Source organism: Eucyclogobius newberryi, unplaced genomic scaffold, assembly GCF_026437365.1.
Source record: "Eucyclogobius newberryi isolate DKJ021-1_F unplaced genomic scaffold, fEucNew1.0.hap1 SCAF_18, whole genome shotgun sequence".
In the NCBI taxonomy this organism is placed as follows: Eukaryota; Metazoa; Chordata; class Actinopteri; order Gobiiformes; family Gobiidae; genus Eucyclogobius; species Eucyclogobius newberryi.
This window is the reverse complement of record NW_027315812.1, coordinates 4,614,537-4,756,449: the sequence shown is the minus strand read 5'-3', so window position 1 is coordinate 4,756,449 and position 141,913 is coordinate 4,614,537. Positions and strand designations below refer to the sequence as shown.

The 141,913-nt window shown below is 48.3% G+C and overlaps 5 protein-coding genes and 2 long non-coding RNA genes across 8 annotated transcripts; 2 read left to right on the top strand and 5 right to left on the bottom strand.

The window, feature by feature from the left end:
- Positions 1-7,163: 7,163 nt before the first annotated feature.
- Positions 7,164-7,840, bottom strand: rnf152 (ring finger protein 152). The gene has a single exon (XM_072451264.1). It carries the CDS (start codon positions 7,814-7,816, stop codon positions 7,196-7,198), a length of 621 nt encoding a protein of 206 aa, XP_072307365.1. The 5' UTR covers positions 7,817-7,840; the 3' UTR covers positions 7,164-7,195.
- Positions 7,841-22,714: 14,874 nt separating this feature from the next.
- On the bottom strand, positions 22,715-27,161 carry LOC140364875 (uncharacterized). Of its 2 annotated transcripts, XR_011927744.1 has the most exons (4): positions 26,897-27,161; positions 26,344-26,668; positions 23,772-23,857; positions 22,715-23,374 (listed from the first exon to the last, which is right to left on the bottom strand). It is a non-coding gene; the product is annotated as an uncharacterized lncRNA (long non-coding RNA). The 2 variants fall into 2 exon arrangements; XR_011927743.1 differs by having other exon boundaries at positions 26,344-27,161.
- A 21,024-nt stretch (positions 27,162-48,185) lies between these two features.
- On the bottom strand, positions 48,186-54,169 carry buc2l (bucky ball 2-like). The gene is made up of 4 exons (XM_072451299.1): positions 53,905-54,169; positions 50,745-52,631; positions 50,558-50,665; positions 48,186-48,293 (listed from the first exon to the last, which is right to left on the bottom strand). The coding sequence occupies exons 1-4, from the start codon at positions 54,167-54,169 to the stop codon at positions 48,265-48,267; spliced, it is 2,289 nt and encodes a 762-aa protein (XP_072307400.1). The 3' UTR covers positions 48,186-48,264.
- Positions 54,170-56,509: 2,340 nt separating this feature from the next.
- Positions 56,510-64,644, bottom strand: LOC140364314 (bucky ball-like). The gene is made up of 6 exons (XM_072450412.1): positions 64,596-64,644; positions 63,764-63,916; positions 59,792-60,917; positions 58,690-58,898; positions 56,640-56,714; positions 56,510-56,567 (listed from the first exon to the last, which is right to left on the bottom strand). Exons 1-6 carry the CDS (start codon positions 64,600-64,602, stop codon positions 56,539-56,541), a joined length of 1,599 nt encoding a protein of 532 aa, XP_072306513.1. The 5' UTR covers positions 64,603-64,644; the 3' UTR covers positions 56,510-56,538.
- A 736-nt stretch (positions 64,645-65,380) lies between these two features.
- kbtbd2 (kelch repeat and BTB (POZ) domain containing 2) lies at positions 65,381-75,663 on the top strand. The gene is made up of 4 exons (XM_072450411.1): positions 65,381-65,532; positions 69,020-69,510; positions 70,290-70,455; positions 72,387-75,663. Exons 2-4 carry the CDS (start codon positions 69,338-69,340, stop codon positions 73,938-73,940), a joined length of 1,893 nt encoding a protein of 630 aa, XP_072306512.1. The 5' UTR covers positions 65,381-65,532; positions 69,020-69,337; the 3' UTR covers positions 73,941-75,663.
- Positions 75,664-79,360: 3,697 nt separating this feature from the next.
- avl9 (AVL9 homolog (S. cerevisiase)) lies at positions 79,361-109,585 on the bottom strand. Its single transcript, XM_072450410.1, has 17 exons — positions 109,345-109,585; positions 100,080-100,200; positions 98,082-98,167; positions 97,913-97,984; positions 95,714-95,803; positions 94,425-94,491; positions 94,103-94,143; positions 93,070-93,108; positions 92,927-92,996; positions 91,841-92,104; positions 91,367-91,620; positions 90,507-90,641; positions 89,496-89,715; positions 88,884-89,001; positions 84,761-84,814; positions 83,413-83,501; positions 79,361-79,496 (listed from the first exon to the last, which is right to left on the bottom strand). The coding sequence occupies exons 1-17, from the start codon at positions 109,438-109,440 to the stop codon at positions 79,363-79,365; spliced, it is 1,950 nt and encodes a 649-aa protein (XP_072306511.1). The 5' UTR covers positions 109,441-109,585; the 3' UTR covers positions 79,361-79,362.
- An 8,463-nt stretch (positions 109,586-118,048) lies between these two features.
- LOC140364273 (uncharacterized) lies at positions 118,049-119,083 on the top strand. The gene is made up of 3 exons (XR_011927681.1): positions 118,049-118,127; positions 118,205-118,286; positions 118,393-119,083. It is a non-coding gene; the product is annotated as an uncharacterized lncRNA (long non-coding RNA).
- Positions 119,084-141,913: the final 22,830 nt, after the last annotated feature.

Genomic DNA, 141,913 nt, shown 5'->3' with positions numbered 1-141,913 from the left:
CTCACAGTCGCCCTCACGCGGTCGGCCTCACAGTCGCTCTCACTCGGTCGGCCTCACAGTCGCTCTCACTCGGTCGGCCTCACAGTCGCCCTCACTCGGTCGGCCTCACAGTCGCTCTCACTCGGTCGGCCTCACAGTCGCCCTCACTCGGTCGGCCTCACAGTCGCCCTCACTCGGTCGGCCTCACAGTCGCCCTCACTCGGTCGGCCTCACAGTCGCCCTCACTCGGTCGGCCTCACAGTCTCTCTCACTCGGTCGGCCTCACAGTCGCCCTCACGCGGTCGGCCTCACAGTCGCCCTCACGCGGTCGGCCTCACAGTCGCCCTCACGCGGTCGGCCTCACAGTCGCTCTCACTCGGTCGGCCTCACAGTCGCTCTCACGCGGTCGGCCTCACAGTCGCCCTCACGCGGTCGGCCTCACAGTCGCTCTCACTCGGTCGGCCTCACAGTCGCCCTCACGCGGTCGGCCTCACAGTCGCCCTCACGCGGTCGGCCTCACAGTCGCTCTCACTCGGTCGGCCTCACAGTCGCCCTCACTCGGTCGGCCTCACAGTCGCCCTCACGCGGTCGGCCTCACAGTCGCCCTCACGCGGTCGGCCTCACAGTCGCTCTCACTCGGTCGGCCTCACAGTCGCCCTCACGCGGTCGGCCTCATAGTCGCCCTCACGCGGTCGGCCTCACAGTCGTCTTCACGCAGTCGTCCTCCTTGAACGAGGAACTGAATGTGAATATTCCTTGATTGTTTGTGTTTCAAAGGCACTTTTAGCCTGTTTTTACTGGGGCCCCCGAGAGCCCAGCGCGTACAGACTTCAGTGACGTCTCCGTGTGCAAACGTGACACATCCACGTCTTGATTCTTGCCTCCACTAATAAGAATAACATTCATTTCAACCCCACCTGCACCGCTTTTGCCGCCGTCCTTTGACTCAACGCATCAGTATTCAGATGCGGCGCAGACACATCGACCGCCGAGTTTTCGATCAATACTTTTCCTCAAACGCTCGTCCGTGTTAGACTCTTGAACGGTGAGTGAATCCGATCGGCTGCGCTCTCTATTGTGTTTGAGAGGAATCCAAAGCCCGGCGGGTTCGAATAATGAAAAACACCTGCACTTTAAGACACGCAAGAGGTGTGGAGGCAAAGTCATAGTGGAACCTTTATTTTGTGAATCCTTTGCATCGCTATTTTGTCTTTAATCATTTAAATGTGTGGAGGCTCGAGAAGTTTCATTTAAAACTGTGAGTAATAATTATTTTAGAATCGACTCGTCAAACAATGATCTCTCCTCAAGCCGAACTAAGTATCCCGATATATAGAGCGCCCCCTGCAGCCCTCTTGTGGAACTACACCCTCAGAGAACAGACATTTCTTTTCTTTCTTTCTTTGTAGTAATAAGTCAGTATAATCACATTAAAAACACGTCGCAGAATCTAAAAAAAAAGAGCCAGGGTTTCTCAGGAGAGTCGTCTTCGTTATCGACGTCGGCAAAATGTTACGAGGCCGAGTTTCCGCCCAGAAACAGCAGGGGGCGACGACGGACACTTCAAACGCCCCAAAAACACATATCTAACCAAAACAGACTTACAAAGACATTTAATAAGGTCAAACAAGAACAAAATCAACTAAATAAAGGTTGAAATATGGTCGCTGAAGGCTTCTACATAGAGGATATTCACAATAAAGTGTATTATTGCTATAAAAAAAAGAGTTAAGGTTAAATGAATAGTTCTGTCCTGAGGGAGGAGTTTTAACCTGAAACGGCTCTGCTTTTGTTTACTGCCCTCGTCATATTGTATTCTTCACTGCCTCTTCTGCCTTCTCCTTCTCGGCTCTTAGCATCCGATTAGCATTTGACTCACTTGCTCCCTGCATTAAGGTTTGAGGCGGCGTTTGTCCACAGAAAGTCGATCGTACCTTAGTTCACCGTTTCTGTTCCGTTCCTTTTCTCATGAGTTGAAATCGTCTCCTCGTCCTCGTCTAATGGGTGATTTTTTAGCATTTAGACGACGATGCACCGCCAACACTGCTCAGCATCTTGTCCTGCAGATGAACCGGTTTGAATATTGACCAGTTGAAATATTGACCAGTTTGCATATTGTATAGAGCAGGACTTAGCTTGCTCAGAGTCGTAAACATTCTCGCTTTTCAGTTTAAATTTCAAAAACAGCGCTCGGACTAAAACCTTAGAATCCTTTTACCTCGACAGGGCTTTACTTTCCTCACTTTGCCCTCATTAAAATCCCGACTCCGGAATCTCGCCCGCCGAAACACGTCAGTTCCTGGATTTCGTTCTGGGCGAAATTGATCGGCGACGTTCTATTTTTCGCTCCGCTCTGTCAGAATCTGAGACGTCGTCCAAAGTCACCGCGGCCTCGGAGCGTTTGGCTAATTATCAAACCGCACCTGAGCTCGCGAGACGCGGGGGAGGGACGAGGGGGAGGGGAAGGGACGAGGGGGAGGGACGAGGAGGAGGGGAAATGACACGGGGGAGGGGCGAGGGGGAGGGGAAATGAAACGGGGGAGGGACGAGGGGGAGGGGAAATGAAACGGGGGAGGGACGAGGGGGAAATGACACGGGAGAGGGACGAGGGGGAGGGGGAAATGAAACGGGGGAGGGATGAGGGGAAATGACACGGGGGAGGGACGAGGGGGAGGGGAAATGACACGGGGGAGGGGGGAGGGGGAGGGGGAAATGAAACGGGGGAGGGATGAGGGGAAATGACACGGGGGAGGGACGAGGGGGAGGGGAAATGACACGGGGGAGGGACGAGGGGGAGGGGGAAATGAAACGGGGGAGGGATGAGGGGAAATGACACGGGGGAGGGACGAGGGGGAGGGGAAATGACACGGGGGAGGGGGGAGGGGGAGGGGGAAATGAAACGGGGGAGGGATGAGGGGAAATGACACGGGGGAGGGACGAGGGGGAGGGGAAATGACACGGGGGAGGGACGAGGGGGAGGGGGAAATGAAACGGGGGAGGGATGAGGGGAAATGACACGGGGGAGGGACGAGGGGGAGGGGGAAATGACACGGGGGAGGGACGAGGGGGAGGGGGAAATGAAACGGGGGAGGGATGAGGGGAAATGAAACGGGGGAGGGACGAGGGGGAGGGGGGTTAAATGGGGGAGTGGATGTAAACGAGGACATTTTGCCCGAGAGGCTGTTGTATTTCAACGTCTTTTGAAATTGTGTTCGATGAGAGAGAAATGGAAATAAGAGCGAGAGAAAAAGAGATATAACTAGTAAGAAGATGGAAAGTAAATAAAATATCCAGCATTACTCATGTCAACGTATTATCTTATTATCTTAACGTATTATAACAGCTGTGGCCAAACGCTTTTAAAGATAAATCATTGTCTACGGTTTATTTTCATGACAAAGAAACTCCAAAAGTGTCGTTTCCATTCATTGCCGCTAAATATTCCTCGTTAATAAAGTGTCAGTCGGGCTGTGCTGATCGTCTCCGTTATAAGTCCGTATAAAACCATACAAGTCGTTGTAAAGTTGGCAAAAACTATGCAACAATTTTAGAAACAACATGGTTCCGGCCAAACGCAGGGGAAAATTGGAAACGGAAGCTGAAGGTCGTTTCTCCGTCGTTGCCGTGGCCGCGCAGAGCATAGCTAGCTTGTTCGCTAACAGCAGAGGTTTAGAAAACGCAGCGGTCGATTTCGTCAACGCTCGGACTCGGAAACGTCAGGAGTGAAAGGTCATGAGTTCTACCGTGCGATGCTACGGCCAACACTTCCGCTAACCTAAACCCTCAGCAACCATAACCATAACCCCGGTCCTAAAGGTCATGACCTTTCACTTCTGATGTGAAAGGTCATGAGTTCAACCGTGTGATTCAAAGTCTGTCAGTGATAAATGTGAGTGAAGCTGCTGGAACGTGACTCTTTTTCAGATGTCGGGTACAAACTACATATTTAGCAGAGTTTTACACTGTTATATTTGTTTTTAGAATGTTTTTAGACTGTTTTAAGCCGTTTTAAGCAGGAGAAAATGTCATTACTCACCACTTCCTGCCAAAAACTCTGCTGCGACGTCGCCTGCCTAAACATAAACCGATGTGAAAGCCGACAGCACTTTTTTTGGGTTTGTTTCGTCTCCAGTTTAGCATCAAACTTTAAAAAACTGAACTTTTTGATGGTCGATAATTGTCGCCAAGTTTTCGTCTCAAAGTTGGGACGCCGCAACTTTCTCCGCCCGACAAGATTTCACGGCGCAAATTGCCTTCAAAACTCGTCCGCCTCCGCGCGCTAACGCTAGCCCGCCCGTCACCGAAGCGTTTATCAAAATGTTAAGCTCGTCATTTCCACATAAATTGGTTTGAACCCGGCGGAGGGAACGCACACCCCGATTGGGACACTTTCCGATGAATAAAATATCATTCGCCGAGGTCACCACTCCAATTAAAACCGCTCCACGTTGGCGTTTTCCAGCGGGCGACCTTCTCCTCCGCGCCAACGTGACATTTCCCAGCAGGAGTAATTGAAAACAAACACGGCCGTCGTTAGCGCCGATGGCTAGCTGTGGATATTGTTAGCGGCTAAGCTAACGCGGAGCTTCCCGGAGAGCGTCTGGTTCCCTGAGGGGAGGTAATTAGCTCCGTGACACTAAGCAATAAATATTTGATCAAGGAACGGTCTCAAGGGTAAAAGACGATTGGGATTTGGGAAAAACGCAGGAAACAGTTCGAACGGAAGAGGAAAATATGAGGAAATATATTTTGTCGGATTTTGTTGGAACCATAGGCCACTGATGATGTCACAAGGAAATATAAAAACTGACAATGTATTTGCAACTGAAGTGAACGCCACATTTTATGACATAAAAATGAAATGTTGACCCACTTTGAACATGTTTTGTCATCCTTTTCTAAAAAATGGATCATAATTCAATCTAAAACAGTGACCGATGGCCACTGGTCATGAGAACGCGTGAAAAACCTCCCAAGCGTTTCAAACATTTGTTGCGTTAAACTGACCCAATCTTTTATTTCTTTTTTTAGCTCATTTTTCTTGTTCGATGCTACGGCCAACGAACATAAACCCTTAACGACCAAAACCAGTTTGACGAAAAACTAAACCAAAACGTCAAAAATGTGCATTTTTGCAGAAGCATAAACTTTACAAAACCATGACAAGGAAAGCTGTTGTTTTGGATTATCATTACGGCAATAACCATGAATCCACTAATAGTGACACAGAGGCATTATTAAATCAAAATGTCAAAAAAGAATAAGCAAATTCTGATTTCATAAACATTCTGTAGAAGAACGAAAAACAGCTCATATTAAAAGTATTTATTTTCCACAAAAACATCTGCTCGTGTCGACGTTGGACACAAAGGAAACTCTAAGACGATTTTACAAAGACATTGAACGCTCCGAATCTGAAGAAAAGACGAGTAAAAAAGCTCTATACCAATCATAACACTTAGAATACAAAAACGGCATCAGTATTACAGTACATGAAGTAACGACCAACCGTCTAAATGTTGTCTAAAGAGATGATCAAAGAGACCAGCAGAGGGCAGTAAAGTGCAGCTCTGTGGCGCTCGTACTCAAGCGCTCAGAAGAAGCAAAATACAAGATACGACGTGGTAAAAGTGATTTGTGCATCATAATATTCACATGTTCCATATTTCAGCTGCGTTTGGAAAAGTGGCTGGTTTAATCCGTCCATTGTCTTTGCATTTACATCAAACATCAACATTTTATCTTCTCGTTTGCTATCGATAAACATATTTATATTTCAGTGCAGTGCTGTAATTTAGGGGAGGGACTTTCAGTTAAGTTTTAGCTAATCACAGCAACAACAATATGTTTTTGACAAAAAAATGTGTGAAACAGACGAAAGAAGTGGACTAAGTGAGGCCAGTCGCGGCTAACGGTTCTAGCGGCTAACGGTTCTAGCGGCTAACGGTTCTAGCGGCTAATGGTTCTAGCGGCTAACGGTTCTAGCTGCTAATTTTAAGTCCTGCAAGAGACTGAGAAAGAGGAGCCGATGTCAAGTTGAAAGAGCTGTGCTCTTTGGAGCGCGGGGGCTAATGGGCTAGCAGGCTAATAGGCTAATGGGCTAGCGGGCTAATGGGCTAGTGGGCTAATGGGCTAGCAGGCTAATGGGCTAGTGGGCTAATGGGCTAGCAGGCTAATGGTTTACTCCTACAGTCTATGAATCGATGGAAGAAGTTAGAAAGTGCACTATGTCACTTTTTCAATCAAACAAATAAGAATAATGTCTGTTTGAATAAAGCTGAAATACACTTTTTATGGAATATTCCCTAGAGTTACTATTTCGGGCATAACACTTGAACACATTGTATTTTAGGCTTTATCCCTTAAAATAAAGACGGCTCATCGCTCCAATGACGAGAGTGACAGCTCCATAAATGAGTCGTTTTGGGGTCTGTAAAGAAACACACTACAGTGTAAAGGCTTTTCTGGGATTATCCTGCTTTATGCTTGTGTCAGTGGCACAAAGTAGTTTCAATATTACGCAACACTTTGGCCCCCTGCTGGCAGGAGCGGGAGGGGTCAAGCAGATTAAACCAGGCTTAAACGATAGCTGTTATTAGTTACCGTGATGAAAAGCCAGATACTAAAGCTGAAATCCAAACTACATACAAAATGTGGTCTTTTCTAGAACAGTTTTACAAGACACAAAGTACTATTATTTGGAGCTGTAAATGTCGGTCGATTGTTGTAAAGCGTGATCTAAACAAGAGACTCATCGAAATTGGTATCGAGAACTGACACTTCTGACTGAAACAAACCACAAAGTATGAAAAACATTAGACAACCACAAGACACATTCTGTCCCTAAAACAGGTTCAAATCCACGTTTCGTTATTGTCCAAAAAGACGGCGGCAACATCTTTTTGAGCCGCCATTTTGAATTCAGCTCATGTCGAAACCATCTTGAACTTGACCTTTCACAACAAAAACTCACTACAACTCACGACATTTCAAGTCTTTTAAAGCTCTGGTCTCGTTGCTTCTGCCTCGTCTTCTTCATCTTGTACAAACCAAATGGCTTAATCCTCTAGAAAACTTTTTGTGCCACGTTGAATCCGACGCTCGAAACGCAAAATCCGCCGCCTCCTTCCCGCGAGCGACACGCCGGCCGCTCTCGGACTCACTCCGCCGTCAATATGTCGCAGTTCCACGTGCGTTTTTGCGTTTCCTCCAGACTTCAGCCGCAGGAGATGACGGTGAAGCGTTTGGAGATGCACGACATGTTGTGCAGGACGATCCCGAGCAGAAACAGCAGCACGCACGCCACCAGGACGACGGTGCAGACGCCGGACCACGCCGAGCCTTTGCCGCCGCCGCCGCCGCCCACCGCCACGGCGCCGCGGTGCTCGGCCTCGCCCAGACTCAGCGCGTCCAGCCCCATCGCCAGCCGCTCCTGCTCGGGGATCGCCACCACGGCCACGCCCTTCTGCTGCGGGACGAAGCGGCACCCGAGCTCGCCCGGCAGGCCCGAGCCGCGCCCCTTGGTCAGCGGCAGCATGTAGCAGCCGTCGCTCGGGAGGCGGATGAAGACGGGAGCGTGCGCCGACGCGTGCGGCACGGCGACCACCGTGACCACGTCAGGGTCGTCGGGCAGGTGCGAGACGGACAGGGCCGGCGGCAGCAGGGTGACGGCGCGGCACCACGGGCAGCGGATCTCCTTGTGGGCGCTGCGCATCTGGGTGAGGCAGACGGAGCAGAGCGTGTGGCGGCAGTTGAGCAGCTTCGGGCGCCGGCGAGGGCTGTAGTAGTTGAAGCAGATCTGGCATTCCAGCAACAAGTCCTGGGAAAGAGTCTCCATGTTTTGGGGGGGGGGAGGCGTCGCCGTGGAAACGTGCAGGTGGATTTATATTTGCTCCAAGGAAATCCACAGGCCAGTGCAGGCGATGAAGTCACGAGTCCACATCTGAAACCATAAGGAGAAAAGAGAGATGTGTGTTACCGGGGGCAACCATGGCTCACAGGTCAGCCCAGTTTAATGAACCAGGATGAATCGACAAAAGGGCGTGGCACGGGGCAAAGTTCTCACACTGTCACAGCTCTGAAGAAGCACGAATATGAACATAACAACGTTGAAATATATACTTCCTCCTTTTGTGGTTTGAAAAATCCATAAGCAGCTTGTTGTTGTTGTTGTTGTTGTTGTTGTTAGATGCATTTACCGCCACCTACTGGAGTTCAAAAGTCTGTGTTTATCGCTATACGTACGTCTCTGTGTTTATGTTTCATTGTCTTGGAAGTGGAAAAGTATTGAAAGCGTGTGGCTTTGTATGGTCACATGACCGGGCATCGCGGGCGTGATGTCATCATACGTGCTGTCGTCACTCAGTCGCCATGGCAACTGTGCAGGCTTCTTGCCGCTTCACGGCTTATAGTCATATAGCTTCTAGCCTTTTCTTTTTGAATTCTCAGACGGTGAAATGGACTTCCTCACAGTCTGAAACTGTAAATATTCAAAACTGTAAATCTGAAACATCCTGATCATATCAACGGGAAAGATTAAATTGTATTTTTATCCGTCTGAAATAATTTAGTGTATTTTACGGATGCCTCATGAACTTCAGCCGATTGCTAACAAATAGACTCGTGTTGTAATTGTATTAAAATGTGTACTTTTTGTCAGTGCTGTTGTGTATTGACCAGCAGGAGGCGCTCTGGCCCCTGAGGAAGAAAGACTAAAATAAACTGTTTTTAAGGTTATTCTTGCAGCACAGATTTGTTTCCGTGACACATTTCGGGGAAAAAGGGACAAAAGCGACGCTGAGGAGAGTTAAAAATAACATCTGTGTCAACGCCAGGGAATAAAGCACCAGAGGAGGAGAGAAGAGAGGGAGAGAGGAGAGAGAGGAGAGAGGAGGAGGAGGAGAGGAGAGAAGAGAGGAGGAGGAGAGAGGAGGGGAGAGAGGAGAGAGGAAGAGGAGAGAGGGAGAGAGGAGGAGAGGAGAGGAGGAGGAGAGGAGAAGGAGAGAGGAGGAGAGGAGGAGAGAGGAGGAGGAGGAGAGAGGTAGAGAGGAGAGAGGAGGAGGAGGAGAGGAGAGAAGAGAGGAGGAGGAGAGAGGAGGGGAGAGAGGAGAGAGGAAGAGGAGAGAGGGAGAGAGGAGGAGAGGAGAGGAGGAGGAGAGGAGAAGGAGAGAGGAGGAGAGGAGGAGAGAGGAGGAGGAGAGAGGTAGAGAGGAGAGAGGAGGAGGAGGAGAGGAGAGAAGAGAGGAGGAGGAGAGAGGAGGGGAGAGAGGAGAGAGGAAGAGGAGAGAGGGAGAGAGGAGGAGAGGAGAGGAGGAGGAGAGGAGAAGGAGGAGAGGAGGAGAGAGGAGGAGGAGAGAGGTAGAGAGGAGAGAGGAGGAGAGAGGAGGGGAGAGAGGAGAGAGGAGGGGAGAGGAGCGAGGAAGAGAGGAGAGAGCAGGAGAGGAGGAGGAGAGAGGAGGGGAGAGGGAGAGAGGAGGAGGAGAGCGGAGGAGAGGAGAGGAGGAGAGGAGAAGGAGAGAGGAGGAGAGAGGAGAGAGGAGGGGAGAGGGAGAGAGGAGGAGGAGAGGAGGAGAGAGGAGGAGAGAGGAGGAGGAGAGAGGAGGCGAGGAGGAGAGGAGAGAGGGAGAGAGGAGGAGAGAGGAGGGGAGAGGGAGAGAGGAAGAGGAGAGAGGGAGAGAGGAGGAGAGAAGAGAGGAGGAGAGGAGGAGAGAGGAGAGAGGAGGAGAGGAGGAGGAGAGAGGAGGAAAGAAGAGAGGAGGAGAGGAGGAGAGAGGGGGGGAGAGGGAGAGAGGAAGAGGAGAGAGGGAGAGAGGAGGAGAGGAGGAGAGAGGAGAGAGGAGGAGAGGAGGAGGAGAGAGGAGGAAAGAAGAGAGGAGGAGAGGAGGAGAGAGGGGGGGAGAGGGAGAGAGGAAGAGGAGAGAGGGAGAGAGGAGGAGAGGAGGAAAGAAGAGAGGAGGAGAGGAGGTCCAGGTCTAAACCAGGACCAAATCAGGAAAAAAACAAATCCAAACTACGACAAAACTTATTAGATTAGGATTAGATTTAGGTCTAAACTGGGGCTAAACTAAACAAATAAAGTGTCTCCAGATCAGGTTCAAAGGCAGAAAACAGTAGAAATAGTGCATAATAGTTAGTCCTTTAACTCTGTAGGTCTCTTCCTCACACCCTCTCCTCTCTCTTCTCTCTCTCTCCTCTCTCTCCTCTCTCCTCTCTCTCTCCTCTCTCTTCTCTCTTTCATTTGGAGGAGGTGCGTCCTTAGATCAGATCGCTGCATGTTTTAAAATAGATAAAGAGCTTCTCCGGACGCCTCGGGCTCAGAGTTCGTCCTCGATTCGCCCGATAAAAGCCAAAGACTTGAAAAACCCACAGAAAAGACTGAGAAACATCAGCGAAAAGTGGAATTATTCATAAACGTCAGCGAAACGTTTGAAACGAGACGGCGACTGCTGCTGAGAGTCAAGAGTCTGCTGCTGAGAGTCAAGAGTCTGCTGCTGAGAGTCAAGAGTCTGCTGCTGAGAGTCAAGAGTCTGCTGCTGAGAGTCAAGAGTCTGCTGCTGAGAGTCAAGAGTCTACTGCTGAGAGTCAAGAGTCTGCTGCTGAGAGTCAAGAGTCTGCTGCTGAGAGTCAAGAGTCTGCTGCCGAGAGTCAAGAGTCTGCTGCCGAGAGTCAAGAGTCTGCTGCCGAGAGTCAAGAGTCTGCTGCCGAGAGTCAAGAGTCTGCTGCCGAGAGTCAAGAGTCTGCTGCTGCTGAAGGTCAAGAGTCTGCTGCTGAGAGTCAAGAGTCTGCTGCCGAGAGTCAAGAGTCTGCTGCTGAGAGTCAAGAGTCTGCTGCTGAGAGTCAAGAGTCTGCTGCTGAGAGTCAAGAGTCTGCTGCTGAGAGTCAAGAGTCTGCTGCTGAGAGTCAAGAGTCTACTGCTGAGAGTCAAGGGTCTGCTGCTGAGAGTCAAGAGTCTGCTGCTGCTGAGAGTCAAGAGTCTGCTGCTGAGAGTCAAGAGTCTGCTGCTGAGAGTCAAGAGTCTACTGCTGAGAGTCAAGAGTCTGCTGCTGAGAGTCAAGAGTCTGCTGCTGAGAGTCAAGAGTCTGCTGCCGAGAGTCAAGAGTCTGCTGCCGAGAGTCAAGAGTCTGCTGCCGAGAGTCAAGAGTCTGCTGCCGAGAGTCAAGAGTCTGCTGCCGAGAGTCAAGAGTCTGCTGCTGCTGAAGGTCAAGAGTCTGCTGCTGAGAGTCAAGAGTCTGCTGCCGAGAGTCAAGAGTCTGCTGCTGAGAGTCAAGAGTCTACTGCTGAGAGTCAAGAGTCTGCTGCTGAGAGTCAAGAGTCTGCTGCTGAGAGTCAAGAGTCTACTGCTGAGAGTCAAGAGTCTGCTGCTGAGAGTCAAGAGTCTGCTGCTGAGAGTCAAGAGTCTGCTGTTGAGAGTCAAGGGTCTGCTGCTGAGAGTCAAGAGTCTGCTGCTGAGAGTCAAGAGTCTGCTGCTGAGAGTCAAGAGTCTACTGCTGAGAGTCAAGAGTCTGCTGCTGAGAGTCAAGAGTCTACTGCTGAGAGTCAAGGGTCTGCTGCTGAGAGTCAAGAGTCTGCTGCTGCTGAGTGTCAAGAGTCTGCTGCTGCTGAGTGTCAAGAGTCTGCTGCTGAGAGTCAAGAGTCTGCTGCTGAGAGTCAAGAGTCTGCTGCTGAGAGTCAAGGGTCTGCTGCTGAGAGTCAAGAGTCTGCTGCTGCTGAGTGTCAAGAGTCTGCTGCTGAGAGTCAAGGGTCTGCTGCCGAGAGTCAAGAGTCTGCTGCCGAGAGTCAAGAGTCTGCTGCTGCTGAGAGTCAAGAGTCTGCTCTGCTGCTGAGAGTCAAGAGTCTGCTGCTGAGAGTCAAGAGTCTGCTGCTGCTGAGAGTCAAGAGTCTGCTGCTGAGAGTCAAGAGTCTGCTGCTGAGAGTCAAGAGTCTGCTGCTGCTGAGAGTCAAGAGTCTGCTGCTGCTGAGAGTCAAGAGTCTGCTGCTGCTGAGAGTCAAGAGTCTGCTGCTGAGAGTCAAGGGTCTGCTCTGCTGCTGAGAGTCAAGAGTCTGCTCTGCTGCTGAGAGTCAAGAGTCTGTTCTGCTGCTGAGAGTCAAGAGTCTGCTGCTGAGAGTCAAGAGTCTGCTGCTGAGAGTCAAGAGTCTGCTGCTGAGAGTCAAGAGTCTGCTGCTGAGAGTCAAGAGTCTGCTGCCGAGAGTCAAGAGTCTGCTGCCGAGAGTCAAGAGTCTGCTCTGCTGCTGAGAGTCAAGAGTCTGCTGCTGAGAGTCAAGAGTCTGCTGCTGCTGAGAGTCAAGAGTCTGCTGCTGCTGAGAGTCAAGAGTCTGCTGCTGCTGAGAGTCAAGAGTCTGCTGCTGAGAGTCAAGAGTCTGCTGCTGAGAGTCAAGAGTCTGCTGCTGAGAGTCAAGAGTCTGCTGCTGAGAATCAAGAGTCTGCTCTGCTGCTGAGAGTCAAGAGTCTGCTCTGCTGCTGAGAGTCCAGAGTCTGCTGCTGAGAGTCAAGAGTCTGCTGCTGAGAGTCAAGAGTCTGCTGCTGAGAGTCAAGAGTCTGCTGCTGCTGAGAGGCAAGAGTCTGCTGCTGAGAGTCAAGAGTGTGCTGCTGAGAGTCAAGAGTGTGCTGCTGAGAGTCAAGAGTCTGCTGCTGAAAGTCAAGAGTCTGCTGCTGAGAGTCAAGAGTCTGCTGCTGAGAGTCAAGAGTCTGCTGCTGAGAGTCAAGAGTCTGCTGCCGAGAGTCAAGAGTCTGCTGCCGAGAGTCAAGAGTCTGCTGCTGAGAATCAAGAGTCTGCTCTGCTGCTGAGAGTCAAGAGTCTGCTGCTGAGAGTCAAGATTCTACTGCTGAGAGTCAAGAGTCTGCTGCTGAGAGTCAAGAGTCTGCTGCTGAGAGTCAAGAGTCTGCTGCTGAGAGTCAAGAGTCTGCTGCCGAGAGTCAAGAGTCTGCTGCCGAGAGTCAAGAGTCTGCTGCCGAGAGTCAAGAGTCTGCTGCCGAGAGTCAAGAGTCTGCTGCCGAGAGTCAAGAGTCTGCTGCTGCTGAAGGTCAAGAGTCTGCTGCTGAGAGTCAAGAGTCTGCTGCCGAGAGTCAAGAGTCTGCTACCGAGAGTCAAGAGTCTGCTGCCGAGAGTCAAGAGTCTGCTGCTGCTGAGAGTCAAGAGTCTGCTCTGCTGCTGAGAGTCAAGAGTCTGCTGCTGAGAGTCAAGAGTCTGCTGCTGCTGAGAGTCAAGAGTCTGCTGCTGAGAGTCAAGAGTCTGCTGCTGAGAGTCAAGAGTCTGCTGCTGCTGAGAGTCAAGAGTCTGCTGCTGCTGAGAGTCAAGAGTCTGCTGCTGCTGAGAGTCAAGAGTCTGCTGCTGAGAGTCAAGGGTCTGCTCTGCTGCTGAGAGTCAAGAGTCTGCTCTGCTGCTGAGAGTCAAGAGTCTGTTCTGCTGCTGAGAGTCAAGAGTCTGCTGCTGAGAGTCAAGAGTCTGCTGCTGAGAGTCAAGAGTCTGCTGCTGAGAGTCAAGAGTCTGCTGCTGAGAGTCAAGAGTCTGCTGCTGCTGAGAGTCAAGAGTCTGCTGCTGCTGAGAGTCAAGAGTCTGCTGCTGCTGAGAGTCAAGAGTCTGCTGCTGAGAGTCAAGGGTCTGCTCTGCTGCTGAGAGTCAAGAGTCTGCTCTGCTGCTGAGAGTCAAGAGTCTGTTCTGCTGCTGAGAGTCAAGAGTCTGCTGCTGAGAGTCAAGAGTCTGCTGCTGAGAGTCAAGAGTCTGCTGCTGAGAGTCAAGAGTCTGCTGCTGAGAGTCAAGAGTCTGCTGCCGAGAGTCAAGAGTCTGCTGCCGAGAGTCAAGAGTCTGCTCTGCTGCTGAGAGTCAAGAGTCTGCTGCTGAGAGTCAAGAGTCTGCTGCTGCTGAGAGTCAAGAGTCTGCTGCTGCTGAGAGTCAAGAGTCTGCTGCTGCTGAGAGTCAAGAGTCTGCTGCTGAGAGTCAAGAGTCTGCTGCTGAGAGTCAAGAGTCTGCTGCTGAGAGTCAAGAGTCTGCTGCTGAGAATCAAGAGTCTGCTCTGCTGCTGAGAGTCAAGAGTCTGCTCTGCTGCTGAGAGTCCAGAGTCTGCTGCTGAGAGTCAAGAGTCTGCTGCTGAGAGTCAAGAGTCTGCTGCTGAGAGTCAAGAGTCTGCTGCTGCTGAGAGGCAAGAGTCTGCTGCTGAGAGTCAAGAGTGTGCTGCTGAGAGTCAAGAGTGTGCTGCTGAGAGTCAAGAGTCTGCTGCTGAAAGTCAAGAGTCTGCTGCTGAGAGTCAAGAGTCTGCTGCTGAGAGTCAAGAGTCTGCTGCTGAGAGTCAAGAGTCTGCTGCCGAGAGTCAAGAGTCTGCTGCCGAGAGTCAAGAGTCTGCTGCTGAGAATCAAGAGTCTGCTCTGCTGCTGAGAGTCAAGAGTCTGCTGCTGAGAGTCAAGATTCTACTGCTGAGAGTCAAGAGTCTGCTGCTGAGAGTCAAGAGTCTGCTGCTGAGAGTCAAGAGTCTGCTGCTGAGAGTCAAGAGTCTGCTGCCGAGAGTCAAGAGTCTGCTGCCGAGAGTCAAGAGTCTGCTGCCGAGAGTCAAGAGTCTGCTGCCGAGAGTCAAGAGTCTGCTGCCGAGAGTCAAGAGTCTGCTGCTGCTGAAGGTCAAGAGTCTGCTGCTGAGAGTCAAGAGTCTGCTGCCGAGAGTCAAGAGTCTGCTACCGAGAGTCAAGAGTCTGCTGCCGAGAGTCAAGAGTCTGCTGCTGCTGAGAGTCAAGAGTCTGCTCTGCTGCTGAGAGTCAAGAGTCTGCTGCTGAGAGTCAAGAGTCTGCTGCTGCTGAGAGTCAAGAGTCTGCTGCTGAGAGTCAAGAGTCTGCTGCTGAGAGTCAAGAGTCTGCTGCTGCTGAGAGTCAAGAGTCTGCTGCTGCTGAGAGTCAAGAGTCTGCTGCTGCTGAGAGTCAAGAGTCTGCTGCTGAGAGTCAAGGGTCTGCTCTGCTGCTGAGAGTCAAGAGTCTGCTCTGCTGCTGAGAGTCAAGAGTCTGTTCTGCTGCTGAGAGTCAAGAGTCTGCTGCTGAGAGTCAAGAGTCTGCTGCTGAGAGTCAAGAGTCTGCTGCTGAGAGTCAAGAGTCTGCTGCTGAGAGTCAAGAGTCTGCTGCCGAGAGTCAAGAGTCTGCTGCCGAGAGTCAAGAGTCTGCTCTGCTGCTGAGAGTCAAGAGTCTGCTGCTGAGAGTCAAGAGTCTGCTGCTGCTGAGAGTCAAGAGTCTGCTGCTGCTGAGAGTCAAGAGTCTGCTGCTGCTGAGAGTCAAGAGTCTGCTGCTGAGAGTCAAGAGTCTGCTGCTGAGAGTCAAGAGTCTGCTGCTGAGAGTCAAGAGTCTGCTGCTGAGAGTCAAGAGTCTGCTGCTGAGAATCAAGAGTCTGCTCTGCTGCTGAGAGTCAAGAGTCTGCTCTGCTGCTGAGAGTCCAGAGTCTGCTGCTGAGAGTCAAGAGTCTGCTGCTGAGAGTCAAGAGTCTGCTGCTGAGAGTCAAGAGTCTGCTGCTGCTGAGAGGCAAGAGTCTGCTGCTGAGAGTCAAGAGTGTGCTGCTGAGAGTCAAGAGTGTGCTGCTGAGAGTCAAGAGTCTGCTGCTGAAAGTCAAGAGTCTGCTGCTGAGAGTCAAGAGTCTGCTGCTGAGAGTCAAGAGTCTGCTGCTGAGAGTCAAGAGTCTGCTGCCGAGAGTCAAGAGTCTGCTGCCGAGAGTCAAGAGTCTGCTGCTGAGAATCAAGAGTCTGCTCTGCTGCTGAGAGTCAAGAGTCTGCTGCTGAGAGTCAAGATTCTACTGCTGAGAGTCAAGAGTCTGCTGCTGAGAGTCAAGAGTCTGCTGCTGAGAGTCAAGAGTCTGCTGCCGAGAGTCAAGAGTCTGCTGCCGAGAGTCAAGAGTCTGCTGCCGAGAGTCAAGAGTCTGCTGCCGAGAGTCAAGAGTCTGCTGCCGAGAGTCAAGAGTCTGCTGCTGCTGAAGGTCAAGAGTCTGCTGCTGAGAGTCAAGAGTCTGCTGCCGAGAGTCAAGAGTCTGCTACCGAGAGTCAAGAGTCTGCTGCTGAGAGTCAAGAGTCTGCTGCCGAGAGTCAAGAGTCTGCTGCCGAGAGTCAAGAGTCTGCTGCCGAGAGTCAAGAGTCTGCTGCTGAGAGTCAAGAGTCTGCTGCTGCTGAGAGTCAAGAGTCTGCTGCTGAGAGTCAAGAGTCTGCTGCTGCTGAGAGTCAAGAGTCTGCTGCTGAGAGTCAAGGGTCTGCTGCTGAGAGTCAAGAGTCTGCTCTGCTGCTGAGAGTCAAGAGTCTGCTGCTGAGAGTCAAGAGTCTGCTGCTGAGAGTCAAGAGTCTGCTGCTGAGAGTCAAGAGTCTGCTGCTGAAAGTCAAGAGTCTGCTGCTGAAAGTCAAGAGTCTGCTGCTGAGAGTCAAGAGTCTGCTGCTGAGAGTCAAGAGTCTGCTGCCGAGAGTCAAGAGTCTGCTGCTGAGAGTCAAGAGTCTGTTCTGCTGATGAGAGTCAAGAGTCTGCTGCTAAGAGTCAAGAGTCTGCTGCTGCTGAGAGTCAAGAGTCTGCTGCTGAGAGTCAAGAGTCTGCTGCTGAGAGTCAAGAGTCTGCTGCTGAGAGTCAAGAGTCTGCTGCTGAGAGTCAAGAGTCTGCTCTGCTGCTGAGAGTCAAGAGTCTGCTCTGCTACTGAGAGTCAAGAGTCTGCTGCTGAGAGTCAAGAGTCTGCTGCTGAGAGTCAAGAGTCTGCTGCCGAGAGTCAAGAGTCTGCTGCTGAGAGTCAAGAGTCTGCTGCTGAGAGTCAAGAGTCTGCTGCTGCTGAGAGTCAAGAGTCTGCTGCTGAGAGTCAAGAGTGTGCTGCTGAGAGTCAAGAGTCTGCTGCTGAGAGTCAAGAGTCTGCTGCCGAGAGTCAAGAGTCTGCTGCTGAGAGTCAAGAGTCTGCTCTGCTGCTGAGAGTCAAGAGTCTGCTCTGCTGCTGAGAGTCAAGAGTCTGCTCTGCTGCTGAGAGTCAAGAGTCTGCTGCCGAGAGTCAAGAGTCTGCTCTGCTGCTGAGAGTCAAGAGTCTGCTCTGCTGCTGAGAGTCAAGAGTCTGCTGCTGAGAGTCAAGAGTCTGCTGCTGAGAGTCAAGAGTCTGCGCTCTCTCCAGGATTAGAACACGTTTGTAGAAACCACAATAGAAATAACTGGACCATACGAGTAATTAACTTTGCAGTTTATTTATTAAAATTTACTGAAATACAAAATAAAGTTAAATTTGACAAAAACATCCAAATAGAAAAAGTTATTTACATTTAAGTCATTTTTGGGCCGTGTTTTGCCAAAAAACTTAATTTTGCCTCTAAAATTGTCACGAGGATCATTTCTTGGCCCTCGCGATCATATCGTGACCTGAGTCACGATTGTTCGGTCCGTTGGGTCAATCCATTACACTTCATAGTTTTGACAGCATTTCCCAGCGCCACGCCCCTTTCAGTGGACCAATCAAATCACAGCACGGACGTACGTTAAGCGAGCGTGTCATCCGTCGACTACAGCGCTAACGCTCACGCTTTAGCTCCAACTCACCCGCTCACAGAGGCCATCCGCTCTGGTCCGAGCGCGAGGAGGTCTGACTCTGGACGGGCGGAGGCGGGGCTTAACCTGCTCCACCTGCACCGCCTGCTCCACCTGCTCCACCTGCACCGCCTGCTCCACCTGCACCGCCTGCACCGCCTGCACCGCCTGCTCCGCCTGCACCGCCTGCACCGCCTGCTCCACCTGCACCACCTGCTCCGCCTGCTCCGCCTGCTCCACCTGCCCCGCCTGCACCACCTGCACCACCTGCTCCGCCTGCTCCACCTGCTCCACCTGCTCCACCTGCTCCACCTGCACCACCTGCACCGCCTGCTCCACCTGCACCACCTGCTCCACCTGCTCCACCTGCACCACCTGCACCGCCTGCTCCACCTGCACCGCCTGCTCCGCCTGCTCCACCTGCTCCACCTGCACCACCTGCACCGCCTGCTCCGCCTGCACCGCCTGCACCGCCTGCTCCGCCTGCACCGCCTGCACCGCCTGCTCCGCCTGTACCGCCTGCTCCGCCTGCTCCACCTGCACCGCCTGCTCCACCTGCACCGCCTGCTCCACCTGCACCGCCTGCACCGCCTGCTCCACCTGCTCCACCTGCACCGCCTGCTCCACCTGCACCGCCTGCTCCGCCTGCTCCACCTGCACCGCCTGCTCCACCTGCACCGCCTGCTCCACCTGCACCGCCTGCTCCGCCTGCACCACCTGCTCCGCCTGCTCCACCTGCACCACCTGCTCCGCCTGCTCCACCTGCACCACCTGCTCCACCTGCACCACCTGCACCACCTGCACCGCCTGCTCCACCTGCTCCACCTGCACCACCGCGCCTCACATTCCTGCAGGTTTTACGGCTCCGTTTGCGCCGACGCTGCAGAAGATCACGGTCGTGGTTTAGTCCAGGACTAAACCAGGTCTAAACCAGGACTAAACCAGGACTAAACCAGGTCTAAACCAGGTCTAAACCAGGACTAAACCAGGTCTAAACCAGGTCTAAACCAGGACTAAACCAGATCTAAACCAGGTCTAAACCAGGACTAAACCAGGTCTAAACCAGGACTAAACCAGGACCAAACCAGGTCTAAACCAGGTTAAAACCGGGTCTAAACCAGGACTAAACCAGGACAAAACCAGACTAAACCAGGTCTAAACCAGGTCTAAACCAGGTCTAAACCAGTACTAAACCAGGTCTAAACCAAGACTAAACAAGGACTAAACAAGAACTAAACTAGGACTAAACTAGGACTAAACCAGGTCTAAACCAGGTCTAAACCAGGTCTAAACCAGGACTAAACCAGGTCCAAACCAAGACTAAACCAGGACTAAACTAGGACTAAACCAGGTCTAAACCAGGCCTAACTAGGTCGAAACCTGGTCTAAGCCAGGACTAAACCAGGACTAAACCACAGCAAAACCAGCTGCAGTAAACTAAACCAGGTCTCAACCAGGATCAAGTCTGGTGCAGTGTCCCTGGACCAAACGTTCCTCTCAGAACGCGCTCCATCTGACGTGTGTCATGATGGTACTCACCGTCTGGCAAACACTGACCGCTCGTTATCACCGCCGGGTTTCCACAGACGGAGCTAGCCAAGCCTGAAGGTCTGTGCTGTAGGTCCCTCCGTGGTCCTCCTTTCAGGCGTCGCTCCAGTGCCCCGGTAACCACACGACCCCTGGAGGGCGGAGGACAAAGGTCAAGACATACTACAGGCAAAAAGCTCCTTAGATATCGATATTTCATCAATGATAACAATCTGAGCATTCAAAAGCTCCGCCCTCACTTGTTGTTTTGGGTGCGCACCTATATTTCCCTGGTACCCATTTCCCCCCGTTTCTATGAATGAAATGGTCGATCTATGGTAGCTCATATTTAAAAAGGTCCTGGTGTTCCCTGATGCATCCATTATATGAGTGTCGGTCTGTTGAATCTCCTCAAATTACAGAATATGCTCCTGGTTCCTATACGGTTCCCCACTAGTTGTGTGTAAATGTGGTTTCATAACATATAGCAGCATATCCAGCCACGGTGCAGGTCCCGGGGAATATAGGGCTGACCCCGTTTGTTTCACGGTCCTTGATATGGAGGCTTTAAACTTCGGGGCGAGTGCTGTCAACAGTACAGTGGGCTTAGATGGGTCAGCCTCAAAGGCATTTCTCTCTATCTTACTCTCAATTTCAGAGGCGTAAATGCATTTCTATGATTTTCCAGTTCCTGCACCACCATTTATCTAATAAAAGAACTGTCGTGTAGTTACATTGTCAACTCTCTTAATACACCTGTCTCTCACAACACAAAATACAGAGGCTTGCAGCTGATTTAGACTCCGATTCAACTGTTGTCTGGATCTAATTTGGGAGGACTTCCTCTTTCCTGAAAGTCGACCCTGTAAAAGTAATCACTTCTCCAAGTGGTTGTGCAGGTGAATTGATTAAATACTTGAATAAACCTTCAACTCGCTTGTCAATCATTGTCATTGTTGTCACAGGGTTGCTTCTCAGAATCTAACAGTTTCCAGTCTAAACCAGGACTAACTGCGCCCATTCACTAATTGTTGACTATTTCTGTCATAGCAGGAGTAAGTACGCATGATCCATGCCTTCAGCATCAGCGTTTTCACAGGTTGTGCCAGTGAAATTTCCCCTTGTGTGGACATTAAAGGATTATCTTATCTTATCTTAATACGCCCATGGTCTAAACGTGCCCACATGTTATATAGGCCACTGTAGGCAATTGTAGGCCTTACGCCCTGCTGGGGCTCGGAGCCTAAAGATTCCAATGCCAAAACAATGTTTCCCATTTTTCAAATATCAAACTATACATTTTTGGAAAGCGCTCCCTGGTCACTGACGGGTACTTTCGTAAATTTTGAGTGGGCTCCGCCCACTTTGTGTTGCTGACCCTCTATACAATAATAATGTTACATTTTTGCATTACATGTTTATATGGACAGAACCTGCATGAGTTGGGGAACATATTCGTGAGCTGCTTAGGGCAAACGAGCGCTTTACATGTAAATCGCTTGTTTACAGCGATAATGTTACATTTTCCTACTACTAATTAGGGATCATCTCAAAATGGGTTGAAGCTGAAAAGACTTAATATTCTTCGTCTTTGGGGGGGGGGGGTTGAACCTACATTTCGTCTTTTTGTTGCTTTGAAGCTTCAATACATCGTTGTGGCAGTCATTGTTTTGAAATGCTAAAAAACTGCAACGAGCATTAAGCCAACATAGGCGACGAGTGCGTGCGCGGAGTACGCGGGTGCGTGCGAGGAGCGGGGCAGGTGCGTGCGCGGGTGCTACGGAGAGCACACGGGGGAGCACGGCGCGCCGTGGCCCGCGCAAGGGGTGGGGCGGGCAAAAATTATCAAGAGATTATGCTCTAATAACGTGCTACGCACTGACCGGAAGAAGAAAACAAAACAAACCCGCATGAGGTTTCGGCCAATCACAGAAGACGTGAGATTCTCACTGAGACAAACGCGCGTGTTCTGCTTCTGTCATTCTGACATGTCTAAGGTCTAAACGCACGCAATTGACAATTACAGGTTTTGACAAGAAACATTAGTTTCTCACTCTCTCATCCTCTTGAGACTATCTCAATGTGGTCATCTCATAGTTTCTGTTGAATGGGATGTGCCATAGGGCCCCTAGGGCCCGTGGATCATGTGGATTGAGTAAACAAACATGCGCTACAGGGGACATTATTTGGAGAGTTCATAACTTCTAAATATAAACTTACCAAAGGATGTTCAGGGATGTTCACTAGAGGTGAGCAGGGTCTATCAAGCTACTATCGTTTTATCAACGCGTAAAATTTTATGTGAAGCCAGACAAAGTCTTTTGAGGGGGGGAGGGGGTCCAGAGAGACTAAAAAAATTAAGTCTTTTCAGCTACAACCCATTTTGAGATGATCTCTTAGTATGCACGGGACGTGCATGAGTGAAGAGTGCATTATTGAGTGTTTGGAAGCAGGCGAGCGCTTCACGCTCGATTTTGTGCTTACGGTGGTCTTACGGAGCTAATCCCTATGTAAAGCGCTTGTGCGCTCAGTGCGCACTTTTGCAGCCATACTTTGCATGGCCTTACGGAACGATTAGGCCTCTCGCCAGCTTGTGGCGCTCGGGCCTAATAATGTTTTGGGCAAAAAATATATAGTTGTTTCCACTATGCTTGAAAGCTCTGAGCTTTCCCCATGCCATTACGAGCGCTAAGCGCTCGTCAGTCCCCTTCCCATCGGGGTCCTCCACCCACTCCCCATATACTTCCATTCATTTCAGCAGATACAAGTATGGCTCATGCCTGCAGCATGGATTCTCTCATACGGCATGATGCCAGGAGTGTTTTGAGTGTTTTTGGAGGAACGCTTAGTGCTGCTGTTGTCACTATTGTTTACTATTTCTGTCATAGCAGGAGTAAGTATGCATGATCCATGCCTTCGGCAGCGTTGCAAGACCAATAGGCCCTACGCCCTGCTGGGGCTCGGGCCTAATTAAGCGTGGTTTGTTACATAAGGATCTGACATTTAGCACAGAGAGTTTCAGACTAGTTTCAGTGGGACTGGGCCTTTCCTTTCACAGGGAATATGAATCAAATTTCTATGATTGGGCAGCCTGACTCGCATTTTGTTTCCCCATCTGTGTGATGTGACCACAGAAATAGCACTGGGGGGGCTGTTTTTACCTATGTTTTTCCCGTAGTTTTTCTAGGCTTGTGTCTTCATTGTCCACTCATTTGTTGTTCATATTTTGGGGGATTTTGTGGGTCAAATTACATTTTTAATGCTAGTTTCTGCCGCAGCGAAGTGAGCGCGTGCACACAGCTCGTCACCATAACCGGAAGTCGCTTTGACCCAGTTTTATCAGATAAATTGTAGATTTATTCTTAACTTCCCTGTTTTGATTGGTTCCATCAGGCCGTGCTCTTCCCACTAAAGCCCAAACCTGTGACACGTAGTTCCAGCTGAGTCAGTTCTTTATGATCAGATTGTGTCTAACGTGAGTCACAGTCTCAGACAGAGCAGTGCCTCCAGTTAGATTCACTCCCCATAATGTTCACATCACATGAAAGCTATAGATGATTATCAAGTGAATGAATTCCATAAAATGTTTTCTGTTCAGCCTTTATTATAATTGTCATTAAGCTCGTATTAATAAAAGCGTATTTTCATATTTATACAGATTGTGAAATGTTAAAAGTTTGACATTTGTCTGTGTTTGAAAGACAGTGAGGCATTTCAATGAAAAATAACATCAAGTTGGCTTTAGAACACACTTTATTAGAGTTAATGTTAATAATCTTACATTTTTCAAGCGAATCCAAGTCCAAACCAAGTCAGAAAAACAAAAAGATCCAGGGATCGATTCAAGGGTCAAACGGGCACAACTGAGCCTCACTTCAGCTCACACAGAGCAAACAAAAGAACACACCACAACTACAAAAGGCATCAAAGAGCTTTAGCAGGCAGTGTGGGTGAAGTGTGTTGCCTAAGGACACAACGACAGCTGACCAGAGCCAAACTTGTACTGCTCTTTTTATCAATGTTCTTAATGACACGAGCACGCTTGAATTCATAAGGCACAAACAAAAGGAAGCAGAGGACTTTTATCTTCAAACGTGCTCTGCATTTCGGAGTCAAACGACACACACTGTATTACGAAGGATCAACTGTATCTTGACTTTTGTTCTGTGAAATCTCAAAAAGTCAAATGTTAAAAGATCAACCACTGCTATAGTGTTATTGCACACAGTTCTCTAAGTTATTGAATTCATCACACACATTTATGATATTGATCCTCGTCCTCATCACAGCTCGTCCTTTTTCTTCTTGAAAACCTTTCCGTCTTTTCCAGCTCAGTTTGACGTTGAGGTTCCTTTCTTTGAACTTCTCCTCCAGCTGAAGAAAAAGGAGAGAAGTTCATTTTTCTGAGACTGAGAAATGAGAAGAATAAACACAGACACTGGAACTAAAGACGACAAAGGAAAACACACAGATTGATTCATTTGTGACACATTTTAAACCAGTGGCTTTTGTGATGCAGAAAGAAAAGCCTGAAAAGGATTCTATGAACGACTTGAACAAAGCTGCAGTGAATCAAACTCAGATCAAAATCACCATCGATGGCGTTGTAAACGTGTCATTTAGAGCTTCAAACATGTTCTGAAACTCATGGAATTCTTGTGTTAGTTTAACACTTCATGCTTCAGTCTCTCAAACGATAAAGCTCCTGGATGTGTTCCATTCCATTGATCTATACATATAATAATACAGAAGTACAAACATCTACACATACCTGTTTGAGGATTTCAGAGTCGTGTGAGTTGGGATCTACAGCTGAGGACAGACTTATTTTCACCAAAGTCTTCCAAGTCTTCAAACCTGTAATAATAAAGAGTTTAAGAAAGTCATTTCAGAGGCAACACTTCATCAGTCTGTGTGGGAGGGTCTTCAGTCTGTGTGGGAGGGTCTTCAGTCTGTGTGGGAGGGTCTTCAGTCTGTGTGGGAGGGTCTTCAGTCTGTGTGGGAGGGTCTTCAGTCTGTGTGGGAGGGGTCAGTCTGTGTGGGAGGGACTTCAGTCTGTGTGGGAGGGTCTTCAGTCTGTGTGGGAGGGACTTCAGTCTGTGTGGGAGGGTCTTCAGTCTGTGTGGGAGGGTCTTCAGCCTGTGTGGGAGGGTCTTCAGTCTGTGTGGGAGGGTCTTCAGTCTGTGTGGGAGGGTCTTCAGTCTGTGTGGGAGGGTCTTCAGTCTGTGTGGGAGGCTCTTCAGTCTGTGTGGGAGGGACTTCAGTCTGTGTGGGAGGGACTTCAGTCTGTGTGGGAGGGTCTTCAGTCTGTGTGGGAGGGTCTTCAGTCTGTGTGGGAGGCTCTTCAGTCTGTGTGGGAGGCTCTTCAGTCTGTGTGGGAGGGTCTTCAGTCTGTGTGGGAGGGTCTTCAGTCTGTGTGGGAGGGTCTTCAGTCTGTGTGGGAGGGTCTTCAGCCTGTGTGGGAGGGTCTTCAGCCTGTGTGGGAGGGTCTTCAGTCTGTGTGGGAGGGTCTTCAGTCTGTGTGGGAGGGTCTTCAGCCTGTGTGGGAGGGACTTCAGTCTGTGTGGGAGGGTCTTCAGCCTGTGTGGGAGGGACTTCAGTCTGTGTGGGAGGGTCTTCAGTCTGTGTGGGAGGGACTTCAGTCTGTGTGGGAGGGTCTTCAGTCTGTGTGGGAGGGTCTTCAGTCTGTGTGGGAGGGTCTTCAGTCTGTGTGGGAGGCTCTTCAGTCTGTGTGGGAGGCTCTTCAGTCTGTGTGGGAGGGTCTTCAGTCTGTGTGGGAGGGTCTTCAGTCTGTGTGGGAGGGTCTTCAGTCTGTGTGGGAGGGTCTTCAGCCTGTGTGGGAGGGACTTCAGTCTGTGTGGGAGGGTCTTCAGTCTGTGTGGGAGGGTCTTCAGTCTGTGTGGGAGGCTCTTCAGTCTGTGTGGGAGGGTCTTCAGTCTGTGTGGGAGGGACTTCAGTCTGTGTGGGAGGGGTCAGTCTGTGTGGGAGGGACTTCAGTCTGTGTGGGAGGGTCTTCAGCCTGTGTGGGAGGGTCTTCAGTCTGTGTGGGAGGGTCTTCAGTCTGTGTGGGAGGGTCTTCAGCCTGTGTGGGAGGGTCTTCAGTCTGTGTGGGAGGGTCTTCAGTCTGTGTGTGAGGGTCTTCAGTCTGTGTGGGAGGGTCTTCAGCCTGTGTGGGAGGGTCTTCAGCCTGTGTGGGAGGGACTTCAGTCTGTGTGGGAGGGTCTTCAGTCTGTGTGGGAGGGTCTTCAGTCTGTGTGTGAGGGTCTTCAGTCTGTGTGTGAGGGTCTTCAGTCTGTGTGGGAGGGTCTTCAGTCTGTGTGGGAGGGTCTTCAGCCTGTGTGGGAGGGACTTCAGTCTGTGTGGGAGGGTCTTCAGTCTGTGTGGGAGGGTCTTCAGCCTGTGTGGGAGGGACTTCAGTCTGTGTGGGAGGGTCTTCAGTCTGTGTGGGAGGGTCTTCAGTCTGTGTGGGAGGGTCTTCAGCCTGTGTGGGAGGGACTTCAGTCTGTGTGGGAGGGGTCAGTCTGTGTGGGAGGGTCTTCAGTCTGTGTGGGAGGGTCTTCAGTCTGTGTGGGAGGGTCTTCAGTCTGTGTGGGAGGGTCTTCAGTCTGTGTGGGAGGGTCTTCAGCCCGAGTGGGAGGGTCTTCAGTCTGTGTGGGAGGGTCTTCAGTCTGTGTGGGAGGGTCTTCAGTCTGTGTGGGAGGGTCTTCAGCCCGAGTGGGAGGGTCTTCAGTCTGTGTGGGAGGGTCTTCAGTCTGTGTGGGAGGGTCTTCAGTCTGTGTGGGAGGGTCTTCAGCCCGAGTGGGAGGGTCTTCAGTCTGTGTGGGAGGGTCTTCAGTCTGTGTGGGAGGGTCTTCAGTCTGTGTGGGAGGGTCTTCAGCCCGAGTGGGAGGGTCTTCAGTCTGTGTGGGAGGGTCTTCAGTCTGTGTGGGAGGGTCTTCAGTCTGTGTGGGAGGGTCTTCAGTCTGTGTGGGAGGGTCTTCAGTCTGTGTGGGAGGGTCTTCAGCCCGAGTGGGAGGGTCTTCAGTCTGTGTGGGAGGGTCTTCAGTCTGTGTGGGAGGGTCTTCAGTCTGTGTGGGAGGGACTTCAGTCTGTGTGGGAGGGACTTCAGTCTGTGTGGGAGGGTCTTCAGTCTGTGTGGGAGGGTCTTCAGTCTGTGTGGGAGGGTCTTCAGTCTGTGTGGGAGGGTCTTCAGTCTGTGTGGGAGGGGTCAGTCTGTGTGGGAGGGTCTTCAGTCTGTGTGGGAGGGACTTCAGTCTGTGTGGGAGGGTCTTCAGCCCGAGTGGGAGGGTCTTCAGTCTGTGTGGGAGGGTCTTCAGCCCGAGTGGGAGGGGTCAGTCACTCACCGCAGACAAAGGGTTTCTTCAGGTCACAGTTGTCGCTCTCCCATCGACCTTGAGCTCTCAGAGCAGCACATTTATGGTTCAGATTAGTAATTCGGATTTACATCTGAGTTCCAGTTCCTGAAGGAGGAGTCACTTCCATCTGACCACGCCCACGTGTCCCGTGACAGACCAATCCAATAGTAGGCTGAACGGGTTGGATATTTGTCTCTGAACTGTCTCAGCTGGTCCAGTCCACTCACCAGGTCAGTGTAGTGTTCTCTGCAGAACTGCTGAGCCTCTAACCAGGTTCTTGAGTCGTCGCTCATGACAGTGGTGTTGGAAGACTCTGTAGAACAAGACATTTGATTAGGAATAATACAGTGGATTTAATGCAAATATTGTCCTAACTCTCATTTCCTGATACGAGACACATCTCTACAGTCTATATATGTATAATATAATATGTATAATATAATATGTACAAACAGACCACACAATAGTAACGGAGGAAGAAAAGATTTAAAATACGATTTCTTTGATTTTGAAGTGTAATAAAAGTAAAAACAGTCCTCACCGCTGTAGCAGATGAAATTACGTCCCGAATTACATGGTAAATCACCCCAAATGTTACCAATATGTATTTCGCCACAGTTTTCAGGGGCTCCTCCTCCTCCATCATCAGGTTGTCCCGGCCTCCACTCAGTCTCAGCTTCATTGAACTGGACCTCAGGCTGAGACCAGAGCCACTTCCTGTTTGTGTCTCGGGCGTCGTCGCTGGTTTGATGAAGTCCGATCCACACGTCTGCTCCTCCGCCTGCTCCTCCGTCTGCTCCTCCGCCTGCTCCTCCGTCTGCTCCTCCGTCTGCTCCTCCGCCTGCTCCTCCGTCTGCTCCTCCGCCTGCTCCTCCGTCTGCTCCTCCGTCTGCTCCTCCGCCTGCTCCTCCGCCTGCTCCTCCGCCTGCTCCTCCGCCTGCTCCTCCGTCTGCTCCTCCGCCTGCTCCTCCGCATGCTCCTCCGCCTGCTCCTCCGTCTGCTCCTCCGTCTGCTCCTCCGCCTGCTCCTCCGCCTGCTCCTCCGCCTGCTCCTCCGTCTGCTCCTCCGTCTGCTCCTCCGCCTGCTCCTCCGTCTGCTCCTCCGCCTGCAGCAGCTCTCAGACTCTCCAGCTCCTTCAGCTCCTTCATGTTCCTCACTGTTGCCAGGTCTGTGTAGAACTCTCTGCAGAACGTCTGAGCTTCGTCCCACGTCTTGGGGTCTTTTATGAAGTGGTACTCGAGGTCTTGAGAGAGAGCGATCTGACCTTTGAAGAAGAATCAAATATGACACGTTACGAGCGTTAAACATTAAAGATGAGACGCTTTTGATTGTGTGGTCACTTTGCTCTCGTTACCGTGGAAACAAACAGTGTCCAGTCTGAACCTGAAGGTTTCATCATTTCATTTAAACACGTCCAGAGATTTACACGGGACGTTTCAGCAGAGGACGTCTTCTCCTCCTCCTCTCCCTCCTTCTCCCCTCTCCTTTTCTCTCCTTCTCCCCGCCCCTCTCCCTCCTCCTCTTCCCATTTTTAATCCCTAAATAAAATAAATCCTCCTTCCCTTCCCTTCCTTCCCTCTTCTCACATTTGTTCTAAAGGTGCACTTTGCTGATGTTTGATCATAAAACGCCTGGTTGATCACATAGTAGTTTAGTTCAAGTGGAGTTCTGATGGAGCCGGGCATGAACAATGACATCAATCATCTCTTTACACTTTGACTTTTCAAACTTTTGAAACAGAAAAAAACAGAGAAAGATAAACTCACTGAGCAGCAGCACGAAGAGCCACGAAGACTGGTCCATGTCCACCTGGAGAGACAAGAACCAGGTCTGAACCAGGTCTGAACCAGGTCTGAACCAGGTCTGAACCAGGACTAGAACCGGGACTAGAACCAGGACTGGAACAGGATTAAACCTAGACTAAAACAAGCGGGTCTAAACAGGGTCTAAAACGAGGGCTAAACCAGGTCTAAACCAGGACTAAACCATTTCTAAACCAGGACTAAACCAGGTCTAAACCAGGTCAAAACCATTTCTAAACCAGGACTAAACCAGGTCTAAACCTGGTCTAAACAGGGTATAAAGTGGGTCCATACCTGAGAGCAGCTGTGTTGAACTCTCTGTGTTGAAGTCCGTCTGTCTCTCGTGTTCTTCTTCTCCACGTTATTAATTGTCTCTTCTTCTGACTTTGAATATGAAAATACTCGTGAGCGACACAATTGACCTTTCGTCCTCTCTTGGTTCCACAAACAGCCTGAAGTCATTTGTTTGTTCATTTACATTTAATTAAATCCGCGACTCATTTGTTTCTCCATTTCATGTGCAGTCCATATTATACAAGTCTGTTAAAGGCTAAACACTGTGTAACTTCTGAAGTTACAGGTCAGATCTGTGGAGAGGCGACCCCCCCACAAACAGAATGTACGTTTTATTATTGAGCATGTGATTGAATAAATGCATGATAGAAATGTTTAAAGACGCACAGAACACTCCAGGCAAAGCAGTGTCATCTCCATGGAGACAAGCAGGTGGAAGAGGCCACGCCCCATAAAAGTGACACTGTGCACCTTTAAGACGATTGAACTATTTATAGAAAGTGTCTATGATCAAAACACTGACCTTTTGTACTTTTAAACTAAATCCTGCCAAAAGAAAGAACATTACACTTTATTAATTTTATTTAGTTAGTTTAATAATTATATTCAGTTTAATAATTATATTTAGTTTAATAATTATATTTAGTTTGTTTAATCATTATATTTAGTTAGTGTAATAATCATATTTAGTTTAACCTGTTACCACCCACCTATTTTCGCCCTGTGCACAATGGTTGGACCCAAATGGCATTGCTTATTAAAAGAGGATCTTATGTTCCACATGTAAGTGTGATGCATCATTAGAAAGCTTAGGCCTTGTAGTTTCTGCAGATGTGCACATGTCACACTGTCAGGGCTTCAGAACTCTCACTACAGAGGCCCAAACATAAACAAAACATCCTTTTTTAGTCTCGCCTGAATATTGTTAATTTGTAATGGTTCTGAGCATGACATATTTCATTGTGTGCATATGCTGTTCACTGTACATGATGTTTATCTTGTTGACAACAACTGTGTAAAGTTTCAGATCTCTAGAACAGGCATTTTGGTGCTGTTGACCTTTTTGTATCAAAAAGTATATTCGGAACAAGTGATCCAAATATGTGCCAACTGTGCCAAACTGTTTTATTACAATTTTAGCTCCTCTATGATCATAAAACATACATTTTGATGTTTTGTAGGCCACTAATAGCAATTATAACTGCTAAAAAAAAAATATGTGAAAATGTGTAAATATGAGTTTACCCATGAATTTCCCATATAGAGGTTAAAAAAAAAAAAAAATTATATTTTTATTTTATTTTTGTATTGGTATAATAATACATATATCTAACAATATGCACGTCCAAAAGGCTAATAAACTCAGAAAACGTTATGCGCAAAATCCTGCCGAGAAATCTGTCTCTTTACAGCCTTCCCTGAGCCTTACGCACGAGAATACAGAAGATTCTGTGTCAATAAGCCCTTTGTCGCGCCTCTCTTTCTAAAGCTATTTTCATTGGCTAGAATAATATGTCAATCAAACTCAGCTACGTCATTCACACGCAACACTATTTAGATGTAAACAGACTAATCCATGTGCGTCGCAAGCGGCGCATTTTTTTTTGCGGAGGCTGTAGCAAACAAACCCGGTGACAGAAAAATGGAAGGTCTCATTCTGTAGGAAACAGTCTAAGGAAGAGATCGATGTCAAACACTATCGTATAAGTCAAACAGGTCATTTGTTATGGACGGAGAAATGCGACGGACAAGCGCATTCTCGTCCGGCGAGAAACGAAGAAAAGTTTGTTTACTTGACAATATCTCGAAATCGGATAACTTCAGGAAAAATACAAGTGGATATTGTTTTTCAATGGTTCCTTACGGACAGACTGAGCACAAGGATGTACAGAATTAAAGCCGTTTCGTCCGTCATAAACAGCAAACAGGACATGCGTTTGTAAAAGTTGAGACTTTCTCACAAACTATTGGCAATTGCTTATTGGAGCATATTTTTCAATGTAAATCAATGACATATTCGTTTTGTTGAGAAAATAAGCTTTAAAATGATGTATAACTTGCTGGTATTGACCACGGAAATAAAAGTGATGATGTAAGAGAATATTTGAGATATTGAAAATGTTTGCCGACGGACAGGTGGGTGGTAACAGGTTAATAATTATATAAAGTCTATTCTCTGAGCCCCAGGGGGCAGTGCAGAGACCTGAGAACAGGACTAATGTGATGGTACTTCCTGGTTCTAGTCAGGACTAATGTGATGGTACTTCCTGGTTCTAGTCAGGACTAATGTGATGGTACTTCCTGGTTCTAGTCAGGACTAATGTGATGGTACTTCCTGGTTCTACTCAGGACTAATGTGATGGTACTTCCTGGTTCTACTCAGGACTAATGTGATGGTACTTCCTGGTTCTACTCAGGACTAATGTGATGGTGACGCTAACACTTTCTCTAAGACGATGATTTCAGTCTTGTTTGAGTTCAGCTGGAGAAAGTTGTTTTGTCTCCACACACTGAGTCTGGCACCAGCAGGAGGCCCTCTGGCACCAGCAGGAGGCCCTCTGGCACCAGCAGGAGGCCCTCTGGCACCAGCAGGAGGCCGGTCCACACACTGATCTGTTGGATGCAGTGACAGAGTAAATCCACTGGTCCAGATTCACCAGCGACAGTAAAATATAGATCTGACTCGTCTGCATCATTGTGATTGGACACATTTTCACTGCGTGTCATGTGACCTAACGGCAGCATGTAGAGGTTGAACAGAAGGGGTCCCAGGACTGACCCTTGGGGCACCCCACAGGTCAGGGGCATGTGGTCTGAGACACAAAGTACTTCCTGTCTTCCAGATAGGACCTTAACCAGTTTAGGGCGGGGCCAGTGATGCCCACCCAGTCCTCTAGTCTCTGTAAGAGGATCCCATGATCGACAGTGTCAAAAGCAGCACTCAGATCCAACAGAATTAAGACTAAAGCTTTGCCCGTGTCAGTGTTCAGGAGGATGTCATTTATCACCTTGACAACAGCAGTCTCGGTGCTGTGATGAGGTCTAAAACCTGACTGAAAAACATCAAATGAGTTGTTTATTAAGAGGAAATCTGTAACTGTTGTAAACAACCTTTTCAAGGACTTTGGCCCAAAATGGCAGATTAGAGATGGGCAGGTCATGATTCAGTACTGCCACTCCCCCTGACCCCTCCCCCTGACCCCTGCTCTTCTTTAGGAGAGGCTGTATGAGCGCAGTTTTCAAAGACATTGGGAATGTTCCAGATTGAAGCGACATGTTAACTATGTGAGTGAATGGTGCTAACAAGCTGTTCAGCACAGACTTTAGAAATCTGGAGGTTCACACATGGAGGCAGAACTCAGACTGGTGATGATCTCATGGACAGTTTTGTCAGTTACAGGTGCAAAGTGAGTTAGCTCTAAGTGTCTTGGTGGTTTTAGGATGATTTTTTGCATTGTGGGATTTATAGCATTTTAATGCCCTGAACTTTGTCATTAAAGAATAATGCAAACTCATTACACTTGGATGTGGAAATGAGTTCTAACGGCAGCTGAGCTGGAGGGTTTGTTCATCTGTTACTGTGGCAACAGGACACGCCCCTTGTTCTGCAGCTTCCAATAATTTCAGAGAAATATCTTTCTCTAGTTCTACATAAAATGAGGTTGTACATGTTCAGCTTCTCTTTATAAATCTCTTTTTGATCCTGGAGCTTTGACCTGTACCATTTCCGTTCAGCCCCGGCGGCCCTGATCCAATCATCATGTCTCCATGGCAACTTCGGCTTATTTTGAACCATTTTAGTCTTCATAGGGGCAATGGTGTCCAGAACATTCAAAACACTAGATGTAAATTAGTTTAACAAATCATTTACATTAGAACATGAGACATTTTCAAAGTTGATCATTTCCATAAACAGTGCACCTGTGCCATCATTCATTTGTCTCCTCTGAACAGCTGCAGGACCAGCCTCTGAACAGCAGCAGGACAAGCCTCTGAACAGCAGCAGGACCAGCCTCTGATTAGCTGCAGGACCAGCCTCTGAACAGCTGCAGGACCAGCCTCTGAACAGCTGCAGGACCAGCCCCTGAACAGCCGCAGGACCAGCCCCTGAACAGCTGCAGGACCAGCCTCTGAACAGCTGCAGGACCAGCCGGTGGTTTGGGGAAAACAGACATGTCAAAGACACAGAAATGATCAGAGCAGCATCGACCACAGTGACATTTGAAATAATTTACCCCCTTTGTAATGATGAGATCTAGAGTGTGCCCTCTGCTGTGGGTGGAGCCACTCTGCTGTGGGTGGAGCCACTCTGCTGTGGGTGGAGCCACTCTGCTGTGGGTGGAGCCACTCTGCTGTGGGTGGGGCCACTCTGCTGTGGGTGGGGCCACTCTGCAGTGGGTGGGGCCACTCTGCAGTGGGTGGGGCCACTCTGCTGTGGGTGGGGCCTCTCTGCTATGGGTGGGGCCACTCTGCTGTGGGTGGGGCCTCTCTGCTGTGGGTGGGGCCTCTGCTGTGGGTGTGGCCTCTCACATGCTGAGTAAGACTGAAGGTTTCAAGGACAGCATCAAGCTCTTGAGCGTTTCTGTCACAAATATTCTCCACATGAACATTGAAATCACCTGTAATGACCAAACCATCAAAGTCTGTGCGACTGAAACGTCTCAGTAAAACCATCAATCAAACGTTGTCAGTGCTGGGGAGGCTTGTGTAAAACAATGAAGAGAATGAGACTGTTTTAGCTCCATTTTAAAGGAGACATACTCAAATGATGAAAACACTCCAAAGGACAAACTTTAAGATCATCGTGCGGGGGCCGTGGTGATTTAAGATCATCGTGCGGGAGCCGTGATGCTTTAAGATCATCGTGCGGGCGCCGTGGTGCTTTAAGATCATCGTGCGGGGGCCGTGGTGCTTTAAGATCATCGTGCGGGGGCCGTGGTGCTTTAAGATCATCGTGCGGGGGCCGTGGTGCTTTAAGATCATCGTGCGGGGGCCGTGGTGCTTTAAGATCATCGTGCGGGCGCCGTGGTGCTTTAAGATCATCGTGCGGGCGCCGTGGTGCTCTAAGATCATCGAGCGGGGGCCGTGGTGCTTTAAGATCATCGTGCGGGAGCCGTGGTGCTTTAAGATCATCGTGCGGGGGCCGTGGTGCTCTAAGATCATCGTGCGGGAGCCGTGGTACTCTAAGATCATCGTGCGGGGGCCGTGGTGCTCTAAGATAATCGTGCGGGAGCCGTGGTGCTTTAAGATCATCGTGCGGGGGCCGTGGAGCTTTAAGATCATCGTGCGGGAGCCGTGGTGCTTTAAGATCATCGTGCGGGAGCCGTGGTGCTTTAAGATCATCGTGCGGGGGCCGTGTTGCTCTAAGATCATCGTGCGGGGGCCGTGGTGCTCTAAGATCATCGTGCGGGGGCCGTGGTGATTTAAGATCATCGTGCGGGAGCCGTGATGCTTTAAGATCATCGTGCGGGCGCCGTGGTGCTTTAAGATCATCGTGCGGGGGCCGTGGTGCTTTAAGATCATCGTGCGGGGGCCGTGGTGCTTTAAGATCATCGTGCGGGGGCCGTGGTGCTTTAAGATCATCGTGCGGGGGCCGTGGTGCTTTAAGATCATCGTGCGGGGGCCGTGGTGCTTTAAGATCATCGTGCGGGCGCCGTGGTGCTTTAAGATCATCGTGCGGGCGCCGTGGTGCTCTAAGATCATCGAGCGGGGGCCGTGGTGCTTTAAGATCATCGTGCGGGAGCCGTGGTGCTTTAAGATCATCGTGCGGGGGCCGTGGTGCTCTAAGATCATCGTGCGGGAGCCGTGGTACTCTAAGATCATCGTGCGGGGGCCGTGGTGCTCTAAGATAATCGTGCGGGAGCCGTGGTGCTTTAAGATCATCGTGCGGGAGCCGTGGTGCTTTAAGATCATCGTGCGGGGGCCGTGTTGCTCTAAGATCATCGTGCGAGGGCCGTGGTGCTCTAAGATCATCGTGCGGGGGCCGTGGTGCTCTAAGATCATCGTGCGGGAGCCGTGGTGCTTTAAGATCATCGTGCGGGGGCCGTGGTGCTTTAAGATCATCGTGCGGGGGCCGTGGAGCTTTAAGATCATCGTGCGGGGGCCGTGGTGCTTTAAGATCATCGTGCGGGAGCCGTGGTGCTTTAAGATCATCGTGCGGGAGCCGTGGTGCTTTAAGATCATCGTGCGGGGGCCGTGGTGCTTTAAGATCATCGTGCGGGAGCCGTGGTGCTTTAAGATCATCGTGCGGGGGCCGTGGTGCTTTAAGATCATCGTGCGGGGGCCGTGGTGCTTTAAGATCATCGTGCGGGGGCCGTGGTGCTTTAAGATCATCGTGCGGGGGCCGTGGTGCTTTAAGATCATCGTGCGGGAGCCGTGGTGCTTTAAGATCATCGTGCGGGAGCCGTGGTGCTTTAAGATCATCGTGCGGGGGCCGTGGTGCTTTAAGATCATCGTGCGGGAGCCGTGGTGCTTTAAGATCATCGTGCGGGGGCCGTGGTGCTTTAAGATCATCGTGCGGGGGCCGTGGTGCTTTAAGATCATCGTGCGGGGGCCGTGGTGCTTTAAGATCATCGTGCGGGCGCCGTGGTGCTTTAAGATCATCGTGCGGGGGCCGTGGAGCTTTAAGATCATCGTTCGGGGGCCGTGGAGCTTTAAGATCATCGTGCGGGGGCCGTGGTGCTTTAAGATCATCGTGCGGGGGCCGTGGTGCTTTAAGATCATCGTGCGGGAGCCGTGGTGCTTTAAGATCATCGTGCGGGCGCCGTGGTGCTCTAAGATCATCGAGCGGGGGCCGTGGTGCTTTAAGATCATCGTGCGGGGGCCGTGGAGCTTTAAGATCATCGTGCGGGGGCCGTGGTGCTTTAAGATCATCGTGCGGGGGCCGTGGTGCTTTAAGATCATCGTGCGGGGGCCGTGGAGCTTTAAGATCATCGTGCGGGGGCCGTGGTGCTTTAAGATCATCGTGCGGGGGCCGTGGAGCTTTAAGATCATCGTGCGGGGGCCGTGGTGCTTTAAGATCATCGTGCGGGGGCCGTGGTGCTTTAAGATCATCGTGCGGGGGCCGTGGTGCTTTAAGATCATCGTGCGGGGGCCGTGGTGCTTTAAGATCATCGTGCGGGAGCCGTGGTGCTTTAAGATCATCGTGCGGGGGCCGTGGTGCTTTAAGATCATCGTGCGGGGGCCGTGGAGCTTTAAGATCATCGTGCGGGGGCCGTGGTGCTTTAAGATCATCGTGCGGGGGCCGTGGAGCTTTAAGATCATCGTGCGGGGGCCGTGGTGCTTTAAGATCATCGTGCGGGGGCCGTGGTGCTCTAAGATCATCGTGCGGGGGCCGTGGTGATTTAAGATCATCGTGCGGGAGCCGTGATGCTTTAAGATCATCGTGCGGGCGCCGTGGTGCTTTAAGATCATCGTGCGGGGGCCGTGGTGCTTTAAGATCATCGTGCGGGGGCCGTGGTGCTTTAAGATCATCGTGCGGGGGCCGTGGTGCTTTAAGATCATCGTGCGGGGGCCGTGGTGCTTTAAGATCATCGTGCGGGGGCCGTGGTGCTTTAAGATCATCGTGCGGGCGCCGTGGTGCTTTAAGATCATCGTGCGGGCGCCGTGGTGCTTTAAGATCATCGTGCGGGCGCCGTGGTGCTCTAAGATCATCGAGCGGGGGCCGTGGTGCTTTAAGATCATCGTGCGGGAGCCGTGGTGCTTTAAGATCATCGTGCGGGGGCCGTGGTGCTCTAAGATCATCGTGCGGGAGCCGTGGTACTCTAAGATCATCGTGCGGGGGCCGTGGTGCTCTAAGATAATCGTGCGGGAGCCGTGGTGCTTTAAGATCATCGTGCGGGAGCCGTGGTGCTTTAAGATCATCGTGCGGGGGCCGTGTTGCTCTAAGATCATCGTGCGGGGGCCGTGGTGCTCTAAGATCATCGTGCGGGGGCCGTGGTGCTCTAAGATCATCGTGCGGGAGCCGTGGTGCTTTAAGATCATCGTGCGGGGGCCGTGGTGCTTTAAGATCATCGTGCGGGGGCCGTGGAGCTTTAAGATCATCGTGCGGGGGCCGTGGTGCTTTAAGATCATCGTGCGGGAGCCGTGGTGCTTTAAGATCATCGTGCGGGGGCCGTGATGCTTTAAGATCATCGTGCGGGGGCCGTGGTGCTTTAAGATCATCGTGCGGGAGCCGTGGTGCTTTAAGATCATCGTGCGGGGGCCGTGGTGCTTTAAGATCATCGTGCGGGAGCCGTGGTGCTTTAAGATCATCGTGCGGGGGCCGTGGTGCTTTAAGATCATCGTGCGGGAGCCGTGGTGCTTTAAGATCATCGTGCGGGGGCCGTGGTGCTTTAAGATCATCGTGCGGGGGCCGTGGTGCTTTAAGATCATCGTGCGGGGGCCGTGGTGCTTTAAGATCATCGTGCGGGAGCCGTGGTGCTTTAAGATCATCGTGCGGGAGCCGTGGTGCTTTAAGATCCTCGTGCGGGGGCCGTGGTGCTTTAAGATCATCGTGCGGGAGCCGTGGTGCTTTAAGATCATCGTGCGGGGGCCGTGGTGCTTTAAGATCATCGTGCGGGGGCCGTGGTGCTTTAAGATCATCGTGCGGGGGCCGTGGTGCTTTAAGATCATCGTGCGGGCGCCGTGGTGCTTTAAGATCATCGTGCGGGGGCCGTGGAGCTTTAAGATCATCGTTCGGGGGCCGTGGAGCTTTAAGATCATCGTGCGGGGGCCGTGGTGCTTTAAGATCATCGTGCGGGGGCCGTGGTGCTTTAAGATCATCGTGCGGGAGCCGTGGTGCTTTAAGATCATCGTGCGGGCGCCGTGGTGCTCTAAGATCATCGAGCGGGGGCCGTGGTGCTTTAAGATCATCGTGCGGGGGCCGTGGAGCTTTAAGATCATCGTGCGGGGGCCGTGGTGCTTTAAGATCATCGTGCGGGGGCCGTGGTGCTTTAAGATCATCGTGCGGGGGCCGTGGAGCTTTAAGATCATCGTGCGGGGGCCGTGGTGCTTTAAGATCATCGTGCGGGGGCCGTGGAGCTTTAAGATCATCGTGCGGGGGCCGTGGTGCTTTAAGATCATCGTGCGGGGGCCGTGGTGCTTTAAGATCATCGTGCGGGGGCCGTGGTGCTTTAAGATCATCGTGCGGGGGCCGTGGTGCTTTAAGATCATCGTGCGGGAGCCGTGGTGCTTTAAGATCATCGTGCGGGGGCCGTGGTGCTTTAAGATCATCGTGCGGGGGCCGTGGAGCTTTAAGATCATCGTGCGGGGGCCGTGGTGCTTTAAGATCATCGTGCGGGGGCCGTGGAGCTTTAAGATCATCGTGCGGGGGCCGTGGTGCTTTAAGATCATCGTGCGGGGGCCGTGGTGCTCTAAGATCGAAGAACACTGCTTAACTTTGTATATTCTTCACTTAAATAAACCTCAATTTAATCTCGGTTTTGTCTCGATGACGTTTTTAATGCAGCAGATTCTGGTAAATAAAGCGTCACAGAAACTCTTGCATCTAAACGTGTCAGATGTTGTCATCAGACGGATATCGCAGAACGTCGCGTGTCATTTACAAATAAAGTGATGAAAAATCGGAAATCGTTTGAGTGAATAAAGCTAATGTCTGTCAGAAAAGCTGTTTGTGTTTAGTCTGTAAAGTCGAAACATCCAAATATGACCTCGATAGTTCACGGTTAATGGTTCAAGCCAAAACATTGAGCTCATTTTCTATATTTGATTTGATTGTAATTAAAATGGTCTCGTGAGCAGCTGCAGAAGCCGGAACTAACGACTATTCAGCTAATTGTTTAATCGAGCCATTGTCGTCATCACCAAACGAGAACGAAGAAGGAAAGAGACAGAGTGAGAGACACCAGTGAACACCAGTGAACACTTGTACACTAACCCAAACACCAGTGAACACCAGTGAACACTTGTACACTAACCCAAACACCAGTGAACACCAGTGAACACTTGTACACTAACCCAAACACCAGTGAACACCAGTGAACACTTGTACACTAACCCAAACACCAGTGAACACCAGTAAACACCAGTGAACACCAGTAAACACCAGTAAACACCAGTGAACACCAGTGAACACCGGTGAACACCAGTGAACACCAGTGAACACCAGTAAACACCAGTAAACACCAGTGAACCAGTGAACACCAGTGAACACCAGTGAACACTTGTACACTAACCCAAACACCAGTGAACACCAGTGAACACCAGTGAACACCAGTAAACACCAGTGAACACCAGTAAACACCAGTAAACACCAGTGAACACCAGTAAACACCAGTGAACACCAGTAAACACCAGTGAACACCAGTAAACACCAGTGAACACCAGTGAACACCAGTGAACACTTGTACACTAACCCAAACACCAGTGAACACCAGTGAACACCAGTAAACACCAGTGAACACCAGTAAACACCAGTAAACACCAGTAAACACCAGTAAACACCAGTGAACACCAGTAAACACCAGTGAACACCAGTGAACACCAGTAAACACCAGTGAACACCAGTGAACACCAGTGAACACTTGTACACTAACCCAAACACCAGTGAACACCAGTGAACACCAGTAAACACCAGTGAACACCAGTAAACACCAGTGAACACCAGTAAACACCAGTGAACACCAGTGAACACCAGTGAACACCAGTGAACACCAGTAAACACCAGTAAACACCAGTAAACACCAGTGAACACCAGTGAACACCAGTGAACACCAGTGAACACCAGTAAACACCAGTAAACACCAGTAAACACCAGTGAACACCAGTGAACACCAGTGAACACCAGTAAACACCAGTGAACACCAGTGAACACCAGTGAACACTTGTACACTAACCCAAACACCAGTGAACACCAGTGAACACCAGTAAACACCAGTGAACACCAGTAAACACCAGTAAACACCAGTAAACACCAGTAAACACCAGTAAACACCAGTGAACACCAGTAAACACCAGTAAACACCAGTGAACACCAGTGAACACCAGTGAACACCAGTAAACACCAGTGAACACCAGTGAACACCAGTGAACACTTGTACACTAACCCAAACACCAGTGAACACCAGTAAACACCAGTGAACACCAGTAAACACCAGTAAACACCAGTAAACACCAGTGAACCAGTGAACACCAGTGAACACCAGTAAACACCAGTGAACACCAGTGAACACCAGTGAACACTTGTACACTAACCCAAACACCAGTGAACACCAGTGAACACCAGTGAACACCAGTGAACACCAGTAAACACCAGTGAACACCAGTAAACACCAGTGAACACCAGTGAACACCAGTGAACACCAGTAAACACCAGTGAACACTTGTACACTAACCCAAACACCAGTGAACACCAGTGAACACCAGTAAACACCAGTGAACACCAGTAAACACCAGTAAACACCAGTAAACACCAGTGAACACCAGTAAACACCAGTGAACACCAGTGAACACCAGTAAACACCAGTGAACACCAGTGAACACCAGTGAACACCAGTGAACACTTGTACACTAACCCAAACACCAGTGAACACCAGTGAACACCAGTGAACACCAGTGAACACCAGTGAACACCAGTGAACACCAGTGAACACCAGTAAACACCAGTGAACACCAGTAAACACCAGTAAACACCAGTATACACCAGTATACACCAGTGAACACCAGTGAACACTTGTACCCAAACCCGATCACCAGTAAACACTTGTACACTAACCCTAACACCAGTAAACAGCAGAAAACACTTGTAAATAATTGTAAACAGGCTGAAAACACAAAACTCAAAATGTCCCTGATTGACTTCCTGTTTGGTCTCACCCCTTCCTGTTTCAGAAGCGTGGTCACGGCGCTGGTAAAAAGCAGGAAGTGCCCATTTAAACAGAATGTAAAGTGATCACATCAGAGCTTATGCTGCTTTTACTGGAGAATAAGGTCAAATCATTAAGTATTTTAGTATAAATAACTGTATTAAACGTATAAAGTCCAAACGAGCTTTGGCTTCAACACAAAAGCTGTTAAAAGTGATATATTATGAAAAACAATTATAATCTCATGGTTCTAAATGGAGGAAACAAATCTCCAGCTAATATTATTACTATTATCACTACTCATCATCATCACTACTACTACTACAACTATCATCACTACTACTACTACTATCATCACTACTACTACTACTATCATCACTACTACTACAACTATCATCACTACTACTACAACTACAACTATCATCACTACTACTACAACTATCATCACTACTAAACCAGGACTAAACCAGGACTAAACCAGGTCTAAACCAAGACTAAACCAGGTCTAAACCAGGTCTAAACCAGGACTAAACCAAGACTAAACCAGGCCTAAACCAGGTCTAAACCAGGTCTAAACCAGGTCTAAACCAGGACTAAACCAAGACTAAACCAGGTCTAAACCAGGTCTAAACCAGGACTAACCCAGGTCTAAACCAGGACTAAACCAGGACTAAACCAGGCCTAAACCAGGTCTAAACCAGGCCTAAACCAGGTCTAAACCAGGACTAAACCAGGTCTAAACCAGGTCTAAACCAAGACTAAACCAGGTCTAAACCAGGACTAAACCAGGTCTAAACCAGGTCTAAACCAGGTCTAAACCAGGACTAAACCAGGTCTAAACCAGGACTAAACCAGGACTAAACCAGGTCTAAACCAGGACTAAACCAGGACTAAACCAGGTCTAAACCAGGTCTAAACCAGGTCTAAACCAGGACTAAACCAGGACTAAACCAGGTCTAAACCAGGTCTAAACCAGGACTAAACCAGGCCTAAACCAGGACTAAACCAGGACTAAACCAGGTCTAAACCAGGACTAAACCAGGACTAAACCAGGTCCAAACCAGGTCCAAACCAGGTCCAAACCAGGTCCAAACCAGGACTAAACCAGGACTAAACCAGGTCTAAACCAGGACTAAACCAGGCCTAAACCAGGCCTAAACCAGGTCTAAACCAGGTCTAAACCAGGTCTAAACCAGGTCCAAACCAGGTCTAAACCAAGACTAAACCAGGTCTAAACCAGGACTAAACCAGGTCTAAACCAGGACTAAACCAGGTCTAAACCAGGACTAAACCAGGTCTAAACCAGGACTAAACCAGGACTAAACCAGGACTAAACCAGGTCTAAACCAGGTTTAAACCAGGACTAAACCTGGACTAAACCAGGTCTAAACCTGGACTAAACCAGGTCTAAACCAGGACTAAACCAGGTCTAAACCAGGTCTAAACCAGGACTAAACCAGGTCTAAACCTGGACTAAACCAGGTCCAAACCAGGTCTAAACCAGGACTAAACCAGGTCTAAACCAGGTCTAAACCAGGACTAAACCAGGACTAAACCAGGTCTAAACCAGGTTTAAACCAGGACTAAACCAGGTCTAAACCTGGACTAAACCAGGTCTAAACCAGGACTAAACCAGGTCTAAACCAGGACTAAACCAGGACTAAACCAGGTCCAAACCAGGTCTAAACCAGGTCTAAACCAGGTCTAAACCAGGTCTAAACCAGGTCTGCTCGATGCGTAAAAAGTGAATTCAAACAGCGGAGCGCGTGTCTCTTCTTTTCCGCGAGACAAAGAAATGGTTTCTTAAATGTGATCAAACGCTCACCTTCGCGCGCGTCGCTGCCTCTTCTTTCTGCAGAATAGATTGTCCGGCCACAGCCGCGTCCACAGACGTGTGTCCGCGCCCCGCACGCGCCGCAGGGCAGATGTTTACGGGTCTGACAGTAGCCGCGAGACGCAGCCGAGACGCAGCCGAGACGCCCCTCGACGCGGCTGAACGCGTGCAACGAGCGGTTAATAACGCGGCAGGAGGTGCGGGCGCTCCGGGGCTTCACCGTGCACTGACTGAACCCCGTGTCCTCACCGTGACTGCCACCGCCGCTGCCGTACGACGTGACGGAGGAGGAGCAGGAGGAGGAGCAGGAATAGGGAGGAGGAGGAGAAGGAGGAGGAGGAGGAGAAGCAGGAAGAGGAGGAGGAGAAGCAGGAAGAGGGAGGAGGAGAAGCAGCAGGAGGAGGAGAAGCAGGAAGAGGAGGAGGAGAAGCAGGAAGAGGGAGGAGGAGGAGAAGGAGGAGGAGGAGGAGGAGAAGCAGGAAGAGGGAGGAGGAGGAGAAGCAGGAAGAGGAGGAGGAGAAGCAGGAAGAGGGAGGAGGAGAAGCAGGAGGAGGAGAAGCAGGAAGAGGAGGAGGAGAAGCAGGAAGAGGGAGGAGGAGGAGAAGGAGGAGGAGGAGGAGGAGGAGAAGCAGGAAGAGGGAGGAGGAGGAGAAGCAGGAGGAGAAGAAGCAGGAAGAGAAGGAGGAGGAGAAGCAGGAAGAGGAGGAGGAGGAAGAGGAGGAGAAGCAGGAGGAGGAAGAGGAGGAGAAGCAGGAAGAGGGAGGAGGAGGAGAAGCAGGAGGAGGAGGAGGAGAAGCAGGAGGAGGAGGAGAAGCAGGAGGAGGAGGAGGAGGAGGAGGAGAAGAAGCAGGAAGAGGGAGGAGGAGAAGCAGGAGGAGGAGGAGCGGGAGGAGCCGGGCTGACCTTACAGAAACTGACTGGACGAGTCAGGTACTGGTCCATGTTTAGTCCTGACTCTGGCACCAGCAGGAGGCCGGTCCATGTTTAGTCCTGACTCTGGCACCAGCAGGAGGCCGGTCCATGTTTAGTCCTGACTCTGGCACCAGCAGGAGGCCGGTCCATGTTTAGTCCTGACTCTGACACCAGCAGGAGGCCGGTCCATGTTTAGTCCTGACTCTGGCACCAGCAGGAGGCCGGTCCATGTTTAGTCCTGACTCTGGCACCAGCAGGAGGCCGCTCCACACTCTGATCTGTTGGATGCAGATGGAGACAGGTCCCATCAGAAAAAGACACAAACGCAGACGCATGAATGAAACAGATCTACTGCAGTGGAATAGTATCTACTTAACTACTATTCAACATAAGGCCTGAGGGCCAAATCAGGCCCTCCAAGTGATTTAATCTGGCCCATAACCCATCTTCCAAAAAAATAAAAATGATTTACTGGCTTATTTCTGAGTTAGCACAAGTTTAGACCTGGTTTGGTCCTGGTTTAATTCCTCTTTAGACCTGTTTTGAATCTTTCGGACCTGGTTCAGACCTGGTTCAGACCTGGTTTAGACCTGTTTTAGACCTGTTTTAGTCCTGGTTTAGTCCTGGTTTAGTCCTGGTTTAGACCTGGTTCAGACCTGGTTCAGACCTGGTTTAGACCTGTTTTAGACCTGTTTTAGTCCTGGTTTAGTCCTGGTTTAGTCCTGGTTTAGACCTGGTTCAGACCTGGTTCAGACCTGGTTTAGACCTGTTTTAGACCTGTTTTAGTCCTGGTTTAGTCCTGGTTTAGTCCTGGTTTAGACCTGGTTCAGACCTGGTTCAGACCTGGTTTAGACCTGGTTTCTCCCTGGACTCTCAGACTTCCCTCTCCCTAGACACTTCCTTCAGCTCCTCCTCCTCCTCCCGAGGCGTTCCCAGGCCTGAGACATAGTCCCTCCAGCGTGTCCTGGGGAGGAGCCCAGGAGTTCCGGAACAGATGCTGGAGGAGCAGCGGCTCTACTCCGAGCTCCTCCCATGTGACTGAGCTCCTCGGCCCAGCCAGCCGGGGGAGGAAACTCATTTGGACCCTTGTATCCTCGATCTTGTCCTTTGGGTCATTAAAGCTCCTGACCACAGGTGAGGTCAGAATGTAGAGTGACCCATAAATCCAGAGCTAAAATAAAAATGAAATTAGCTTTGGTTCCAAAATTAAAACACATTTCTTTCTCACCTTGAATAAGGAATGTTTTTTCTACAGATGATTAAGGATCCATCGAGCGCACAGGAAGAATCCGTCCTCTGCAGGAGTCAGACAAAAGACAAAGACAAAAGACAAAGACAAGAAAATGTAGTTTTTTTCTCTTTCTTCAGGATTCACATGTGTCACACATATATGGGGAGGACGACCGCTTCTTTACCTTTAGTCACACGTGTGTGACACACATGTGTGTCACACATGTGTGTGTGACACACACACATGTGTGACACACATGTGTGTCACACATGTGTGTGTGACACACATGTGTGTCACACATGTGTGTCACACATGTGTGACACACATGTGTGACACACATGTGTGTCACACATGTGTGACACACATGTGTGACACACATGTGTGTGTGTCACACATGTGTGACACACATGTGTGACACACACACATGTGTGACACATGTGTGTCACACATGTGTGTCACATGTGTGACACATGTGTGACACATGTGTGTCACACATGTGTCACACATGTGTGACACATGTGTGACACATGTGTCACACATGTGTGTCACACATGTGTCACACATGTGTGACACACACACACATGTGTCACACATGTGTGACACATGTGACACACGTGTGTGACACATGTGTGACACACATGTGTCACACATGTGTCACACATGTGACACACATGTGTGACACACACACATGTGTGACACACATGTGTGTGTGACACACATGTGTCACACATGTGTGACACATGTGTCACACATGTGTCACACATGTGTGACACATGTGTGACACACATGTGTGACACATGTGTCACACATGTGTCACACATGTGTGACACATGTGTGACACACATGTGTCACACATGTGTGACACACACACATGTGTGACACACATGTGTGTGTGTCACACATGTGTGTCACACATGTGACACATGTGTGACACATGTGTCACACATGTGTCACACACATGTGTGACACACACACATGTGTGTCACACATGTGTGTGTGTCACACATGTGTGTCACATGTGTGACACATGTGTCACACATGTGTGACACATGTGTGACACATGTGTGACACATGTGTGTCACACATGTGTCACACATGTGTGACACATGTGTGTCACACATGTGTCACACACGTGTGTGTGACACATGTGTCACACATGTGTCACACACACATGTGTGACACACGTGTGTGACACATGTGTGTCACACATGTGTCACACACGTGTGTCACACACATGGTTTACAGGGACCTCTTAACCTGAAGGTGCATCTGAAGAAACCACTTCAACACGTCACGAGCCCGGTTTATGGCAAAACACAAAACTCCACAGGCCACGCCCTCTTCTGCACCTTCACTCAGCACGAGCCGCGTCAGATCCCGAATCGTCCGTCTCGGTCTCGTTGCGTAATCGGATCATATTCACTTTCCGAGGGGATGAAACGGAGGTGAAATCGAGTTGCGGATCAGTGACCTTCAGAAGCCGCGCGCAAATAAACCCGTTTAGAGGCGGGAAAATCTAATCTGCAGCGGGGGATTGTGGGTAACCTCGGCGCCTTCGGCGGCCAACCCAACACTGCGATGGAAAGAATAAACTTAAAGCTTCATAAATACGACTTTAGTGACGGAATAAAATATAGAAAACGGTTTTATGTTATTTTAGGCCCAGTGTGTGACCTTTAATGGACTCGCACCTCCACAAACCCGACTCTCCTGCTCGTTTCCATGGAAATGTTGTGGCTTTGTCGACAGTATTCCACAGTATGGAACTCCTCCTCCTCAGAGAATGTTCCAGAGTGAAGCATTAAACGCATCGACTGCAGCTCGAGTCCATTGAATTATTGGACGTTTTTACTGCTCAAAAACACACTGAGCAGAAGTCTGAGCAGAAGTCTGAGCAGAAGTCTGAGCAGAAGTCTGAGCAGAAGTCTGAGCAGAAGTCTGAGCAGAAGTCCGAGCAGAAGTCTGAGCAGAAGTCTGAGCAGAAGTCTGAGCAGAAGTCTGAGCAGAAGTCTGAGCAGAAGTCCGAGCAGAAGTCTGAGCAGAAGTCTGAGCAGAAGTCTGAGCAGAAGTCTGAGCAGAAGTCTTAGCAGAAGTCCGAGCAGAAGTCCATAAACGGGGAGTAAAATCTGAACGACTCGCATCAAGATTTCATTCTAAACATGTTGAATAGGGGCAAGTCGGGGGGGAAATGTCTTGCCGAAGGACACAACAACAACTGGAGTCGTTTGAGCGTTTGCGACCGCGCATGTTCACGATTTTGCCACACAAAGCTCATTGGGAGGCGTCTCGCCCGGTCACGCCTCTTCTAATCCTCTTTGCAGGAAACAAGGAGGAAAAAGGTCGAGGATTAGGAGGAGATAGATCTGAGGTGGAAGGAGCGGCGCGGGAGATCGGGCTTCGGGCGCGTGCACCGCAGTTTGACAAACGTAAGGAGAAACGAAGATCAGAGAGAAGAGGCATTAAAAATACAGAGGATCACTCTGAATCCAAGTTCTATTTTACTCTGAGGCATCGACTGAATGAGGTTTTCATTTAATGTCACGGTTTTCGTTATAAAAAGGTCGTTTATCGTGTTTTAGAGTTTAAAGACCAGAGAACGATCATGAAAATGTGTTTTATCTTCTACAAGTCACGATTAAATAAGGAAACGAGACAAAGTGTGGGACAAAATGTCTTCCGCTCTCATCTCAGGTTTGAGCGCCTCATTGAGCGAAAAAGAAAGAAAAATGCCAAATGTTCAAATTTGACTTGTGTTCATAGTTTAGAGACTTTAAAGTACTTATTATTCCACTATAACAGAAGTAAATCATCGTCTTACATTTAGTTCAGTGTAAACTGTAAAACTGATCTAAAAGTGCTCAATTCAAACAGATCCAGCAACTGCTTGCTCAAAACTGGAGAATTGCTAAGCCCCGCCTCTTCAGCACAAGCCCCGCCTCTTCAGCACAAGCCCCGCCTCTTCAGCACAAGCTCCTCCTCTTCAGAACAAGCCCCGCCTCTTCAGCACAAGCTCCTCTTCAGAACTAGCCCCGCCTCTTCAGCACAAGCCCCGCCTCTTCAGCACAAGCTCCTCCTCTTCAGAACAAGCCCCGCCTCTTCAGCACAAGCTCCTCCTCTTCAGAACAAGCCCCGCCTCTTCAACACAAGCTCCTCTTCAGAACTAGCCCCGCCTCTTCAACACAAGCCCCACCTCTTCAGAACAAGCTCCTCCTCTTCAGAACTAGCCCCGCCTCTTCAACACAAGCCCCACCTCTTCAGCACAAGCTCCTCCTCTTCAGAACTAGCCCCGCCTCTTCAACACAAGCTCCCCTTCAGAACTAGCCCCGCCTCTTCAACACAAGCCCCACCTCTTCAGCACAAGCTCCTCCTCTTCAGAACTAGCCCCGCCTCTTCAACACAAGCCCCACCTCTTCAGAACAAGCCCCGCCTCTTAAGAACAAGCCCCGCCTCTTCAACACAAGCCCCGCCTCTTCAACACAAGCCCCGCCTCTTGAGTGATGTTTTCACCATAAAAGGAGCAGATTGTCCATGACAAACAAGAAAAAAAACAAGTGAAGCACTGAATACTGTTAATCTGAAGTCAATTACATTATAATTATGAAACTTACACGAATATTAGAGACGGCCACATATTAACGGCTGTGATTGAGAAAATAAGATCATTTAATTAAAAAAATATACATTACACAATTGAAATAAATACATTAATAAAGACATTTTATTTTATTTTTAAGATTTAACAAATTGTTTGGGAAACTAATACAGCATCAACACTTCCTCCTGGAGTCTCACTTTGAGCCTCAGCGTTTATAAAACTTTCTTTCCCAGAACATTCCCACATTGAAACGGCTCCATCTTGTGGCCTGACGCTTGTGATGCACTCGACACATTAGAAAGAACGAGACAAGTTTATTATAGTCAAAGTGTTTATTCTTTGGTAATAAATAGTGACTTTTGTGAGTTTGTACAAAGTGGAAATAAATTAAGTGGAGTTTTGTTAAAAAAGTGTTTTCACTTGAGTTTTGTGTAAAGTCAGCACCGAGTGTCTTTCCTGTGGGTCCCTGGAACACACAACCACAACCTCCATTAGCACTTAGACTGCAGCGAGCCACCACCAGAGCCATGAACCGCCGCGGCGAGAGAGAGAGACGCGAGAGCCAGCCTCCACCGCGAGAGTCAGAGCGAGCCACCACCACGAGAGTCAGAGCGAGCCACCACCACGAGAGTCAGAGCGAGCCACCACCGCCACTGTGAGAGTCAGAGCGAGCCATCACCACCACCGCAAGAGTCAGAGCCGTGAGCCACCGCAAGAGCCAGAGCCGCGGCGAGAGAGAGAGACGCGAGAGCCAGCCACCACCACGAGAGTCAGAGCGAGCCACCACCGCCACTGTGAGAGTCAGAGCGAGCCATCACCACCACCACGAGAGTCAGAGCCGTGAGCCACCGCAAGAGCCATGAACCGCCGCGAGAGCCAGAGCCGCGGCGAGAGAGAGAGACGCGAGAGCCAGCCTCCACCGCGAGAGTCAGAGCGAGCCACCACCGCGAGAGTCAGAGCGAGCCACCACCACGAGAGTCAGAGCGAGCCACCACCGCCACTGTGAGAGTCAGAGCGAGCCATCACCACCACCGCAAGAGTCAGAGCCGTGAGCCACCGCAAGAGCCAGAGCCGCGGCGAGAGAGAGAGACGCGAGAGCCAGCCACCACCACGAGAGTCAGAGCGAGCCACCACCGCCACTGTGAGAGTCAGAGCGAGCCATCACCACCACCACGAGAGTCAGAGCCGTGAGCCACCGCAAGAGCCATGAACCGCCGCGAGAGCCAGAGCCGCGGCGAGAGAGAGAGACGCGAGAGCCAGCCTCCACCGCGAGAGTCAGAGCGAGCCATCACCACCACCGCAAGAGTCAGAGCCGTGAGCCACCGCAAGAGCCAGAGCCGCGGCGAGAGAGAGAGACGCGAGAGCCAGCCACCACCACGAGAGTCAGAGCGAGCCACCACCGCCACTGTGAGAGTCAGAGCGAGCCATCACCACCATCACGAGAGTCAGAGCCGTGAGCCACCGCAAGAGCCATGAACCGCCGCGAGAGCCAGAGCCGCGGCGAGAGAGAGAGACGCGAGAGCCAGCCTCCACCGCGAGAGTCAGAGCGAGCCACCACCACGAGAGTCAGAGCGAGCCACCACCGCGAGAGTCAGAGCGAGCCACCACCACGAGAGTCAGAGCGAGCCACCACCGCCACTGTGAGAGTCAGAGCGAGCCATCACCACCACCGCAAGAGTCAGAGCCGTGAGCCACCGCAAGAGCCAGAGCCGCGGCGAGAGAGAGAGACGCGAGAGCCAGCCACCACCACGAGAGTCAGAGCGAGCCACCACCGCCACTGTGAGAGTCAGAGCGAGCCATCACCACCACCACGAGAGTCAGAGCCGTGAGCCACCGCAAGAGCCATGAACCGCCGCGAGAGCCAGAGCCGCGGCGAGAGAGAGAGACGCGAGAGCCAGCCTCCACCGCGAGAGTCAGAGCGAGCCATCACCACCACCGCAAGAGTCAGAGCCGTGAGCCACCGCAAGAGCCAGAGCCGCGGCGAGAGAGAGAGACGCGAGAGCCAGCCACCACCACGAGAGTCAGAGCGAGCCACCACCGCCACTGTGAGAGTCAGAGCGAGCCATCACCACCATCACGAGAGTCAGAGCCGTGAGCCACCGCAAGAGCCATGAACCGCCGCGAGAGCCAGAGCCGCGGCGAGAGAGAGAGACGCGAGAGCCAGCCTCCACCGCGAGAGTCAGAGCGAGCCACCACCACGAGAGTCAGAGCGAGCCACCACCACGAGAGTCAGAGCGAGCCACCACCGCGAGAGTCAGAGCGAGCCACCACCACGAGAGTCAGAGCGAGCCACCACCGCCACTGTGAGAGTCAGAGCGAGCCATCACCACCACCGCAAGAGTCAGAGCCGTGAGCCACCGCAAGAGCCAGAGCCGCGGCGAGAGAGAGAGACGCGAGAGCCAGCCACCACCACGAGAGTCAGAGCGAGCCACCACCGCCACTGTGAGAGTCAGAGCGAGCCATCACCACCACCACGAGAGTCAGAGCCGTGAGCCACCGCAAGAGCCATGAACCGCCGCGAGAGCCAGAGCCGCGGCGAGAGAGAGAGACGCGAGAGCCAGCCTCCACCGCGAGAGTCAGAGCGAGCCATCACCACCACCGCAAGAGTCAGAGCCGTGAGCCACCGCAAGAGCCAGAGCCGCGGCGAGAGAGAGAGACGCGAGAGCCAGCCACCACCACGAGAGTCAGAGCGAGCATCGTCGGGAGAGTCGTCGGGAGTCGTCGTCTTACCCTGTGAGAGTGGAAGTGATTTCTTGTGCAGGTTCAGGTGATGTGCTCGTGTTAAATCATTTTTTAAACTTTCAACGTTGCGTCCGGGAGTCGATTTCCAGAGCTTTTCTGTGAGAGACAGAATGACGCGTCAACATTAAACGACCACGTTGACCCGTTCAGGAGCGATAACGGTGACCGGACTCACCCGTTTGCCACGTGTGCGCGCCGAGCTCCTGGCTCGACGCCGCGGCGCAGTTCTCGTCCGTTCCCCTGATGGCGTTTCCATGGGGACAGTGGTAAATCCTGTGCCACTGGCTTTGCGGCGGTTCTCCACAGGCGCAGCCCCGTTCCCTCGCCTTCGAGTAACTCCCCGAACTCTTCTCCGCGCGGTTTGGCCGTTTGGAAGCCGGCGGCCTCTTCATCTCCCGCCTCATCTCCTCCAGCAGTCGCCACTTGTAGCCGTTTTCGGACAGCTCCCCGTCCATTTCCATCCTGGCGTCGGGACTCGACCCTTTCCTGGCGAAGCGTTTATCCGCGTGCCCCTTGCAAGCGTCGCACGTCGGCAGAATCGCCTCGTTCCACGCTTGGAAGGGCGTCGCTTTGCGCTTCGGCACCTGCGCGGGACTCGTGGACGTCTTGTACATCCGCTGCTTGCTCAAACATCGGGTGCAAAGTCGCTGACCCTTCGTCGCGCGAGACGCAAACGAGTTTTCGTTGAAGCTTCGGCCGACGCAGCATTCGTGGTCGGACAAGCTCCTCCGGTCCGCTTTTCCTTTGGGTTTATACCTTTCTTTTGGCTTCCGGATCGCAGTCGCCTCTTTGAATTCCGCGTCGAGCTTTCTGCGTCTTTCCGGCACGTCGAAGCTTCTGCTGAACGTCTGCTTGTTTAGCTTTTGAGGAGTCGGCGGCATCCGGCGGTAGCGGACGCTTTCGAAATCAGCCAACCAGCTTGCGGATGGCAGATACGCCGGCAAAGACTCAAACGAGGTGTCTTGATGGTCTTGTAGGTTGACATCTAGTGGAGAATCATCGGACAGCAGGTTTTGTGAACTTTTAGGAGAGATTTGGCTGTAAACGTAAGCTCGTTTGGAGACTTCGTGACTCTGCGATTCGACGATAGGCCTTTCAAAAGTCGGGACTATATCTTCCAACTCTTCGCTCATCGTTTCTGGCAGATGAGCAATCGGCACGACCTTGTCTTGGACGTTCTCCTTTCTCGTGATCAGCATTTCAGTTGACGGGACTTCACGGGGCAAAGCTTCGTTGCACGAATCCATTATATATTCGGGAGATGGCACCAAAGTGTCGTCCATAGACCAAACCGAACACTCATTTCGTTGCAATTCCGCCAAGTATTTTGCGTTGAACGGAAGACGTACAACTTTAAGATTTTTGCTGTTGCGCATAGCCTCGACTTCGGCGGCCGTCTTGATCCTGGAACGATTTGTAAGCGTGGTTTCCGATTCAGCGCTTTCGTCATTGGCGCTCGGACTCACGATTAGAAGAATATCCCGGCACGGCTGTGGAGACTTGTCGTTTTCGCTTTCCGCGTTGACAATTGGCAGGTTCTCGTCTGCTATCGAACTATTTTGGACGATCGAACTGCAATGGACGACATCCTGCGCGAATCTCCTGGACAGCTCCGACGTTTCGTGCAGAACTTGTAGACCTGCCGGCGACGCGCGACATTCGATCCTCACCTCCGAGGTCTCGATCACGAAGCCGCTTTTTTGCGGCGTCGCGTTGGGTGTCGCCGGCGCCAGCTCGTTCAGCGCTAAAGTGCCGTCGTCTTTCTGAACGGACGCGGCTGTGGAAAGATTGGCGGAGTCTTTGGAGGTTTCCGACGGGTTTGAGCCGGTGCACTGAGCGGGAGGGAAGGGTTCGGTCTGGACTTGGCAGCTGGTCACGTCTCTCGCGGGCACGTTCTGTTGATAGCGCAGGCGTCTGGAGTGGTAGGCCATGGACTGGTAGTAGTGCGGGTTGAGCATGCGTCTGTAGTCCATGAGGTGGTGATGCGTGTGCGGCATCACGAAGCCCGGCGCCTCCACGTACGGGGCGGGCGGGAAGTGCGGCATCAGCGGAAAACCGAACCCTGGAAGAGACGACCACATGCCAAGTGTCAGGGGAACGTGACATCAAGATGCTTCAAGTTTGACTAGACGAGGCAATTGTCGTTGATCTTTTTATGTCCAGTAGGTCTTTACTATGAAACACATTTAGTCACAATTTAAAGTAAAAGTTCAATCATAAACGTTTCACCAGAATAATCTGAGTTTTAGAGACTTCAAATAGTGTTAAAGTGGAACAAGTTGGACAGTAAAAACTTAGACTTAAACCATAAAGACAACATTTAAAAAACATGTTTAAAGTTTGTCCTTGAACACAGTTAAGTGACTTTGCAACAGCAACATCTGCACTGGGAAAATACGACTTAATTCAGGAGTAGATTTTGACGGTTCTAAAATGTATTGTTTTACTAAGAATAAAGAAAAGATTGTCTCACTTGAAATGCTCCTGCTCTTAAAGGTGGTATGGACGATTTTTTTCTCACATTTCCTCGTGGCGTGGATACATCATTTGTCCTGCCACGTATCAATCATAAATCATAAATAATCATAAAATAAAAACGCACGTGTGTGTTGTATCGGTCCGCACGGGGGAGTGCGCATGCGCACTTCCGCCTGCGTGCTCAAATCGCCGAAAAATCATCCATACCGCCTTTAAATAAGAAAAATTGTTTTATTGGCAAATTGTATTTAAAGACAGTAAAAATAGAACTAAACCCAAATAAATATGACTTAATTCAAGCACTTTTTAATACAGGATCTTATTCAAGTTTTCCATTTTCCCCAGTGTGAATACAAAATATTACAACCTAGAGAAACACGTTAGGTTTTATTACACGGAATATTTAGTTTTCTATGTAAATATCAGATTTATATAATTCATGTCGCGCCCCAGAAAAGATGAGACTTTACGTGGGACGAGGGGGCGGAGCTTCAGGCCAAACGTTTCCACAAACACTTTTGAACTTCAAAATATTATTTTATCAGTCGAATAGTCCAAGTAATAATATGGTGAATATATTCATATTGCTCTGAGGTGTAAAACACAGAATTATGTATTATTTAATCTAAAATATTTATACATGTTAAATTTTAATAAAACTTAGTTAAATTGTAGGAACATTTTACAATAAAAGTTTGACGCATAACTGAAGGCTTCAAGATGAATATAAATGACAATCATATACTTTTAATAATGTTATTGTGATATAAAAGTTTGTGTTTCAGAAATATGTCATTATTAAATGATCGTTTTATATCCGCGGTTAATCGAACAGAACTCTGAAGTGACAGACTCACCGAACCCCGGGAACCCTCCGTAGTACGGCCCGTAGTTCGGGCCGTAGTTGAGCGGCACGGCCAGCGGCAGCGGCCACTGCACCGGGAGGAACTGCGGCTGCGGGGGCTGCACGTAGAAGAACGGCTTATGATGCGTGTGCGGCCCCGGGCCCGGAGCCGCACCGGGGCCCGGGGCCACGCCGGGGCCGTGGCTTTGGCCGGGCCCGTGCGTGGTGCTCGGGCCCGGGACGTACGGCTGCTGCTGGTTCACGGTGAACGGATCCATGACGAGGCGCGGGAGGAACGTTTGGTCTGAAACGTGTTCAAAGTTTCCAGGACAAACTAACGGGCCGGTCACGTGTCTGTGCGGTTTGATTAGGACGAGCGGCAGCCTCGCGCGGGCCTAACGCGCGGCCCTGGGGCGCCTCTGATTGGCTGTGGAAGGTGGCGCACGTGACAGAATTAAAACCGTTTTTATTGGCCCAGTTTATCAAACAATAAGGGGCCTCTCGGGTCCCCTCTGTGTCAGATACCCTCCCATTGGCCCCTCATTTCATCCACATCTGATCAGAGAGACTCTCCATGTGGGACATACAGAGCTGTCACTCATTCTGTCAAATCCATCATTCTCAGGCTCAGTTTAGTCTCCAAACACAGAAACAAAAATGAAAAATTAAAAGGACGAGTCGATCAGCCGATCCTCCAGGGTCAGCATCACAGAGGGTCCAGAGGGTCAGCATCACAGAGGGTCCAGAGGGTCAGCTTCACAGAGGGTCCAGAGGGTCAGCATCACAGAGGGTCCAGAGGGTCAGCATCACAGAGGGTCCAGAGGGTCAGCTTCACAGAGGGTCCAGAGGGTCAGCTTCACAGAGGGTCCAGAGGGTCAGCTTCACAGAGACTCCAGAGGGTCAGCTTCACAGAGGGTCCAGAGGGTCAGCATCACAGAGGCTCCAGAGGGTCAGCTTCACAGAGGCTCCAGAGGGTCAGCTTCACAGAGGCTCAGCTTCACAGAGGCTTAGCTTCAGAGGCTCAGCTTCACAGAGGCTCCAGAGGGTCAGCTTCACAGAGGCTCCAGAGGGTCAGCTTCACAGAGGCTCCAGAGGGTCAGCTTCACAGAGGGTCAGCTTCACAGAGGCTCCAGAGGGTCAGCTTCACAGAGGCTCCAGAGGGTCAGCTTCACAGAGGCTCCAGAGGGTCAGCTTCACAGAGGCTCAGCTTCACAGAGGCTCCAGAGGGTCAGCTTCACAGAGGCTCAGCTTCACAGAGGCTCCAGAGGGTCAGCTTCACAGAGGGTCAGCTTCACAGAGGCTCCAGAGGGTCAGCTTCACAGAGGCTCCAGAGGCTCAGCTTCACAGAGGGTCAGCTTCACAGAGGCTCCAGAAAATCATGTCCAAAAATCCACTTTTTGGACATGATTTTTGGCCTCTGAGTTTTCCTAAGCCATTTTAGCCCCTCAGTGCCTCACTCCCTCACAAGTCCTTTAGTTTGGCATTTCATGTTTCAGAACATACAAACTGCTTATGAAACTAAATTCATCTGCAGCACTGCGTTTGGTGCCATTTACTGGCTGCAGTGGGAATTACACCTAATCAACTGGAAAGTTGTCACTTGTACTGATCGTGATTAGCTGAAGAAACGCAGAGAAATCCAGAGATGATTTACAGACTCGTCATTTAGCTTATGTGAAGAAAAATGTGGATGTGGGCGGGGCTAGGGGGTGGGTGAAAACACTGAAGCCTCAATTGAACGATAAAAACAGTGCGACCTCAGAGCGACCTCAGTGCGACCTCAGTGCGACCTCAGTGCGACCTCAGTGCGACCTCAAGCTTGTTCATGAGTCACTGGAAGAATGACTTTCACAGATCAAACCTCGTCATTAAATTAAACATAATTTACTGCCAGAAGAATCAATACTAAACACGTCACATGTTTCACTCACAAAAGACACAAGATATTCCATCTTTATTGATCTTTATTGACTCCGCCCCCAGCGGCTCACCTCCTCGTCCCGTCTGTGACTTCATATGAATCGTGCCAAGGCAGTGTCTCTGCAGAAATCTATACTTTATATTTATTCATCTTTTAAACCTAAATACGCCTCGTGTGCCGTGCGCTTCACCTCGTGCCACAAATGTAACCCCATCTTCAGCCTTTGGGGGCCTGAAAGAGAAAACAACAAGGGGTTCATCACAACAAGGGGTTCATCAAGAAAACACATTTCATTAACTAAGAATGAGCTTCTGCGACGATGCGACATGACACGCACGCTGAAGAGTACATGTAAAATACAAATATATACAAACATAGAATAAATATACAATTAAAGGATTTTTGTTTAAATGTCGATTGGAAGAAACCAAATATATTTCTGCAAACGGGAATATCCTCCTCAAAAGGCAGATTCTTTTACTTTTCTCAGGACATTTTCAAATCATTTAAGATATACATTATGTGCTTGTGTAGTAATCAATGTTTTTTGGGGGATTATTAAAAGTATATAATCAGAAAAGAGCTAATATACAGATTCATCTTGAAGTCACAGATGTCCCCCTTTTGTTTGCACTGGCTTTTAGCAACTATTACTTTATATTGCTTTAGTTTTAAATGTGCTTCATAAACCGCACTCACAGTTAAACTTCACTTGGGTTGGGGACGTCAACACTGAGCGTCCCTCATGGCGGCGCCTGGGACACATTTGGAAGCAGTTTATTTCATTTTCCTGTAATTAATCCACATCAATATTATAATCATCAGACCTCTGTCCCAGGGCGGCGGCGGCTCGTCCTCGTCGTCTCTGGGTCTGTGGTACATCACCTTCCTCTGAGGCAGCTCTGAACCAAGAGGAACACCAAGAGTCAGCCAGTTTAATATGCAAATGAAGAGTAATCAGATAAATCACATGTTTGAAGACTGTGGGAAACAATTTAAGCAGGAAAAAAGAAAAGCCAGAACAAAAATCAGAACAAAATTACATTTGACCTGATTCAATGTCTTTTAAGCCCCTGTGATGGTCTCATGCGTGTTTGAGGTGCGCCCCCTGCTGTCTTTAGACGGAAAGCCTTGAAGACAACTCTCCTGAGAAACCCTGGCTCTTTTTTTTTATATTTGGCAATGTGAAATGTTTTGTTGTGATTATACTATATCTTATTATGATAAAAGGGGGGGGGGAATCTTTTGACTATTTTCACAAGGAAGCTGCAGGGGGCGCTCTATCACCAAAGTGACTTAGTTCTGCTTCGTCAAATACGACCTTGGACTAAACAGGACATATACACTGGACAAAACTGATATTTGTTTTTAAAAAAGGAAAAACCTTTCTTTAAATGAGAATGTCTGAGACACAACCTCCCCTCAGTCTATAACCACCTCATAAAACCTCGGCAGAAATCAAAATCAGATCAAATGTTCCACAGAAAAAGAAATGATACAGCGCCAAGAACAGAACCTCAAAAGGCCCAAACTGAGGGCCTGAAACCATCTGTTGTGAACAAGGACAGGGCGAGTTTCAGGTATAACTCCTCCCCCTTGAGCGCAGGACCAATCAGAGCTCAGGAGGGTGTAAATGCTGCTGCTCAGAACATTTCCATCAGTTTGAGTGTTTGTCTGAACCTTGTCGCGGCGGCAGGGCGTTGTTCTTCCGTCTCACCGCGGCGGCGCTCCATCTGCCCTGCTCAGACGCCGGCTCATCTCTAGACGGACGCTCTGCGGAGACGCAAGGTCAACGTTTAGTTCTTCTGACGTGTTCAACTCCGACCCGTCCACCTTAAAGACCGTTCAGCTCCGACCCGTCCACCTTAAAGACCCTTCAGCTCCGACCCGTCCACCTTAAAGACCCTTCAGCTCCGACCCGTCCACCTTAAAGACCCTTCAGCTCCGACCCGTCCACCTTAAAGACCCTTCAGCTCCGACCCGTCCACCTTAAAGACCCTTCAGCTCCGACCCGTCCACCTTAAAGACCCTTCAGCTCTTACCCGGGCAGACCCTGTGCCCCCCTCTTACCCGGGCAGACCCTGTGCCTCCCTCTTACCCGGGCAGACCCTGTGCCCCCCTCTTACCCGGGCAGACCCTGTGCCCCCCTCTTACCCGGGCAGACCCTGTGCCCCCCTCTTACCCGGGCAGACCCTGTGCCCCCCCTCTTACCCGGGCAGACCCTGTGCCCCCCCCTCTTACCCGGGCAGACCCTGTGCCCCCCCCTCTTACCCGGGCAGACCCTGTGCCCCCCCCTCTTACCCGGGCAGACCCTGTGCCCCCCCCTCTTACCCGGGCAGACCCTGTGCCCCCCCTCTTACCCGGGCAGACCCTGTGCCCCCCCTCTTACCCGGGCAGACCCTGTGCCCCCCTCTTACCCGGGCAGACCCTGTGCCCCCCTCTTACCCGGGCAGACCCTGTGCCCCCCCTCTTACCCGGGCAGACCCTGTGCCCCCCCTCTTAGCCGGGCAGACCCTGTGCCCCCCCCTCTTACCCGGGCAGACCCTGTGCCCCCCCTCTTACCCGGGCAGACCCTGTGCCCCCCTCTTACCCGGGCAGACCCTGTGCCCCCCCTCTTACCCGGGCAGACCCTGTGCCCCCCCTCTTACCCGGGCAGACCCTGTGCCCCCCCTCTTACCCGGGCAGACCCTGTGCCCCCCCTCTTACCCGGGCAGACCCTGTGCCCCCCCTCTTACCCGGGCAGACCCTGTGCCCCCCCTCTTACCCGGGCAGACCCTGTGCCCCCCCTCTTACCCGGGCAGACCCTGTGCCCCCCTCTTACCCGGGCAGACGCTGTGCCCCCCTCTTACCCAGGCAGACCCTGTGCCCCCCTCTTACCCGGGCAGACCCTGTGGCGCTCCTTCTCTGTGCCCTCCTCTTCCTGGGCGTCTCCCCTCTCCTGGTTCTGGTCGGTGGGTTCAGCCGGGTCTCTGGTGGGTCCTCGCCTGGACCAGGACTTTGTGAGTCTCGGGGGGAGGGGCTGAGTCTTCCTGGCGCCCGTGTGTTTCCGGACCACCACTCGAACGGGCTGCTCACCTCGTCCGTACCTGAAGCCAACGCAGGAAAACGAGGTGATCATTAACGACCTTGACGCCGGGGGCAAAGGAGAAAGCCCCTCGTTATGACCGACCCCAGGACCAACACGGCACCGGGTTCATCATTTATTAGTTTATAAATGTGTCAATCACAGTCGTTTATTGGGGTCCCGAATCTGGAAGTTGTTTAAGAATAAAATCCAACTTCACTTTTTAGTTTTTAGAGTTGAAATCATTTTACCACATCGTTTTTCATTGTATGTTTTATTATTACCACAGGATAAAGTATAAAATAGTTGGTCTTTTTGATTAGAGCGTGAGCTTCAACTCAGGTGCGGACCCCCCAAAACAACATGACCGTTACAAAACATTGGAAATAAGGTTCAACTGTACAGATTTGATTAGTTTGTGTCATCTGACCCAGTTTTCACTAAAAACACAGCGAGTGTCTTTGAACTCACAGCAATGAAAGGCTTCATGTCAAACTAAATGTGGAGTAAATTTATAAAACGCAACCAAAGACTCGGCGGCTTCGATGTCAGCCTGATCGAAAGTGTTGTCGTTTTCTATCTCTCAAGAACAAACTGAACCGTAAAAACTGAATTGGTGAAGCTCCATTTGTCTCTTTGGCCACGCCCTTCACCAGAGCTCAGGACGTCGATACAAGACCTTCATCGCCCTTAAGGACGACGAAGGTGTACGGAGGTTCATTAGTCCCAAACGCTGTCACTTTATTTGATCTCTTTATATTTATATGCAGCAGACTTTTAATAACTTGTATTTATTGAAGTTTGGATTGTGTCATGAACCAAAGACAAATTTTCACTTCGATCGCCGATAAAGTTAGAGTTAAAGTAAAATTATTTCCTTTCTATCAAACAGACGTCATTCTGGAGTGCTTTTACCTCGGGTCGTCGTCTGAGTCCAGCCCCTCATCCAGGTACATCTTGGTGCAGTGGCCTTTGCTCCTGGCAGCCGCTCCCCTGGGCAGGCCCTTCCCGCAGCAGGCGCACACAAACCTCTTCGACCCGATGGCCCAGATCTCGTCCACCTCCTCCGCCGCCAGCCTCCTGCCGCCGGCGTACACGTGCCTCGGAATCAGCTCCACCTCATCCAGATCCGTGGAGAACATCTCGTCTCTGGAGGAGAGCTCGTCCAACGACGGGCTCAGGACGCTCAGTCGCTCGTGCGTCGACTGCATCGACAGGTAGTTGTAGCAATACGGATCCCGGGCAAGACGGCCGATCCCTTTCGCCTCCGACGCCAACTCAAACGGCAACTTTAGAATCTGGAAACTTAAGTCTATTTGGAGATCCTTGGAGGCCACTTTTTCCTCTAGATCGACAGCTTCATCACATTTTTGTTGCTCGTTTAACACGTCACAAGTCTGTACGTTCTGATCCGTCGCGGCGGTATCTGTTTGAATACCCGCGACGTCTTCGATGGGCACGACTTGCTCCTCGGCAGCCTTCTCGTCGCTTTCCTCTTGCATAGACGAGCTGTCAAGCGGCAGTTCCTCTTCGGCGTCTCCCGCCCAGCATCCTCGCGGAGAGGACGCGTCCAGACTCCTGTGGCTCGAATCGCCGTTGTAGACCGCGAGCGTGGAAAAGGTCGACCTCGGCGTCTCCAGGCAGCTTTCGTTTCTGCCCGCGTCGTGGCAGACAGTTTGCCGTTCCCCCCTCTTCTCCTCCGCGGGCGAGAACATGGCGGACGACTGCGACGCCACGCCCGAATCCAGCTCGCGGTCCGCCCCTTGGCATTCGCCGGCTTGCATTTTGTCCAGGCACTCGATGAGCTTGGTGATGGCGTCGCTCGGGTCGGTCTGCGCTTCTGAGCAGGCGGTCTCTCGGTGTCCAGGGGGCGGCGGCGGCGGCGGCTGGTGGCGGGCGAAGTTGTCCCAGTGAGGGGCGGGGAAGCGGGGCTCGAACATGCGGCGGTAGTCCACCGGGTAGAGCGGCGCCTGCGGGAAAACGAAGCCCGGGTACTGCATGTACTGGTACGGGTTTGGGCAAGGGCGACCGAAGTTGAAACCTGTGAAGGAAACGAAGGAAACGCAAATACAACGTGGTCAACACGACGAACCCTCAAGACACGACGGACACTCAAGACACGACGGACCCTCAAGACACGACGGACCCTCAAGACACGACGGACACTCAAGACACGACGGACACTCAAGACACGACGGACACTCAAGACACGACGGACACTCAAGACACGACGGACACTCAAGACACGACGGACACTCAAGACACGACGGACACTCAAGACACGACGGACACTCAAGACACGACGGACACTCAAGACACGACGGACACTCAAGACACGACGGACACTCAAGACACGACGGACACTCAAGACACGACGGACACTCAAGACACGACGGACACTCAAGACACGACGGACACTCAAGACACGACGGACACTCAAGACACGACGGACACTCAAGACACGACGGACACTCAAGACACGACGGACACTCAAGACACGACGGACACTCAAGACACGACGGACACTCAAGACACGACGGACACTCAAGACACGACGGACACTCAAGACACGACGGACACTCAAGACACGACGGACACTCAAGACACGACGGACACTCAAGACACGACGGACACTCAAGACACGACGGACACTCAAGACACGACGGACACTCAAGACACGACGGACACTCAAGACACGACGGACACTCAAGACACGACGGACACTCAAGACACGACGGACACTCAAGACACGACGGACACTCAAGACACGACGGACACTCAAGACACGACGGACACTCAAGACACGACGGACACTCAAGACACGACGGACACTCAAGACACGACGGACACTCAAGACACGACGGACACTCAAGACACGACGGACACTCAAGACACGACGGACACTCAAGACACGACGGACACTCAAGACACGACGGACACTCAAGGCACGACGGACACTCAAGACACGACGGACACTCAAGACACGACGGACACTCAAGACACGACGGACACTCAAGGCACGACGGACACTCAAGACACGACGGACACTCAAGACGAACACTCAAGACACGACGGACACTCAAGGCACGACGGACACTCAAGGCACGACGGACACTCAAGGCACGACGGACACTCAAGGCACGACGGACACTCAAGACACGACGGACACTCAAGACGAACACTCAAGACACGACGGACACTCAAGGCACGACGGACACTCAAGGCACGACGGACACTCAAGACACGACGGACACTCAAGACGAACACTCAAGACACGACGGACACTCAAGACACGACGGACACTCAAGGCACGACGGACACTCAAGGCACGACGGACACTCAAGGCACGACGGACACTCAAGGCACGACGGACACTCAAGGCACGACGGACACTCAAGACACGACGGACACTCAAGACACGACGGACACTCAAGACACGACGGACACTCAAGGCACGACGGACACTCAAGACGAACACTCAAGACACGACGGACACTCAAGACACGACGGACACTCAAGACACGACGGACACTCAAGACACGACGGACACTCAAGACACGACGGACACTCAAGACACGACGGACACTCAAGACACGACGGACACTCAAGACACGACGGACACTCAAGACACGACGGACACTCAAGACACGACGGACACTCAAGACACGACGGACACTCAAGACACGACGGACACTCAAGACACGACGGACACTCAAGACACGACGGACACTCAAGACACGACGGACACTCAAGACACGACGGACACTCAAGACACGACGGACACTCAAGGCACGACGGACACTCAAGGCACGACGGACACTCAAGGCACGACGGACACTCAAGACACGACGGACACTCAAGGCACGACGAGGGCCAATCTTTAGCCTAAGATTCTTTAGGCCAAACAAATGATCCATCTCAAGGTTTTTATTTCTAACACTTAAACGCAAAGAGGACATTTCTTTCACAGGTTTGTGTCAAAACAGTGGGGGACATTTGTAGTCAACTTAAAAGGACATTGTTTGTGGAAAATGATCAAAATGAGGCCTAATTATATCAACCGACTGTTTCTCTGATCAAGATTGACTGAATTTCTCCCTCTGGAAAGGCTCTCGCTGAAAGCCGTCTGGAAAAGGCTGAACGTCACGATGAATATTTGAATCCCGTCAAATCGTCTCGACAGCGGAACAATCGGGAGAAAACAATCGGGAGAAAACTAAACAAAGACAAAACTAAACTTTGTTGAATTCAAGCTCCAAAATTCAATAATGAATTCAGAAAAAAGCGCAGAAATCTTTACCGCCTCGATGTGCGAGTTCAAAAACAGGCTCCGTCAGCATCGAGCCCAAAATAGGCGTTTCACCTTTGGCTCCGCCCCAAGAACAATACTGCCCTGTGATTGGTCCACCTTCACTTTATTTGCGCCAAGCACTAAAAACATCGAGTTGAGCTCATTAATATTCAGAAACGACATAAATATTGCCTGTGATGCAGAATATCACGTTAGACTGTCACTTCCATCTGAAATATCTTGACTTTCACCAGCCCAACACGGAGCAGTGATCAGAGGGCACAAAACTCGACAATTACTGGTACACCCGACGAAATATATGGTGTTTATGCATGAACTGGCCATAAAAAGATGGTTTTAATGAGGGAGCAGAACTGGACTTACACAAAGCACACTCTGTTTATAATGAATAATGCGGTACAAGCTGGTTATACAGTCAAGAGCGGCATAACTAGACGCTGCTCGTCATAATACGCTAATACTCATACAGATTTTCACATTAATAACATAAACGGACATTTTTACAAGCCTTTTAAAAGCAGCAAATATGTTCTTTGTGAAACTTTGGTATAAAAGGAGGCGTCTCTAGCCGTTACCTCCCGGCAGCCCGTACTGTCCATAAGGGTTGTTCATCTGCCACTGCTGGTACATGTAGTAGGGCTGAGACGGGGGCTGGACGTAGAAGAAGGGTCTCTGGTGGGTCCTCTGCTGCCCCCCGCTGCCCATCGCGTCTGGAGCTTTACTGCCATCTACAGGACAGAGCAGTCACATGCACAAGTCAGAATACAGCATCATAATGAGGCTTTTCGCCTCAGTTCAGGACAAACACACAAATGGAACTGTAAATAATATTGTGAGATAAAGATAAAAATGTAGGCAATTGTTCCCACTGCATTTTATATAATCCTTTAAAAGATAAAGCGATGTTCTCTTCCAGTGTACTTATTCATAATGAGAAAGTATTAATGTCATTAAAAGTCACATTTTAAACAGTCAGTTAAAATAACTTAAAATACAGAAAAATAAAATACATCTTTGCAAAATAGTTATTTAAAATGCTTCTAAAACGTATTAAGCGTCGCTTGGTATCAGTAATTGTAAAAAAATCATTAGATCGTGTCGTTTTTTCCTCACAATAATCGCTAACATTATAAAACCCCTCATTATTAACTAGTGACTATAGTATTTTTCATACATTAGCAGAACATTTTTGTTTAAGTACAAATTAAGTGCCACAAAATATGATTCCGTTTCTCGCATTCATCATTTTAATAAAGGATTTGTCATTGCAGCTAATGTCATTTTCATTTCAAGACTTTCACATTTTTAAAAGTGTGAATGTTTTCAATACCCAAAAGATGTGTTAACTTTTAAGTAAATATGACCCATAAACGTAAAAATTAAATGTTAAATAGCTCTCAGAACTACCTTCCATTTTCGTCTCGTGTTTTTCCTGCTTTTTATGATTAAAACTCTTCTCCCGGGTCCGTTTCCCGGATATAATCAGACACAAACGCGTCCGGGCCGCTCACATGGGCCGTTTCTCCAAAAAATCTGTGAAACGCGAAGGAAATCAGTGAAATACGCGTCACCTGCGGCCCCTGTGGCCCCCGCGTCTCCCGTGGCCCCCGTGACCTCCGCGGCCCCTGCGGCCGCTTCAGGGACCACCAGACAGGGCAGCGGTCCGACATACACAAGTAAAAAATAAATGTATATTTCAAGTAAACATGTTTAAGTCATGTTCAAAGACATTTTATGAATCCAAAGTCAGTTATAGTTCTCATGAGTTTAACTCCTTGGACTGAGCTGTTCCACCTGACTTGTGTATGTATCTGGGACAAACCTTTAGAATGAACATTTGACCGCAGGAGGAATACAAATCTATGATAAAGAAATGGATGACACAGACTGTACAAACTGGTGCTGAATAATTATGAAGATGTATTTAAAATAATAAAAATATTTTTTTTATTTTTTATTTTATTTAGTTAAAATATATATACACAATTAATGCTTGTACTGATACATATGTTTCACATTATACACAACACAATTTAAATCTAATGTATTATCATGTATTATTGTTTCATTCATTTCAGAGCCAGACGCGCGTTTCATTCTAACAAAGCGCTGTGTTTTTGTAGTGTCCTTCACCTCCAGCAGGGGGCAGTGCTCTCCGCACTTTCACGCCTGCGCAGAACCCTTATTCTTGACGCATGCGCACTCATCCTTCTCGGCCTCCAGTCTTTCGGGCGCTGGGAAGGTTGTCCGCGGCTCTTCTCTTCTACAACCGATATTCTCCCAAAAGTCCCACTGGAGCGACGCATTTCACACTTGATTCACGCAAGAAAAGCCTCAACGACCCGTGAGTGTTTGTTTACGCTTTAAATTCACCCCAAAAAGCCCGGATTGGAGGTTATTTTAGCGGCGATGTCGCGTCTTACCCAAGCTGCGAGTTCAGTTAGCTTCAACTTAGCCTGCTTCGAGCTAGCGGCACGAGCGCTTTTTTGGCGTTAGCTTTAGTTTTTACGGCATGTTTGTCTCTTTAGACTGCGCGGTTTGTGCCTTTCACACCCGATGAAACCATTGACGTACATTTCTGCGCATTAAGAGTTTATTTTGCGCAGAAAATGGCCGATACGCCGGATATGTTTTGGGCTAAAGATGCTAAGCCGCGGCTAAAGCGTCGTATCCCCGCTGAGCAACATTACGTCAGGCGGCGCAGCATCTGCGAAGCCGAACGAGCCAAAAACACGCACTTTACGACTTTAAACGGACTAAATCTGTTCTCTAAAGACGTATTTAATGTCCAAACTACCGCGACGTCAGGTTTAAGTGCGAATGTCACGCAAATGGAGCTGAAAGTGACGAAGAACAGAAAGTGTCAGTGTTTTGTTTGTCTGACGTCATCGCAGAACAACGTCAATCTAATGAGTAAAGTGCAAATGTTTCACCTTAACCTGTTACCACCCACCTATTTTCGCCCTGTGCACAATGGTTGGACCCAAATGGCATTGCTTATTAAAAGAGGATCTTATGTTCCATATGTAAGTGTGATGCATCATTAGAAAGCTTAGGCCTTCTAGTTTCTGCAGATGTGCACATGTCACACTGTCAGGGCTTCAGAACTCACACTACAGAAGCCCAAACATAAACAAAACATCCTTTTTTAGTCTCGCCTGAATATTGTCAATTTGTAATGGTCCTGAGCATGACATATTTCATTGTGTGCTTATGCTGTTCACTGTACATGATGTTTATCTTGTTGACAACAACTGTGTAAAGTTTCAGATCTCTAGAACAGGCATTTTGGTGCTGTTGACCTTTTTGTATCAAAAAGTATATTCGGAACAAGTGATCCAAATATGTGCCAACTGTGCCAAACTGTTTTATTACAATTTTAGCTCCTCTATGATCATAAAACATACATTTTGATGTTTTGTAGGCCACTAATAGCAATTATAACTGCTAAAAACAATATATGTGAAAATGTGTAAATATGAGTTTACCCATGAATTTCCCATATAGAGGTTTAAAAAAAAAATATATATATAATATTTTTATTTTATTTTTGTATTGGTATAATAATACATATATCTAACAAAATGCACGTCCAAAAGGCTAATAAACTCAGAAAACGTTATGCGCAAAATCCTGCCGAGAAATCTGGCTCTTTACAGCCTTCCCGGAGCCTTACGCACGAGAATACAGAACATTCTGTGTCAATAAGCCCTTTGTCCCGCCTCTCTTTCTAAAGCTATTTTCATTGGCTAGAATAATATGTCAATCAAACTCAGCTACGTCATTCACACGCAACGCTATTTAGATGTAAACAGACTAATCCATGTGCGTCGCAAGCGGCGCATTTTTTTTTGCGGAGGCTGTAGCAAACAAACCCGGTGACAGAAAAATGGAAGGTCTCATTCTGTAGGAAACAGTCTAAGGAAGAGATCGATGTCAAACACTATCGTATAAGTCAAACAGGTCATTTGTTATGGACGGAGAAATGCGACGGACAAGCGCATTCTCGTCCGGCGAGAAACGAAGAAAAGTTTGTTTACTTGACAATATCTCGAAATCGGATAACTTCAGGAAAAATACAAGTGGATATTGTTTTTCAATGGTTCCTTACGGACAGACTGAGCACAAGGATGTACAGAATTAAAGCCGTTTCGTCCGTCATAAACAGCAAACAGGACATGCGTTTGTAAAAGTTGAGACTTTCTCACAAACTATTGGCAATTGCTTCTTGGGGCATATTATTCAATGTAAATCAATGAGATATTCGTTTTGTTGAGAAAATAAGCTTTAAAATGATGTATAACTTGCTGGTATTGACCACGGAAATAAAAGTGATGATGTAAGAGAATATTTGAGATATAGAAAATGCTCGCCGGCGAGCAGGTGGATGGTAACAGGTTAAAGTGTTTCCTTCTGTTTTGTTTCTGTCTTGTTTGTTTCTGACTTTGTGAGGTGACATTATGTTTGAGATCACGTTTTAAATATTGCTCCTGAAAAATGTCACGGGAAATTAAATTCAAATGACTTTATTCCTTTATTAACGCCACAAAACCCTAAATCAGGATAATCTCAGTAAGACGTTTATTAAGATACATTTCAGGGCTGCACAATGTGTCGGGATCAAATCACAAATGTTGCTATTATTTTAGATAATAAAGTATTTTAATATTTTCTCTGTCCCTGTATTTAGAGCATTACAAACATGATTCAGTTGGGTATTATTATTTTGAGTATTATTGATGAAAATTAGACATTTTTGAATCTTCTTTACATTTTGATTTAATAACGCAGCTGTGTTTGTTATATAAGGTATTTTCACGTGTGTTTTAGAGTCTGTAAAGTCCAGAGAACGATGACGATGATCAAAATACGGTTATTTTTCATAGTCGATTAATCGTCTGTGTCAGAGAAAGATCTATTGAGCAGTAAATGTCTGTGCTGCTGCTGCAACGTTTGTTTTAAAAATAAGTTTGAATCATAGACACTGAGACGCACATACTTTTTTGTACATTATGACTTATAATGCAGAGAACTGTTTAAAGATGGGATCTGTAGGAAGTATTGACCCGCGTGCAGCCATAATCTTGCCTCATTAAAACACTTTGTAGATCTTCTGTAGACGCCTTCAGTCTCCATAGTTCCACCTTTCCAACCGTTTGAATACTAAAGTAAGTGTTAGTTGCAGCTCTAGATAAAAGTGTAAACTACTGACTAAAATAAGGCTGTAAACTAATTTACTATTTAAATAATTGATTTCTGATCGATTCAGATTTCCAAACACACACGAGCTGAGAAAAGACGTTTCATGACTCAAACTGAGCCACAAATACGTTAAAGTGACGCTGAACATATGTAAATGTGGTGTATATGATGAAAACACCATGAATGTGCTCCACCCGCTCGGATCTAGTAAAGGTCAGACATTATAATGAATCTCTGGCCTCTTCCTCGGCCCGCGGGTCGAGTTGGAGGCGTCGGCGTTGCGTCCGTGGCGACACCGGAGCCCCCGGCTCGGGTTGCGGGTGGTCCGCATGGCTGCGTCTCTCATTCAGTGCCGTGTGGAGGCGGTTGTAAAGCGGTTTATAAATACGCTCGTGTTCAGGTATCGAGTGACCCCCGGACAGCAGATTATCACAAACACACACGGGAGGTTTCAGCCGAGAGCGACCCGAGACGCCGAGGACAGAGATGTTTGTGCCATCGAGAGCGTGGCGATGATCACGGTCTCGTTTAGAGAATCTACCTCTGTAAAAGTCTCTCCTTCTCTTCTGACCTCCATCGGTTGAGATGTTTCCACAGTTTGTGACTAAACCTCTCCTTCTCTTTGGCAGTTGGTCGCTGATGTCCGGCCTCTGGCGCCGCTGGTCTCTCCCTCTGCGTCGCTTCGGCCTCCACGTCGCATGATCGCGCCGACCCGTGGGCCCGCCTCCCTCCCCCCCCCTTTTCGCGCTCTCGCAGCTCTCCAAACGTCCGGAGACGTCGCCGAAAGCGCCGCCGGGCCGAGACGCCTTGGCCGCCGCGGGGAGGTACCCTGAACCCGCCCAGGAGCTGCTCACATCCTCACCTTTCTGACCTTTCACCCCCGGCGGTTCCCGAGCCGGCCGAGCGAACCCGCAAGGAAACTGGGGCGCCATTCGTGGGATGCAACGATGTCGGAGGCGATTGAGCCCCGGGCGGTGAACTCGGACTACGCCGTGTCGCTCCTGGAGCAGCTCAAGTTCTTCTACGAGCAGAAGCTCCTGACGGACGTGGTGCTCCTGGTGGAGGAGGCGGAGTTCCCCTGTCACAAGATGGTGCTGGCCACGTGCAGCTCCTACTTCAGGTGAGGGGGAGGCGGGGGAGAGGGGGGGGCAGGGTACAGGCGAGGGGGAAGAGAGAGAGAGGAGAGGGAGGAGAGAGAGGGAGGAGAGAGAGGGAGGAGAGAGAGGGAGGAGAGAGGGAGGAGAGAGAGGGAGGAGAGAGGGGGAAGAGAGAGGGAGGAGAGAGGGGGAAGAGAGAGGGAGGAGAGAGGGGGAAGAGAGAGGGAGGAGAGGGGGAGGAGAGAGGGAGGAGAGAGGGAGGAGAGAGGGAGGAGAGGGGGAAGAGAGGGGGAAGAGAGGGGGAAGAGAGAGGGGGAAGAGAGAGGGGGAAGAGAGAGGGGGAAGAGAGAGGGGGAAGAGAGAGGGGGAAGAGAGAGGGGGAAGAGAGAGGGGGAAGAGAGAGGGGGAAGGGAGAGGGGGAAGAGAGGGGGAGGAGAGAGGGAGACAAACGGCAAAGATGAAAGCCCCAGTGTAGTACAACACGATAAAACACAAACATAAATACAAATAAACCTCATTATTGATACATTTTAAGGGTTATTAATAAGGGTATTATAATGTCATGTGACTGGGGGGGTCTAGGGTCGGTCGGATGGTTATTTCCGGGGTCCCTGTCTTTAAGTCGACCGATGCTTTGCTCTAGATGTAACCGTGGAAACCGTAGAAAGGAGGAGCCTAGTACTTTAAATGTTTGTTTGTTGTGATCGATGTGAAGTAGTTTAAGTCTCCAGTGAAGCGCCCTCTGACCGCTGATAAACCCGTCTCTTCTGACCTTTGACCTGTGCGTTCCTCTGGTTGCCAGGGCGATGTTCATGAGCGGCCTGAGCGAGAGCAAACAGACCCACGTCCACCTGAGGAACGTGGACCCGGTCACGCTGCAGATCATCATCACGTACGCCTACACGGGGAACCTGGCCATCAGCGACCGCACGGTGGAGCCGCTGTACGAGACCGCCTGCTTCCTCCAGGTCAGCCAATGGGGCGAGGGCAGGGTGTGGCCTAGAAACACTTGATACCATATGCGTCATGATTCACCATAAAAACCCTTAAACCGATGTTACAAGTTGACTAAAATCATGTGTCGATTTAATCTCATGTTCACGCCGTCTGTTTCCTGACGCCTCCAGTTGCACAGCGTGATTGACACATCTTGGGTCCAGGACGACTGCAGTATCGGCCCAAATCTGCTTCTTTCTGGCGTGTTTACGTGCTCGTCTGTCTTAGAGCCATGTGACGGCGTGATGTCAATGTATTTCCTCCATACGGCCGCACGAGTCGGGAAAATCATGTGCAATTACAATTGATGGATATGATTTTGTGTTTGTGGAGGAAATTTGTCATTTTGATTCGATTGCGATTAATCGTGCGGCATAGAGCTGGGTTTCGATTCAAATTTCAAGAATCGATTCGATTCCGATTTTTACGTTTCAAAATCGATTTTTTTTTTTTCAGATTCGATTTGATCCGGGGGTTAATGTTATTAAAAATGTATTTGAACCGTTTCCTTCACTTCATGACAGTGTAGAGAAGCAACATATTAAAACTAGTATTATATCAATATTAAACAGCAAATCTTACAAGTATTGGTAGTTACTGATGGAAAGGTTAAGGGTCAATCTACCTTCAAGAAAGAATTCAGGACAATGGAGGACATCATTGAGGTGACGACATCTGCAACAGTGGATTCTACTGCGACACTATTATTATTATGCTTGAAAATAATTAAGAATTCACCCAAAAGCGGTTGCTACTGTTGTGGAAAAATATAATCTGGCCCTTTACTTTTTAACTTTCAATCCTATTTTTTAATCAGATTTAGTTCTAACACAGTCAACAGCCTGACACGACTCCTTTTGGCCTGGAAATGTACATGTCCGGACCTCCTGGAGTGGCTAGGAAGTCCCACGTTATGTTTTACACTAGGCAAGACATGTGAATTGAATTAATGCAAATGTTATGTACTGTCTCCTTCCTGAAACCACTGTTTCTTTGATGTCCCATTTGCTCCTGTATTTCTTTGTACCTGAGAGAACAATGACCAGGAACTTCTGGGTGTGTGGTCATGTGACTACAGGTATAAATATGTAGGACGTGGGACAAGAGGGGGCTCGGATCATATAATGAACCAGAGAGAGAGAAACGCCTGATTAAATCACCTTAACATTGAGACAAAGCAACTCGCCTCCTTGCCTTATTTTTGCCACTACACTACCAAAAGCATTTTTATTTTAAAACTGCTCACACACTGCCAGCACTGAAACTGGAAGTGTAAAATGTAAAAGTTGAGCTTTTTTCAAATATTTAAAAAAAAAAATATATATATATTTTTTAATTGATCTTTGGACGTACGAATCAATAATCGGTCATTAATATGCAAATCGATTTTTTTTCAACCCAGCTCTAGTGCGGCACGAGAGTTTTACGAACGAATCGCAAAACTGCGGAGACGTCGACCGTAAACTCTTTCAAAACTCTATATTCAAATTTTGCACAGATTCAAAACGACGTTCACAATATTCTCCTCTAACTATGACAATAGAGTTAGAAGCTCGTTTGCTTAAACTCTAATTGTCGACAAGGACTAAATGAGTCAAACACCACAGACTTCAGCAGATGAAGGAGGAGGTTCTGTGACTCGCAATATAAACTTCAAAATGACACACAAAGTTCATATATTCATAGTAACACACGACAGAACTGCAAAGACTAATCAGATACTGGTTAGTCGTGTTTTGTTCATCGTTCTCTGGAATCGCAGCCGCGTTTCATCAATAAGCCCCATGTTTGATGCTTTGTTTCGTTGCGGACGTGTTTGTCTCGCTCTTGACTTGTGTTGTTGACAGTTAAACGGTTGATTGACACGTGTCTCTGGCGCTGCTGTTGCGTCTCCGTCCTGCAGGTGGAGGACGTGCTGCTCCAGTGCCGTGATTACCTGGTGAAGAAGATCAACGCCGACAACTGCGTCCGGATGCTGAGCTTCGGCGACTTGTTCAGCTGCAGCGAGCTCAAGCAGTGCGCCAAGCGGATGGTCGAGCACAAGTTCCCGCTGGTCTACCGCCAGGACGCCTTCCTCCAGCTGTCCCACGAGCTCCTCGTGGACGTCCTGAGCAGCGACAACCTGAATGTGGAGAAGGAGGAGACGGTGCGGGAGGCGGCCATGCTGTGGCTGGAGTACAACATGGAGGCGCGCTCGCAGCACCTGTCCTCTGTCCTGAGCCAGATCCGCATCGACGCACTGTCCGAGGTGACGCAGCGGGCGTGGTTTAAGGGCCTGCCGCCCAACGACAAGTCCGTGGTGGTCCAGGGGCTCTACAAGTCCATGCCCAAGTTCTTCAAGCCGCGCCTGGGCATGACCAAAGAGGAGATGCTGATCTTCATGGAAGCTCTGTCCGAGACGCAGTGCGAGGCCATCGTCATGTCCAACCTCCTCCCCACCACCGTGGTGTGCTACAGCCCGCAGGCCGAGAAGGTCTACAAGCTCTGCAACCCGCCGGAGAGCCTGCAGAAGGTCGGGACGGTGGTGACGCCCGACAACGACATCTTCATCGCCGGCGGACAGATCCCGCTCAACAACTCCCTCGCCAACTACGGCAAGAGCGGCAAACTTCAGGCCGCCTTCCACTCGGTCAACAGCTTCTTCTGGTTCGACGCGCAGCAGAATGAGTGGGCCCCCAAGACGCCCATGCTCTGCGCCCGCATCAAGCCCTCGCTGGTGTACTGCGACGGCTGCATCTACGCCATCGGCGGCGACAACGTGGGCGGCGAGCTGAACAAGCGCACGGTGGAGCGCTACGACTGCGAGAGGGACGACTGGACGATGGTCTGCCCGCTGCCCTTCGCCTGGAACTGGAGCACGTCGGTGGTGGCCAACGACTGCATCTACGTCATGACGCACGACCTGATGTACTGCTACTTCCCGCGCGCCGACACGTGGGTGGAGATGGCCATGCGCAAGACCAGCCGCTGTTTCGCGGCGGCGGCGGCGTACGGCGACCTGATCTTCTACATCGGCGGCCTGCACGTGGTCAGCAACTCCGGGATCCGCCTGCCGACCAGCACCATCGACGGCTCCTCTGTCACGGTCGAGATCTACGACATCAACAAGAACGAGTGGCGGCTCGCGGCGAACATCCCGGCGAAGCGCTACTCGGACCCGTGCGTCCGCGCCGTCGTGCTGCTCAACGCGCTCTGCATCTTCATGAGGGAGACGCACATGAACGAACGCGCCAAGTACGCCATCTACCAGTACGACGTGGAGCTGGACCGCTGGTTCCTACGGCAACCGGTGTCCGAGCGCGTGCTCTGGGACCTGGGCAAGGACTTCCGCTGCGCCATCGGGAAGCTGTACCCGTCGTGCTTGTCAGAGTCCACCTGGAAGCCGCCCACGTACCTGTTCTCACCGGACGGCGCCGAAGAGTTCGAGGTGGACGGCGAGTTGGTGTCTCTGCCTTAGCTCGGTCCCATGAACGGGTCGGGGACTGAACTCGTGACTTCGGCTTCGGGGACATTTTGTGGGACTTTTTCGAAAGCGAGTTCCCCTCTAAACGTGTCGCGTCATCGTGTGATCGTCCGGGTCGTCGCGGCGATGCACTTAAAACGGTTGTCATGAGAAACGGAACCAAAATCTACGCCCAAAATAGTATAAACAAACCTAAAATAATGTGTAAAGCTCCTCTTGCTCTTCAGAGGGACCTATTTGAATGGGCTCCAATGCAAACGAGGCGGGCGGCGACAACGAGGCGGGCGTCGACCAGTTACATTTGACCCGCCATTTTAAATCAAGTGTTCAGACTTATCAAAAATGTGTTTTAAAATGCGCTGAGATCGGAAGGCCGCCGCAGCAGCTTTTACACTCGAGACATCACGGGAATCGTCGTGGAAACCTGCGTGTTGTTGGCCTGCGTGTTGTTGGCCTGCGTGTTGTTGGCCTGCGTGTTGTTGGCGTGCGTTGGAGTCCATTCAACCTGCCGACTAGAATCACTTTCATCGTTTCTGTTTCGCTTGAACGGGTCCAAACCGAGACCTTTTGACCTTTTGTAGGACCATCGGCCGTGGAGTTGTGTAAAGGAAGCGGCGGTAAACGGCCGGTCCGGTTGCACGCTCGCCGTCCTTTTCTCCCACATCACCTCATGAAACTCAAAAAACCCACAGCGCCATTTTCAAAAAGCCTTTTTCCAGTTTGTCATATGCACTTAGTCTTCCACACAACCTCAGAGTTCAACTTAGAGTTCACCTCAGAGTCGACCTCAGAACGCCGCGCTGGAAATGCCACAAACGGTTCAGGCGTCACTCGGGTCGACCTTAAGGCCATTCTGCTCCAAAGTTTGTCTTGGACCTGGTTTAATCCCGGGTTTGGGCCTGGTTTAGTATCGTCTGAAATGGAGACAACATTTCTTATTAAAAAGTGATTTTAAAATGAAATTCTAAGTGGTTTCTTTGCCTTTGGACCGAGGCCTAAATTCGATGAAACAAAATAATCAATAAACGAATCATATTTTGATCATTGTGGACTTTACGGTCTAAAACGCACGAGAAGACGTTTTATAACATCAAAATGTCAAAAGATTTCACTGTTTTAGATTTTCCTTAAGAGAATATTTACAAATAAAATGGATTATTATCTCGAAACCTTGATATTTCAACCGTTATTTGGTTGAAAATGTTCTTAAAACGTGATTATCATTGAACTTTGAGACGTTTAAAGAGGGAAAAGTGACTTGAATATTGCCGTTTTTAAAAAGCGTTTGATTGTGGCATTTCCAACATGGCCGCCGCTCGGTCCATGTCGTTTCTACAGAAAAACCTCAACGATCCACTCGCATGTTGTGTCCGTGCTGCTGACCGTAACCACGGCGATGATACAATCTATTTTTCATATGTTCATGTGGTGGAAGCCGGAGAATTCAAAATGACTAGGTCTATTTTGTAGAGCTTTTTATTTAATATTCAATACTTTACTGTAGCGGTCGTTTACATTTAAGAATGCTAGAGGTTCTCGCTGCCAATTGGCCGGTGAGAGAAAAGGGGCCGGCGTCGTACCTTAAGGAGGGAGGAGCACTGGTGCTTCGGGGGCGGACATTTTGAGCATGTTTTTTGGCTGCATCATATTCCTTTGGCACTGTATTTTGAATGAACGTTAATTTATTAAAAATTTTTGAAAACGTTCCTAAAACAAACGTCCAGTTTTATTTGTGTGTCTCTCTTCTCTGCCGCTTTAAACGCTCTCCTGGCACAAACATGTTCTGAACCTCGTCACGGTTTCACCGTTTCTTTTGATAAAACTTGAAAATGTAAATTTAACTTCTGGTTTCAGGGAGTGCACTTTTATTTTGGAGTGCTACTTCCTGTTTAGCGTCTTTTGAAGCTTTGGTTTAAACTGTCTGTCGCACACTGACATCACAGAGGGATTCAGCTCGTCTTCCTGTCACTTTAAGCTCTCAATTTTCAAAACGTTTTCACAACTGCGACTTAAATATTTACAGCAGGTTCTTTAACACTTAAATAAGTCAGAATTAAACAAACATGAGATGTTTTTTTTCTGAGTAAATCTACAAATGTGAAGAGCTTTTTCGAGTAATAGTTTCCAAGTCACTTTTACTTGTGGAATATTAAGTAATGTTGCAATCAGGAGTTTAGAGTCAAAACTATTCCTCAAAGTGAAGACGGTGATTATTCTTTACGTTTATACGTGGATTTAAACTACAAATAATAAGAGCTTCAGTCGAAACGGTTGATTTTTTTAATACATAGTTCTAATACAACACTTTATTCCCAATAATGTTAAAGTTCAAGAAAATTCGGATTCGATACATTCAAATCTAAAAATACAAACAAATATCAGTGTAAAAAAGAAGCAGCTTCGAACCATTTTCTAAAACTACAAATAAAACACGTAAAGCTGGACCCAAACGTCATATTTCATAGTCAAAGGTAGAAATCCTAAAACGATAATGAGATAAAAACAGCAGAATATGTGCAAAGAAGGTTCACGGTTTTGGGCTTAAATCCAGTGATTAAACACAATAAATTTGACTTAACAAGAATAAATCAATGTTTTCTTCACTTTTGAGATGGTAAATAATGATGGTGTTGGATTGTTGCCTGGTAACGGGTAGAAAAGTTTTAAAGATACAATGCAGAACTTTTCTGGTTGTTGAAAGGTTCCAAAGTTAAACCTCTTTACTCTGGAATGGAGAATAAATAAACCATAAACCATCTAAAGAACCAATTGTGTATTTTCTTTTGATAAAACTTGAAAATGTAAATTTAACTTCCGGTTTTAGGGAGTGCACTTTTATTTTGGAGAGCAACTTCCTGTTTAGCGGTTTTAGCGTCTTTTCTGTCAAGCTAATTCCGCCAAAAACGCTAAACAGGAAGTAGCTCTTCAAAATAAAATTGCACTCCCTAAAACCGGAAGTTTAATTTACTTTTATCAAAAAGAAAATACACAATTTGTTCTTTACATGTTTTGTTTTGCCATAAATAAAGTTGTATTTTAGCTTCACAAAAAGTAGAATGTGGTAAAAATTGTCACATTTCTGTAAATAAACTGTGGGCTCAACATTTGTCCAGTAAAACCTAAAAATATGGATTTTTCCTTCACTAAAATTGCTGTTAAATCGAGATATTTTTGAGCGATGAAAAAGTGAAATATGTTCATTTAATGTCGAACTGCGGAACATTCCAGGCAAAGCATAAACATCTCCAGAAAAGTTCCACAGTGCGGCTTTTAAATTATTGTTATTTGGTTATAAAAGGACTGTAAGAGATATTTTCCACGTAATAAAGTACTATTGGTTTCCCCAGCATAGATATATTATACTATAAGTTCAGAACGAGGCCGACGTGTCCAGCGCGTCGTGATTCCCCAATTTGAGACGCTGCCGGATTTGCGTCAGCATTAAATCTTTATCGTTCATCTTAACATTTAACTTCAACGTGTGATTTTAATTTAAATATGACGTCGACGTTGGTGGAAACACGACATTTAACTGCCACTGAACCCGAGAAAAGCCGAGAAACACGGAAGCGTCCGACTTCAGCGTCGTATTTAGCGCGTTTTGTGACTGTGGTATTTTTACGCATCTTTATCAAAAATAAACTTTTTTTATTTTTACAAACTCTATTAAACTTAAATGACTGACGAAATAAAGCTGCAACTGACGGAACATGTTGAACCGTGTCTGGCCTTTTAAATCGTGAAATTAGAGTCAAGCTAACGGTTAGCACGACTGACGCAAATTGGGCAAATGACTCAAATTGGGTAAAGACGCTCCAGGCTAAAGCTCAGCGGCTAATGAAAGTGAACTACTGTAAGTAAGGAGCTCTCTGATTGGTTAGAACAATTTGTAAACCCGCCATTAGCCACAGAAAGATCAGTGGAAAAGCTACGCTGGGAAGCTAAGCTAACACGGGCTGCAAAAGGTTTTCCTAAAGCGATTAGTAAATACATTAAAGGGCCAGTACCTGATTTTTACAGAGGAAAAACAACAATTTAAATTTAAATCCTTCACAGCTCCACATGTGTAGCTCACTCACCTAATGCAGCCACCCCGGGTACAGCTAACGTTAGCATGCTAACAGCACACTTCCTGCTTCTTAAAGAATAAAACGCTCTATACATAGACAGCGCTGTGGTCTCATTTTCACCAGAATAAAAGCTTTTATAATAAACGTGTGGTCGGGACAAACAGATTTCACTTTATAACGTGCTAAAATAAAAAGGTCAATTTAATGTTTTTCACGTTTCAAAACTGTAAAAAAGTAAAATATTGAATTTAATTTTACTAAAGTTTTTCCTCATGTATTAGTCAAACCAAATCATGTTTTAAAAGCTGCTCTAATGAAAGTGTTCACTCATGTATTTACCGTATTTTCTGGACTATAAGTCGCACCTTTTTTCATAGTTTTGGACGGGGTGCGACTCATACTTATATTTATACTTATATACTTATACTCCGGAGCGACTTATATGCAATATTATGTGTTATTTTCACACTTGCAACTGCATTTCATACTCCAGTGCCACTTATATGTTTTTTTTCTTCTCTATTCTGCATTTTTTGCGACTTATACTCCAGAAAATACGGTAGTAAATCATCTTTAATTAAAGTTTAATTTCGTTAAACGTGGCACTCCGGGTCCTCCGTACTCTGAACAGTGAAGAACAACCTCTGACGGCTGCAAACTGTTGGAAATTAACGATGTTTTCCACGTTTATACGGCAGTAAAAACCAGGTACGGTGCCTTTAAGTTTAGAAAAAGAAACTAAAGTGGCGCAAACACCCCGACCACACGAGCGAAGGAGTTAAAACCGAGTCAGAAAACCACAACAACGGCAGGGATTCGAAGACGTTTGCTGGTCAGCTGAAGGTCAAAGCACTTTAAAAACACGGAGGAGCTCTTCTGGATCACAGCTGGATGACGTCACGAGGCGCGCTAATGAAATCCATCACGAGTACAGGTACGATTTACTCTTTTTAGAGGAAGAAACTACACCAAAACGTGGACTTGAGTCAATTCTGCAGAAAATAGAACCTTCCGGACGCAGCGCTTCACACTTTAGAAAAGATTTAGCTCCACTAAAGGAAGCCACGCCCTTTGGGGATCGAACCTGAGACCTCTTCGCTGCGGGGTAACTGCTGCTGCTGTCCGTCTTCTACAGGCAAGAACAGAACACAAAGAGGCAGTCATTCAAACCGTTAAAAAGGTGCCACATGCCGTTTGTCATCATCAGATTTAAAATAGTGTCTTTTTTAGACGAAGCTGCAGCAGAAACGGGTTCGAGTCCCGTTTCCAGTCGCGTCAAACTTGGCTCGTTTCCTTCATTTTCGCAGTGTTTTGTTTTCGAGATCGTCCGGGTCAAATGCGGTCGGTCACAGCGGGGCTTCTGTGGGCGCGTCCGTGGAGGCTCCAGATTGGTGGGCGATGGGAGCGGGCGGGGCCAGCGTGGAAAACCAGGAAGACATGGCCGACTTGGCGCTGGTCAACGCTCCTTCCAACGACTGACCTGGAAAACCAACGGGTCAAACAGTGAATTCAAAACGTCAAACGAGGAGCAGGCGCGGTCACGGTTACGCTGCGTGTGACCCGGTCAGAAGGTGCGTGTTGGTCAGTGTTGGTTGCCGTGGGTGACCCGGTCAGAAGGTGCGTGTTGGTCAGTGTTGGTTGCCGTGGGTGACCCGGTCAGAAGGTGTGTGTTGGTCAGTGTTGGTTGCCGTGGGTGACCCGGTCAGAAGGTGCGTGTTGGTCAGTGTTGGTTGCCGTGGGTGACCCGGTCAGAAGGTGCGTGTTGGTCAGTGTTGGTTGCCGTGGGTGACCCGGTCAGAAGGTGCGTGTTGGTCAGTGTTGGTTGCCGTGGGTGACCCGGTCAGAAGGTGTGTGTTGGTTGCCGTGGGTGACCCGGTCAGAAGGTGCGTGTTGGTCAGTGTTGGTTGCCGTGGGTGACCCGGTCAGAAGGTGCGTGTTGGTCAGTGTTGGTTGCCGTGGGTGACCCGGTCAGAAGGTGCGTGTTGGTCAGTGTTGGTTGCCGTGGGTGACCCGGTCAGAAGGTGCGTGTTGGTCAGTGTTGGTTGCCGTGGGTGACCCGGTCAGAAGGTGCGTGTTGGTCAGTGTTGGTTGCCGTGGGTGACCCGGTCAGAAGGTGCGTGTTGGTCAGTGTTGGTTGCCGTGGGTGACCCGGTCAGAAGGTGCGTGTTGGTCAGTGTTGGTTGCCGTGGGTGACCCGGTCAGAAGGTGTGTGTTGGTTGCCGTGGGTGACCCGGTCAGAAGGTGCGTGTTGGTCAGTGTTGGTTGCCGTGGGTGACCCGGTCAGAAGGTGTGTGTTGGTTGCCGTGGGTGACCCGGTCAGAAGGTGTGTGTTGGTTGCCGTGGGTGACCCGGTCAGAAGGTGTGTGTTGGTTGCCGTGGGTGACCCGGTCAGAAGGTGTGTGTTGGTCAGTGTTGGTTGCCGTGGGTGACCCGGTCAGAAGGTGTGTGTTGGTTGCCGTGGGTGACCCGGTCAGAAGGTGTGTGTTGGTTGCCGTGGGTGACCCGGTCAGAAGGTGCGTGTTGGTCAGTGTTGGTTGCCGTGGGTGACCCGGTCAGAAGGTGTGTGTTGGTTGCCGTGGGTGACCCGGTCAGAAGGTGTGTGTTGGTTGCCGTGGGTGACCCGGTCAGAAGGTGCGTGTTGGTCAGTGTTGGTTGCCGTGGGTGACCCGGTCAGAAGGTGTGTGTTGGTTGCCGTGGGTGACCCGGTCAGAAGGTGCGTGTTGGTCAGTGTTGGTTGCCGTGGGTGACCCGGTCAGAAGGTGTGTGTTGGTTGCCGTGGGTGACCCGGTCAGAAGGTGTGTGTTGGTTGCCGTGGGTGACCCGGTCAGAAGGTGTGTGTTGGTTGCCGTGGGTGACCCGGTCAGAAGGTGCGTGTTGGTCAGTGTTGGTTGCCGTGGGTGACCCGGTCAGAAGGTGCGTGTTGGTCAGTGTTGGTTGCCGTGGGTGACCCGGTCAGAAGGTGTGTGTTGGTTGCCGTGGGTGACCCGGTCAGAAGGTGTGTGTTGGTTGCCGTGGGTGACCCGGTCAGAAGGTGTGTGTTGGTTGCCGTGGGTGACCCGGTCAGAAGGCGTGTGTTGGTTGCCGTGGGTGACCCGGTCAGAAGGCGTGTGTTGGTCAGTGTTGGTTGCCGTGGGTGACCCGGTCAGAAGGTGTGTGTTGGTTGCCGTGGGTGACCCGGTCAGAAGGTGCGTGTTGGTCAGTGTTGGTTGCCGTGGGTGACCCGGTCAGAAGGTGCGTGTTGGTCAGTGTTGGTTGCCGTGGGTGACCCGGTCAGAAGGTGTGTGTTGGTTGCCGTGGGTGACCCGGTCAGAAGGTGTGTGTTGGTTGCCGTGGGTGACCCGGTCAGAAGGTGTGTGTTGGTTGCCGTGGGTGACCCGGTCAGAAGGTGTGTGTTGGTTGCCGTGGGTGACCCGGTCAGAAGGTGTGTGTTGGTCAGTGTTGGTTGCCGTGGGTGACCCGGTCAGAAGGTGTGTGTTGGTTGCCGTGGGTGACCCGGTCAGAAGGTGTGTGTTGGTTGCCGTGGGTGACCCGGTCAGAAGGTGTGTGTTGGTTGCCGTGGGTGACCCGGTCAGAAGGTGCGTGTTGGTCAGTGTTGGTTGCCGTGGGTGACCCGGTCAGAAGGTGTGTGTTGGTTGCCGTGGGTGACCCGGTCAGAAGGTGCGTGTTGGTCAGTGTTGGTTGCCGTGGGTGACCCGGTCAGAAGGTGTGTGTTGGTTGCCGTGGGTGACCCGGTCAGAAGGTGTGTGTTGGTTGCCGTGGGTGACCCGGTCAGAAGGTGTGTGTTGGTTGCCGTGGGTGACCCGGTCAGAAGGTGTGTGTTGGTTGCCGTGGGTGACCCGGTCAGAAGGTGCGTGTTGGTCAGTGTTGGTTGCCGTGGGTGACCCGGTCAGAAGGTGTGTGTTGGTTGCCGTGGGTGACCCGGTCAGAAGGTGTGTGTTGGTTGCCGTGGGTGACCCGGTCAGAAGGTGTGTGTTGGTTGCCGTGGGTGACCCGGTCAGAAGGTGCGTGTTGGTCAGTGTTGGTTGCCGTGGGTGACCCGGTCAGAAGGTGTGTGTTGGTTGCCGTGGGTGACCCGGTCAGAAGGTGTGTGTTGGTTGCCGTGGGTGACCCGGTCAGAAGGTGCGTGTTGGTCAGTGTTGGTTGCCGTGGGTGACCCGGTCAGAAGGTGTGTGTTGGTTGCCGTGGGTGACCCGGTCAGAAGGTGCGTGTTGGTCAGTGTTGGTTGCCGTGGGTGACCCGGTCAGAAGGTGTGTGTTGGTTGCCGTGGGTGACCCGGTCAGAAGGTGTGTGTTGGTTGCCGTGGGTGACCCGGTCAGAAGGTGTGTGTTGGTTGCCGTGGGTGACCCGGTCAGAAGGTGCGTGTTGGTCAGTGTTGGTTGCCGTGGGTGACCCGGTCAGAAGGTGCGTGTTGGTCAGTGTTGGTTGCCGTGGGTGACCCGGTCAGAAGGTGTGTGTTGGTTGCCGTGGGTGACCCGGTCAGAAGGTGTGTGTTGGTTGCCGTGGGTGACCCGGTCAGAAGGTGTGTGTTGGTTGCCGTGGGTGACCCGGTCAGAAGGCGTGTGTTGGTTGCCGTGGGTGACCCGGTCAGAAGGCGTGTGTTGGTCAGTGTTGGTTGCCGTGGGTGACCCGGTCAGAAGGTGTGTGTTGGTTGCCGTGGGTGACCCGGTCAGAAGGTGCGTGTTGGTCAGTGTTGGTTGCCGTGGGTGACCCGGTCAGAAGGTGCGTGTTGGTCAGTGTTGGTTGCCGTGGGTGACCCGGTCAGAAGGTGTGTGTTGGTTGCCGTGGGTGACCCGGTCAGAAGGCGTGTGTTGGTTGCCGTGGGTGACCCGGTCAGAAGGTGCGTGTTGGTCAGTGTTGGTTGCCGTGGGTGACCCGGTCAGAAGGTGCGTGTTGGTCAGTGTTGGTTGCCGTGGGTGACCCGGTCAGAAGGTGTGTGTTGGTTGCCGTGGGTGACCCGGTCAGAAGGTGTGTGTTGGTTGCCGTGGGTGACCCGGTCAGAAGGTGTGTGTTGGTTGCCGTGGGTGACCCGGTCAGAAGGTGTGTGTTGGTTGCCGTGGGTGACCCGGTCAGAAGGTGTGTGTTGGTTGCCGTGGGTGACCCGGTCAGAAGGTGTGTGTTGGTCAGTGTTGGTTGCCGTGGGTGACCCGGTCAGAAGGTGTGTGTTGGTTGCCGTGGGTGACCCGGTCAGAAGGTGTGTGTTGGTTGCCGTGGGTGACCCGGTCAGAAGGTGTGTGTTGGTTGCCGTGGGTGACCCGGTCAGAAGGTGTGTGTTGGTTGCCGTGGGTGACCCGGTCAGAAGGTGTGTGTTGGTTGCCGTGGGTGACCCGGTCAGAAGGTGTGTGTTGGTTGCCGTGGGTGACCCGGTCAGAAGGTGCGTGTTGGTCAGTGGTCATTACCGACGGCCTTCCCCGTCTGCACCACGCTGCGGCTTGTGGTCATCATGGCGTTCCCGATCTTCTTCCCTCTCTCGCTGTTCTGGACCGAGCTGTGGAAACACATCGTTTATGACCAGAAGAATATGATGAACTCATCTATCTAAAGCAAGAAAGTCATTTAAATGAGACTTATTTTATTCATTGATGTGGTTCGTGTGTGAAACAGGAGGAAATGTGGCTTTTTAAAGATCATTGTGTCACTTTCATGTGTTTTGTTTACTACATAGAATAAACACAGAAACATGAGCACAAAGGGTTAAAGGTCAACTGTACAGAATAAAACTTGAGACTAAAATTGGAAAGAAAATAACCCAAAAGAGGAAAAACGAGCAAAAGAGCCACTTTATTTAGAACAAAACGTGTTGATTTATAAAACCTATTAACAGTTTAAGGATATTTGTTTGCACAACTATTACTGCTGATAAAAAGAAAATCACATTTAATTATTACTTTAGTCGTTTTCCGTTCATATTTATAAAACAAACACATCTTATATTTAATTTGTCAGTATTAAATAAACACTTTAAAACGTCTAACGTCCTGTGCCAAGTGGACGTGTTGATCATGTTGTTAGTCGTTTGTGTCAGTTTTACTCTCGACGGTCGTTATGTCTGAATCTGACCGCACACGATCAGGTTTCCTGTAACGTGAGCTAATGCTAATGCTAATGCTAATGCTACAAGCCAGATGCCCTCCCAGAAATAACCCCACTGTTTTCAATGTTTGTATTTACATTTATTTAACCAGATCAAAACTGATTTAGACCTGGTTTAGACCTGGTTTAGTCCTGGGTTGGACCTGGGTTGGACCTGGGTTGGACCTGGGTTGGACCTGGGTTGGACCTGGGTTGGACCTGGGTTGGACCTGGTTTGGACCTGGGTTGGACCTGGTTTGGACCTGGTTTGGACCTGGGTTGGACCTGGTTTGGACCTGGTTTGGACCTGGTTTAGTCCTGGTTTAGTCCTGGTTTAGTCCTGGTTTAGTCCTGGTTTAGTCCTGGTTTAGTCCTGGTTTAGTCCTGGTTTAGACCTGGTTTAGTCCTGGTTTAGACCTGGTTTAGACCTGGTTTAGTCCTGGTTTAGACCTGGTTTAGTCCTGGTTTAGACCTGGTTTAGACCTGGTTTAGTCCTGGTTTAGTTTAATACAGTTTTTCCCCTTTAAAGCAGCTTGTTTTCCTTGTTAGTTCCATTTAGCTTTAAAACGTTGTTATTTCTGTCATAAATCTGCTGAATCTGTGATACATTTTCAGCTTGATCAGATTTAGTTATAATTAAATAAAACTTTGACCTTGAGTCTAGTATAAACTCACTGTGAGAGCCGCAGTTTGACGTCAGCGACGCTGTACTGTCCCTGGAACGGATGTCTGCAACAAGATAAGATAAGATAAGATATTCCTTTATTGTCCCACATGGGGAAATTTCATTGTTGCAACGCAGGAAGATACAGAAGCAGATACAGAAGAACAGATCACTTATAGGAAGTCTGAAAAACACTTTCAGTAGAAGATCTCCTATAAATAAATAAAAACTCCCATAGACAAATAAATAAATAAATACCATGGCATGTGATCACGACAGTAATTGCACATGAATATGTGTCACGACAGCACATAGATTGCACATGAATTTCACAGTAATTGCACATGAATTGCACATGAATTCCAACAGCAATTGCACATACGACAGAATTGCACATCAGTATTAGGTTAGGTCAGTATTGTGAGTGTTCAGGACTAACAGTGTTTGTTATAAAGTCTGACAGCAGCAGGAAGGAAAGACCTACGGAACCTTTCCTTCACACAGCGAGGGTGGATCAGTCTCTCACTGAAGCTGCTCTCCAGAGCGGAGAGAGTGTCCTGCAGGGGGCGACACTCATGGTCCAGCATAGATGTGAATCTAGCCAGGACCCTTCTGTCCCCCACCTCCTGCACCGAGTCCAGAGCACAGCCCAGGACGGAGCTGGACTTCTTGATGACTCTGTCCAGCCTCTTCCTCTCCCTCTCTGTGATGCTGCTGCTCCAGCAGGCCACACCTACAGGAGGGCTGATGCCACCACAGAGTCGTAGAAGGTCTTCAGGAGTGGCCCTGTCACTCCAAAAGACCTGAGTCTCCTCAGGAGGTAGAGCCGACTCTGGCTCTTCCTGTACAGTGCGTCTGTGTTATGAGTCCAGTCCAGTTTGTGGTTCAGATGAACACCCAGGTACTTGTATGAGTCACTCTCTCAATGTCCCGTCCCTGGATGTTCACTGGTGAGGGGGCAGTGGGGTGGCGTCTGCGGAAATCCACCACCATCTCCTTGGTCTTCCCCGCGTTGATGAGGAGGTGGTTCCGCTGACACCAGTCCACAAAGTCCTGCGCCAGTCCCCTGTACTCCTCGTCATCGTCGTCCGTGATGAGTCCGATGATGGCAGAGTCGTCAGAGAACTTCTGCAGGACACAGCTGTCCGTGTCATGTCTGAAGTCTGCAGTGTAAAGGGTGAAGAGAAAGGGCGCGAGGACAGTGCCCTGGGGCGCCCCTACACTGCAGGTCCGAGTGTCAGACACACAGTTCCGGGCTCTCACAAACTGGGGTCGGTCTGTGAGGTAGTCCAGGATCCACTCTGCCAGGTCATACTCCACACCAGCCGTCTCCAGCTTGTCCCTCAGGAGCAGCGGCTGGATGGTGTTGAAGGCGCTGGAAAGATCGAAGAACAGAATCCTCACAGAGCTGCCAGGCTTTTCCAGGTGAGAGAGAGAGCGGTGCAGCAGGGAGATGACGGCGTCCTCCACTCCGATGCCAGACCGATATGCAAACTGCAGCGGGTCCATGGCTGAGCTCACGGTGGAGCGGAGGTGGTCCAGGACCAGCCGCTCCAGTGTCTTCATCAGGTGGGACGTGAGAGCCACTGGCCTGAAGCTGTTGAGGTCTTTGGGGCGCGGTGTCTTAGGCACAGGTACCAGACAGGAAGTCTTCCAGACCTGTGGTACCACCCTCAGCTTCAGGCTCATGTTGAAGACATGCTCCATAACTCCACACAGTTCATCTGCAGGACTTAAGGAGCCTGGGGCTGATGCCGTCAGGTCCTGCTGCCTTCCTCACTTTAATCCTCTTCAGCTCACTCCTCACCTGTGCTGCTGTGACAGTCAGTGGTTGGCAGGGGGACCGTGTGCTGGGGGGATGGGTGAGGCCAGGCGAAGTGGGGAGCTGATGGTCCGGGGCAGATAAGCGAAGAGGAACAGATGCAGGGCATTGTCCAGCTGTGGAAGAGGGAGCATGCAGCTGTGCAGGGGGAGGGGCAGGTGACCGATCAAACCTCAAGAAGTGAGCATTTAAATCATTCACCCACTGTAGATCCCCCTGTCTGGGCAGGGGGGATTTTGAAGCCCGAGATGGTTTTCAGGCTCCTCCACACTCCCTGAATGTTCTTCTGCTGCAGCTGCTCCTCCATCCTCCTCTTGTAGCCGGCCTCAGCCTGCCTGATCTTCCTCCTCAGCTCCTTCTGCACAGTCCTCAGCTCCTCCTTGTTCCCTGACCTGAAGGCTCTCTTCTTCTCCTTCAGCAGAGCCTTCAGTTCACGGTTAATCCATGGCTTGTTGTTTGGAAAACACTGCACCGTCCGGGAGGGAACAATGTTCTCAAAACAGAAGTTGATGTAGTCCGTGATGCACTCTGTGATGGTTTTGATGTTCTCCCCATGTGGGTCATAAAGCTCAGTCCAGACAGTGGTGCTGAAGCAGTCCCTCAGAGCCTCCTCGCTCTCAGCAGACCACATCCTCACCTCACGGGACACCACAGGCTGCCTGCGCACGATGGGTTCATACACAGGCCTCAGATGTACAAGGTTGTGGTCCGAGCTGCCCAGGGGAGGGAGGGGGGAAGAAGAATAAGCCTCCTTGGTGTTGGCAAAAAACAAGTCCAATGTTCTATTCTCTCTGGTGGGGCAGGTAACATACTGGGTGTATGTTGGTAGAACAGAAGAGGGAGAAGTGTGGTTAAAGTCACCAGAGATGAGGAAGAGAGCCTGTGGATGCTGTGTTTGCAGCCTACAAGTGCAGGAGAGCAGTGCTTCACAAGCATTTTCAGCATTGGCAGACGGGGCCACATAGACTGCGATCAAAATCACATGTGAGAACTCCCGGGGCAGATAGTATGGCCTCATGCCAATAGCCAATAGTTCAATATCCTTGTTACATAGCTGCTCCCTCACTGTGCAGTGTTCGGGTTTGCACCAGCTCGTGTTCACATACACCGCCAGACCTCCACCTCTTTTCTTCCCGCATTCTCTCGTTCTGTCCGCCCGCAGCAGATGAAAATTGTCCAAACCTATAATAGAGTCTGGCATTTCTGCTGTTAACCAGGTCTCTGTGAAAATCAAGACGCTGCTGTCCCTATAAATCCTCTGGGACCGCATGAGGCTCGCTATTTCCGTCATTTTATTTTGAAGGGACCTCACGTTACCCATGACTACAGCGGGAACCGACTTCCTGTTTGTCCCTCTCTTCTCTCGGAGTTTACGTCCAGCCCGTCTGCCTCGTTGCGTTTTCCTTAGGATGTCCGCCGGAATAACGTGGCGATCTCCGGGTAAGACGACTGTTCTCCACAGTTTCATGAGTTCCTCCTTTGTGTAAACGCGGTACGGCGCCGGGCGCCGGGCGGGGCCGGAGCCGGGGGACTCAGAGCCAAAACACATCGCCACGACACGACGAAAACACTCAATCCAGCCGAATAAAGTCAAAACAAGTTAATTTAAAGCGATTCCAGTGCGTGTCCCGATCGTTCGTGAAGTTCCTCTTTCATATAAACGTGTATATAAACGTGTACCGACGACACGCCGTACTTTAGCGCGGCCGGAGGGCGCGGGGGGGGGCTGGTGGGCTCGCTCGGAGCTAGCTCACGTCACAACAACACAACGAACGAAACGAAAAACGCTCAAATCCAGCCGAAAAAAGTCAAAAACAGTTGAATTAAAAAACTATTCCAGCGCGTGTCCCTATCGTACAGTAAAATAGAAAAAATATACAAACTATATTTACAAAATATAGGAGATAAAGCACAATAAGTGTGAGAAAGAAGAGAGAGCGTTTACACCGGGCTGCCAGCTGTACCAGCGCCTTATGATTAAGAACACACCAGATCACTCCTCACGCCTCCAGGGGGACGAGGAGGAGGAGTCAGGGGACGAGGAGGAGGGAGGAGTCAGGGGACAAGGAGGAGGGAGGAGTAAGGGGACGAGGAGGAGGGGGAGTCGGGGGACGAGGGGGAGGAGGAGTCAGGGTGAGGAGAAGGAGTCAGGGTACGAGGAGGAGAAGGAGTCAGGGTACGAGGAGGAGGGAGGAGTCAGGGGACGAAAAGGAGGGGTCAGGGTACGAGGAGGAGAGGCCAGGGTACGAGGAGGAGGGGTCAGAGTAGGAGGAGGAGTCAGGGGACCTTCTCACCTCGCGCCCGGTTCTTACCCCGCTGTGATGTGTGTCATTCCCGGGTGTTTGTTGCTGATCCAAACACGATAGTTGTGCGTCATTTTCCAGGCGGCGATGAAGGGGGCGCCGTAGTCCGCCAGGAGACGCTCGTTATCTGCACCAGGGGAACGTTCAGCTCGTTAGAGCAATTAAACAGAATCATCGTCGAACATTCAAATCGTTATCTGGATTTTACAGACGATAAAACGTAAAGAAACTAATCTAAATGTCAAAAAAGGAAGTGACATCACACCAGGGACACTCGTACAGGAAGTGACATCACACCAGGGACACTCGTACAGGAAGTGACATCACACCAGGGACACTCGTACAGGAAGTGACATCACACCAGGGACACTCGTACAGGAAGTGACATCACACCAGGGACACTCGTACAGGAAGTGACATCACACCAGGGACACTCGTACAGGAAGTGACATCACACCAGGGACACTCGTACAGGAAGTGACATCACACCAGGGACACTGCTATTTATCTCAACTGCATTTTAGTTCAGTGAGTGGTCCGGCCTGTAGGGGGCGCTGTTCAATGCAAAAGGGTTTTACTGCAGTTTAGCTCCTGCCGTTGCCCCGAGCGACCTGCTCTTACCCTGGTGCAGCGCTGACGCCAGCAGCGAGTGCAGATAGAGGGTGAACTGCGCCCGGATCCACTCGTCGCCGCCCTCCCAGCCCGTCCCGTCCAGGAACACATCGTCCCGGTTCTCCGTCACGTGCTTCACCAGGTAATCCACGAAGCGGAGGTCAGCTGTGGTCAGAGCGAGGGCCCGACGCAGCTCCGGGTCCTGGGTCTGGATCCGGGCCTCCTCCACCTGAAACCAAGAGGAAATGAAGACTAAACCAAGACTAAACCAGGACTAAACGAGGACTAAACCAACACTAAACGAGGACTAAACGAGGACTAAACAAAGACTAAACGAGGACTAAACCAACACTAAACGAGGACTAAACCAACACTAAACGAGGACTAAACAAAGACTAAACGAGGACTAAACCAACACTAAACGAGGACTAAACGAGGACTAAACAAAGACTAAACGAGGACTAAACCAAGACTAAACCAATACTAAACGCGGACTAAACGAGGATTAAATGAAGACTAAATGAAGACTAAATGAAAACTAAACGAGGACTAAATGAAGACTAAATGAAGACTGAACAAAGACTAAACGAGGACTAAACCAAGACTAAACGAGGACTAAACGAGGACTAAACGAGGACTAAACGAGGACTAAACGAGGACTAAATGAAGACTAAACGAAGACTAAATGAGGAGTAAATGAAGACTAAATGAGGTCTAAACAAGGGCTGAACGAGGGCTGAACGAGGACTAAATGAAGACTAAACGAGGACTAAATGAAGACTAAATGAAGACTAAATGAAGACTAAATGAAGACTAAATGAAGACTAATCGAAGACTAAATGAGGACTAAATGAGGACTAAATGAAGACTAAATGAGGGCTAAACAAGGGCTGAACGAGGGCTAAATGAAGACTTAAACAAGGTGCTAAACGAGGGCAAAACGAGGGCAAAACGAGGGCAAAACGAGGGCAAAACGAGGACAAAACGAGGACTAAACGAGGACTAAACCGGTATACAAACCTCTATGACCACGTCGCTGAGGTGCCGCTGTTGTCGGAACAGGATGTTTGTGGCTCCGGCCACAAAGCCGCGGATGGAGACGTCAGAGAGAAGATGATGCTGCTGCAGAGCCATGTACGGCAGGCACAGGTAACCCTGGTAACACAGGCAACAAAGGGTTACAACCAACACACGTCTGACCCCGAGAGTACACAGGAAATGAACCAACACACATCTAAACCCGAAGGTACACAGGCAACGAACCAACACACGTCTGACCCCGAGAGTACACAGGCAACGAACCAACACACATCTAAACCCGAAGGTACACAGGCAACGAACCAACACACATCTAAACCCGAAGGTACACAGGCAACGAACCAACACACGTCTGACCCCGAGAGTACACAGGCAACGAACCAACACACATCTAAACCCGAAGGTACACAGGCAACGAACCAACACACGTCTGACCCCGAGAGTACACAGGCAACGAACCAACACACATCTAAACCCGAAGGTACACAGGCAACGAACCAACACACATCTAAACCCGAAGGTACACAGGCAACGAACCAACACACATCTAAACCCGAAGGTACACAGGCAACGAACCAACACACGTCTGACCCCGAAGGTACACAGGCAACGAACCAACACACATCTAAACCCGAAGGTACACAGGCAACGAACCAACACACGTCTGACCCCGAGAGTACACAGGCAACGAACCAACACACGTCTGACCCCGAGAGTACACAGGCAACGAACCAACACACGTCTGACCCCGAGAGTACACAGGCAACGAACCAACACACGTCTGACCCCGGGAGTACACAGGCAACCTAAATGTTTCTGAAGGCGATAATGGCATATTGAACCTTGGTGAAGACGGCGAGCGGCAGACCGTACTGATCCTCCTCCAGCCCCGACACCAGCCCCTGGGAAACCCCTCCAGCTCCGCCCAGAGGCTGCGACGTGATGGGGGCCCCGGACAGAGACTCGAAGGTGTCCAGGACCTGCTCCGTCTGGTCCGGGTCCAAGGTCTGATCTAGAACACCGGGATCCAGCGTCTCCCAGTCGCTCTCTGAAGAGTCCGGAGAGGTCCGAGACGGAGGCTTCAGGAAGTTAGTGTCTGAGGAAAATACAGCGACAAAAAGAGATAAATACACACACTTCACGACCAGGGATTTGTCCGATATATTGTTATAATTAAACAGAGAAAGAAGCATTTAATTTAGTCCTGATTCTGTTCTTGTCAGTTCCTCGACCATTTATAGTCTTCTTAGAGAGTAGTAGTAGTAGTAGTAGTGGTAGTGATAATAATAAAATAGTAGTAGTAGTAGTAGTAGTACCTCCATTGCTGTCTCCATTCGCTCCCGTGTGCGATGTCGGCCTCTGCTCCGCCCCTTCGCCTCGCTCCGCCCTCCGATCGGCGCCCTGTCTCACACCCACATCGCCGCCATCGCCGCCGCCCTCGAGCTCGGCGAGGTCGGTGACGGACACAGACACAAACTCTTCCGCCCCGGAGCCACTCTCGGGGGAGACGCCGGGCTCTTCTGAGACACTGCCCCGGGGTTTGTAGTGGGAGGAGTCCACCAGGCCGTGCTCCACCAAACCTGCCACACACCAGAGCTCGTTACAGAGAGCTCGTTACAGAGAGCTCGTTACAGAGAGCTTGTTACAGAGAGCTCGTTTACAGAGAGCTCGTTACAGAGAGCTCGTTACAGAGAGCTCGTTACAGAGAGCTTGTTACAGAGAGCTCGTTTACAGAGAGCTCGTTACAGAGAGCTCGTTACAGAGAGCTCGTTTACAGAGAGCTCGTTTACAGAGAGCTCGGTTACAGAGAGCTCGGTTACAGAGAGCTCGGTTACAGAGAGCTCGTTTACAGAGAGCTCGTTTACAGGAGAGAGCTCGTTTAGAGAGAGCTCGTTTAGAGAGAGCTCGTTTAGAGAGAGCTCGTTACAGAGAGCTCGTTACAGAGAGCTAGTCTACAGAGAGCTTGTTACAGAGAGCTCGTTACAGAGAGCTCGTTACAGAGAGCTCGTTACAGAGAGCTCGTTACAGAGAGCTCGTTACAGAGAGCTAGTCTACAGAGAGCTCGTTACAGAGAGCTCGTCTACAGAGAGCTCGTCTACAGAGAGCTCGTCTACAGAGAGCTCGTTACAGAGAGCTCGTCTACAGAGAGCTCGTTACAGAGAGCTCGTCTACAGAGAGCTCGTCTACAGAGAGCTCGTTACAGAGAGCTCGTTACAGAGAGCTAGTCTACAGAGAGCTCGTTACAGAGAGCTCGTCTACAGAGAGCTCGTCTACAGAGAGCTCGTCTACAGAGAGCTCGTTACAGAGAGCTCGTTACAGAGAGCTCGTTACAGAGAGCTCGTTACAGAGAGCTCGTTACAGTGAACCGTGTCTAACGCCGTGATCTAACGCGGAGTTCTGACCTGGAAACAGCGACAGGACGGTCATGAGCGCCCCCACCAGGCTGTTGACGGGAGACACGTAGAACAGAACCTGGAACACAGAGGTGGAAACACGTGAGCGAGTGAGAAACACTGGAAAGACTGAATCTAACAGGAAGTCTTACCTTCTTTTCCAGCAAAATCAGTTTAAATAAGATGAGGACCTAAAAGAGGACACGTGTTATTTATTAGGATTTTCAGCATTAAAATGTACAATGAATGTGACGGGTTGGACTCATACTAATAAAACGCAGTTAAAATAACAAGAAGCAAATTCTATATTCATAAAAGGAAATTTTCATCATCGATATCCCTTTATTCCCTGTCGTTATTAAACAAATTTAATCGTATTTTTCTATCTATGAAAACTGTATATCTTTGAATGTTTTTGATATGTAATTGTAATATGCCCCCCCTGGCATTTCTTTAACTGTTTGCTATATGTAATAAATGTAAAACGTAATTTGAATGAAGAATTTTGACAATTACATTTTTTTTTTTTTTTTTAATTAAAAAAATTAAAAGCTTGAAGGTTCGGGTTGATATTTTGGTTCAAACTGAGATCTTTATGGTGTAATTTTATGTTGTGTTATAAAGTTCTATCTGCCTGAGCCCATCAGAACGCAATTAAATGGACCAATCACAGTAAAATGCTTTGTTGTTGTTTGTTCTGTTAAAGAGAAAAAATAAATCAATAAAAAGAGCATTTCTTCTTTTATGTTTAAAATGTATTTTGAGACATTATGAATGACAAACATAAAATCTAGTTTGAAGTTTTAATTTTACTTTTAATACATTTGGCACAGGTAAAACACAGTTAGCCGTTAGCATGCTAACTAAGTATTTTTTTTAAATTCAATTTTAAACCTAAATATCTCAGAACTTCCCTGAACGCAGACAGAACCTTGTCAGTCGAGAAACGTTTTTTTAGGTTTAGAATGGTACTTCCTTATCCGTCACCTAGCAACCATGTGACACTGGCCCAGAACTCACAGAAATGATCATTTGTCCAATAAAAATCTATAAAAACGTACTTATGTCGCTGGCCTAATGCTTAAAAGTGCTCCAAACCTGTCGTTTAACACATTTTGCAGCTCGACTGGAGTAAACGGTTTATATTTACAACGGAAAAACTAAGTCGTGTTTCAGATGCCGTACCTTGTGTTGAAAGTGCAAAATTAAATCTCTCGGCGATAAACCTGAAATAGACAAAAAAGGAGATAACTTTAACTTTAACTTTAATACGAGTTCAGATTTGGAGAAGGCACACGAGTGGCGCCGATGTTAGCGACATTAGCTCAGTGTAGACGTTAGCGACATTAGCTCAGTGTAGACGTTAGCGACATTAGCTCAGTGTAGACGTTAGCGACATTAGCTCAGTGTAGACGTTAGCGACATTAGCTCAGTGTAGACGTTAGCGACATTAGCTCAGTGTAGACGTTAGCGACATTAGCTCAGTGTAGACGTTAGCTTTTCGTACCAAGGAAAACCTGGGATCCCTCCAGAGTGGATCCTCTCAGAGAACTGTTCATGTGCTCGTACAGCTCCTGCAAAACAAACCAGAGGGATTAGAACTGTTCGTGTGCTCCTACAGCTCCTGCAAAACAAACCAGAGGGATTAGAACTGTTCATGTGCTCGTACAGCTCCTGCAAAACAAACCAGAGGGATTAGAACTGTTCATGTGCTCGTACAGCTCCTGCAAAACAAACCAGAGGGATTAGAACTGTTCATGCGCTCGTACAGCTCCTGCAAGACAAACCAGAGGGATTAGAACTGTTCATGCGCTCGTACAGCTCCTGCAAGACAAACCAGAGGGATTAGAACTGTTCATGCGCTCGTACAGCTCCTGCAAGACAAACCAGAGGGATTAGAACTGTTCATGCGCTCGTACAGCTCCTGCAAGACAAACCAGAGGGATTAGAACTGTTCATGCGCTCGTACAGCTCCTGCAAGACAAACCAGAGGGATTAGAACTGTTCATGCGCTCGTACAGCTCCTGCAAAACAAACCAGAGGGATTAGAACTGTTCATGCGCTCGTACAGCTCCTGCAAGACAAACCAGAGGGATTAGAACTGTTCATGCGCTCGTACAGCTCCTGCAAGACAAACCAGAGGGATTAGAACTGTTCATGCGCTCGTACAGCTCCTGCAAGACAAACCAGAGGGATTAGAACTGTTCATGCGCTCGTACAGCTCCTGCAAGACAAACCTGAGGGATTAGGACTGTTCATGTGCACAGACTTGGTACGGGATTCACAACGCTCCAGATTGTCAGAGAAGTGAAGTCTAACGAAGTCTAATGAAGTCTAACGAAGAGCGAGGGAGAAGTTTAAAGAGCAACCATCACAAACGCTTCTCAAAAACTACAACTGTTAGCCGCCACAACTGTTAGCCGCCACAACTGTTAGCCGCCACAACTGTTAGCCGCCACAACTGTTAGCCGCCACAACTGTTAGCCGCGACTGGAGCCAGACAGTGCACTTCCTTCTACAGTCTGTGGTTGGAACACAACAACTTTTTCACTATTTGATCAAGATGACGTCCTTTTAACCGTGTCTGTAACGTTACGTGTCCAGGGTGTGTATTATAAAGTGTGTTTCTCACAAACCTCTCCAGAGACACTTTGTGATGACATCAGAAGGTGAAAGTGAGTCAGCTTTTGCAGATTTAGAGCTCGATCTACTCGATCTTAACTCTATAAAAGCCGCTCAGACCAGGTTTTTAAGACGTTTTGTCGTTTGCGGCTTAAACGTTGACGAGTGACAAACCTTTAAAATAGAAATCTGTGAAAAGTCCTTCTCCTCGAAGTAAGCGTGAGTGATGAGCTGCAGTTTGGCCTGGAGCAAACCGTACAGAGGCTGCAACAACAACACAACAACAACAACATTAGCTCCATTTAAGCATGAACAATTTAACATAACCAATACATTTGACTGTACTGTGATTAGAACAGACTTTTTATTTTAAAGCCTTGACAAGACCCACATTTGTTAACTGCGATTTCAATAATTACTGCAATTTTTAACCATCTGTTCAGAATTATGAGCCGTATTATGAGCCGTATTTCTGATTCTAAACATGGAGCAAAGACACTTTTCTTATCTACAAAGTAGAGCATTTAAACATCTCAGTATTTGTACATGTGAAAATAAACAAACCCATGCATTTATTGTCTTTTTTGGGATATTTTGAGTGACATTTTCTACAATATTTGGCTCATTATCTAAAATCAATAACTAAAATTGACCTTAAACAAATGGCAAACTTAAACACAAGTCGAGTTGATAAAAATGACCAAAAACATGTCTTCCTTTAACTTTGAGCTTTTAAACAAACATTACTAATAAAATGTATTAGGTGTTTACTTTTTTTACAGGTTAAAAGAAATAAATCGTTAAAAATACTTAAAAATGTAGGTTATAATTTTTGCCTTGATCGAGCAGCCCTCATTTGCATAGCGTTTAATCACATATCTAAAGTCAATCAATACGGCAATATATCAATAACAATAATAATTAAAGCCGCAAGCGGCAATGATTGGCCCTCGCCACGCCGCCGCCGCTACGCCGCAAGAGGAGGGGGCGCTAACGCGCCCCAATGGTCCTTTTATTATATCTACTGCTGAATCTGTGACGCTGTCACATCTTCTCCCCTTTGTTTTACCATTCAAAAAGCTATTTTATTTTGAATTTTTGTCAAAATGTGCTGCTTTGCCGCACAGAGACCGTGACTTTTTGAATAAAAATGTGGATACCTTTTGATGGTCCACCCCTGAAGATGAGTCTCACCAAATTTCAGGTTAATAGGGCAGACGCCCTGGGAGGAGTTTGTGAAAGTCTAAAGTGTAAACATGTTCTGGCGATTTCCCCATTGGAATAACATGGAAGGTTTCGGTCATCGTTACGGCAACGCCATAACAATTATGACATGAGTCTCATTGACTTTTTTGATGGGGATGCTAAAATTGAGTTGTGTATCAAATTTCATATAATTTCGCAAAACTAAACATTTAACCTCCATATAAAATCTGTAGGGGGCGCTGTGGCGCCAAATTAATTTATTTCACTTCAAGTAGGTTTAGGGCAAAGAGTTTAACAACTGATTCTAATTTGACGCAATTCGGACTTTATCTGCGCAAACGGCAGAAATGTTAAATTTGGGAGATTTCTGAAATTCTAGCTACAGTTTGTGACTTCGCCAAATTTCATGATTCTACGATCAGATTTTTTTTGGTCATTTCCTATCTCAATGCATTTTTGGTACAGTTGCGGGAGCAATAGGCCCTCCGCCCTGCTGGGGCTCGGGCCTAATAATATTCCGATGCGAAAACAATGTTTCCCATTTTTCAAATATCATAAACTATACATTTTCGGAAAGCGCTCGTGCTTTCCTACCTCATGGTGTGGGTCCCTGGTCACTAATTTGACTTTCGTCAATTTTGAGTGGGCTCCGCCCGCTTTGTGTTTTTGGCCCTCTATACAGTAATAATGTTCAATTTTTGCATTACATGCTTATATGCACGGAACATGCAAGAGATGGGGAACGTATTCGAGAGCTACTTAGCGCAAATGAGTGCTTTATAAGGGGATGACGACCGCTTCCAATGTAAAGTGCTCGTTTAGTGCGCACTTTTGCACGGGCTTCGCCCGTTTACAACGGTAATGTTCCATTTTCCTACTACTAATTAGTATGCACGGGGCGTGCGTGAGTGAAGGAGTGCGTTAGTGAGTGTTTCGAAGTGGGCGAGCGCTTTGCGCTCGATTTCGTGCGCACTGCGTGCGCACTTTCGCAGTCGTGCTTCGCACGGCCTTACGAGATTAATAGGCCTCTCGGGCCTAATAAGTGTTAATTTATTATGATATTGCAGCGTTAAACATCAAACTACGTCAACTACTGTAAAAAAGTGACTTATTCATGAATGGGTTGTGTTCTTATATCAGGGATGTACGTGTAATTCCGTCGCTCACCACACGGCTGAGGACGCACACGCTCTTCTGGACCGTTTCCCTGGTAACGTCGGCCAGTCGCACCTTCAGGGCCTGAGCACACGCAAACAAATGTCCGATTGAAACGGCATTTTTCACATTTAGCTTGACATTTACGACGGCTGTGGCTCGCGTCCATCTTCAGACACACCTTAGCCTCGATCTGGCGATAGCAGGAGACGCCGTAGACGCACTTCAGGTCGCCGCTCAGAGGAGGAAGGTGGAAGTAGACCGTGTCTGAAGAACAAAGCCACACCTTTCACAAAATGACTCTATTGAGTTCACACGCGCAGCCGGACCCGGGGATTTACCTGCTTTTTGCCGGAGTTATTGTCGCTAACGTCTACACTGAGCTAATGTGGCTGACGTCAACGCAGAGCTAATGTCGCTAACGTCAACACGGAGCTAATGTCGCTGACGTCTACGCTGAGCTAATGCCGCTGACGTCTACGCAGAGCTAATGTCGCTGACGTCTACGCAGAGCTAATGTCGCTGACGTCTACGCAGAGCTAATGTCGCTGACGTCTACGCAGAGCTAATGTCGCTGACGTCTACGCAGAGCTAATGTCGCTGACGTCTACGCAGAGCTAATGTCGCTGACGTCTACGCAGAGCTAATGTCGCTGACGTCTACGCAGAGCTAATGTCGCTGACGTCTACGCAGAGCTAATGTCGCTGACGTCTACGCAGAGCTAATGTCGCTGACGTCTACGCTGAGCTAATGTCGCTGATGTCTACGCTGAGCTAATGTCGCTGACGTCTACGCTGAGCTAATGTCGCTGACGTCTACGCTGAGCTAATGTCGCTGACGTCTACGCTGAGCTAATGTCGCTGACGTCTACGCTGAGCTAATGTCGCTGACGTCTACGCGGAGCTAATGCCGCTGACGTCAACGCGGAGCTAATGCCGCTGACGTCAACGCGGAGCTAATGCCGCTGACGTCAACGCGGAGCTAATGTCGCTGACGTCTACGCGGAGCTACTGTCGCTAGCGGCAACGCAGAGCTAATGTCGCTAACGTCTATGCAGAGCTAATGTCGCTGACGTCAACGCGGAGCTAATATCACTAACGTCAACGCGGAGCTAATGTTGCGGACGTCAACGCAGAGCTAATGTCGCTAACGTCAACAAGGAGCTAATGCAGCTGACATCAACGCAGAGCTAATGTCGCTAACGTCAACGCGGAGCTAATGTCACTAACGTCAACGCGGATCAGAAAATTGCCAGTTACGTGCTTGGTATCCATGGTTACACTGTGCAGTTAAGTTCCATGTTCATTTAATTTATAATGAACATTATAAATAAATTGTAATTAAATAATTATAATGTAATTACTGCTCTAGTTCACGGCAGGTCCAGATCACAATAACGATGAATGAAAGTTAGTCTACAATGATTTAAATTAGTGAGAGGTGTTACAATGCAGGTTTGTGTTTGTTCAGCAATTAAAATCACAGATAATCAAATAAATGGTAGGGTAATTAAAAGCCACACAGGCAGAACATGCAAATCAAACGTGTCAACATGCGATTAGCACTCGTCTTTTGCTGATATTGACGCTTTAGGTCAAACCGGTTTGTGAAGTGGACAAACCGGTTCACGGCAGCGCTTTGTTCTCTGCGTAACGGGATATTTCAACAGGACAATTCACTCGTTCAGGAGCGCCACATACATACAATATATATAATATGCAAATCTTCAAAACAACAATTAAGTTTTAAAGTTTCATATTTCCCACTCCAACAACAACATAATATCTTGTATTTCCTTTTATTCTGACTGTTCTGGAGGTAATAACCTTTATAAAGTGACGTCTGCTGCGTTTGTTCCACCAGAATGAGCTGAACTCTGACCCTGAAGCTGCTGCTGCTGAGTCACATGACCTCGGTCACATGACGCAGAGCGGAGGGGGCGCGGTCACGTCCACTCACAAACATCCTGAACGAAGAGGCCTTTAAAAGCCACAGCTCCCAATAAACGCAGTGATTTGGCGACGTCCCCACGTTCATCAAAAACCAAACACATTGCCACTGTATGAGGTCATCAAGTGGTCAACAGTATATCAGAGGTCAAAGGTGATGCGGTCGCTTCGTCTCAGCGACCTCCACGTTCTATACTGGGACATTCGCTCGACTGGCGCTGCGGTCTTACCCTCCTGGTAGTTGTGCGCTCCGTCTGGCAGAGCGAGGAACGGCAGGTACTTCCACTCGTCCGGGATCAGGCCACTGTCGTGTTCTCCATCAGGAACCAGAGGAGGGTACGAGAACTCCACCTGGACACGGAGAACATGGAGAACATGGAGAACACGGAGAACATGGAGAACACGGAGAACACGGAGAACACGGAGAACACGGAGAACACGGGCCAATGTTACAGAAAACGCATCACACTAACATATTATGAGGTAGAAGTAGTGGCAGTACTAGAAGTGGAGATGGACCAATATTTGCATTTTTGACCGTGTCGGGCCGGCTATCGACCACATTTCAAACTCTTGCAAAGGTCAATACCCTATTTTCCGGAGTATAAGTCGCACCAGCCAAAAAATGCACAATAGAGAAGAAAAAAACATATATAAGTCGCATTTTTTGGGGCTTTATTTGATAAAATTTAAGACCAAGAACAGACATTTGATCTTGAAATGCAGTTTAAAATAATCACAAATGAGAGAACATGGTGAATAGGTGTACGTATGCTAACGCTAACACCTTCAACTACATGACGTATGCTAACGCTAACACCTTCAACTACATGACACATGCTAACGCTAACACCTTCAACTACATGACGCACAGACAACAAACAAGAGGGCGCTCTAGGCTCCAAGCGACGCAGAAGAAGAATCTGCACTTCCTCTTCCTCTGGAGTTTGTGGAGTTGTTTAGAAGTGACACAGAGGAAGAAGAATTCAGTGGATTTAGTGATTTGGGGTAAAACTGATGCTTTGCTAAACTTGTTAGCATGTTCTTTATGCTATAGTTATCTGAATAACTGTTCATATGTTACATTAACATACCAGACACTTACCACAGTTCTGTCTGTGCCTCATGTAGCTGAAGGTGTTAGCGTTAGCATACGTCATGTAGCTGAAGGTGTTAGCGTTAGCATACGTCATGTAGCTGAAGGTGTTAGCGTTAGCATACGTCATGTAGCTGAAGGTGTTAGCGTTAGCATACGTCATGTAGCTGAAGGTGTTAGCGTTAGCATACATCATGTAGCTGAAGGTGTTAGCGTTAGTATACGTCATGGCAAGGCAAGGCAAGGCAAGTTTATTTGTAGAGCACATTTCATACACAAGGCAATTCAAAGTGCTTCACAGCAGGAAAAATGCATTCAAATCACAAAGAAATTACAGAAATACAATAAAATTAACTAAATTAAAAATTATCAATCCAACTGATTTTCTAAACTAATAAAATCACAAACAAAAGAGAAGAGTGCAAAGAAAAAATCCCTTCAGTCATATGCGCAGCTAAACAAAACTGTTTTTAGCTTAGATTTGAACTTTGTCAGAGTAGAAGCCTGTCTCACATCTTCAGGAAGAATGTTCTAGATTTTAGCTGCATAAAACTGAAACGCAGATTCCCCATGTTTTGTCCTGACTCTGGGCACCAGCAAGAGGCCGGTCCCTGAGGTCCTCAGAGTCCGAGATGGTTCATATGGCACTAACATATCCAAGATGTACTTTGGTGCTAGGCCATGGAGAGACTTGTACACAAGCAGAGCTGCTTTAAAGTCTCTTCTCTGAGCCACAGGGGGCAGTGCAGAGACCTGAGAACAGGACTAATGTGATGGTACTTCCTGGTTCTAGTCAGGACCCGAGCAGCAGCGTTCTGGATGTACTGCAGCTGTTTTACAGCTCGTTTGGAGAGGCCAGTGAGCAGGCCGTTACAGTAGTCTAATCTACTGAGACAAACGCGTGGATAAGTCTCTCTAAATCTGGTTTTGACAGTATATTTTTGATTTTGGCAATGTTTTTTAGATGGTAAAAAGCTGCTGATGTTATTGATTTGACGTGGCTATTAAAGTTCAAGTCTGAGTCCATTATTACCCCCAGATTTCTAATTTGGTTTGTAGGTTTTAGAGCGAGACTCTGGAGGTGACCGCTAACACTTTCTCTTTGTTTCTGTGGGCCAAAAACGATTATTTCAGTCTTGTCTGAGTTCAGCTGGAGAAAGTTGTTTTGCATCCACACACTGATCTGTTGGATGCAGTGACAGAGTGAATCCACTGGTCCATAGTCACCTGCCGATAGTGAAACATAGATCTGAGTGTCGTCTGCATAATTGTGATAGGACACATTTTTTTAGAAATTTGGTGGGTAACACATCAAGGCAGCATGTAGATGAACTCAGACTGGTGATGATCTCATGGACAGTTTTGTCAGTTACTGGTGCAAAGTGAGTTAGCTCTAAGTGTCTTGGTGGTTTTAGGGTAATTTTTTGCATTGTGGGATTTATAGCATTTTTAATGCCCTGAACTTTGTCATTAAAAAATAATGCAAACTCATTACACTTGGATGTGGAAATGAGTTCTAACGGCAGCTGAGCTGGAGGGTTTGTTAATCTGTTAACTGTGGCAAACAGGACACGCGAGTTGTTACTGCAGCTTCCAATTATTTCAGAAAAATATCTTTCCCTAGTTCTACATAAGATTAGGTTGTACATGTTCAGCTTTTCTTTGTAAATCTCTTTTTGAACCTGGAGCTTTGACTTGCGCCATTTCCGTTCGGCCCTGCGTCACTCCCTTTTCTGTGCCCTGACCGAATCATCATTTCTCCACGGCGCCTTCTGCTTATTTTTAACCATTTTAGCCTTTATAGGGGCGATGGTGTCCAGAACATTCAAAACACTAGATGTAACAGAGTTCAACAAATCATTTACATTAGAACATGAGACATTTTCAAAGTTTATCATTTCCATAAACAGTGCACCTGTGCCATCACTTATGTGTCTCCTCTGAACAACTGCAGGACCAACCGGAGGTTTGGGAGAAACAGACAGGTCAAAGAAGACACAGAAATGATCAGACAGAGCAACATCGATCACATTAACATTTGAAATATTTACCCCCTTTGTAATTATGAGATCTAGAGTGTGTCCTTTGCTGTGGGTGGGGCCTCTCACATGCTGAGTAAGACTGAAGGTTTCAAGGACAGCATCAAGCTCTTTAGTGTTTCTGTCACAAATATTATCAACATGCACATTGAAATCACCTGTAATGACCAAACCATCAAAGTCTGTGCATATGACTGAAAGCATCTCAGTAAAATCATCAATAAAACTTTGGCAGTGCTGGGGAGGCTTGTATAAAACAATGAAGAGAATGGATGGAGACCGTTTTAGCTCCATTTTAAAGGATACATACTCAAATGATGAAAACACCCCAAAAGACAACCTGCGGGTAATTATTTCATCTCTAAAGACAGCACAGACTCCACCCCCTTTTTTGTTTTCTCGTGTTTCAGATTCAAACTTAAAGTTGGGTGGAGCAGATTCTATCAGAACTACATTTCCTGTGTTTTTGTCAAGCCATGTTTCAGTTAAAAACATAAAATCAAGATTGTAAGAAGAAATAAAATTATTAATTAAGAGAGATTTGTTACATAAGGATCTGACATTTAGCACAGCAAGTTTCAGACTAGTTTCAGTGAGACTGGGCTTTATCTTTTCACAGGGAATATGAATCACATTTCTCAGATTGGGCCTGACTCGCATTTTGTTTTTCCATCTGTGTGATGATGTGGCTACAGAAATAGCACTAGGGGGGGCTCTTTTTACATAGGGCCCCGGGTTGGTTTGATTTTTAATGTGACAATAAGTCCCGGCAACGCTGAGACCCAGTGCATCCTAGCTATGGGAGATACCAGGTGAAAGGCGAGGTTGGATGGGTGGTGGGGCTTTTGTAGCCAAGGAGAGTTTGGGACCAGGTGAGAGGCGAGGGGGGATGGGTGGTGGGGCTTTTGTTGGTGTAGTCGGCTTGTGCAGGGAAGAGTTGATACGTATTGACATAGCCCTTGCTATATTGGGCGTGAGTGGAGCCATCTTAATGCCTGATTTGATCAGACTTTCAAAATGGCTGGGAAGGCCCATGGGTGAGAGTGGAGATGAGAAGGAGAATGATGAATCTTTAGTGGGAGTAGATGTTGCAGGGGGAACCCAGGGATGGTCTGAAGGCAGGGGCGATGACAGGGATGTTGTTGGGCTTGTCACAGATGGGTCCAAGGCCTTTGAAGATTGTTCCTTTGCTGGAGGCGGTGGAGGTGAATGTGGAGCAGCTGGAGCTGAATCCTTTGCTGGTGGTGGTGGAGCAGCTGCTGATGAATCCTTTGGTGGAGGCTGAGGTTGTGGTGCTTTTGATGTTGAAACATTGGCTCGGTCTCTGGCTGATGGAGCAGGAATTCTTCTCTCATTCCTCTCTTCTCTAACTATCTGCTCAGGACCCTGTCCAGGCCCAGTCCAATGCCTCAGAGCGTGGAGCTGAAGGTGTTAGCGTTAGCATACGTTAGCGTTAGTATACGTCATGTAGCTGAAGGTGTTAGCGTTAGTATACGTCATGTAGCTGAAGGTGTTAGCGTTAGCATACGTCATGTAGCTGAAGGTGTTAGCGTTAGCATACGTCATGTAGCTGAAGGTGTTAGCGTTAGCATACGTCATGTAGCTGAAGGTGTTAGCGTTAGCATACGTCATGTAGCTGAAGGTGTTAGCGTTAGCATACGTCATGTAGCTGAAGGTGTTAGCGTTAGTATACGTCATGTAGCTGAAGGTGTTAGCGTTAGCATACGTCATGTAGCTGAAGGTGTTAGCATACGTCATGTAGCTGAAGGTGTTAGCGTTAGCATACGTTAGCGTTAGTATACGTCATGTAGCTGAAGGTGTTAGCGTTAGTATACGTCATGTAGCTGAAGGTGTTAGCGTTAGCATACGTCATGTAGCTGAAGGTGTTAGCGTTAGCATACGTCATGTAGCTGAAGGTGTTAGCGTTAGTATACGTCATGTACCTGAAGGTTTTAGCATTAGCATACGTCATGTAGCTTAAGGTGTTAGCGTTAGTATACGTCATGTAGCTGAAGGTGTTAGCGTTAGCATACGTCATGTAGCTGAAGGTGTTAGCGTTAGTATACGTCATGTAGCTGAAGGTGTTAGCGTTAGCATACGTCATGTAGCTGAAGGTGTTAGCATTAGCATACGTACACCTATTCACCATGTTCTCTCATCTGTTATTATTTTAAACTGCATTTACAGATCAAATGTCTGTTCTTGGTCTTGGATTTGATCAAATACATTTCCCCTAAAAATGCGACTTACACTCCAGTGCCACTTATAGTCTGGATAATACGGTAACTGTTTTACTGTCGAGCACTGAAATAGCCGTTAGCTGCAGCTCTATTGCAGACGGACTATAACAAGTCTCTCCTTTGTCCTTTTATTCTTCTCTCGGCTGTAACGGGAGCCGCGCCCGTGACCCGATCGTCCCGTTACAACACGAGCCACCGCCGCCGCCGGAGTGTAAACGAGACGGGCGCCAGGACGTGGGAGGGCGCAGCAGGTGTAGAGCGAGGGGCGGGACCGTGGGAGGGCGCAGCAGGTGTGGAGCGAGGGGCGGGACCGTGGGAGGGCAGCAGGTGTAGAGCGAGGGGCGGGACCGTGGGAGGGCAGTAGGTGTAGGGCGAGGGGCGGGACCGTGGGAGGGCAGCAGGTGTAGAGCGAGGGGCGGGACCGTGGGAGGGCAGCCGGTGTAGGGCGAGGGGCGGGACCGTGGGAGGGCAGCAGGTGTAGGGCGAGGGGCGGGACCGTGGGAGGGCAGTAGGTGTAGGGCGAGGGGCGGGACCGTGGGAGGGCAGCAGGTGTAGAGCGAGGGGCGGGACCGTGGGAGGGCAGCCGGTGTAGGGCGAGGGGCGGGACCGTGGGAGGGCAGCAGGTGTAGGGCGAGGGGCGGGACCGTGGGAGGGCAGCAGGTGTAGGGCGAGGGGCGGGACCGTGGGAGGGCAGCAGGTGTAGGGCGAGGGGCGGGACCGTGGGAGGGCAGCAGGTGTAGGGCGAGGGGCGGGACCGTGGGAGGGCAGCAGGTGTAGAGCGAGGGGCGGGACCGTGGGAGGGCAGCCGGTGTAGGGCGAGGGGCGGGACCGTGGGAGGGCAGCAGGTGTAGGGCGAGGGGCGGGACCGTGGGAGGGCAGTAGGTGTAGGGCGAGGGGCGGGACCGTGGGAGGGCAGCAGGTGTAGAGCGAGGGGCGGGACCGTGGGAGGGCAGCCGGTGTAGGGCGAGGGGCGGGACCGTGGGAGGGCAGCAGGTGTAGGGCGAGGGGCGGGACCGTGGGAGGGCAGCAGGTGTAGGGCGAGGGGCGGGACCGTGGGAGGGCAGCAGGTGTAGGGCGAGGGGCGGGACCGTGGGAGGGCAGCAGGTGTAGGGCGAGGGGCGGGACCGTGGGAGGGCAGCAGGTGTAGGGCGAGGGCAGCAGCGGCGGACTCTCGACATCAGGCACGTTGGCTGATTAACGGGTGCGAGGCCGGCCTGTCGTCGCCGTGACGACCGTGGAGCGGGAGGAACCAGAAAAACCGACTGCATTCACTTTAGAAAGACTCAAACAGGACTGAGAAGCTTCTGGAAAAGTGTCAAAATGAATCAAAAGTCTGTCGTTTACTCGATTCGCATCCGTCAAACTGTTATTTTATCTGTTATAATTATTTCTCTTTGTAAAATAATAAACGGAACAATCAGAGCTTCTTACAGACTCACTTTAGCACTTTACGTCATTTAAAGCTGATCTGAGGAGCTAAAAGTAACATGTAAATGTAAATGTAAAAGTAACACTCTAAACAAGAGCATTTGCCAAGTTATGAATTAAAACGTCTAAAAAAAACAACTGAAAAAACAGAAAAGCCAGAAATATCACCCAATTTACCTTTATTCTAACTTGAATCTGCTCTTTTGTCATTTTTAACAATTATATTTATAGACGACATAAAGTATTCTCAATATTCTAATTCTGTTCCATTTCTCCAAAACAACTAGAGCGATATTATGCACTGTTCAGATCCTGCTCCACATAACGGGAGGGTTTCTGTGCCTTTTCTCATTAAAAAACACACAGAAAAACACAACAACTGTGACATGCACTGTTTAAGCTCCGCCCACAGACTATTACCATGACAACACTGACACGACTGAACGCTCTGCACTGACACGACTGAACACTCTGCACGGACACGACTGAACGCTCTGCACGGACACGACTGAACGCTCTACACGGACACGACTGAACGCTCTGCACGGACACGACTGAACGCTCTACACGGACACGACTGAACGCTCTGCACGGACACGACTGAACACTCTGCACGAACACGACTGAACACTCTGCACGGACACGACTGAACACTCTGCACGGACACGACTGAACACTCTGCACGGACACGACTGAACACTCTGCACGGACACGACTGAACACTCTGCACGGACACGACTGAACACTCTGCACGGACACGACTGAACACTCTGCACGGACACGACTGAACACTCTGCAACACTCTGAACTCTGCACAGACACGACTGAACACTCTGCACAGACACGACTGAACACTCTGCACAGACACGACTGAACACTCTGCAGAGACACAACTGAACACTCTGCAGAGACACGACTGAACACTCTGCACAGACACGACTGAACACTCTGCAGAGACACGACTGAACACTCTGCACTGACACGACTGAACACTCTGCAGAGACACGACTGAACACTCTGCAGAGACACGACTGAACACTCTGCACTGACACGACTGAACACTCTGCACTGACACGACTGAACACTCTGCACAGACACGACTGAACACTCTGCAGAGACACAACTGAACACTCTGCACGGACACGACTGAACGCTCTGCACTGACACGACTGAACGCTCTGCACGGACACGACTGAACACTCTGCACAGACACGACTGAACACTCTGCACAGACACGACTGAACACTCTGCAGAGACACGACTGAACACTCTGCACAGACACGACTGAACACTCTGCACAGACACGACTGAACACTCTGCACAGACACGACTGAACACTCTGCACAGACACGACTGAACACTCTGCACAGACACGACTGAACACTCTGCACAGACACGACTGAACACTCTGCAGAGACACAACTGAACACTCTGCACAGACACGACTGAACACTCTGCACGGACACGACTGAACACTCTGCACGGACACGACTGAACACTCTGCACGGACACGACTGAACACTCTGCAACACTCTGAACACTGCAGAGACACAACTGAACACTCTGCACAGACACGACTGAACACTCTGCACAGACACGACTGAACACTCTGCACAGACACGACTGAACACTCTGCACAGACACGACTGAACACTCTGCACAGACACGACTGAACACTCTGCACAGACACGACTGAACACTCTGCAGAGACACAACTGAACACTCTGCACAGACACGACTGAACACTCTGCAGAGACACAACTGAACACTCTGCACTGACACGACTGAACACTCTGCAGAGACACGACTGAACACTCTGCAGAGACACAACTGAACACTCTGCACTGACACGACTGAACACTCTGCACAGACACGACTGAACACTCTGCAGAGACACAACTGAACACTCTGCACGGACACGACTGAACACTCTGCAACACTCTGAACACTGCAGAGACACAACTGAACACTCTGCACAGACACGACTGAACACTCTGCACAGACACGAGTGAACACTCTGCACAGACACGACTGAACACTCTGCACAGACACGACTGAACACTCTGCACAGACACGACTGAACACTCTGCAGAGACACAACTGAACACTCTGCACAGACACGACTGAACACTCTGCAGAGACACAACTGAACACTCTGCACTGACACGACTGAACACTCTGCAGAGACACGACTGAACACTCTGCAGAGACACAACTGAACACTCTGCAGAGACACAACTGAACACTCTGCACTGACACGACTGAACACTCTGCAGAGACACGACACAAGGAGATGAGGCAGAGCGCGTCGTTACTCCGGTGTTTACGTTGTTAAAAGTGCAAAGAAGGAGCAGCTGGACCAGACCTCAATGAGCTGGACCATGAGCTGGACCATGAGCTGGACCATGAGCTGGACCATGAGCTGGACCATGAGCTGGACCATGAGCTGGACCATGAGCTGGACCATGAGCTGGAAGGACGTGAACTCCGGCAGCAGAAACACAAAGTTATATAACGCTGACGAGCCAAGAAGCGCCTCTGATCCACCACAACAACACCGATAGAGACTGTGACGCGAGGACGCACGAGCCTAAAAGCTTATATTTAGAACCACTTTAGACGTTCTCCCGCGCACACATCACGGGGACAGACATGTGTTGTTTAACTTGCTCTTTCTGAGGCGTTTTCTCACCTGACAGCCCTTTTTGTGGTGGAATCCGACCACCACAATGTGCAGCACGGGTCCCTTCGCGGCAGCCTCGTCCTTCTCGTGCGTCTCCGAGCTCATGTTTGTGCCTTTCTACGCCTCCGAGTTCGATTAAAGTCTCAGGGGGAGTCTCAGAAACGCGAGGCCCGGCGCAGACGAGGCCCGGAGAGCAGGTTTATCCCCCGAAATGATGCAGCAAACCGCGGGCAGAGAGGAGAGCAGACACGGGAGAAGACGCAGCTCCTCTTCCGCTTTGACAGGGAGAAACCGCAGCAAGATGCTTCTCTTCCGCAAACACTAGCTTCGTTTCCAAAGCGCTTCCGGCTTCGTCTCGGCTTTGTTTTGGTTCGTTAATGGAGACATGTCATGCTTTTTTTCAATGTATTGAACTATAACAGCAACAATAGATTACTTTATTACATTTTGTCCACTGTAAACCGTGATATTTATCTTAAACGGCTTAATACTATAAACATGTCCATTGACTTCCTGTACAATACGGCAGAAAGGATAAGCCCCGCCTCTTCAAAGTGACGTTTTACCGTAAAGCAGTGGAATGGCACTTTGCACGAAATTGACGGGCCAGTTCTGGTCATGAATCTATGGTTCTGGTTTATTTAAAAACACGGAGCTCCACTTCCTGCTCCATTTATTCTTCTGGAGAATTAGCCGAGTCTGGCTAAAATAAATCAATAATGAATGAAGACAAAAGCAAGTTCCAGAGTGATAATCACAGTCACATGTTCAGACCTTTAGTGTAAACACTTCACCTGGAGACAGGTGTGCTTTATAGTTAAGCTAATCTATGTTAGCCTTTAGCTTTGAGACAAAACACTTTTATAAACATTAAGACTTAGACTGAGAAAAGGCCTATCGTCATTTAAGTGTTTTAATTTTTAAAACTACATGTGTCACTTCATTTTTCAAATAATCACAACTGAGTACAGGCATGTGGGCGGGGATAGGGTGTAGGTGAGAACAGAACTTTTCTGAGCACCCGAGTCTCTGTTGCAGACTTTGAGTAAGATAATGATGAAAAAACACTGTTGTTAAAAGGTTTAAAGTTCATTTAAGTGTATTTTGCATAATACACAGCTATCGTTTTAAAAAATCTACAATATTTTAAATTATAATTAAAATGCAGTTGTATCCTGCAATTACTTTACATTAATTTACAGCGTTGTTTTATTGACATTGTCAGTGAAAACATAAAGAACTTGGTTCAGCAAAACAATGTAATGAATAATAATTAGTCAAATAACTTATGCAATGAAATACATGCATAAAATAAGGGTTCAGAATAAATGACAGGCCTGATTGAAGACTAAATCTATAGTATTTAGTTCTCTAGGAGCGTATACAAATTAACCTACAAATAGCTAATATTGATTAAAATTCTCACATAAAAAATCTTTCAAAATCTTAACAATCCTTACAATAATTATATGACAAATTGATTACAACCACAAAAAACAGTGATAATTTTTTGTATTCCATTCCGCACATTTGCCAAAAGAGGGCGACAAACGCTCATCTTTCACCATCGTATTGATGATACTGATGAAGAGGATAAAGAGGATGGAGAGGATGAGGAGGATGAGGAGGATAGAGAGGATGAGGAGGATGATGATGAGGATGAGGAGGATGATGATGATGAGGATGATGATGATGAGGAGGAGGATGAGGAGGATGATGAGGAGGATGAGGAGGATGAGGAGGATGATGATGAGGATGAGGAGGATGAGGAGGATGATGAGGATGAGGAGGATGATGAGGATGATGAGGATGAGGAGGAGGATGAGGAGGATGGAGAGGATAGAGAGGATGGAGAGGATGGAGAGGAGGATGAGGAGGATGATGATGATGATGAGGAGGAGGATGAGGAGGATGAGGAGGATGAGGAGGATGATGATGATGAGGAGGAGGATGAGGAGGATGAGGAGGATGAGGAGGATGATGATGATGATGATGAGGAGGATGAGGAGGATGAGGAGGATGATGAGGAGGATGAGGAGGATGAGGAGGATGATGATGAGGATGAGGAGGATGAGGAGGATGATGAGGATGATGAGGAGGATGGAGAGGATGAGGAGGATGAGGAGGATGAGGAGGATGAGGAGGAGGATGAGGAGGATGGAGAGGATGAGGAGGATGGAGAGGATAGAGAGGATGGAGAGGATGGAGAGGATGATGATGAGGATGAGGAGGATGATGATGATGATGAGGAGGAGGATGATGATGAGGAGGATGAGGAGGATGAGGAGGATGATGAGGAGGATGAGGAGGATGAGGAGGATGATGATGAGGATGAGGAGGATGAGGAGGATGATGAGGATGATGAGGATGAGGAGGATGAGGAGGAGGATGAGGAGGATGGAGAGGATGAGGAGGATGATGAAGAGGATGAGGAGGATAAAGAGGATGAGGAGGATGTAGAGGATAGAGAGGATGAGGAGGATGAGGAGGATGAAGAGGATGGAGAGGATGAGGAGGATGAGGAGGATGGAGAGGAGGATAGAGGATGAGGAGGAGGAGGATGAGGAGGATAAAGAGGATGAGGAGGATGTAGAGGATGGAGAGGATGGAGAGGATGAAGAGGATGAGGAGGATGAAGAGGATGAGGAGGATGAGGAGGATGAAGAGGATGAGGAGGATGAAGAGGATGAGGAGGATGAGGAGGATGAAGAGGATGATGAGGATGAAGAGGATGAGGAGGATGAAGAGGATGAGGAGGATGAGGAGGATGAAGAGGATGAGGAGGATGGAGAGGATGAAGAGGAGGATGAGGAGGATGAGGAGGATAAAGAGGATGAGGAGGATGTAGAGGATAGAGAGGAGGATGAGGAGGATGAGGAGGATAGAGAGGATGAGGAGGATGAGGAGGATGGAGAGGATGAGGAGGATGAGGAGGATGGAGAGGAGGATAGAGGATGAGGAGGATGAGGAGGATGGAGAGGATGAGGAGGATGAGGAGGATGGAGAGGATGGAGAGGATGAAGAGGATGAGGAGGATGAAGAGGATGAGGAGGATGAGGAGGATGAAGAGGATGAGGAGGATGAGGAGGATGAAGAGGATGAGGAGGATGTAGAGGATGAGGAGGATGGAGAGGATGGAGAGGATGGAGAGGATGAAGAGGATGAAGAGGATGAGGAGGATGAGGAGGATGAAGAGGATGAGGAGGATGAAGAGGATGAGGAGGATGAAGAGGATGAAGAGGATGAGGAGGATGAAGAGGATGAGGAGGATGAGGAGGATGAAGAGGATGAGGAGGATGAGGAGGATGAGGAGGATGGAGAAGATGGAGAGGAGGATGAGGAGGATGAGAGGAGGATGAAGAGGATGAGGAGGATGGAGAGGATGAGATTAAAGGAATAATAGAGGATTTTTGGCACCAAATCTAAGTCTCATTTCCCGGTGGCGTGGACAGACGAGCAGTTCTCCCACATGTCAATCATTCCCTGCGTGCTACTGCACACCTGCTGTTCCCATAGCAGCACGTTACCCTGGCTGCACATGCGTGGTTGAGATGCCGGTGTGTGTTTAGCTGAGTTCCGTCAGTGACAGTACAAACATGACACAGAGAAAGAAAGTGTTCAAGCTCAGAAGAGACGGAAATCTATGGAGATGAGAGATGATGCGATCCGTCGCGCTGATAAACAAAAACGCACGTGTAGTAGCGGGGCTGTTGTGTGCTTCTGCACAAGGTTTGATTGTAGCCTTGTACCTTTTGATAAGAACAGGAGGGTGGGGGGTGAGTGAGCTTATGCGCATTTAAAAAAATTGACTAACAGTAGCTTGAGTTCTCAAATCAGCAAAAAATGCTCTATTATTCCTTTAAAACAGCATCACTGTGGAAAAAATGGACTTCCAGAGAAGCTCTACAGCTCATAAATGGAGTCCATCACCATGGCATCTCTGACCAAGCCTTAAACTGTTTGGCCAACTATCTACTAACTCAACTTCTTCTTCTTTATTGAACGTGTCCAAAGGAGTACCCCAGGGCTCCATCTTAGGCCCTTTTTTACACTCTATTCATATTTCGGTAATAATCTTTGCCATGATCCATCAAATGTTAAGTACCATTTCTTTGCAGATGATACGATGCTTTACTGTAGCTCAACTTCAGTGGAACAGGCCATCGAGTACAGTCTGTTTCTGTGTGGTGCAGGTGGACAAGTCTGAGGTTAGGGCTGAATTCAGATCAAACTAAAACATGGTATTTTCTCCTGCGTAAACAGAGGGTGTTGCTTGCATTACATTGCCCCGCCCCATTTCCCCCTTGAGCAGGTTGAACCAGTCTTGTTAAAGCGCTGCTCTTTGAGAAAACAGTATGAACTTTGCGATCATGGCAACGAAATCTGTCGTTGTTTGTCTTTGTTTTTTGTTGTTTTCTACATTTCTCTGGGGTTTTTTTCTTCGCACCACAGAAGGTAAGTCTCTTCTGAGTGTTTTTGATATTATTACAATTCTTTATTGCCGTCATCCAAAAAATAATAATTTTGTGGGATTTTAGTGGTGATGCTGCTGTGTGGGCCGATCTGGACAAAAACACCTCAAAGTTTGTGATGTGTGACTTTTGTTTATTGGTGTTGACAGAGGAGACGCTGAACTTTGTCAGTTTTTGTTTCATGTGGATAAGTCCAGTAATTACAGAGATATGAACCATAAAACTGCCATTAACAACCATTTAAAATATAGGCTTTTTAGAATGTTGTGATGTCAACGAAACCTACTGAACACTGTGTAATGCCACACTGTGGGACATTCAGGGGAAAGCTACAAATATCGTCATGGTAAAAGTGGTCGGCAGAGTTTAAGTGCTGTGACTTGTGAGTGACACTCTTGTGTAACTGGTCTAGCAGTATTTGTGGATATATTTCATTCCATTACCTGCCACAGCGGTGCATCTACTAAATCAACAGCTGCATGGTTTGCTGTTCTGTAGGGAAATTTTTATCTTGCTCTCAAGTCTTTTTAATTTGTGCCCCAACTTTTAAAACAGTTTCTACTGACAGAGAAGACTTGTCCATGGTCTTTATTTTACATCACTTTATTATAAGGTTGAATAAAGCTCACGTCTCTGTCTTGTCTCAGATGTTACAGACGTTTCCTCGCTCTGGGGACAAACTGCGTCCTGCCCTGCGTCGTTGAGGCCAACTCTTCCATGTCCATCCACTGGAGGAAAGGTCAAGATGAAGTTCGAGTCCACAGCTTCTTCAACAATCAGGACCAGCTTCAGAACCAGCACCAGGACTTCAGAGGCAAAACTTCTCTGTTTCAGAATGAGGTCAACAGAGGAAACGCATCACTGCAGCTCTCAGAGGTCAGAGTTCAGGATGAAGGACGATACACGTGTTTCACCAGCACCACGTCTGACAGTGAAGTGTTCACTGTCCACTTAAAGGTCTTTGGTAAGAAACATTCATCATATGTTTTATTCTGCTCAGTTTACTGTAGTTTAGCCCCACCCTGGTCACAGCAAAGGTCCAGCAGAGGCCTAGCCTGGCCAGACGTCACACTTTTTGTGCGAGACAAAAATGCCCTGCAGGTGACAACTGCTGTTTATTTGAAAAGGTGCAGTTGGATCAGAATCAGAATCAGAATCAGAATCAGAATCAGAATCAGAATCAGAATCAGAATAGGGTTTATTGCCATTTGTCGATAAACAAAATTCACAGACATAGGAACTTGTCCTGGTGATTTGGTGCAGCGCAAACAACAAAACATTGAACAATGAATACTAAACGGCATGATATGTACATAATAAAACATAAAGTTAAGTAGTGCAATAGGAAGTGACAGTGCAGTGAGTGCAAGGTGCTTAGGTAGTGTTCATGAGTCCAACGGCAGAGGGAAAGAAACTCTTCTTGTGACGGGAGGTTTGGTCTGGAAGGACTGTAGCCTCCTGCCTGAGGGGAGTGGCCTCCTGCCTGAGGGGAGTGGCCTCCTGCCTGAGGGGAGTGGCCTCCTGCCTGAGGGGAGTAGCCTCCTGCCTGAGGGGAGTGGCTCAAATAGTCCGTGTCCAGGGTGAGAAAGGTCGGCTGTGATTCGACCTGCTCGTCCCAGAGTCCTGCAGACGTACAGGTCCTGCAGAGATGAAACTCTGCGGCTGATCACCTTCTCAGCAGAGGGCGCTGTAGTCTCTGTTTGTCCCTGGCTGTGGCTCCGGCATACCACACGGTGATGGAGGAGGTGATGGAGGAGGTGATGGAGGAGATGATGGTGAAGGAGGTGATGGAGGAGGTGATGGAGGAGGTGAGGATGGACTCAGTGATGGCCGTGTAGAACTGCACCATCATCTCCGCTGTCAGATTGGCTTTCATCAGCTGCCGCAGGAAGTACATCCTCTGCTTGGCCTTCCCGGTGAGAGAGCCGGGTGGGCCCCCACTTGAGGTCCTGGGTGATGATGGTGATGAAGTCCACAGTGGAGATGGGGGAGTCTGAGATTGTGAGGGGGGGCTGGGGGGCTGTGATTTTCCTGAAGTCCGCGATCATCTCCACTGTCTTCTGGGCGTTGAGCTCCAGGTTGTTACAGCTGCACCAGGACACCAGCCGCTCCACCTCCTGTAGACAGACTCATCCCCGTCCGAGATGAGCCCGATGAGGGTGGTGTCGTCCACGATGAGGGTGGTGTCGTCCACGATGAGGGTGGTGTCGTCCACGATGAGGGTGGTGTCGTCCGCAAACTCAATTCGTTTTACAGAGTCAGGTTCAGAAGTTTGTGTACAGGGAGAAGAGCAGAGGAGAAAGTACACAGCCCTGTGGAGCTCCTGTGTTGATAGTCCGCGTGTCTGAGACATTCTTCCCCAGCCGCACGCACTGCCTCTGATCCTTCAGGAAGTCGGTGCTTCCCCTGCAGGTGGAGTCAGTGCTCCTCCTGCAGGTGGAGTCAGGTACGTTGAGCTGGGAGAGCTTGTCCTGGAGCAGAGCAGGAGGTGGTGTTGATGCAGAGCTGAAGTCCACAAACTGATCCTGCATATGTTCCCTGGTGAGTCCAGGTGCTGCAGGGTGAAGTGGAGAGCCAGGTTAATGGCGTCGTCCACAGACCTGTTGGCTCTGTAGGTGAACTGCAGGGGGTCCAGCAGGGGGTCCGGCAGGGGGTGTCCGGCAGGGGGTCCGGCAGGGGGTGTCCGGCAGGGGGGGTCCGGCAGGGGGTGTCCGGCAGGGGGTGTCTGGCAGGGGGTCCGGCAGGGGGTCCAGCAGGGGGGAGGTGAGGGACTTAAGGTGGGGGAGGAATAGGCACTCGAATGACTTCATGACTACACACGTCAGCGCCACAGGTCTGTACTCATTAAGTCCAGTGATCCGGGGCTTCTTGGGGACAGGGACAATGATGGACGACTTGAAGCAGGGACATGGCATGACTCCAGGGAGGAGATTAAAATGCCAGTGAAGACAGGGGCCAGCTCGCCTGCACAGTGTCTTAAGGTGGCCGGAGTGACACCGTCTGGTCCAGCAGCTTTTCGCGTGTTGGATTTGTGGAATAGTCTGAGCACATCCTGTTCCTTCCGGATTAATGGTCAGTGAAGCCAAATCCTCTAAATCGGACCTGTAGGAAGCTTTTTTATATTGAGGACTTTTTCCCCCTCAAAAGATATTTTGCTTGAAATTGCTACAACAACAGTCCTAACAGTCATAATTCTGAAAACTATGGATGATTATACTTTTATATTTCTTTGCTGCTGGATGGCCGGGTTTGGATTTACAAACCTCAAAGTGTCTCTCCTCATGTTCAGTCCATTTTCTGCTTCTCACTCTTCTGTCCAGTAAAACGCACATGTTTTATTTCCAGTGAACATTGGTGAAGTGGATCTGGTGAAGCAGGGCTCTGAGCTGGTGTGTAGTTCTAAGGGGATTTACCCTAAACCTGAAGTGAAATGGTCATTCTCCACCAAGGTCCAAACCAGTGTCCACCAGAGGAAGGACCAGCTCTATGACATCACCAGTTCCGCCACGTTGAACGTTCCAGGTAGGACTGTGATACTGGCAAAGATGTAATTATTACTCACAATTATGACAATCCATCTGAAATGTGCTAAAAGTACCTTCAGCTGAATAAAGTGCAGAAATATACACTGCAAGTCTCTTTGTATATTTGTATTATCATAATAGACTATAGTACACACAATTCTAGTTCTGTTTTTCAATCTCTCTCACACAGATTCATGGATTTTCTGCAATGTCAGCACTTCCCACAGCTCAAGGCGAGTCATAATTCTAGAGGAATGTAAGTACTATTGTGTATTGTGTCCTGTATTGTCTGCAGTGTGGGTTTGTGTGTACTTTCTGGTTGTTTTGTGTTTCATCAGATCATCGTGCAGTGTTCAGTAATGATGCAGTCCTCCCTTGTTTTAACCCCAAATTTCCAGTGAAGAGTCTCGTCTGGAAATTCAACCAAATCCAGACCATTCTGACTCGGTCAGAATCAGATGATTTAAACTCTCCCAGTGAATCCTGGAGTCCATTTGTAGATGCACTGACGAAGTCTAACCGTCTGGTCCTAAAGGATCTGACCAATGATCAGGAGGGAGAGTACTCCTGTCACATCAGCACCAACACTGAGACGATTATAACTGTCACAACGCTGAAGATACAAGTGGAGACCAATTTAAAGCAGATTGTTGGTAAATGTGAATCTGAATCATTCCTAAATAAATGTATTAATAAACATACATTTTTATTCGTTCTTTTTTAGGATTATTTTTTATTTCAATGTTGCTGTCGTTTCTTGGTGGATTCTTCCTAAATCGCAAATACTTGAGAAATGGTAACATTCCTTTTGTGCATTATATTAATCTTATATTTATACATTTAACTTAATATGCAAATGTTTTAACTTTTAAGAGAACCGTACAGAGGATCAGAAGTATATTTTCATATGGTCAGTGATGAGGGAGAGACTACATGAGGGATCAGAGCACTCTGGGTAAGTAGTAGGACTCATACTATTTTTCTGAAGTTGTGGTCAAGTAAAGTAGCATTGAAATTCTCGTCTACCTGTTTCTTAGTATTAAATGTAATTGTCTTTACAGTGAAAATGATGCCAAAGAGTCTGCCTGGCCAAATACCAACTGAGACGAAAAACCACTGACATTTGGGAGAAAATCTCTCAAACTATTATTATTATTCGATTGAGACGGAACCAAGTCCTCAAATCAGTCTCAAGTGTTCTGCCTGACCCTGCTTTGATACATACAGCTTGTATTTTTGCAATTTATATCGTTTTTGTTAATTATCCTGAGTCACTGGCCTTCAAATCCAAGTTATTGGGTCAAATCTCAAGTAATCAAAATAGTGACTCAACTCTTCATAAAAAGCACTTTGTAAAGATATTTTGTTGTTTGCACAACACATGAACTCTTTGTGTTGGAAAGATGTTGTGGAGAGATGCTATGTAAGCTTTACAATCCTTACAATAATTATATGACAAATTGATTACAACCACAACAGTGATACATTTTTTCTCAGTTCCGCACATTTGCCAAAAGAGGGCGACAAACGCTCATCTTTCACCACGGTTTTGATAATACTGATGGAGAGGATGAGGAGGCTGGTGGTTGTGCTGCTGTGGAGGAAGATTGGGCAAAGGTGGGTTGAGTCTGACACAGTAGAATGAAGGAGGGGTGTAACGCCCGGATAGCAACTTTAGCAGCTTTTTGGGCACCAGAACCACTGGACTGCACCATTCACTGTTTGAAACTTGCCTAGTTCCAAACTCTAGTTCAAAGCTTCTTTCTCTAGCCTTGCGTCATATGACATCATCTGTTGTTGTGGAATAAATATGCATCATTGGGTAGATCATTTATTTGTATGTGTATTGGTGTCATTTTCCCAATAAAATTGGTTATTATTTGGTTTGTGACACTTTCTATCTTACATGCATTACTTTTTTTTACCACAAGAGGGCGTAGTAGAGCAAATGAAACGCCTTGCGAGGCATCGACTCATGTATCGATACAATTGGCTAAAGCCTCAAATTGTTCATGGGGCTTCATTTGGCCATCACTAGTGCAGACCCAAGAGTATTTTATTTACAGCGATTATTAAAGGTCCCATAACATGCAAAATCGACTTTTCAGAGCTTTTAACCTTCTTTCATTGCTATTTGTGCTTCATATATGTACCCAGAGTGTGTTTTTGATTGATTCCCGCAGTGTTTAGCTATATTACAGACTATCTCCTTTCCTCCAATCTCCAAACTGACGGGGGGTGGCTACAAGACCGCGTCATACTCCACCCGCCTCCCCCCTCCCGCCTGCCGCCTCCCGCCCCCTTCCCCCCGGCTCCGCGCTGCTCGTGTCTCCATACAAGCCCCGGAGTTTTTCTGCTTCGATTTACGACGAAACACGGCTCAAAGAGGCCCAAAACTTCATTAATGACATCGCACTCTTTACTATTATCACAATGGTGAAGGTTTATGTGGCAGCAACCGGGAAAATAAACGGAGAGAAGTTCTATCCGATACCGAAAAACCAGGAAATAAGAGCGCGATGGACATAACTGTGGGGGACACACTACGTCACGGGTGGGCGGGGCACACACGCTCTCTGAGACTACGTCACAGGTGGGCGGGGCACACACGCGCTCTGAGACTACGTCACAGGTGGGCGGGGCACACACGCTCTCTGAGACTACGTCACAGGTGGGCGGGGCACACACGCGCTCTGAGACTACGTCACAGGTGGGCGGGGCACACACGCGCTCTGAGACTACGTCACGGGTTGGGCGGGGGAGCCAGATCGCTCTTCGCAAGGGTGGGGGCGAATATCAAACCAAGCTGTCTGCATTTCCGGGTTGGTGAGGGGGTCCAAGGTCTGGGTGATATTTCTTAACTATTATGTTAAGGGTGTTGCACAACCCTTATTATTATCAATTATACCCTTAGGATAGACTACGAAACGTGAAAAAAGCATGTTATGGCACCTTTAACAACAAAAAGAGATTTAAAATACAGCATTCTTTAGCATGTTCACGCAGCACCAACCACACAAGTGACTGCGACCAGGCACTTTTATAGGCCATAATTGGACCATCTCAATCCGAGGACCAGGTAAGTTCATCTCAATCCAAACAGCAAAGATAAAAGTTAACTGTAGAAAAACAGTGCCAATATACATACAAAAATATATTGTATTTCATCGAGTACAGTCTGTTTCTCTGTGATGCAGGTGGACATGTCTGAGGTTAGAGCTGAATTCAAATCAAACTGAAGCTATGGTATTTCCTCATCACACGCGCCAACAGAGGGTGTCGACCTCTCAGAGAAACTTGATTGAGTTTGTCACAAATTAAACATACCAGATCAAACTATTATTAGATTGCCTCGCCCCATTTTAACTGGTGCAGGTTGAACCAGTCTTGTTAAAGCGCTGCTCTTTGTTGAAACAGTATGAACTTTGCGATCATGGCAACGAAATCTGTCGTCTTTTATCTGTGTTTGTTTTTTAAATGTATCTTGTGTGTGTTGTGAGTGTTTTTGATATTATTACAATTCTTTATTGCCGTCGTCCAAAAACGAATAATTTTGTGGGATTTTAGTGGTGATGCTGCTGTGTGGGCCGATCTGGACAAAAACACCTCAAAGTTTGTAATAGTGTGACTTTTGTTTATTGGTGTTGACAGAGGAGACGCTGAACTTTGTCAGTTTTTGTTTCATGTGGAAAAGTCCAGTAATTACAGAGATATGAACCATAAAACTACCATTAACAACCATTAAAATCTAGGCTTTCTACAATGTTGTGATGTCATCGAAACCTACTGAACACCGTTATTCTTTAATGACAAAGTTCAGGGCATTAAAATGCTATAAATCCCACAATGCAAAAAATAACCCTAAAACCACCTAGACACTTAGAGCTAACTCACTTTGCACCTGTAACTGACAAAACTGTCCATGAGATCATCACCAGTCTGAGTTCTGCCTCCATGTGTGAACCTCCAGATTTCTAAAGTCTGTGCTGAACAGCTTGTTAGCACCATTCACTCACATAGTTAACATGTCGCTTCAATCTGGAACATTCCCAATGTCTTTGAAAACTGCGCTCATACAGCCTCTCCTAAAGAAGAGCAGGGGTCAGGGGGAGGGGTCAGGGGTCAGGGGGAGTGGCAGTACTGAGTCATGACCGGCCCATCTCTAATCTGCCATTTTGGGGCAAAGTCCTTGAAAAGGTTGTTTACAACAGTTACAGATTTCCTCTTAATAAACAACTCATTTGATGTTTTTCAGTCAGGTTTTAGACCTCATCACAGCACCGAGACTGCTGTTGTCATGGTGACGAATGACATCCTCCTGAACACTGACACGGGCAAAGCCTCAGTCTTAATTCTGTTAGATCTGAGTGCTGCTTTTGACACTGTCGATCATGGGATCCTCTTACAGAGACTAGAGGACTGGGTGGGCATCACTGGCACTGCCCTAAACTGGTTAAGGTCCTATCTGGAAGACAGGAAGTACTTTGTGTCTCAGACCACATGCCCCTGACCTGTGGGGTTCCCCAAGGGTCAGTCCTGGGACCTCCTCTGTTCAACCTCTACATGCTGCCGTTAGGTCACATGACACGCAGTGAAAATGTGTCCAATCACAATGATGCAGACGAGTCAGATCTATGTTTCACTGTCGGGAGAAGAATCTGGACCAGTGGATTCACTCTGTCACTGCATCCAACAGATCAGTGTGTGGACCGGCCTCCTGCTGGTGCCAGAGGGCCTCCTGCTGGTGCCAGAGTCAGTGTGTGGAGGCAAAACAACTTTCTCCAGCTGAACTCAGACAAGACTGAAATCATCAAATTTGTCACAGAAGCAAAGAGAAAGTGTTAGCGTCACCTCCAGAGTCTCACTCTAAAACCTACAAATCAAGTTATAATTCTGGGGGTAATAATGGACTCAGACTTGAACTTTAACAGTCACATCAAATCAATAACATCAGCAGCTTTTTACCATCTAAAAACATTGCCAAAATCAAAAATATAGTGTCTAAACCAGACTTGGAGAGACTTATCCATGCGTTTGTCTCCAGTAGATTAGACTGTAACGGCCTGCTCACTGGCCTCTCCAAACGAGCTGTAAAACAGCTGCAGTACATCCAGAACGCTGCTGCTCGGGTCCTGACTAGAACCAGGAAGTACCATCACATTAGTCCTGACTAGAAGCAGGAAGTACCATCACATTAGTCCTGACTAGAACCAGGAAGTACCATCACATTAGTCCTGACTAGAACCAGGAAGTACCATCACATTAGTCCTGACTAGAAGCAGGAAGTACCATCACATTAGTCCTGACTAGAACCAGGAAGTACCATCACATTAGTCCTGACTAGAACCAGGAAGTACCATCACATTAGTCCTGTTCTCAGGTCTCTGCACTGCCCCCTGTGGCTCAGAGAAGAGACTTTAAAGCAGCTCTGCTTGTGTACAAGTCTCTCCATGGCCTAGCACCAAAGTACATCTCAGACATGTTAGTGCCATATGAACCATCTGGGACTCTGAGGACCTCAGGGACCGGCCTCCTGCTGGTGCCCAGAGTCAGGACTAAACATGGACTGGCCTCCTGCTGGTGCCAGAGTCAGGACTAAACATGGACCGGCCTCCTGCTGGTGCCAGAGTCAGGACTAAACATGGACCGGCCTCCTGCTGGTGCCAGAGTCAGGACTAAACATGGACCGGCCTCCTGCTGGTGCCAGAGTCAGGACTAAACATGGACCGGCCTCCTGCTGGTGCCAGAGTCAGGACTAAACATGGACCGGCCTCCTGCTGGTGCCAGAGTCAGGACTAAACATGGACCGGCCTCCTGCTGGTGCCAGAGTCAGGACTAAACATGGACCGGCCTCCTGCTGGTGCCAGAGTCAGGACTAAACATGGGGAATCTGCGTTTCAGTTTTATGCAGCTAAAATCTGGAACAGTCTTCCTGAAGATGTGAGACAGGCTTCTACTCTGACAATGTTCAAATCTAAGCTAAAACTATTTTGTTTAGCCTTGCCTTGCCGTGTAATGCCACACTGTGGGACATTCAGGGGAAAGCTACAAACATCGTCATGGATAAAAGCAGAGCTTAAGTTTCACTTCTGGTGAAATGAAACTGCTGTGACTTGTGAGTGACACTCTTGTGTAACTGGTCTGGCAGTATTTATGGATTTATTTAATTCCATTACCAGCCACAGCGGTGCATCTACTAAATCAACAGCTGCATGGTTTGCTGTTCTGTAGGAAAATATTTATCTTGCTATGAAGTCTTTTTAATTTGTCCCTGTCTGATTGAATTATTGAAACAGTTTCTACTGACAGAGAAGACTTGTCCATGGTCTTTATTATAAGGTTGAATAAAGCTCACGTCTCTGTCTCGTCTCAGATGTTACAGACGTTTCCTGCGCTCTGGGGACAAACTGCGTCCTGCCCTGCGCCTTCAAGACCGACTCTTCCATGTCCACCCAGTGGAGGAAAGGTCAAGATGAAGTTCGAGTCCACAGCTTCTTCAACAATCAAATCAAATCAAATCAAATCAATTTATTTTTGTAAGGCCCAAAATCACAACAACAGTTGCCTCTGAGGGCCACAGGGAGAAATGAATCAACAATGTCTGTGGTGGCGATGAAGTCAGACAATGTCTGTGGTGGCGATGAAGTCAGACAATGTCTGTGGTGGCGATGAAGTCAGACAATGTCTGTGGTGGCGAGGGACGATGTCCCAGGGTCCTCTGTCCTTAGACTCTCCTTCTCGGCCAGGAAAAACTACAAAAAAAACCTCTTTGGGAAAAAAGCGTAGAAACCTGGAGGAGTTCCAGTGAAGGAGAGATCCGACTCTCACAGACGGACAGACGGACACGAGGAGACTGGAGCTGGACCCACTCTTCAGGCAGATGAGGGACCGACTGAGGCGAACTGGACCCACTCTTCAGGCAGATGAGGGACCGTCGGAGTCGAGCAGGACCCACTCTTCAGGCAGATGAGGGACCGTCGGAGGCGAACTGGACCCACTCCTCAGGCAGATGAGGCACCGTCGGAGGCGAGCTGGACCCACTCTTCAGGCAGATGAGGGACCGACTGAGGCGAACTGGAGCCACTCTTCAGGCAGATGAGGGACCGTCCACATGGGGCAGGGACCACTTCACCAGGAGAGGGACATCTGGGTCCACAGGTCCTCAGGAGTGAGAGAAAGAAAAAGAAGGCGGTGAACAGTTTGCAAGTGGAATTAAAAAATAAATATTGTTTGATAGCATAAGTAGTCAGAAGAAGAGGATAGTGCTCAAGCTGTCATACTTCCCCAGCACAGTTACTCCTAGGGCAGCGTAGCTGAAGCTGTGGGTTTATCTTTCTGTTCCTAACTACTCTGACCATAAGCGATTTCGAAGAGGAACGTTTTAAGCCTGGACTTAAATGAAGAGACTGTGTCAGCATATTTAACATGGGTCGGGAGCTGATTCCATAACACAGGAGCTTGGTAGCTAAACGCTCTACCTCCTACAGTACTTTTAGAGACTCTTGGCACCACCAGAAGGCCGGCATTCTGAGAGCGAAGAGCTCTGTTTGGATGATATGGTTCTATAGCATCTTTGAGGTAGGATGGGGCCATGTCATTTATGGCTTTGTAGGTCAAGAGTAGAATTTTGAATTTGATTCTGGACTCGACGGGGAGCCAGTGAAGAGACTTCAGCACTGGCGTAATGTGCTCTCTTCTTTTTGTTCCTGTTAGTAATCTTGCTGCTGCATTTTGAACCAGTTGAAAGCTTTTTATGGAGCTTTTAGGACACGCTGCAAGCAGGGAGTTACAGTAGTCTAATCTAGTCGTTACAAATGCATGGATAAGTTTTTCGGCATCACTTTTAGGCAGGATTCTTCTGATTTTGGCGATGTTGCGCAAATGGAAATAGGCTGTTTTACAAGCTTGATTTATATGAGCTTTAAATGAGAGCTCCTGGTCAAAGAAGACTCCAAGGTTTCTTACAGTAGAACTGGAGGCTACACTGACATTGTCCAGTGTGACTATCTGCTCAGATAGAGCGTCTCGTAGATGCTTAGGGCCAAGCACAATGACCTCGGTTTTTTCAGGGTTAAGAAGCAGGTAGTTTAGTGTCATCCAGGTTTTTATCTCCTTCACACAAGTACTAAGTCTGTCTACTTGATCGCTCTGATCAGGTTTCATTGATAAATACAGCTGAGTGTCGTCTGCATAGCAGTGGAAGTTAATGTCATGCTTTCTGATAATGTTGCCTAATGGTAGCATATAAAGAGTAAACAGAATTGGACCGAGTACCGAACCCTGTGGCACACCGTAAATTACTTTAGAGCTTGGTGAGGAGCTCTGGTTTACATTAACAAATTGGAACCTATCAGATAGATAGGATTTAAACCAGCTGAGGGCTGTTCCTCCAACACCTACATCACATTCTAACCTCTGCAGTAGAATGTTGTGGTCGATGGTGTCAAACGCTGCGCTGAGGTCCAACAGAACCAGGATTGAGACCAGTCCATCGTCAGCGGCTAATAACAAATCATTTGTGACTTTAACTAGTGCAGTTTCAGTGCTGTGGTGGGCTCTGAACCCTGACTGGAAAACTTCAAATAAGTTATTGTCCTGCAGGTGGCGACAAAGCTGTTTTACTACAACTTTTTCAAGGATTTTAGAGACGAAGGGAAGATTTGAAATAGGTCTGTAGTTTACCAATAGGTCGGGATCTAGATTAGGCTTTTTCAGAAGAGGTTTAATGACTGCATGTTTGAAGGACTGTGGAACATAGCCACTTTCGAGTGAAGTATTTATTATATTAAGAATAGGGTCTATAATTAGGGGAAGAATGTCTTTGAGGAGTCTGCTTGGAATGGGGTCTAGGACACAAGTTGAGCTTTTAGAGGACATAATGGCTGAAGTTATCTCTGCTTGATCAACAGCTGTGAACCTTTCTAGGTTTACAGGTGGATTTATATGGGACGTTAGATTTACAGCTTGGGCTAGTTCAGGGCTAATAGCGGGGGTAATTTCATCTAATTTATCTCTGATTGTTTTTATTTTATTATTAAAAAATAGGAGGAAATCATCAGAGCTAAGTGTAGCTGGGATTGAGGGCTCTACTGCACTGTGACAGTTTGTTAGCCTAGCTACAGTGCTGAAAAGGAATTTAGTGTTACTTTTGTTGACTTCTATTAGATTTGAATAATATCTGGTTTGGGCCTTACGCAGAGCCTGCTTATAGGACAGCAGGCAACTTTTCCATGCTTTTAGGGATTCTTCGGTGTGAGAGCGACGAAATAATCCCTCTAACTTTCTAACTCTTTGTTTATGTGAACGCAGTTCTTGGTTGTACCATGGGGAGGCGCGCTTTGGCCTAATGACCTTCTGTTTTAACGGCGCGACAACGTCAAGAGCAGACTTCAGAGAATTCATGGTCAAGTCGACACATTGATCACTTAAACTGGGACTAAAACTGTTCTCAGCAGGATCACATGACATGTCACTGAATATTGGCTCTATTATTTCTTTGAATTTTGAGATAGATTTTTCAGATATTGTCCTTTTCATTATAACTTTATTTTGTGGGACTGGATGATCTTTAAGAATAAACTGAAAGGTAATTAGGAAATGATCTGACAATATAGGGTTTTGAGGGAGGACAATGAGGTCACTAATCTCTGTTCCATACGTTAGGACAAGATCCAGAGTGTTCTTGTGAGTGTGAGTCGGTTTATTTACATTCTGAGTGAAACCAATGCTGTCTAACAAGGCGCTGAAGGCATTACTGAGAGCGTCATCACTCATGTTCACGTGGATATTAAAGTCTCCAACTATAACTATTTTATCCCAGGCTAACACTAAGTTTGATATAAAGTCAGAAAACTCTGTTAAAAACTCTGAGTAGGGACCAGGAGGTCGGTAGATAACTATGAACAAAACTCCTTTTTGGTTTTTCATATTTGGACATGTGATTGACAGCATAAGGCTTTCAAATGAGTGAAATGCATTGTTAGTTTTAGGGCTCATGAGTAGGCTTGAGTGTGAGATCACTGCCACACCACCACCTCGGCCTGTGCTCCTGGCAGTCTGAAAGTTAACATGGCTGGGTGGGGTGGACTCATTTAGTCTGACGTAGTCGTCTTGTTGAAGCCACGTTTCAGTTAGAGCTAGAAGATCTATGTTATAGTCACTAATTAATTCATTAACTAAGAGCGATTTGGAGGAAATTGCTCTAATGTTTAGCAGTCCACATTTTACGTGTTTATTCATTTGTGTATTTGTGATTGTTATTTTCCTTAAGTTATTTGGTCTGACGCCTGAAATATTTTTTCTGAGATGTGACTTTTTGGCATTATTTGTACGAGGAACATGAGGGACACACACAGTCTCTATCTGTCTTGAATCTGAACACTTCACATGTAACAGAACGGGCGAGAGTTCAGCGACAGAGGAGCGTCTTGAACTGCTGCTCTGCGCCCGGGGCTCATCCCTAGATGGTCACTTAACACGACTAAGACTATCGGTCAAATTCCGAACTAATAGGGATGTACCCTCCGAAGTCGGATGGATGCCATCCCTGCGTATGAGCCCGGGCTTTCCCCAAAACGCACTCCAGTTATCAATAAAGACAACGTTGTTTTGAGGGCACCATCTGGATAACCAGTTGTTGAATGCTGAGAGACGGCTGTACAATTCAGCATTGATCCGATTGGGCAGGGGACCAGAAAATATTACAGTGTCTGACATCGACTTCGCTAGGTCACACACCGCGGCTACTTGAACTTTGAGCACCTCTGATTGTCTCCGACGGGCGTCGTTACCGCCTGCGTGAACCACGACTCGCCGGAAACGGGTCCTACTCCGCTTTAAGATCCTAAGGTTTCCTTCGATGTCACCCATTCTGGCCCCCGGGTAACACCTAACGCTAGCAGCTGGCAGCTTCACGTCTCTAACAATAGAACTCCCGATTACAAGAGTTTCTCTCGTGTGTTCAGCGGGCGTGTGATCGCTGAGGGGAGAAAACCTATTATAGACGTGAAGCTCACGGCGCTCTGAGGTTCGGCGTTTAGCGCCTTGTCCCCTCCGAACTGTCACAAAATGGTCCCTATTCTGTTCCTGGTCTAGTCCCGGCTGCACGGGAGACGCTGAGGGGCTGAGCTCGGCCTTACTGCTACTGCTAATGCTAATGCTACGCCCTGCAGCGCGGTCCGGTAGCCCTCGCGCTAAAACCGAACTATAACTGGACTTAAGCTCCTCTAAACAGCAGATCCGCGCTTCTAACTCCGTAACCCTGGCCTCCAAAACTACCACTACACTGCACTTCACGCACCTATCATCAGAGAAGGAGCCAGGGTTCTGACTCGACATATGACAGCTCAAACAGGTAAAGGTAGATCCAGCCATGACGCTAGCGGCTAGGCTACGCTAGGCTAGTTCAGGCTGGAGCTAGAGAGTGAGGAGGGCTTTTAATCCACAAAATACTGAAAAGCGAGCGGCTTGAGGCTCCGGATTGTTTGCGGAGAAATCAAACGTTCACTTTCGTGTATATGATGCGTAAATAGTGTGTATAATTCGTGGATTAATCGGTAAAAGGCTCTAAGAACGAACAGCTCTGAAAACGCGACACACTCACCGGAAATGACGTCGCCGAACTCTGGACAATCAGGACCAGCTTCAGAACCAGCACCAGGACTTCAGAGACAGAACTTCTCTGTTTCAGAATGAGGTCAACGGAGGAAACGCATCACTGCAGCTCTCAGAGGTCAGAGTTCAGGATGAAGGACGATACACGTGTTTCACCAGCACCACGTCTGACAGTGAAGTGTTCACTGTCCACTTAAAGGTCTTTGGTAAGAAACATTCATCATATGTTTTATTCTGCTCAGTTTACTGTAGTTTAGCCCCACCCTGGTCACAGCAAAGGTCCACACTTTTTGTGCTAGACAAAGATGCTTATTTGAAAAGGTGCAGTTGGATCAGTCAGTGAAGCCAAATCCTCTAAATCGGATATTTATTCAGCCTGTTATATTCAACATTTTGAGGACTTTTTACCACTTAAAATATATTTTGTTTGGAATTGTTAATCACTACAACAGTCCTTATTTGTCATATTTCTGAAAACCATGGATAATTATACTTTTATATTTCTTTGCTGCTGGATGGCCGGGTTTGGATTTACAAACCTCAAAGTGTCTCTCCTCATGTTCAGTCCATTTTCTGCTTCTCACTCTTCTGTCCAGTAAAATGCACATGTTTTATTTCCAGTGAACATTGGTGAAGTGGATCTGGTGAAGCAGGGCTCTGAGCTGGTGTGTAGTTCTAAGGGGATTTACCCTAAACCTGAAGTGAAATGGCTGTTTACCACCGTGGTCAAAACCAGTGTCCATCAGAGGGAGGACCAGCTCTATGACATCACCAGCTCCGCCCAGTTATGGTTGAACGTTTCAGGTACTTTTGATACTGTCAACGATGTAATAATAACTAACAATTATGACAATCCATCTGAAATGTGCTAAAAGTACCTCCAGCTGAATAAAGATGATCTAAGATGGCGCCGCTGAAGGCTGTCTTTGCGTTTCTGTGCACATTGTTTTGTCTGTTTTTTTTTTTCGTAAATTGTGTGTCCGCACAATGTGTCTTCTTTTGGCTAAAAGGGTTCCGTTTCTACATTGACAACGCCTGGTCTTCAGATGTGACTGTGATCTCCAAACACTGCTCTCCTGATCTGGAATATCTCTTCACCAACTGCAAACCATTCTTCTCTCCACGAGAGTTCGCTTCATTCATTCTGGCTGCTGTTTACATCCCCCAGTTTACAGTATGGATTTAGCAGGAGGTGTCGAGAGCTAGAGCCCAGTACAATACGCGTCTGAAGCAGCAGTTCTCAAACAACAACCCTGCTTCTGTGTGGAGTGGCCCCGCCTCGGTGTGGAGTGGCCCCACCTTCTCACCAACTACAATACCAGAGTCCCCCCTTCTACAGATGACAGAAAACAGGCCCAGCAACTCAACTCCTTCTACTGTAGATTTGACACCCCCTCACCCACTGTGGCCACCTCTGCCAACCCAACCCTGGTCCCCCCCACCTCCCCCACCCCTCTCACAGTCCAGGAACAGAATGTGTGCCGACTATTTCGGAAATCCAACCTTTGAAAAGCTGCTGGACCAGACGGTGTCACCCTGGCCACCTTAAGACACTGTGCAGGTGAGCTGGCCCCTGTCTTCACTGGCATTTTGAATGCCTGTCCCCAAGAAGCCCCGGATCACTGGACTTAATGACTGCAGACCTGTGGCACTGACGTCTGTAGTCATGAAGTTATCTGAGCGCCTGGTCCTTCCCCACCTCAAGTCCTTCACTTCCCCTTGCTGGACCCTTTGCTGGACCCACTCCTGGACCCCCTGCTGGACCCCCTGCAGTTCACCTACAAAGCCAACAGGTCTGTGGACGACGCCTTTAACCTCGCTCTCCACTTCACCTTGCAGCATCTGGACTCACCAGGGAACATATGCAGGATCCTGTTTGTGGACTTCAGCTCTGCATCAACATCATCCTCCTGCTCTACTCCAGGACAAGCTCTCCCAGCTCAACGTGCCTGACTCCACCTGCAGGGGGAGCACTGACTCCACCTGCAAGGGGAGCACTGACTCCACCTGCAGAGAGAGAGCTGACTTCCTGAAGGATCAGAGGCAGTGGGTGCGGCTGGGGAAGAATGTCTCAGACACTCGGACTATCAGCAGAGGAACTCCACAGGGCTGTGTACTTTCTCTCCTACACAAACTGCTGAACCTCCAGCCACAAAAAACGAATTAAGTTTGTGGACGACACCACCCTCATCAGGCTCATCTCGAACGTGGATGAGTCTGTCTACAGGAGGGAGGTGGAGCGGCTGGTGTCCTGGTGCAGAAGACGCCCAGAAGACAGTGGAGGTGATGGTGGACTTCAGAAAAGCCCCCCCCCCTCTGCCGTTGGACTCATGAACTCTTCTTAAAACACTGTCACTTTAATCCCTCATTCGTCCAGGCGTGTTCCATAGTAGAAAAAGCTTCAGTTGTAGTCATCTGGACTCAGTTTGAAAAAATAGACGTTTCGACTCTCATCCAAGAGTCATTGTCAATAAAAGAATTTAGATCGAGAACTCCGATATTAATACTGTTCTGTGGTAAGACCCGCCCATTGGTTCTGGTCCTCTACCTTTCCAGGGGTTCAATGAATGAATGAACCCCTGGAAAGGTAGAGGACCAGGACCAGGACATTCAGATGCTAATCAGGTACTCAGGGTGGTTGAGCCAGGGTCTCACAAAGACAAAGAGGATTCTAATAGCCCATTAAAATTCTGAATAGGCTAGCTCGGTAGATACAAGGGGGGAGTTTCTGTTGAAACAAACAACTCTTTCTACTTCAGGAAGGCTCCGCCCAATGGGCGGGTCTTACCACAGAACAGTATTAATATCTACAGATGACTACAACTGAAGCTTTTTCTACTACTGTCACTTTAACCATAATTTAATCACTCACTGTTCACTTTCTGCACCACATCTGTACAACTGTAAATGTGTGTACAAATTAAGCCTGTTTTTTTTATTCTTATTTCTTATTCTTATTCTTATCCCATAGCAGATTATTCATTGTTCATTGTTTTATGTTGCACTGAATCACCAAGACAAGTTCCTATGTTTTTGATTCTCAATCTAAAGTGAGGAAATATACACTGCAAGTCTCTTTGTATATTTGTATTATCATAATAGACTATAGTACACTCAATTCTAGTTCTGTTTTTCAATCTCTCTCACACAGATTCATGGATTTCCTGCAATGTCAGCACTTTCCACAGCTCAAGGCGAGTCATAATTACAGAGGAATGTAAGTACTATTGTGTATTGTGTCCTGTATTGTCTGCAGTGTGGGTTTGTGTGTACTTTCTGGTTGTTTTGTGTTTCATCAGATCATCGTGCAGTGTTCAGTAATGATGCAGTCCTCCCTTGTTTTAACCCCAAATTTCCAGTGAAGAGTCTCGTCTGGAAATTCAACCAAATCCAGACCATTCTGACTCGGTCAGAATCAGATGATTTAAACTCTCCCAGTGAATCCTGGAGTCCATTTGTAGATGCACTGACGAAGTCTAACCGTCTGGTCCTAAAGGATCTGACCAATGATCAGGAGGGAGAGTACTCCTGTCACATCAGCACCAACACTGAGACGTTTATAACTGTCACAACGCTGTGGATACAACTGGAGATCATGTCAAAGCAGAATTCTGGTAAATGTGAATCTGAATCATTACTAAATAAATGTATTTTTAAACATTGCCTTTTTATTTGTTCTGTTTTAGAATCACCTTTATCTTTTAAATCAATTGTGATGTTCCTGTTTATTCTTTTTGTATTCTTCCTAAGCTGCAAATACTTTGGAAAAATGGTAATATTCCTTTTGTGCACTATATTGATTTTATATTGATACATTTAACTTAAAAGATAATATTTAAATGTCTTATAACTCTGTAGGTTTTTAAGACATTAGTACAGATGATCAGAAGTATCTTTTCATGGGCAATGATGAGGGAGAGACTACATGAGGGATCAGAACACTCTGGGTAAGGATTAGGACTCATACTATTTATCTGGAGTTGTCTGAAGTTGTAACTAACAAAGAAATTCTCTCCTACCTGTTCCTAATTATCAAATTAAATTGTCTTTACAGCGAAAATGATGCCAAAGAGTCTGCCAGGCCAAAGAACAACTAAGACGAAAAACCGCTGACATCTGAAAGAAAATCTCTGCTCAAACTATTATTATTAGTAGTATTCGACTGAGGTGGAACCAAGTCCTCAAATCAGTCTCAAGTGTTCTGCCTGACCCTGCTTTGATACATACAGCTTGTATTTTTGCAATTTATATCGTTTTTGTTAATTATCCTGAGTCACTGGCCTTCAAATCCAAGTTATTGGGTCAAATCTCAAGCAATCAAAATAGTGACTCAACTCTTTATAAAAAGTACTTTGTAAAATTATTTTGTTGTTTGCACAACACATGAACTCTTTGTGTTGTAAAGATGTTGTTGAGAGATGCTATGTAAGTTTCTGGCTTCTGTTGAATAAAGTAATGCACTAGATTTCACTTTAGAAGTAATAGTCTACAAATAGCTATTATTGATTAAAATTCTCACATAAAAATCCTTTAAAAATCTTTACAATCCTTACAATAATTATATGACAAATTGATTACAACCACAATAACAGTGATACATTTTTTCTCCGTTCCGTACATTTGCCAAAAGAGGAAGACAAACGCTCATCTTTCACCACGGTTTTGATAATACTGATGGAGAGGATGAGGAGGATGAGCAGCAGAACCACCAGCCGTTCTGCTGCTGTGGTGGAAGATTTGGCAGAGGTGGGTTGAGTCTGACACAGTAGAATGAAGGAGGGGCCCTTAGTGTCTTTTTGGGCCCCAGAACCACTGGACTGCACCATTCACTGTTTGAAACTACAATTATGCCTAGTTCCAACATCAACTTTATTTCCTTTTTCAATGTTTGTGTAACCCACGTACTTTTATTGCAAATAGGAAAAAAAACTACAACTCCCAGTACCCCTTCTTGTCACGTGGTTTACGTATGTTGCGCGTCACGCACGCACTGCGTCACTTTAGCCAATCACACGCTTGCCGGTTCAATATCAGCTTCCTGTGTGCCTCTCCGGGCACGGGGTCGGGAGAGGCGACAGGACGGCTGAACCAGGTACGCTTTGCAACAAACACCCGCTTTTTAATCATCTTAAATGTCGCCGGTTTTAAACTCATGTATGTTAATAGACGCTTTATCAACCGCCGCTGATGCTGGACTCGTAGCGCGCAGGAAAACGTGGAATTTGGTGAGTCTGTCTGAGTTGTCTGTCTGTGTCTTCTTGTTGTGATGCATATTGCTTTGATTATTGATATATATATTCATTGCCGGGCCAACAGATTATTTATCTAAACAGGTATTTATTCAAGTGTTTATTTAAATGTATTTGTACAACTGAATGTAATAAGTATTTACTGCATTACTTGTAATTTAAAGAGATGAACCAAAGAACCTAGAAGCTAGCTAAATGTTGGGTATTACACTGATGGACCTGTTTATTGATCGCAGGCCAGGTGTGCCCAATGGGGTACCAGAACGAAGGATTAACTTGATGGCGAGCTGAGACCAGCCTGGACCCAGAACCAGAACTGAACACTGAACATTAAAAAACTACAAACTTTCCAACATGAGCCACCTGCGGTATGGTAGGGGCTGATTCAGCCGTCCACTCCCACCCGAAAGACACCACACACCTTGCGAACTCTCCCCTCAGTCACAGCGCTATATTTTTGGACAATACAAGAACTCGGTTGCTTCTTTGATGGACATTTGTACTATTTTCATTGAGATTTGCAAGTGTTACTACGAGTGTGTGTGCTTTCTACCATGGATGTCTTGCACTGAACATTATTGAAACTTGGATTGTTATTGATACCACCAGAAATTGTAATACGCTTCAGTATACCATTGGAAATCTGCAGATTGTATATATTGTAAATATTGGTATGTTGGTCACTGTAAATATATAAGGCACAGCCGCACTTTGATTCGCTAGTTTTTGTATTATTGCTTACATGCACCTCCCTGAGTCGAACCTTCTGATCTAGCCCAGTGGCATATTCTCACATATGCTACATAAGAAAAACATGGCGAGCTAGCCAGGAGTCGAACCTACGACCCTGAGATTAAGAGTCTCATGCTCTACCGACTGAGCTAGCCAGGCCATGTTTTTCTTGCAACAATGTTTGGACTACTGAGATCAATGGATTACCACAAGCGTAATATTGGAGTCTGTTAGGTGGTACTCTACGTCGTTCTGAACGTCTAACAGTAGTGTCAGGCAAGTCAGTGTCAGGCAAGTCAGTGTCAGGCAAGTCAGTGTCAGGCTTTGGTGGCTCTACTAGAGTGACTACATCTGGAGGACCTTCATCGGTGGAATCGATTGAACTTCCTTCAGAATCAGGTAAGCTAGTGCTTTCAGGTAGATGCTCTTCATTTACAGGTTCAGTTCCAAGGGGTTCTGGTAAAGTTTCTTCTACTTCCAAATCCAAAGTTGGGTGACTGCACTTAGAGGGACTTGATCCGTGTTGGGTGTCAACCTCAACGGGCAGTGTCCTTTGGTTATCAATGAGTAAAACAGGAGCGTGATGTTTATCTACGGTGAAGTGCATAGTTGGTGGACTGACATAGGAGATCCAATTATCATGGCCTTCATCCTCAGCAGCGGAGTTTGCGAGATTGTCAATGTTTTTATGCTGTCGAGTTATGGGTCTACGGACCGGTGAGTGCTCCAGTGATGAGTTATCACTGTCTGTGAGAAGACTGCATGGAAGAAGCAGGTCTCTATGTAAAGTCCGTGCAGGTCCATCATTACTTTCAGGTTTGACTTTGTACACTGTAAGTTCTCCAGCTCGATGGACGACAACATAAACTCCTTGTTCCCATTTATCAGACAGTTTGTGCTTTCCTCTAAGGCGTACATTTCTCACCAGGACTCGGTCCCCTGGCACCAGTGCAGATGGAATCACACGACGATCAAACCGTGCTTTGTTTCTGCCTGCAGATTTTGAAGCGTTGTCAGAGGCAATTTTGAAACTTTCTTCCAATCTTGATTTCAGCGATTTGACATACTGCAAGTGAGTTTTGTTCTTGGTCTCACGCACAGGAAGATTGAATGCCAAGTCCACAGGAAGGCGAGGTGTTCTCCCGAACATCAGCTCGTACGGGGTGAAACCGGTAACCTCGTTCCTGGTGCAGTTGTATGCGTGAACCAGTGGTTTTACATATTCCTTCCATTTTGTTTTCTGTTTTGTTTCCAGTGTTCCCAACATTGCAAGTAGTGTTCGGTTGAATCGTTCAACTGGGTTTCCTCGTGGGTGGTACGGCGTTGTTCTACTCTTGAGAATACCAGCAACTTCACATAATTCTTTAATTAGTTTAGACTCAAAATCTGCCCCCTGGTCTGTGTGGATTCGCTCGGGGATGCCATAATGAATAATGAAATTCTCCCACAAACATTTGGCTACAGTCTTTGCTTTTTGGTTAGGTGTGGGGATGGCAAATGCAAATTTTGTGAAATGATCAGTCAAGACCAAAATGTCACGGGTGTTGCTGGTGTCAGGCTCAAGACTCAGGAAATCCATACACAAAAGTTCAAGCGGACGTGTTGCTTTAATGTTGACAAGTGGAGCAGCTCTTTCAGGCAGTGCTTTCCGACGGACACAACGACCGCAATTTTTGATCTTTTGCTCCACATCTGCTGCCATTTTCGGCCAATAAAATCTTGTTCGTACCAGGTCAAGGGTACGTTCAATCCCCATGTGACCCATGTCATCATGAAGATTTTTCAGAACCACTGGACGCAGTTCTTCAGGGAGAATAAGATGATACGCAATATTTTCATTATCTCGCCTCTTCCTGTACAACACTCCGTCCATCAGCTCCCATCCATCTGCCCTTGCGGTTGGCGGAGGCTTTTCACCCGTTTCGAGCTGATGGATTAACTCTCGGATGCATGGGTCAGCGTGTTGCTTTTCTTTAACATCGAAGGCAGGAATGACTGGCAAATGGTGTATACCTCCAGAGCAATAATCGTCCGGAATAGTGTCAGCTGTGACGGACATTGACTCCACGTAAGTGAACCCTTGGTCATGTGTAGAGCGGACATAATGACCTTGGCATATGGCATTCACAATGTCTTCTGAAATCACTTCAAAGTCAGCGGCATGCCGAGTTATGAATTGATTTACAATCTCATGGTCTTGCAGGATGTCGTCACTTGAAGAACAATGAGGACGTCTGGAGAGAGCATCTGCGTCTTTGTTCTGTGTTCCAGCCCGGTATTGGATTTTGAAAGAATAGGTAGACAAAGCAGCCAACCAACGATGTCCTGTAGCGTCCAGTTTAGCAGTGGTGAGGAGGTAGGTGAGGGGGTTGCTGTCAGTAACCACTGTAAAGTTTGATCCATAAAGATAATCCTGAAATTTTTCCGTTACACTCCACTTGAGGGCAAGAAATTCTAGTTTATGTGCGGGGTAACGGCTTTCACTTTGCGACAGTCCACGGCTGGCGTAGGCGATGGCCCGAAGCTTCCCCTCCTGCTCCTGGTACAACGCTGCTCCCAGTCCCGTCACACTAGCGTCCGTATGGAGAATGTACGGATGAGTTGGATTTGCAAAACCAAGCACTGGAGCAGTGGTCAGCTTTACAATGAGTGCGTCGAAAGCGTCGTGACATTGGCTAGTCCACCTTTCCCCGAATGGCTGGTTCGGACTATACAGTGATGATTGTGGTCTAGAGTTCTTTGACTTGCGAGCTGGTGGGTATCCACGAGTCAGGTCATTTAGTGGTTTGGCAATGACGGCGTAGTCTCGTATGAATCGGCGATAGTATCCGGCAAAACCCAGAAATGATCTTAATTGCTTAAGTGTCATGGGAATTGGCCAGGTTTTTATGGCTTTGATCCTTTCTGGGTCTGTTTCCACACCATTTTCAGATACTATATGTACCAGATATCGGACAGATGTCTGGAAAAAACGACATTTCTCTGGTGATAATTTTAGTCCATATTCCCCCAATCGCTAAAGAACTCTAAGAAGCCTCCGCTCATGCTCCTCCAAAGTGTCAGAAAAAATGATCAAATCGTCTATAAACACCAGCACCTCTTTCAGGTGGAGATCTCCCATGCATCGCTCCATCAAGCGCTGAAAGGTGCTGGGTGCGTTTGTAATCCCATGTGGCATGCTGATATTGAACCGGCAAGCGTGTGATTGGCTAAAGTGACGCAGTGCGTGCGTGACGCGCAACATACGTAAACCATGTGACAAGAAGGGGTACTGGGAGTTGTAGTTTTTTTTCCTATTTGCAATAAAAGTACGTGGGTTACATTTGCACCAACCGCTCTGGAATTCTGTAGCTCTTTGGACATGGAGGAGCCTCTCTTCAGCCGGATGTTGTGCTGGACCAGGTCTGTATAATCTGGAGAGTCTTTAAACAGTTCTGGGTCAATGAGAGGAGTCACTTGTTCCTACTGGGAGACAGACAAATGTGACATCCTTGTGCCTGATGACTCAACCAGACTTCCAGGCATCAAATTCTCTGGTATTTCTTCATACTGCACCGCACAAATCAGCAGCTGAGGGATAGATTCCTGGCGAGACATGACACGTTTGGTGCTGTTTGGTTCTATCAGACATAAACAGTCACCCACTCTTCTGCTGATTTCATAGGGACCATGCTATTTGGAGAGGAGTTTACTGTCTGAGGTGGGGAGTAGAAGTAGTACTTTCTGGCCCTCTTCAAAGCTTCTTTCTCTAGCCTTGCGGTCATACCTTTTGAATATGTTGAGAAGTCTTCATAGTCTGTTGTGCCAGTGCAGACATCTCTTCCAGACGTTGCCTCAGTTTTATCACGTAAGCCACCACGCTCTCTTCTGAGGAGGTTGGGTTCTCCCAGTAGTCCTTGAGGAGGTCCAGTGGCCGCCTTACTTGACGTCCATAGAGTAACTCGAATGGTGAGAACCCTGTTGAAGCCTGTGGCACTTCACAATATGCAAACAGAAGATATGGCAACCACTAGTCCCAGTCCGCTCCTGTATGAGAAACAAACTTACGCAGCATATTTTTGAATTTTGGTTGTACCGCTCAACAATCCCGTCTGCTTGGGGGTGGTATGTGCTGGTCCTAAAACCCTTAATCCCAAGGAGATTATAAACCTGCTGTAATAATTTAGACATAAAGTTTGTCCCACAGTCTTGTCAAAACCTCTTTTGGGATTCCCACCCTGGAAAAGTGCTGTAACAAACAATTAGCAACATTTCTGGCTTTGATTGTTTTTGAAGGGAAAGCCTCAGGATACCCAGTTGCAAAATCACAGAGGACTAAAATGAACTTGTTCCCTGTACTGCTGCGTTCTACGGCCCAACAATGTCCATTTCTATTCTTTCAAATGGAATTTCAATGATAGGTAGAGGCTGCAACATTGCTCTAGGGGCTTTGCGGGATGAAGCAAGTTGACATATTTCACATGAATTATAGAATTTTGAGAGGTCATAGTACATGCCTGGCCCAACAAATTTCCTCATAGACGCGTGTCAACAGAGGGTTATGCTTGCATTACATGGCCCTGCCCCATTTTTCCCTTGTGCAGGTTGAACCAGTCTTGTTAAAGTGCTGCTCTATGAGGAAACTGTATGAACTTTGCGATCATGGCAACAAAATCTGTCGTCTTTTATCTGTGTTTGTTTTTTTAAATGTATCTGTATTTGCACCACAGAAGGTAACATTTCTGAGTGTTTTTAATATTATTACGATTCTTTATTGCCGTCGTCCAAAAACAAATAATTTTGTGGGATTTTAGTGGTGATGCTGCTGTGTGGGCCGATCTGGAAAAAAACACCTCAAAGTTTGTGATGATGTGACTTTTGTTTATTGGTGTTGACAGAGGAGACGCTGAACTTTGTCAGTTTTGTTTCATGTGGAAAAGTCCAGTAATTACAGAGATATGAACCATAAAACTACCATTAAACTATAGGCTTTCAAGAATGTTGTGATGTTAACGCAACCTACTGAACACTGTGTAATGCCACACTGTGGGACATTCAGGGGAAAGCTACAAACTTCGTCATGATAAAAGTGGTCGGCAGAGTTTAAGTGCTGTGACTTGTGAGTGACACTCTTGTGTAACTGGTCTAGCAGTATTTGTGGATTTATTTAATTCCATTACCAGCCACAGAGGTGCATCTACAAAATCAACAGTTGCATGGTTTGCTGTTCTGTGGGGAAGTATTTAGTCTTTTTAGTTTGTTCCTGTCTGATTGAATTATGCCCCAACTTTTAAAACTGTTTCCACTTTATTATAAGGTTGAATAAAGCTCACTTCTCTGTCTCGTCTCAGATGTTACAGACGTTTCCTGCGCTCTGGGGACAAACTGCGTCCTGCCCTGCGTCGTTGAGGCCGACTCTTCCATTTCAATTCTCTGGTGGAAAAATGTAGACATAGTCCACAGCTTCTTCGACAATCAGGACCAGCTTCAGAACCAGCACCAGGACTTCAGAGACAGGACTACTCTGTTTCAGAATGAGGTCAACAGAGGAAACGCATCACTGCAGCTCTCAGAGGTCAGAGTTCAGGATGAAGGAGGATACATGTGTTTCACCAGGACCACGCCTGACAGCGAAGTGTCCACTGTCCACTTAAAGGTCTTTGGTAAGAAACATTCATCATATGTTTTATTCTGCTCAGTTTACTGTAGTTTAGCCCCACCCTGGTCACAACAAAGGTCTAGCAGAGGCCTAGCCTGGCCAGACGTCACACTTTTTGTGTGAGACAAAGATGCCCTGCAGGTGACAACTGCTGTTTATTTGAAAAGTAGTAGTTGTAATGGTCAGTGAAGCCAAATCCTCTAAATCGGATCTGTAGGAAGCTTTTTTATTTATTCAGTTTCCTGTTATATTCAACATTTTGAGGACTTTTTACCGCTCAAAATATATTTTGTTTGGAATTGTTAATCACTACAACAACAGTCCTAACAGTCAAAATTCTGAAAACCATGGATAATTATACTTTTATATTTCTTTGCTGCTGGATGGCCGGGTTTGGATTTACAAACCTCAAAGTGTCTCTCCTCATGTTCAGTCCATTTTCTGCTTCTCACTCTTCTGTCCAGTAAAATGCACATGTTTTATTTCCAGTGAACATTGGTGAAGTGGATCTGGTGAAGCAGGGCTCTGAGCTGGTGTGTAGTTCTAAGGGGATTTACCCTAAACCTGAAGTGGAATGGTCATTCTACAGCATTGTTCCAACCGTCCAAACCAGAGTCCATCAGAGGAAGGACCAGCTCTATGACATCACCAGCTCCGCCCCGTTATGGTTTAACGTTCCAGGTAGGACTGTGATACTGGCAGAGATGTAATTATCACTAACAATTATGACAATTCATCTGAAATGAGCTAAAAGTACCTTCAGCTGAATAAAGTGCAGAAATATACACTGCAAGTCTCTTTGTATATTTGTATTATCATAATAGACTATAGTACACTCAATTCTAGTTCTGTTTTTCAATCTCTCTCACACAGATTCATGGATTTCCTGCAATGTCAGCACTTCCCACAGCTCAAGGCGAGTCATAATTCTAGAGGAAAGTAAGTACTATTGTGTATTGTGTCCTGTATTGTCTGCAGTGTGGGTTTGTGTGTACTTTCTGGTTGTTTTGTGTTTCATCAGATCATCGTGCAGTGTTCAGTAATGATGCAGTCCTCCCTTGTTTTAACCCCAAATTTCCAGTGAAGAGTCTCGTCTGGAAATTCAACCAAATCCAGACCATTCTGACTCGGTCCGAATCAGATGATTTAAACTCTCCCAGTGAATCCTGGAGTCCATTTGTAGATGCACTGACGAAGTCTAACCGTCTGGTCCTAAAGGATCTGACCAATGATCAGGAGGGAGAGTACTCCTGTCACATCAGCACCAACACTGAGACGTTTATAACTGTCACAACGCTGTGGATACAACTGGAGATCAAATTAAAGCAGATTTCTGGTAAATGTGAAACT

Coding starts and splice junctions, on each gene's coding strand:
- kbtbd2 (XM_072450411.1), top strand. CDS start 69,338: ATGTCGGAGGCGATTGAGCCCCGGGCGGTGAACTCGGACTACGCCGTG. Junction 69,511..70,289: donor ACGTGCAGCTCCTACTTCAG/GTGAGGGGGAGG, acceptor TCTGGTTGCCAG/GGCGATGTTCATGAGCGGCC. Junction 70,456..72,386: donor AGACCGCCTGCTTCCTCCAG/GTCAGCCAATGG, acceptor TCCGTCCTGCAG/GTGGAGGACGTGCTGCTCCA.
- avl9 (XM_072450410.1), bottom strand. CDS start 109,440: ATGAGCTCGGAGACGCACGAGAAGGACGAGGCTGCCGCGAAGGGACCC. Junction 92,997..93,069: donor TGATTTTGCTGGAAAAGAAG/GTAAGACTTCCT, acceptor TCTGTGTTCCAG/GTTCTGTTCTACGTGTCTCC. Junction 92,105..92,926: donor CGTCCTGTCGCTGTTTCCAG/GTCAGAACTCCG, acceptor GGTGTGTGGCAG/GTTTGGTGGAGCACGGCCTG.
- buc2l (XM_072451299.1), bottom strand. CDS start 54,169: ATGGATCCGTTCACCGTGAACCAGCAGCAGCCGTACGTCCCGGGCCCG. Junction 52,632..53,904: donor CGGAGGGTTCCCGGGGTTCG/GTGAGTCTGTCA, acceptor CGTCTCTTCCAG/GGTTCGGTTTTCCGCTGATG. Junction 50,666..50,744: donor CGCGCACACGTGGCAAACGG/GTGAGTCCGGTC, acceptor TGTCTCTCACAG/AAAAGCTCTGGAAATCGACT.
- LOC140364314 (XM_072450412.1), bottom strand. Junction 60,918..63,763: donor ACAGTACGGGCTGCCGGGAG/GTAACGGCTAGA, acceptor TTTCCTTCACAG/GTTTCAACTTCGGTCGCCCT. Junction 56,568..56,639: donor GCCGCCGCCCTGGGACAGAG/GTCTGATGATTA, acceptor AATGTGTCCCAG/GCGCCGCCATGAGGGACGCT.
- rnf152 (XM_072451264.1), bottom strand. CDS start 7,816: ATGGAGACTCTTTCCCAGGACTTGTTGCTGGAATGCCAGATCTGCTTC.